This window comes from Balaenoptera ricei, chromosome 2 (assembly GCF_028023285.1).
Source record: "Balaenoptera ricei isolate mBalRic1 chromosome 2, mBalRic1.hap2, whole genome shotgun sequence".
In the NCBI taxonomy this organism is placed as follows: Eukaryota; Metazoa; Chordata; class Mammalia; order Artiodactyla; family Balaenopteridae; genus Balaenoptera; species Balaenoptera ricei.
In genome coordinates, this window is record NC_082640.1 from 4,812,817 (window position 1) to 4,914,004 (window position 101,188).

At 37.5% G+C, this 101,188-nt stretch overlaps 1 protein-coding gene across 1 annotated transcript; it reads right to left on the reverse strand.

The window, feature by feature from the left end:
* Positions 1–1,014: 1,014 nt before the first annotated feature.
* MRC1 (mannose receptor C-type 1) lies at positions 1,015–89,982 on the reverse strand. The gene is made up of 30 exons (XM_059915265.1): positions 89,828–89,982; positions 76,897–77,298; positions 73,090–73,263; positions 68,995–69,159; positions 60,674–60,787; positions 57,399–57,545; positions 52,707–52,892; positions 49,516–49,673; positions 47,075–47,185; positions 42,084–42,199; positions 38,938–39,086; positions 36,423–36,622; positions 33,872–33,999; positions 33,302–33,389; positions 31,977–32,121; positions 29,949–29,990; positions 28,531–28,694; positions 27,413–27,480; positions 26,036–26,136; positions 24,558–24,700; positions 24,058–24,172; positions 20,456–20,622; positions 17,555–17,657; positions 13,632–13,864; positions 11,270–11,435; positions 10,257–10,406; positions 4,919–5,032; positions 4,229–4,393; positions 3,007–3,048; positions 1,015–1,888 (listed from the first exon to the last, which is right to left on the reverse strand). Exons 1-30 carry the CDS (start codon positions 89,886–89,888, stop codon positions 1,638–1,640), a joined length of 4,368 nt encoding a protein of 1,455 aa, XP_059771248.1. The 5' UTR covers positions 89,889–89,982; the 3' UTR covers positions 1,015–1,637.
* Between the last annotated feature and the right edge of the window lie 11,206 nt (positions 89,983–101,188).

Below are 101,188 nucleotides of genomic sequence, written 5' to 3' on the forward strand. Positions count from 1 at the left end.
ACTCCTCTTTCACAGTTCTAATTCTCTTCTGTATCTTTCTCTTGTATCTTAAAAGAAAAAAATATGTATATATGAAGATATTTTTCAGTATAATTAACCACATTCTCCTTTGACACCATAGCCATTGTTTCCACTGGAACTTCCTCTAATGGAATATGTTGTGTTCTTACCAGGAAAATAAAAGCAATTTGTTTTCTATTGTCTGAAGCATGAGAGTTGTTTGTTCTCAGCAAGCTTTCCCACAATTGCCCACCTCTCTCATCTTGTTTCTTTCTACCTGTCACCTATCTAAGGTGGGGTATTGCAAACCTCACCTTACCTCCTACACAGTACACTACTTCTTAGCCCTTTCTGAATTACAGCCTCTCTTGAAAATCTAGCTATTTTCTTCCCAGAAAGAAAAAAAAAAAAGCATAAACACAAATAGAGACATTTCGCATACAATTTGGGGGGCCTTCATAGACCCCTTAATGCCATCTAAGGAGCCCTGTTTAGGGACCTCAGGTAAGGAATTTCTGCCCATGAGCAACCCCTTGGGAAAGGCAAGAATGAGCTGGGAGCATGGTACCTGTGTAAGATTTGACACCTCCAACGTATTTCACAATGTACATAAAGCTTTATCCAAGGCAAAACTTTTTAAGCAAAAAGGAATTGTTAAAGTGAGAAAATGATATTAGACACCTAATTCCCAATAACAGTGCCTTTGATTGCTGAATTCTGAAATAAGTCAGTGTTACAGGGGAAAGATCCAGGGCAATTGGCCAAGTCATTATGGTAAAAAATTCATTTTATGCACAGTGTTTTAACAATCTTTTTTTTCCAAACAGATGAAGAGTTTAAAGAATTCCTCTACTAATAATATCATTTATTTTCAGAGTACAGTGAAGTGTAAAGTAAATGGATAAATAAATCTCAGTTAAAAGAAAATTTACACTTACCAAGATCACCAAAATACAAATCCATTAAAAATAGACCTTGTTTTTGATGTCTATTTCACATTATCTAAATACATCCAGTTATGCACATTTACATTTTTATTTCACATCTTTGCATTCTTGATATACATAAAACAGGACAAAGAACACATATGCAGTATTCAGCCTGGAAAATCCTGCTTGGGGCAAACAAGATTCTCAGCTGCCTTATTCTTTCCGCACATGTAAAAATATAATTCTAAATCACTGGAGTAAAAATCAAGATGGGTATAAGAAAAAAAGTGACTAAATTTTTGTGTCACCTGTGGTTATTTGTACTTGGCTTTTAAAATGGTCGTCTAATTACTGAATAACTATTCAACGGGTAACAATTCTTTGGGAGCTCCTTAAATGATTTCAAGAAGCTTCGCTGGTTGTTTCTGGGGTTCTTGTAATCTGTATGCAGTTGACACTAGCTACACACCAATGCTGTATATTCACCTAAGATCTTTTTAAACATAGTAGTCAATGTTACTATCCCTCTTTTGTGAAAATATCTTGCCAGGCTAGAAAACGAACAATTATTTTTTCCATGAGGCAAAGGAAAAGGACAGACCAGTGTAATACAGTACTAATTTGAAAGGAAATAATCACATTGAATGAAAGACTTTACCATTTTAGTTATCTTATGAAATTCAAATATACCTAAATCACACCATGATTCTAGACGACTGCATGTTCATTCTGTTCAATGTTGCCCATGAGATCTTTTGTATCACTAGTTCCTGGACTCGATCCACTGTTAAAATAGAGAGTGTTCTCAAAAGTGTCCTCTCGAGGGAAATGCACACGTCTTTTCTTATAAAAGAAATACGCAGCGAAGCCAGCACCCGTTATAATCAGGAGGATCACGATGACTACCACTCCTGCCACGTTGGAAGATGGTTTGGAAGGGCCCATCTTCCTTGGGTCAGCTATAAATAAATAAACATATTAGGAAACGAGTTAAGGGGAGGCAGAGAGTAGAATGCTATGGAAACAATACAATTTTCTTCTTAGGAAAACTAAAATTCATAAATTTTCTTTCCAGTGACATTTGCCAAACAGAATGCAGGACATGAAAACAGAAGTCCATGTGACACAGAAGATTATTTTACATGTTAAGATGATTATGCAATTGCAAGAATATTTCATGTATCTATGTAGCCCTGAACTAGTATAATATTTTATTTTATTTTATTTATTTTTTGTGTGTGTGTTCATGTGACCCTTATTTTATTTAATAATGGCCCCAAAGCCCAAGAGTAGTGACGCTGGCAACTCCAATATGCCTAAGAGAAGCCATAAAGTGTTTCCTTTAAGTGAAAAGGTAAAAGTTCTCAACTTAATAAGGAAAGAAAAAAAAGTTTGCTGAGGTTGCTGAGATCTACAGTGGGAATGAATCTTCCATCTACAAAATTGTGAAACAGTAAGAAAGTTGTGCTAGTTTTACAGTTGCGCCTCAAACTGCCAAAGTTACGACCACGGTGCAATATTTTAAAATTTTAAAATATTTACATCTGTTTCAAAATAATTTGGGAAAAAAGAAAGTGAGTGGTGGAAATTTGAACACATGAGTATTAGTTCACAAACAGCACTTATGAAGTTAGTAAGGGGGCTTTAGGCAAGCTATAAATCTCACTTTGAGTTTTTTTAGCAGCAAACAACATGAGTGAAAGAGGATCAGTTCCTTATTCAAGCTGTCCATAAAATTAAAATTTAAAACATTGCTTAAAAAAAAAAAAAGAAAAGAAAAAAATCACAGGGATTCCTAAGAGAAATTTCCTCCATGGGTTCTCATAGGGCACCCCTTTGTAACAGAGCAATCAATGTCCTCAGTAAGATCTATAAAAACACCCACCTGACTCCAAGGCCTGCTTTTCTAGGGCATCATCTAAGGAAGGTCGATGTCACAATGACAAAGGCTAGTATAGCTCAAGAAATGCGACTGAGAGTGCAGGGCGGGTAGGAAGGGATTATTGTGGTTTTTAAAACAAACAAATTTGATTGATATATTACTAATATGGAAATTAAAATTTCAAAATGGTTTTACCTTTTGTTGTAATTAATGTATGAGTAGGTTCAGCATCAACAACTGTTTGTAAAATAAGAAAATAATTAAATACTGTTTGTAAAATAAGAAAATAATTAAATACTTATTAAAAACCCATAATAATTGCATGTAGATAGTGAGCATTATTTAGTTTACAAATACATCAAATCATCCATGTTGGATTTATGGTGATATATGATATAGACAGACAATAAATAGATGATAGATAGATAGATAGATGACGGATGATTGACTGATAGATAAAATCTGCATATTTGCATAGATAGATTGATCTATCTATCTATCCTATAACAGCATCCTATAGCTGCATGATGAGTTTGAATACATTGGAAGATCTGAAAATATGATCTCCCCAGTTGCAATTGAGCCACTGATACTCACCCTCAAAATCTACCCAATCTACCCATAAATAATATATCGTAGGCTAGCAGTTTTGAAAATGGCTCACTGAAGCATAAGGTATTACAAGGCATTTGAATGAAAAATAAAATAAGATTCCAACATTGCACCAAAGGGTGTGGTATCTTAGAACAGAGCTTTCAAAGAATGAAGAACTACGCAATTCTAAAATAAAATAAAATCTACCAGGGATGGAGTGTTAATTTATCCAACTCATTTATTTAAATCTCTTATCTAATTTATAATTTTGTCTCTTGGGAAAGATATTACATGAAGTAGAATGGCATAAAACATTATGGATGTCCAGAGAGTATCACAGCATGGGCATATAATATTATTAATTCCCCCAGCCCCTGTCCTGACATGGTCTGTCATTCAATCTCAGAAGGAAACTTAATTGGTCTTACGTGATTTGTTCCTTAATAAATTCTCATTCCTCCCCACCGTCCACTTTGGTTTGGCCAGGGTAAGTATTTCACCCCTTCTTCTCTCACGCCACAGGCCTGGCTCTCCAAACTGCTCACAACTTCGCAAATCCATATGCATGGATATCCCATTATAAATGTATTGATAACACCAAAATCATTATGTCAGTTAAGCAGAAAGAGAGTGCTTTGTGCTCACTCAAAACTGCAGACAGCAACTGATCACCACGGCAGATTGGATTTCTCACTTATAAGGAGGGAGAGGTTGCAAGGAACCTGTAATCGCATTATATTGATAATTACACACCTGATATCTTAATATTTGAAAGAGATGGGAGCCTGGAAACACACATACCATAGGACAAATTCTAACTTACATTTTGGCCTTTTACAAATGTATCCTTTGTAGGAAGAACAGTGAATATTACTCCAAAATCCAGAAGATGCATATAAAGCGACACAATCATTTCTTTCACCAGAGGGATCTCCTGTTTTCCAGTTGACAAAGGAGACTGGGTTGTTGTTTATCCATAGCCACATTCCTGATTATCAGAGAAAGTCAATAAAAATAGAAGTTAAAAATAACTTGCCTTAAAATAAATTCAACTTATTCATGTAAAATTTCTAAGCATGTTATTTTATACCGCAATCAACAGCTGTTTACAACCAAAGTTTTCACAGGCAAGATAATAGTAACTAGTTGTTACAGGGAAACTGAGAATGTGTTTCTCATGTAGTTTTAGTTGAAAATTTATTCCTAATTAGTATAAATATGTAAACTTATCCTCCCCTGATTGTTTTTTTCCTGGCAAAAGATAGAAAATATTTTTTAAAACTTCTTTAACTTAGCTACAGTAGATATTCTTTAATTAGCAGCTTTCAAGATAGCCTAATATGTGAGTCATTTAAATTTTCACTTCTTACCTCAAATGAAAATATGAGTCTGAATTTTCAAACTCTTCACAAATTAATCATTACTTAAGGCAAGACTTTCTAGGACTGAAAACTTGTTTTACCTACAACATTTTGAAATGTTTGTGATTCAATAATCATGTTGCAAAAATTACCTTCAACATTTCTATACAATCCTATCCAAAAGTTGGCTTTGCTTTGAAGTGGCTCAACTCGATATGACAGGAAACTCGATTCAGCAGCACTTTCAATGGTAACCAGAGAGGAACCTGCAGAGTACAAAAGAATAAATATGATGGCAGTATATTTAAGTAGTTGAAAATATTTTTATAATGATAGTATTGATATTAAGAGCAATAAAAATCATCCCACTATCTCCACTTAAGGAGAAGAATTTCAAAGAGTGGCCATTTGGCTTCTAAGAATTTGTTTCCATTCTGAAAATATTATTTTTTAAGCATCATTTGTGTACAAGCACTTAACGACTCACTGCAGGATATACAAAGATGAGTAGGACAGAATGTTTAAGAAGGTTATGGTTCAGTGGGTAGTAATGAGTTGAGAGTATAAAGAAATGTATTAGGAGAATATTTGTTTTAGGGGAAGCAACTAAACGGGAGCATGGAGGACACAGAATTTAAGATACATCTTAAATTCTGTGTCCTCCATGCTCCCGTTTAGTTGCTTGGATGTTGCTTGGATGGACAAATGAGGATGTTTTATAATGATTAAAGTTTTAATTCATCAAGAAGATATGACAAATATAGACATATATGCACCGAACAATAAAGCCTCGAAATACATGAAGCAAAAACTGACAAAGTAGACTTCTCCTGACTCAGAATTTAAAGTAAAAACTCATAGGGAGTTTTAAAACTCCCTGTGGCAACATAGAAGCCTCCTGAAATTCCCTTCTCCCACATACAAACCAGTGAACATCTACACATGGAGCAATTCTCTCAGTAAAATCCAGAAACTCAGTGACTCCTACATATAGGGCAACTGAGAAAACACAAACATCTAAATGAGTAGGAAAGGCTGAGACACACTCTCTTCATAAACCCCACCCATGGCACAGTGCCGTATAATCAGGAGGGAGCCCCTAATTTCCAGCTTCTCCCTGAATAGAGAAGGGTTTCAACCATACATCTAGCACCCCAAATTTTTAGGCTCCTGTTCCTCTATTTGAATGAATAGGCGCCCCAAATGCCTAACTCTGGAAGCTAATGGGGTTTGCAGCCACGAGACCCACAGGACCACAGAAAACAAAGCAGCAGTTCTTAATGGACACCAAACACTTGCCATGGCTATTCTCCCAGGGCTCAGCTAAGAGGGAACAGATAAAAATGCCTATCTCTCAGTCTTTCCCTAGAAGGGGACTGACTGCATACTTTACAACCTGCTGCCTGGGGGGTCCAGCTGCTAATTTGCATGCAGCAAGGGGCTAGCTGTGAACCTCCTGGGGGAGCTGGTGGGCCCTTCTGCCACCTTCTTCCTCCGACTTGCTGCAATGATAAAATCAGGTCACCAACAGGTCTCTGGAAGGAGCTTAGACACACACCTGGCTTATATACTTTCCCAGGTGCTGCCTGAGGGGCCAGCTTCTAATCAGTCTGCTTTTATGTGCTAACTGTGATCCTCTCCTTTGGGATGTCATCAGGTATTGGCACACCCTCAACCACTGGGAGCCACTAAAAACAAAGACGACAGCTTGTATAACCACAAAGTTTTGAGTGACAAACAGGAACTTGGGCTGGATTGACTGATGAGGTTCATCTCCCACACAAGACCACTCTCAAGACTGGGAGAGGTGTCTCTTTTATCTAATGTGCAGAAACCAACACAGAGAGTCAAGGAAAATAAAGAAAAAGCAAAATATTTTCCAAGCAAAAGAACAAGATACATCTCTAAACTGATATTAATAAAACAGACACAAGTTATTTACCCAATAGAGAGTTCAGAATAACAGCTATCAAGATACTCAATGAGGTCAGGAAAGTAATGCATGAACAAAATAAGAATTTGAACAAAGAGAGAGAAAATATTAAAAAGTACCAGAGAGAAATCACAAAGCTGAAGAACACAATAACTTAAATGAAAAGTTCAATAGAGGTGTTCGACAGCAGACTAGAAAACTGGAAGAAAGAAACAGTAAACTCAAAGAAAGGGCAGTCAAATATATCCTGAGAAGCAAAAAGAAAAAAAGAATCAAAAAGAGGCAAGCTAGCTTAAAGGACTTATGAGACAACAGCAAGAGGATCAATCTACACATTACAGGAATTCAAGGAGAAGAGAGAGATGGGGGCAGAAAGCTTATTCAAAGAACTAATGGCTGATAATTTCCCTAACCTTGGGGAAAGAAACAGACATCTAGATCCAGGAAGCATAAGGAGTACCAAATATAATGAATATAGAGAGACAAACACTGAGACACATTATATTAAATTGTCAAAAATTAAAGACAAAGAGAGATTCTTAACAGCAAAAGAAAAGCAACTTGTTACATAAAAGGGAACCCTTGTAAGACAAAACAAATTTTTCAGGAGAAACTTTGCAGGCTGGAAGGGAGTGAGAAGATATATTTAAAGTGCTTAGAGATAAAAGCTTCCAACCAAGAATACTCTACCTAGCAAAACTGTCATTCAGAATTAAATGAGAGATAAAGAGTTTTCCAGACAAACAAAAGCTGAAAGAGTTCATCACCAATAGACCAGCCTTATAAGAAATGTCAAGGGGAATTCTTCAAGCTAAAATGAAAGGACACTAATTAGTAATATGAAAATATTTGAAAATATAAAACTCAATGGTAAATGTATAGGAAAATCCAGAATATTCTGATATTATAATGGTAGTAAGTAAATCACCTATAACTTGTATAAAGGTTAAAAGACAAAAGTATTAAAAATAACTATAAATACAGTAATTTGTTAATGTATACACAATATAAAACGATGTAAATTGTGACATCAAAAATATAAAAGGTCGGGGGAATGTAAAAATACAGACCATTTGCATACATTCAAAGTTAAGTTGTTATCAGCTTTAAGTACACTGTTATAACTATAAGATGTTTCATGTAATCTTCACAATAACCACACAACAAAACCTATAGTAGATACACAAAATAAAAGGAAAAGAATCTAAGTAATACTACTGAGAAACCATCAAATCACAAAGGAAGTGAGCAGAGAGGAAGAAAGGAACAAAGGAAGGTCAGGACAGACAGAAAACAATTAACAAAATGGCAACATTAAGTGCATACCTACCAATAATTTCTATAAATATAAATGGACTAAATTCTCCAATCAAAAAACATAGAGTGGCTTAATAGATTAAAAAAGAAAAAGAAAAAAAAAAACAAGACAACTATATGCTGTCTACAAGAGACTCAGTCCAACTTTAGGACATACATAGGTTTAAAGTGAAGGAATTAAAAAAAATTATTCCATGCAAATGATGTTGAGAAAACTAGACAGCCACATGCAATAGAATACAACTGGTCCACTATCTAACACTATACAGAAAAATCAACTCAAAATGCTTAAAGACTTGAATGTAAAACCTGAAATCATAAAAATCCTAGAAGAAAACACAGGCAATAAACTCCTCGACATTAATCTTTTTGTATTTGACACTAACAGCAAAGGGAAAAAAAGCAAAAATAAACAAATGGGATTACATCAACCTAAAAAGGTTCTGCATAGCAAAGGCAACCATCAGCAAAATGAAAATGCAACCTCCTGAATGGGAGAAAATTTCTGCAAACCACATGTCTTAATAGAGGTTTAATATCTAAAATATACAAGGAACTTATACAACTCAATAGCAAAAAAATAACCCAATTCAAAAAATGAGCAAAGGACCTGAATAGATTTTTTTTTCCAAAGAAGACTTACAAATGGCTAAGAAGTACATGAAAAGGTGCTCAACATCACTAATCATCAGGGAAATGCAAATCAAAACCGCAATGAGATATCACCTCACACTTGTTTAGGCTAGCTATTATTAAAAAGATAAGAGATAACAAATGATGCAGAGGATGAAGAGAAAAGGGAACCCTGCTAATGTGAATGTAAATTGGTACAGTCCTTTTGGAAAACAGTGTGGAGGTTCCTCAAAAAATTAAAAATAGAACTACCATATGATCCAGCAATCCCACTTCTTGGTATATATCCAAAGGAAATGAAATCACTATCTCGAAAAGATAGCTGCACTCCATGTTCATTGCAGCATTATTTATTATAGCCAAGACATGGAAACAACCTAAGTGTCCATCAACAGATGAATGATTAAGAAAATGTAGTATGTATATACAATGGAATATTATTCAGCCTTTTAAAAGAGGGAAATTCTGCCATTTGCAACAGCATTGATTAACCTGGAGGGCATTATTCTAAGGAAATAAACCAGACAGAGACAGACAAGTACTACATGATATTACTTATAGGTGGAATTTAAAAGTCAAACTCACAGAAACAGAGGGTAGAATGGTGGTTGTCAGGGAGTTGGGGGGTGGGAGAAATAGAGAGATGCTGGTAAAAGGGTACAAACTTTCAGTTATATGATGAATAAGGTCTTAGGATCTAATGTTTAATATAGTGACTACAGTTGATAATACTGTATGGTATCGCTGAAATTTGCTAAGAGATTAGAATTTAAGTGTTCCCACCTTAAAAAAAAAAAAGGTAAATATGTGACGTGATGGTCATGTTAACTTGACGGTTAGGAATCCTTTCCCAACAAATATGTGTATCAAATCATCATCTCTTACACTTTAAATGTATTACAATTTTATGTCAACTACACCTCAATAAAACTGAAGAAAAAAACTAAACATAAAAGTAAAAAGAAGTGAAAACTCCAGACTGACTTTTGAATGAACCTGAAGGAAATGAGCATGTAACCCTTGCTCGCCACTGTTGAATGAAGAGCCCTGACTTAGGGCATAATCAAAATTTAGTCACAAAGTAATTCAGTGAAGTATTCAGTGGGATTTAATTAAGTAGATTTTTTAATGCACCCCGAAAAGTTCACTTTATTTGACATTTTTAGTTCAGGAGGGAAATTGTTCATCTATGTCATGTCACTTGAGTTTTGTTTCGTATTTATTCACAAAGATAACCAGATCTAAATGCTTTTCTATTCATGGGAAAGCAAAATGGTTCCTGGGCACTTGTGAAGCCTGAGCCGATCAGTGTTAAAAGATGAACACAACACTCTGAATAATAATCCTAACAATTTAGAATATTAGGGCAGAAAGACTTGTTCAGCGAGTCACTGCTTTCTGCCAGAATTCTTTCACCTTTTGAGGCTACAATGTTAGAAATTACATTTGGGGGGCATGATGTTGACCTTTCTGTTACAATGTAAATTATTAAGACAAAGAAACAGGTATTTTTACTTTCCTTAGGTTTTTAATGTACAGTGTTACTAGTATCCTGGTAATCTAAATAGATGATTGTGGGATTTTCTGACGGTAAATGTGGCACTTACCCATTCGAAGACATTCCAGAGAAGCTTGGCCCCAGTTCCTTGTATATGAAGACTCGATATAGTAGCAGTGACCATGGAAAGGAATCCACGCTGTGTGCTCTGACTCGGGGCATCTACCAGGCAGCTGTGGAGGTTCAGTGGCAGGGATTTCTGTTAATAAAAAGACATTTCAAATAAAGTAAGACCTGAAGTTTCTTTAGTAAATAGAATAATATATCAGCCATTAAGGAAATTTTCATCGCCTATCATTACTTTTTTTTAAGCCCTAATGGTAACCATTTGGATATGCCATTTCTATTATTGAGTATTCTTTTTACTTTATCATTTTTTTTCATTTAAAATGTATTTCCATAGAAGGTATTATGGTATAACAGCGGTCAATCACAGTCATAATTAAGCATGTAGATCTATAGATACCTACGAAGACATTAATAAGTTCCCCTAAAAGGTCAACCAGAAATAATTTGCAAAGGCAGTCTTCCTTCTAGACACTTTTCCTTTTCTAGGATCCTAGCCCCTATAAAACCTTCTTAGCTATGACTGACATTGATGTTATAACTAAATGGTATAGGGAGAATTCTAGGACTTTACCACTGTCGGACTCTATAACTGTATTCTAGGACTGTATCACTGTAATATCACTGACTCTGATGAACCTACACATATTCTGATAAAATTATTTTGATATAGCTGTGTTGTCAACATCAAAAGTAATCATCATTTCCTGAGGACTCTGACATCATAGATTCAGAGGCCTATCCCAATAATAAAAATTCAGAAACGTATAAAGAGGAAATAAACTCTAGCAATGAAGAAAATTTTCTCTCTCTGTTATTTTGATCTATGTATATTTGTTTATTGCCAGGTCAGCCTTTGGTTAGGTGAAGGAATATGTTTTATCTTATCCTTAAGCTACCCCAAAACACGTGACTGTTTAAGAATATCAACGGTGGCTTGTATTAGCTTATTGAGAAAATTTCAAATCCCTTGATTGTTTTTGTGGATTCAATTACCGTCTGATCTTTTGCAGAGAAAATAAAAACTTTCATTGCAATGTGCTGTCTTCCAATAGCCGTCAAGATCCATATAAACACACGCTGACTTCAGTCTGGGCTCATCAGTGGCCCAATTAGTGTACCTCACCCTCCATTTATCGGTCCAAACATATTCATTATTGGTCTGCAAGAACAAAAACAACCATTAACATGGAGCCTGGCTTCGTTTAGAAGATACCAAAAGAACCCAGCAAGGAGTAAAAAGTATATTTAAGACTGTGATTTGACAAAGAATCTTCAACATTTGGGAATAAAAAGAACATTATAAATTATTTCTACCAACTCAAATTCAGGAAATGCAGCCTTTTTTAAGAAAAAACTACGTCTTCAAGCTCCCCATGAAGACATCGCTGGAAGCTATTCTGAAAAACACAGACTTAAAAACCTATGTCTTATTCTAGAAAACTCTCTTTATTTGCAGGCCCTCAGTGCAAAAGAGGGGTTTTACCTTCGGAACAAATAAAACACATATTATATTATCATTGAAATGATAATAAAAACTGAGTCATTTTCATTGAACTCATGGACCCCTGAGAGAAACACTTATCTCTTCTAATCTTCTTACTGTTTGGCTGTTGAAACAGGGCCAATGACAAATGACTTATGCAAGGTGACATGGGTGGATAAGAGAGGAGCCTAGGTCTCTTACCTTCCAGTTAGGTGGTCTTTCAACCAAAATGAATCTGATGGCATCTTTTAAAGATAATTGTTTTATTCAATTTGCATACTTCTTATTAAATTTATTTGGGCAAATTTATGGTCACATACAAATTAATTGACAACATCAAAAAGATTACTTATCAATAATGTTCTTTTGACAGTCTAAAAGAAATTTTACAGGTAAAGCCTCACAACAGATGCTGTATAACTTTCAGAGATAAGTGAATTTTTAAACCATTCAAACAGCTGTCCCCTTTTTAACTGCATTATTTAATTTACCAAAGCAATTACCAAAGATTTAATGACAAAATCAAAAGCATGCATTATCTCAAGTTAGAATTTTGTAGTATTCTACCATATTTAATCAAATAATGCTGGCATAATCATTAACTCCATAGATGTAATAAATATAACATTATTGTTTTAGTTATAAATGTTGGGATAATGGAAAGCTATTTAATCTTTCTAACAAAAAATAAAAGCCTATTTTAAACTCGTAAGAGAATTGGGACCATATTTGTGAGAAGAAAATATATGAATTATCAAGAGAATTAGTTACTAAAAATAGATTCAACATAGAAGTAAAAATGCCGTGCTTAAGTTTAAACACAGAAATCATTGTGTAACTACTTACTTTTAAATGTTCACTAACCTACTTAGGAAATACTCATTGCAAGAAGTGTAAATGTTGATCTCTGCATCATGGTTGAAGAAGTTCTACAAAGTCTGGCACCAATCTACTTTCCAGCTATACCCCCTTATCTCCTTTTATTTCTTCTTGGTACTCCTTCCTTATGAGCCACCATCCTAGACCACATCTATAAAGTTTGACTTTCTCCGAGAAGCCCTGTTGGTCCTCTCCCCTTGCACAAATGATCGCTTTTCGCTCCTCTCCCAGCTCTTTGTGTATACCTCTCTTTGACACTGTATTACCTCTTAATTACTTGTTAACATCTCTATTTATTGTACTAGGAAGTTTGCTGATTGACTAGTTAGATGGATGTATGGATGGATGGAGGATAGATGGATCCCCTGGCATCAGAGAAGACTCATTTTAGGAAAATTTTGGCAACTCCCACACCGCTCTTAGTTCTGTGCCTCAACCCTCACTCTACACCATCTTTTGCCAACCTTCCTTCTCTGTTATGGAATACAGGGAATTGACCGCAATGAAATCTTTCACACACGATGGAAGCTGCACAGCTTCAGAACAGATAGCAACTCTAGAATGACTTTTCACAAAAAATAAGGAATATCCTCATCGCCCAGGAACTATGCCCCTGACGCTTTCTTAATTCCTGTGGCATAGTTGTAATCATGACACTAGAAAGAAATAAGTTAATAAATAAAACTGTTTAGATGCAGAACTTAATTTTCGTATTCAAAATATACAGTAACACTGTATATTAAAAACCTAAAGAAAGTAACAATAATAATATCACTTAGGTAAGTCTTAGTTTGATTTCTGACATAACATCACTAACTTGCTAGATCCTTCCACTGGGTCCTAGAGAGATTGGGTCTTGTACATGTCAGTATCATTTCCAAAGCCCAGCAGGTTTTTACACACAGCAAGTATTCAACAGAATGAACAGAAGAGAATCATATTCAATCACAATTTATCAATCATGTCAAGTCGCACATGTTTCCAGCATCTTACCAAGTTACTGTTCAGGGCGATCCACACAGGTTCATTCAGGGTTTGCATCTGCATCCATGCAAATGCATTACTATAGGGATGTAGAATGCTAGCAATCAGGGAAGTGTGAAGCTTGCAATAATCATCTGCTTCATGCCACTGCAGCTTTAATTTCATGAGTGAATAGCTACTTTCACCGTATTTAATAAAGCCATCTGTTGGAATTGTTGTTGGAGAACTAGGCAAGGAAGGGTCTGGAATAAAAAAGTATTTCCATTAATATTAAACATTACCTGAGTGCCATCAGTACATGACTTCTATACCTCATACATCCTAAAAAGAATCTGAACAGCACAATTCAAACCGTCAGGTGTTAAACATATTTTCATGAGCCATTTCACACCAGAACACACAGTTCTATTTTTTAATCAGTATGCCTGATTGAATTAAGTCATTTCCAAACTCTATTTAGAATATTAAGGTAAATACAGGATCAAGTTTCTAAACTATAAAATCAAAAAGACTTGCAAATACTATGAGATCTAGTATCTGGATGAAAGACACGCCACAGTTTAATCCCACAAATTAAAGAACATCTATCATCCTGTCAACACGAATCTTTTTTTTTTTTCCATATTGGTCAAATTTTAAGGTCAAGAACAGTCTTCCTCTCCTTCCCTTCCCCCCGGACCCTGTTCCATTCCACCCATGAATTTGCATCTATTTGTATCTATTTGACTTCACCTGTGAATCACGTACCTTCAAGAAATTGGTTTATGCTCTGGAATGAAGCCATATAACAGTTCCCACTTCATTTAACCTTGATCTCAGGATCAAGCTTTAATCTTATGATGATTTCCCATGTGAACACCATATCTTATCCAAACTGAAGCCTTTGCAAGCTGGCGTCACTCTGGTTTTCTGATCTTTCCTCCTCAATCTCTCAGCATGCGTTTCTAATAACTACTCTAGACCTACCCATACTTTGGGCCACTTACTGTCAAGACCCAAAAAAATCTTGTTTCTGGGCGCCTTATAGCTGATGCCTTAGGGCAGAACAGAGGTCAGCGGATGACAGCCAGAGGGTGAAATCTGGCCTGTTGTCTGTTTTTGTAGCCCATGAGTTTTTAAATGGTTGGGGAAAAACAAACAATGAAAAATATTTTGTGACATGTAAACAATACATGAAATTCAAATCTGTGTCCATAAATAAAGTTTCAGTGGAACTCGGCCATGCTCATTTGTTTACGTACTGTCTATGATTGTCTGTGATCACAGCAGAGTTAAGTCATTGCAACAAAAACTTTATGGTCTACAAAGCCTGCAATATTTATAATCTGTCTCTTACAGAAAAAGGTTGCCAACCCCTGGTCTAGGGTCCTAGATGTCCCTGCCTACCGATGCTGTCTTGGCCAATTCTCCAACCTGTTCCACTGTACACCAACCCAACCCACCATGTGCCTTGTTCTGTCACTCCAAGAATGCCAAACTTTCTTTTGAAGACTCTGGTAAGGCAACAATTTTAATTCAGCAAGGAGGGCAGCCTTCCCTTTCTTCTGCTGTTGCTGCCACCGTGTGTTGATAGAATAGCATTAAACCAAGAGACCCAGCCCCGGATCCTTCCATGTTACAGCCGGTAGGAAGTAGAGTCTCATCATTTCCCAGCTTGGAGACAGCTGGGTTTGTCTTAACAACACGGGAAAAGTTTTGGACTGCTGAAAGTGGCCAATGAAGCCTGAGATAAAGCTTTAAGAAGCTTCACCAAAGGCTATATGCAGCCAGGAAATTGGCTCATTTATCCAATTAGCTTGTTTATTAAAACACTCATAGAAAAAATTATAAGGAAAAACTGAATTACTGAGAGGTTATTTTCAGGTGGTTAGATTATGGGTAATTTTTTCTCTTTATGCTTTTCTGTATTTTCTAAAATTTCATCAAGGGACATGTGTTTCATCAAGGGGTTGTTTTTAAGTGTTTTATATTCATATATATTCATTCATGTTTTTATTTACATATCTTTACATATTTACATGAATTCATATATATTCATTCATACATACTCATATATATGAATAAAAACAACACTGTTTTATTTTTTATTTATTTAATTTTATTCTTTTGGCCACGCTGCACAGATTGCGGGATCTTAGTTCCCCAACCAGAGATCAAACCCAGGCCCTGGCAGTGAAAGCCCTGAGTCCTAACCACTGGACCACCAGGGACTGCCTGAAAACAACACTGTTTTAAAAAAATACTGAACACACATTCTTTGTTGAAATTTTAGAAAATATAGAAAAGCATAAAAATGAGAAAAAAATTACTTAGAATCTAACCACCTCAATATTTTAGTGTTTCCTCATAACTGTTATATATAGAGAGATATATATAGATGTATAGACATATTATATATAATATAAATGCAAATATATATACATAGAGAGAGAGCATTAGAAAGAGACAGTTTTTGACAAATGAAGAAAAATACAATAGTACAATGAAGGAACTAAAGGTCTTAATCCCACGATGCAAACATATCCACTATTCCTACTTTGATGCCTTTCCATGGCCTTCTTGTTCTTTTTTTTTAAGGGGGTTCAAAGTGTTTTTTGCATCATCAGTAGTCTATAAAATTTCATATTCTGCCTTTTGCACGTTAACACGGTCAACCTTTCCTGAAACCTAAGGTCATTAAAAATTGTCAAAATATTTTTTGTCAGCAGCAAATATTCTATCCCTTGCGTTTACAGGAAGAAGAAAAAGAATTTTAAACAAGTTTAGGAATCATCATTCCCTCCTGGAAGGGGAATCCTTTCTTTCCCCAAAGATTGGAAGCACAGATGCATTACCAGTGGCCTAAGATTCTGGTGCTCGAAGGGTGTAGCAGAGAGAGAAAGGCGGCATGGCCTGGACCTTCTTTTGGATCAATAGGAGGTTAGAATTCCTGCAGGACTTTGCAGTCATCTGAAAATATCTTCAGTGATTTTCAGTCATTGTCATGAATTGATATCAGTTCCCTGATTCCCCAGGAAGTATAGAAAAATTTGTTAGATCCGGGAGATCATGTAGCTTCTAATTCAAGCTCCTCTGAGAGTCCTGCTTAGGGTGACCGCAACCCACCTCATCTTCAACCCTCATCTCTAATCTATCTTTTATTTTCTGAACCTCTTCTTATGTAGCCAAACGTTTCTATTCTAATTTCACTCGAAACTAAAATGCACATGACCATAATCTTGATTCTTGGTCGATATCCACATATCTGTTTTATTTTCATTGCACCATAGTTAGGCTTCCTAAGATGAAAAAAGGACCACAAATAAGACATCTACATTTTTAGAGACACAGAATACATAACAAGTAATGAGGTATATAGGGTGTTTTGGGGCAATGGTTCTCAAATTACACAAATTGAAGTGAGGTATCCTTACTCTGACATTTTTTTTTTTAAGGTAGAGGTAAGCAAACATCCCAAATTTCTAACAAAATTAGAAAAAGTTTCAACCTCTAGTTTCATCTGTGCAAACTTTCTGGTAATGGATGAGGGGGCACATTCATGAATAAATTACAGAAAATATCCTTTTTGTCTGTCACAGGCATCCATGGATGAAAGAGAGAATCAAATAAACATGTTGATGGGGAATTCCCTGGCGGTCCAGTGGTTAAGACTCTGCGCTTCCACTGCAGGGGGCGCAGGTTCGATCCTTCATCGGGGAACTAATATCCCACATGCCACACGGCACAGCCCCAAAAAAATTTTAATTATTTAATTAAAAAAAATTTTTAAAAACAACGCGTTGATGTGCAAGGGAAGGGTCACTGTTTTAAAAGCAAACTTAATTTTTTAAGAGCAGTTTCAGGCTCACAGCAAAATTGAGAAGAATGTCACTTTTTAAAAAGTACGGAAAAACCCCACCTCTTACAGCCCAGCGAGGTCCGGTAGGACTTACCGGGAAGTGTCTGGCATATGTAACCTCGCTTACTGTCACAGGTGTCATCCATCCATTTTCCTGCATCCCTTGACTTCCCTCCGATAATAAGAACACAGTCAGCCTGTATATTCATGGAGAAGAAAAAAAAAGCCAAACGTGGATCGATAATTATTTAAACCAATTCATTAATAAGCAAAAAAAAAAAAAAATCCTTTATCCCTAACCTCCAACTTTTAGGATAGTCCTAATTCATTTACAGCATGTTCAATTCATCCCTACTTTCCACGCTACTGGCCAACTTCCATGCAGATCCCTCACTGAACCCTTGCCATTTTAATTGAAAATTAAGCAGAGTTGGATAAATTTTGGCGCTGGTTCTGAGAAACGTTGCTGTCAGAAATCTCATTAATTCCCTGAAAGCTACCACAGCTTTCACCAGGGCCAGAGCCGTCTTCTCAGCCTCCAGCCTCAGGATCCCATGAGCCTCAACTATCAGGAACCCCTAACCGTACATTTCAAAGATTCTCTGCTCAGCCCCATCTCCCTTCTTAGCTATTCTTACCTTTCATTATCCTGGCTCAGCATCTCCGCTCTAAACCAGGAAACCTACACAGAACAAGCATGTTTCCACTACACAATGCATGTGAGCATTTCTCTCCCACTCTCTTTATCAAACTATATTTAACCCTCTTCATTTTACAAGTCCTGAAATTGTAACAACACAATATACGTGTTTTGATTCCAGTTTTGTGGAATACAAACTTTATATTTTTACACACGCTAAGAAAAAAATTTAGGAATAAAACCAACAAAACTGTGGGGTTTTTTTTCCTGGAAGGTGAGTTTACACATATTGTTTGTTTCTGTTGTTTCTCCTTTTCATTATGTTCTAAAAACAAAAAACTTGCGCAACAATGAATTTTTTTGTTTTAAATGAAATTTACCACTCATCCACGAAATCTTTCTAAGCAGACCTTATCTCACGCCAGTCTACTTTTCAGCCCTCATTTATGTAATAAGGATTGAAAGAATTTCTCCCCAGAAAGTCACTTACCCACAACCAGAATATATCTACCCTACACATAGCTACCAAATTAATTATCATAAATATGCCACCTTGATGAGATGGTTTTTCTGCTCAAACCTTTTTTTTTTGCTGCCTATCTGACAAAGTCCAAACTCTTTCTTAGGGCATCTAAATTTCTCTGAATTCTGCTTTCCACGTTCTAAAGTTGACGCCTACTTCTTTTCTGCATGAAACTCCTACTATATCTAAAGCTCTTAATTCCGCCCAAACCCATCTTGTGCTTTTTTCTTAAAGACTTTATTCACCTTTCCCACTTAACGCGACCTTCCCCATCCTCTTGCCATGATCCCCTAATCATGATGTTTTAAACTTCTTGGGAAGAAGACCCACAGCTGATTCTTCTTCACATGCCTTCTTTCCATCAAATGAAGAGCTCCACAGATACGTGCTGCCTGATTAGATCACTACATCCCATAGTAAGTTTCTTTCCTCCTAACTACTATCATGCTTTATAGCTGATCTTCTCATTACACACTTTCATTTTGTTCCTGTCGTCTTTCTTGTAGAAGACTTGGGGTCTAGCTTAGGTATAAGCTTCTTCAAGGTAAGAATAAAATCTTATGTGCCTTCATGTATTCCACAATGCCTAGTATGGTGTTTAACACCGATTAGTTGGCTTCAATGATATAAGATTAAAAATAGTGAAATAAAGAAGCAATTGTCATGTACCAGAATGTTCATTGCAGCTCTGTTTACAATAGCCAGGACATGGAAGCAACCTAAGTGTCCATCAACAGATGAATGGATAAAGAAGATGCGGCACATATGTACAATGGAATATTACTCAGCCATAAAAAGAAACAAAATTGAGTTATTTGTAGTGAGGTGGATGGACCTAGAGTCTGTCATACAGAGTGAAGTAAGTCAGAAAGAGAAAAACAAATACTGTATGCTAACACATATATATGGAATCTAAAAAAAAAAAAAAATGGTCATGAAGAACCTAGGGGCAGGACGGGAATAAAGACACAGACCTACTAGAGAATGGACTTGAGAACACAGGGAGGGGGAAGGGTAAGCTGGGACGAAGTGGGAGAGTGGCATTGACATGTATACACTACCAAATGTAAAATAGATAGCTAGTGAGAAGCAGCCGCACAGCACAGGGAGATCAGCTCGGTGCTTTGTGACCACCTAGAGGGGTGGGATAGGGAGGGTGGGAGGGAGACGCAAGAGAGAGGAGATATAGGGATACATGTATATGTATAGCTGATTCACTTTGTTATACAGCAGAAACTAACACACCATTGTAAAGCAATTATACTACAATAAAGATGTTAAAATAATTAATTAATTAATTAAAAAAAATTTTTTTTAAATTTTAAAGAAAAGAAGCAAGTGTCTGTCTTTTAGGTTAATGCACTTAGCACCTAGCAGAGTGTTTGACACATAGTAAGCACTCTGCAAACAGTAGCTCAATCATGATGATGATGATGGCGACAATAACTTTAGAAGCAGTAGGAGCTTGCAGAACTACACCCCAAATACTACAACAGTTTCAAGAGTTTAGGGGCAGCTGATGAACATTGCTAACTCTGGGTTCAAGTGCACATGCTGAGTACAACATGCGCCCATACTGGAGCTGGCCTTCCCTGTTCCTCACTACTACCACCATCTAGGTCCTCCCACCCCCAACCCAAAAACGAAGAGTTCTTAACTGAACGTATACCCCTTCCCTCAAGGCTGGCTCAGTCTGAAACGGTTAAAATGTGCAAGAATGAATCAGATCGAGGAGTACTCTGGCAGAATTTTTCACAGAAGATTAATCACTAATATGTTGACATGAAGCCAACCGAGAGTGGAGGGAGAGGTGACCTGAAAGTGATACTTACATCTTCATAAGAAAGACTGCTCCTCCTCCCACCAGGGTAACCTTTCCCCCAGTTTGTGTAATGAACTCCTCGTCCATCCGTCCAGAGGAAGGTGTGCTCTGAATTGACATCATTCAGCCCGGTCCAGGTGTTAAAAGTGGAGTTCTTCATATGATATGTAAGGAATGCTGAAAGAAAGTTTCACAAGATAATTGTGAACTTTGAGGGGAAAGACTCCAATATCAAAGATACTCAGAATACATTAATTTACAAGTACCAAGCCTGTGATCAATGTCTTTATTATCATTTAAAAGCACTTACCATGAAAACAAACACATTCTAACCTGAGCAGCATGTTATCACTTCCGCTTTGGACTTTGAAAAGTTCCTCATAATAAGAGTCTAGGTTTTACCTGGGTCACTGCAGATAGTTGCACAGGCTGTGCCCTACCCAAGGACACTGGGGCGCTGGGGAGGCTGAAGTCCACCCTATGCCCCACTCTCCTTTTTATACACCCAGATCTGGGTTGTGGCTGCCTATGATCCTGCAGGAAGAGGCACATTTTTCTGATTCACGCCCGGTCATCCTGTGAGTGAGCAGGTGTCCTGTGTCTATAGATAAGATAACCTGATTATACTGGGCTGGCCAAAAAGTTCGTTCGGGTTCTTCCATAAGATGTTATGGAAGAACCCGAACGAACTTTTTGGCCAACATAATAATAACGAGGGGCCAAAGAGAGCTCTTGATCTTAAAAAAGTTCTGAAACTAAAAACTATTTGTCAAAACGAAAAAGCATTAGGCTGTCAAATGATCACCACCTTGGACTGCCAAACCAAAAGAGCTACCCAACTGGAACTCCTCTGGGGCAGCCAGTTCCTAGGGGTCAGCGGCCATCCACGTCCACTGCGCATGCTTGGACCCAGGCGGCATCCTGGTGCTAAGTGCTCACATCACTGGGAGAGAAATTCAGAGAAGGCAGGACAAATATGGCCTCTTGCTTCTTTATCAATTCTGTGGCAGAGAGGATGGTGGCAAATATCCAGAAACTGCAAAAGGCTTAAATGTACACGTTCCCCATCCGTTCTCCAGCAGCCCATCCCCATGCCTGCCACACCACGGCAGCTGCCTTCTGAGGCCAGCAACCTCACCTGCCAGGAGCTGTGGACACCAAGGACACTAGATGGACACCGAGTGAATGAGCACGGACTCTACAGGACAATTTCCAAACTCTGCTTAAACACGACTCCTGAATGCAAATAGGAAACCAAATGACTAAGCACTTGGGTTACTAATAGAAAATGTAAAATAGAAAGAAGGCCACAGAGATTATCTGTTTATTCATGAACAAACAGTTCCGCAGAAGGGTCATTGCTGCGTGCTTACTCTTTGGCAGAGTAATAGACGCCACTACACTGCTCAGAGATTTGCTTATTTCTCAATTAACTCAAAGTAAAAAAGAAAAGAAAAGAAAAGAAATTTCTTATAATATTTTTCAGAAAGAAAAGAGCATGGGTAGATATTTACTTTGTTTTCTTATTTATTTCCTAAATAAGATCATAACTCTTGCCATATCCCCAACTTGAAATGAAATGTGGAAAAGCTCTACCTGCCAATATTTCAACACTGACTTGTTTTCTGCCAAGAACCACAAAAAGAATTCAACAGTGTGTGCCTGTGTTGCCAGGAATAATGTTAGTTTATCTGAAAATTGTTCCCTTCTGCACATCTCTATGACCCAGGTTCTAATTTTGTTATGGTAAGAATCAGCTCTTTGTGGTTAAGAGAGGGAATCAATTATTGTGTTTCTCTGCTGGGTAGCTAAGCCCAGAATGTGGTAGACCAGTCAGAGAAATGTGAGTATTATATTCCTGAATTTTTTTTATTGTGTGCTATGGTTTGACACTTTTCTTCCAGTGTCTGGCAAGCTGCTGAACTTGTCAAAGGTTCTCAGTGAAAGCTTGGTTGATTTACTGTAGAACGTGTTCCAAGAAAGCACATGGTAGCATTTAGGGAGTGAAATTAACATTTAGGAGAGTGCCACACAGCGTTCCAAGGTCTCTCTTCTTTCTTATCTTTTTTGAGGTATATCATTTTTTTCCAGTAAATGATTTTGGAAGTCAAAGAACCTCAGAACCAAAAGGGAACTTAGAAATCATCCAGTCTACATCTTTCCCCAACGACATCACATAAATTCCTACACACAACAAATATGTATTGAGCAACTTCCATGCTACATACCAATCAACATATGTGACTCTGCAGCACCCATTTCAGTACTTTCCAACAAAAGCATTTTCACAGCCCTTTAAAAAAACTCACGAAGCATCCCATCCAATTAGTTCTAATTGTTAGAATAACCTCCTAATTTTGAGCCTAAATTTATTTCCCTGTAACTGCCACTCATGGGTTCTAAGTCTTCCTTCTTGAGTGGGACGATCCTTCAAAGTTCACATCCTCTTTCCCAGGCTGTGAAACCTAGAGTCTTTCAAACCGTCCTCACTCGCTGCTGGCTGTGGTTTCCAAACCTTCATCAGTTTAGCTGCTGTCGTCTGAAAGGCCCGCAGTTGGTCAACATCATTTTTAAAGTAACTAATTTAACCTAATATCTACTTCAAGTAAGGTGGCCCCAAAAAGACCATGTGAAAGGGGTCAAGTACCTTTCTCTTGACCACAATATAATGAATTTTACAACTTGCTATATGGAGATGGTGTGTTTCTTTTTTTTTTTTTTCTTTTTTTTTTTTTTTTTTTTTTTTTAATTAATTTATTAATTTTATTATTTATGGCTGTGCTGGGTCTTCGTTTCTGTGCGAGGGCTTTCTCTAGTTGGCGGCAAGCGGGGGCCACTCTTCATCGCGGTGCGCGGGCCTCTCACTATCGCGGCCTCTCTTGTTGCGGAGCACGGGCTCCAGACGCGCAGGCTCAGCAATTGTGGCTCACGGGCCCAGTTGCTCCGCGGCATGTGGGATCTTCCCAGACCAGGGCTCGAACCCGTGTCCTCTGCATTGGCAGGCAGACTCTCAACCACTGCGCCACCAGGGAAGCCCCGATGGTGTGTTTCTTCATCCTGTTCTTCAAAGCTCTGGCTTATCCCTATGTTTTATCAAATTTTTTTTCTCAATTTGTTCCAAGTTCATATTGAAAAATTAGTTTTATTGCATTATAAATTCTATATCAAGTGACAAGAAGAGCAGTACATGGAAAATGAGCAATTTTTAATTTTATTCCTGGAAATACTCTTCTTCTTTGACTCTTTGGTGAGAAAACTGGTTTGGCAGAAACAGATGGAATTGAAGCTGGAAGACCCAGTTTGATTCCCAGTCCTACCCCTTACCCTCTAAGCTCCCTGATCTAAGTCTCCCTGAACACATTTCCTCATTCACAAGGGACTAATGATTCCTGCTTCACAGACTTGTTATGAAAATGGAAAGGCAATTTACATGTAAAACGCTCAGCATAAGGCCTACAACTAGTAAAATAGCTCCCAATATGTGCTTGCTTTCCCTTCCTAGTCTTTACTCTGGAACACCAAAAAGTCATTTACTATAAGCAACATGCTACCATTTTAGGGAAAAAAGTTACATATTTATTCGCATCACTGACTGTACAACGGCCCACACACCTTGCTCTTTTTCACTGTGTATGGACGCCAGATTTCCTCCAAATCCTATGCAAGCTTTTCGTGCCTCTTGCCAATTTTTTCTTTCTTCTTCAACAAATCCAAAGATTTTGAAACACTCGGATGGAAGGAGAAAAAAATCATAGGGATTACGTAAAGATAACAGTATTGCTCTAAAGAAATCAAAATGATCCATGAAGATTAGAGCTAAATATACATTTGCTCACAACCAAATAGAAATGCAAAAAATTGTTAGTTTTATTACCCATCAGCTTTCTTTGCAAAGTTTTTTCTCCCTTGGGACAAAGGGCACAACTATTTGGGTAATACCGTCAAGTCTACTATCAATTCCCACAGAGAATTTAACATGGAATTTCCAGGTATTCTTGCCTAAAATTTTTTAAAGTGACGAGGCAAGCAAACATTAACTTGAAGCTGAAAGATTTGCATTGCCACTCTCCACACTAGTCAGCGACATGACTACAACTAAGTTTTCTTAGTACCTTGTAATTATAAAAATTCCAACCTTCCTTACAACCTCCTGGGACTGAGGGTGTGGTAGGGAGAGCCGTGGCATTGATACTACTGTTATGGCGTTGACAAATGAAGGCATTTGGAGAACCACAGTTAATGTCATTCCAGAACCCTGACAAAGAACAGAATAGTTAAATTAGATTTACATGCTTAAAAACACTGTTTTTTAAAAACACTTTTTTTAAAAAACACCTTTGTATTGAAGTACAGTTGATTTACAATGTTGTGTTAGTTTTGGGTGTAAAGCACAGTGACTCAGTTATATATATCAGATTCTTTTCCATTATAGGTTATTACAAGATATTGAATACAGTTTTCCGTGCCATACAGTAGGTCCTTGTGGTTTATCTATTGTATATACAGGAGTTAAAAACACTTGTAAAAATGTATTTAGTTTATAATAGCCAAGACATGGAAGCAACCTAAATGTCCATCAACAGAGGAGTGGATAAAGCAGTTGTGGTACATGTATACAATGGAATATTACTCAGCCACGAAAAAGAATAAAATAATGCCACTTGCAGCAACCTGGATGGACCTAGAGACTGTCATACTGAGTAAAATAAGTCAGGCAGAGAAAGAGAAATATCATATGATACTGCTTATATGCAGAATCTAAAAAAAAAATGATACAAACAAACTTATTTACAAAACAGAAACAGACTCACAGACTTAGAAAATGAACTTATGGTTACCAGGGGGGAAGGGGGAGGGGGATAGTTAGCGAGTTTGGTATTGATATGTACACACTGCTATATTTAAAATAAATAACCAACAAGGAAAAAAAAGATAATAAAAAGCTTACCCCCCAAAAAAATAAAAAATAAAAATGTGTTTATATTTTATAAGGATTCTCAAAAATGGTTTATACTACAAACATCATTTTTACACAAGAGACAAGAAAGATCTATGTGACACCCTTTTGCGCTTTCACTTAAACAAATAATAGTTCAACTTCATAGAGAGTTTACTATGAGCAAAGCACATACCAGATGTTGCAGGTTATTATCTAAATAGCCAGTAATTGCTAATAATAATAATCTAATAAACTTTATATATGAAGCACTTGCTTAGTGTTTTCGATATATTATTTCCTTAATCTTCTCGACAACTGATACATTCTGTTATTATTCCCATTTTACAGATAAAGACATAGAGATAAAGGAGATAGATAAACATTCTGGATATTTTCCTCATTCAGAACATGAAAAAATGTTTCATAAAATGAGAAGATGTGAGAAGATTGTGTCATTTAATTAGAGTAAATGTTAAGCATCCATTCTCCTTACAAATTGAACAGTTATGTTGCTAAAATTAGAATTCTCCTTCATTCTCTCTCCTTTTCTTGTCTGATTTAAGCACACAACTTGCTACTTTTAGCCTAAGGATGTAGCAAATGACACATGACACCACAAGGCAGATTCAAGGAGATTGTGATCTTGTCTACCTGAATTTGAATACATGGTTACACAGTTTTCATCATCATTTGCAAAATTGGGTTCACCTGTGGCCCAAGCCACATAATCCACTTTGCTTCCGTCCATCCAACTGGAAAAGAAAATTCAGCCATTTAGCAAAAATCCAATCAGAAGAGTTGGCTACAGCCTAGTGGTGGGAACAGGCAAGTCAATCAAGATGAAGACAGCACAGCATCCGAAGCAAAGAGAAGAGAGGTTTCTAGAGACAGCAGCAGGAAACCCCCAAAGGTCATCGGTGTTCCCCGGGGCACTGAGATCTCCTGCAGTAACTGGATGCCTGGCTAGTCTGCCTTCTTTTCCCTCCCTGCAAGAAGTACTTTTAGTCTTGATGTGAGAGAAGAAATGGAGATCCCAGTTACCCTGGAAGTGGACCAGAAGTAAACATCCTCCCATAGGACTTCTTAGGCATGAGTCCCACAAAACAAAACCACCCACAGAGAGACGGAGAATACAGAGTTTCTCATTGGGCCTGTTCTCTGATTTTCATGTTTACTCTGGTTTCTCCTAAGGTAGGTGAGCCAATACTCATTTTCATAAATTACGGAAATTCGGGGGCCGTTCGTTAGCTGGAAGGAGACCAGGAGATCATCGAATTCGACCCTCTCATTTGGGGGATGGTTAAAATGGATGCTTGTCCAAAGGAGCATCAAACATTTCTGATCTTTAAAAATAATGAGGGTGAGTTTGGGTCCTTCCTGCCAAAAATGGCAATAGCGGTCACATGGAACATATGTGGTTAATACATCTACGCAGGAGCCAGGAAGACATACTTGCTCTTCAAACTTAGAAGAATGTGGGTACTAATGAACAAGGAAAGAAACCCCCCAAAATGTACTAATTTCCTCCCTCCTGCAGCTTTTGCTGGCCCCTGAACCTAATGAAAAACAGTACAGTCATTCCTTTGAAGGGAAAGCATTTCAGGCAGTTGAAAGAATACTTCAAAGCAGTGCTCCGAAAGCAGCAAGTGGGGCAACATGAAAGGCCCCTTTGGTTCTAGGCACCAAGGACAGTCCAAATGGGAATAATTTTTCAAATAAATTCAATATTCATATCTGTATAATACATCTTCCTAACAGACGATTTACTAACAGTTGATGACCTCCTGAAACAAAGGGAGGTGACATTTTGCAAAATTCAATCAGAGTCTGAGTTGTTTGAGATTTATAATGTCAAAATATTTAACAGGATTTTTAAAAATTGGTTTTTGTTTTTAAGATGTTTTGTAGACTGAGAGCCCAGCAGGATTTTTTTTACATTCATTCAGCAGAACCAAAGTCTGAAAATCACTTTTTGTTGCCCATCAGAGCACTGTCCTAAGCAAAGTTGTTTTATTTTGATTTACTCACGTAAATTTTTTATCCAAGCTGATCAATAAACCAATAAAATATGCTGGCTGTGCATCATTCCTGTTTACCTAGAACATGGAAGTTTACATATAGTTCAATCTGTACTTACATGATAAGCAAATTCTTAAATAAAACCTACAGATTAATGAGGCAGGCTATTTGGGGACTTTTCTAAGGAGGCATTCAGACAGAAACTTTGTTGTATATTCAATGGTTTTCATAGAAATAAAAGGAAAAATATGCACATTATATAACAACATGCATTTATATAGCAAATACCTTAAGACATTCTCTGTAACATCAGATGCCATTAGTAATTAGACACTATTAAAGATGTTCTTTAAAACAAAGTAGCCATTTGGGATTATGTATCTAAGGAAAGACTTCTCCACCCACATATATACTGGTGCAATATTAGGAAATATCTTGAGAATTTCAAACCATGGTATATCTACGAAGATGGAGATAAGTCATGCTACACTGCAATACCTTTGTGATCAAATGAATTTTTATTCTTTCGTTACTGTTGAACTTATTTTTTTCCTTCTCTCCCTCTTACCTCCTTTCTGGAAAACAATAAAGATGCCATGAAGATTTTTAAAGAGAAAGATCAAGCCAAGGACGCTTGGAAAAAAACCAATTATACCTTCACTGTTAGCTGACAATTTTGGTACAACTAAAAAAGAGTTTTATATGAATAATCAAGCTGTACTATCTATTAACCAAGAATCTGGTTACGATTAAGACATAAATTATAATCAACTTGCACTAAACACAAAGGGTCCAGGATTGATATATAACAACTAGTTAAGAATGAGAATTTTTGAAAATCAAATTAGTGAACTCAAAGCCATCAAGTCTGGATTCTCCCAAAGCCCAGGCTAAACACTGTTTCTGGGTTCTCTGATTCTCCACTGAATACTCCAGCAATCAGGTCATTCACTTCTGCGATGGCCAATACCCAGCACCCCTGCCCTGACACTCACATGTTTACCCCTGACCTTAGGAGGTTCAAATTCAGCACATAATTGGAAATTGCACCATGGGGTAGCAATCGTAGACATTGTCTTTGCTTAGCACATGTCACTGTTCCATTCTTAAATTAATCATATTCTTACATATTTCCATAGAAACTTCTTTTCGCTTTCACTTCGGATAGAAACAAGATCACCAAAATTCTTCTTGCAAAATTCTCGTGCCTTGTCCATGGTTTCCTTCTCTTTGCTAAAATAATACTGGTAGTCTTTGTAAATAGCCCACCCATCATCAGTGACTGGCGGATCTGAAAAATTAGTGAAAAAAAGGTGATGAATTTTATTTAGACAAATTCAAGAATCTGGTATGTGTGCTACACAAAAGTGAAAAGAGCAGAGTAGCCCTATCCGAGGTACCTGCAACTCTGGGAGCTCAGAAGGAGCAGGATGTTGATGCCAATACAGACTGAATTACCTGAATCCAAATATCTACCTTCCACTAACTCTGTACAAACGAGTTACCTTTCTTCTCAGCTAAGTTCCATGTATCATTATTGGGTAAAAGAACTCCCAATGTTACAATCATCAATAGGAGCTGGAATGATTGACATACATGCACCCATGATGTTTTAGGTTCAAAGAGTGGAAACTGTGAGAAAGCAGCTTTGATCTTAATCTAACAAAGAACTTGTAAAAGATGGACTTGGGTGCTTCAATGTGTAATTGAAGAACCAAGGAATTCAGGGACCAGGAGGGCTTCAAAGGCTTTTTCCCAACTATGGAATTCTATGGTTCCATGCTATAGTAGGCTGAGTAAAAGCCCCAAAGATGCCCAGGTCTTAATCTCTGGAATCTGTGACTGTTATACGGAAAAACGTACTTTGTAGATGTGATTAAGTTAAGAACCTTCAGATGGAGAGATTACCCTAAATTATCTGGGCAGGCCCTAAATGTAAATCCTAAGTATCCTTACAGAGGGAGATGTGAGTACAGAAGAAGGTGGTGATGTGACAAACGAAGGAAGATGCTACACTGCTGGTTTTGAAGATAAAGGGAGGGGCCATGAACCAACAAATGCAAGGAATGCAGCTCTAGAAGCTTGTGACAAGGAAGTAGATTCACCCTTAGAGGCTCTGGAGGGAGCATGGTCCTGCCTATCCCTTGACTTCAGCCCAGGGAAACTGAGCTCACATTTCTGACCTCCAGAACTGTAAGGGAATAAATGTGTGTAGCTTTAAGCCACCAAGTTTGTGGTAATTTGTTACAGCAGCCATAGCAAACGAAGACATGAGGGCCTTGGATTTGATTCATGAAAGCTGAGAAGTGATATTAACATGCCTTATGTTTGTGCATGGAAGTATCTGTCTGGAGGAGTAGATCCAAACTTTCATGAGATTCTCGAAGATATTAAGAACCTCTTCTCTCCACCTTCTTAGGGTAAGGTTTTTTGTTTGTTTTTGTTTTTGTTTGTTTGTTTTTCCATTGAGAAAGGAAAGAGGAAGAAAAGGAATCTATTTTCTATTTCTATCAATATAGAAATCAGGAAAAAAGGAAACACCTACTGTCTTGAGGAGCTGGGGTTGGCTCAGGCTTTGGTGTTTGTCCTGGAAAACAAAAGAAAATTAGGTATAAACAGTGCTTGAACTTGTGCTATTACATATCCTTCTTGTTTCACTATTTTCACGGGTCAATAGAGCTAAAAACTTCACTGTTCTCTCTTTCTCTTCCTCCCTCCCAATCTTCAATTCTCCTATCAGTTGTGGGGAAGAAGAATAAAGAGAAACAGAATTAGGAGTTAAGAGTTAAACAGATCAGGTCCAACAATACCACCAGAAATTGGAAGACAGTTTTTTAGGCCCAAAAAGTAACATCATAAAAAAGAAAGAAAAGAACATGAGTTTTGGAATCAGAAAGTCTAAGTTCAAATCCCCGTTTGGGGTTTAAATGTCTGACCCTTAACTTTCTCAACTGCAAAAAGGAGTTAGTCACATATGTAAAGAGATGGGGTAAAATATGAGAGTTACTTGTATTTAGAAAGTGCTCAATAGATGTTAGTTTTACAGTGGTGCATCTTTTAATGAGCTGTGAAAGTACTTCAATTTTCATTATTTGAAACCATTAAATACGAACTATTTATTTACAAAATATAGTTTCTTCAAAAAACTTATTGTTGGGGCTTCCCTGGTGGCACAGTGATTAAGAATCCACCTGCCGATGCAGGGGACACGGGTTCGAGCCCTGGTCCGGGAAGATCCCACATGCCGCGGAGCAACTAAGCCCGTGCGCCACAATTACTGAGCCTACGCTCTAGAGCCTGCGTGCCACAACTACTGAGCCTGTGCTCTAGAGCCCGCGAGCCACAACTACTGAGCCCGCAAGCCACAACTACTGAGCCCACACACCACAACTACTGAAGTCCGTGCGCCTAGAGCCCATGCTCCGCAACAAGAGAAGCCACTGCAATGAGAAGCCCGCGCACTGCAACGAAGAGTAGCCCCTGCTCGCAGCAACTAGAGAAAGCCCGCATGCAGCAACGAAGACCCAACGCAGCCAAAAATAAATTAAAAAGAAAAAAACACTTATTCTTACTAAATGTTTGTTTTATGAAACATTACATAAAATAGTTTTCTTTCCAAGCAGTTACTAATACTTGGACTTTGCTGGAATCCGATAAAAGGACTCAAGTTACGTAGCTTTTGGTTTAATGAATTTAACATCTGTAAGAACAGAGCTACTAATAATACAAAAGAAAATTAGTCTTTGGTAGCTAAGAGACTTTTAAAGAAAAACTGGCCACTATTTATTCCTCCATTCTGAAAACACTGTAAACACTCCTCTAAGCAAGAGTAAGGAAAATAAGCAGACAGACAGCAGGAGAGCAACACAGTATCTTTAGCGATGGAGCTGGAACAGTAGCCAAGGATCCCCGACAGCAGGGGGCGACGTGGTCCCATTTATCTGCCCACAGAGGAGGAAGTGATACATATTTTGGTTCAAGGGTGGACCTGTTTGTTTATCTGAAAAGAATCTGACTTGGACACGTGGAACTTTCTGAGTCACGAATCATGACGGATAAGTATGCATTGATCATTTGGAGCCATCAATAACATGGTGGGTCTTACAGCATCAGGGGCCTCAAAATGGTGCCAGTTCTTTGATTGAACATTTCCTTGAGAAATCCATAAGCAGCATATTCAGACTGAGGGAGACTTTCACCTATTGGATGACTAACGTGGGTCAGAGGGTGAAAATGCCCAAACGGAAACTGCACCCTCGTTCCTCTGCTTACAGAGTAGAACGCCCACCCAGTACCATGCTTATAGGACCTGAGCAGGAACTGCAGCTCGTGGGAGTTATTTTGGAGGACGTGACTCTGGTCCAGGATTCCCGGGTGGCCTTTTGATCTTCTGTTCCTTTGGAACGTTTATCTGTGCTCAGCGACTTCATTCTTATCCTGTGAAATGATGGCCCCTGCCAATTCCCTTATTTTGTTATTTTGTTTGTTTGGTTCCGCAGATAAAGGGAAGATATTGGGATCACTGGAGGTTAGTTCTCCAATCTGAGATAAAGGAGAGGACAGATCATCATACCTTTTCGTATCTGGCAAATCCAGTTGTTAAGATGTTCACAGTTAATATCGTTCCAGGACATACCAGGGTCACCTTTCAACTCACCACAATACTCAACATTTTGATAATTATTAGGTTCTCCATAAGCCCAATTTTCATATGAAACCTATGTTAGAAACATTACATTACAACCATTAGCCATTTTTATCAGGCCAATGCCAATCAACCATCCAAACACAAAAGGAAAGATGTTTACATTTTTTAATTGCTTCAGTTTTTTTTCACAATAGGTTTGCTTTGCAAACAAGTTTTATGAACACAGCTGGGAAAGAAATAGCTTTCATTATATGTAAACTTTTGAAGTCAAATAGAGTATGCTATTAAGTATTATAAAATTTTCTTTCCCCCGTATTAAATAAAATGGATCCAGGGCCATGAAAGTGGAATTTGTATGCAGGAAAAACCTGGCAAAAAGTTCCACTTCTCAGTATTGGGAGTTCCTCAATTTATAACTCATTCTTAAGGGATAATATTTCATTGTGATACTGGAAACTTGCCTTTTACTAGAGGGGTAGGAGAGAGAAATATAATTAGTTCTCCTTACAAAAGAAAAGACTTATGAAATGTTACTAAGGAAGCTACCAAACGTTGCCAAAGTGAACAGTGGAAATAAATGGAGGGCTGGGATTAGGTCCTCTACCGAGTTCTCAGAGTGGAATCATAGCCCACAAGGTTTTAGAATAAGCATCATGATCTATTTTCCAGAGATCTAAATATAAAATCCATGTTATCAATGGAGCCATCAAGTAATCCACCCTACCGAGCACCTTGAAAAGTTGCTGATGGGTTGGGACAGGAGGTAGAACTAAAAGTACACAAAATCACTTCCTGTGATGACGGCCAGCAAGTGCCACAGCCTCTCACTTCCCCGTTCCTGAGAATGGAGAAGTCTGACAAAGCCTAATGGTTTCTAATGGAATATCAAAAGTTGTTTCCATACCTCCTAGTCTATAAGAGGTCATGAAATACTCAATTTTTAAGAAGTTTAGCTACTTGCATACTATTTGGCATGAGAGAATGAAGACATTATTTTGTATCAATTAGAGGAATGAGTTTCCTAATTGTTTTTCATCCATTCCACCATGTTGCACCTTGGGTGAACAGGAGAACTCTACTGGGACAGGGGCAGAATTATGGTCCTAAAATAGCATTCATTTTGCATAGAAAAAGGTCTCTAGCTCTCATAATAACCCATCTTACCAAAAATTTGGAGTAAGCCAAAAGGTTAATATCAGAATAAATACATGATAAAGTAAGAAAATGATCTGTTAAGTCAAATTACTCACAGGAGATCCATCACTCCAAGTAAAGCCCTCAGAAGGACTTCCATATGTCAGTCCCAACCAAAACAGTTCGTGGTAGCTTCCACTAGCTCTGCAACATACAAGATATAAAGGTAGCTTATGAACCAAGTTCGGTTACCTATGAGTCCTAATCAAATTTGAAAATGACCCCCAAAACATAAATTAGTTAGTACACAGGTAAAGGGATTCAATGACTAAATGTAAGCTTTATGCAACAGTTGTGCATTTTGGTACAACCTGTAAATATCCTGAAAACAAGCTGCTGTTTGAAAGAATTGTAAAGCATTGGAAAGTACTCATTCATTTATTCATTTAACAATATGTACTGAGTGTCTTATACATTTACAGAGCAATTCATCACAGGATTTATATCTATAAAATTAAAGCATTTAGAAGTGAAACTAGATCAAAAAGTGCCCACAGATTCAGGATATGATATATGTATCCAAAGCAGCATAAGGAGTCAACAATTTTGGAAATATGAGAATTTTCTCAACATCATTAACACCCAACGGGTCAAAGAAAGGAGAATCGTATAGAAAAGCTACTTACGTTATTAATCGCCATATTGTTTGCTGTTCCTCCTTATTATTGATACTAGCTAGATCTCCACCCAGAGCTCTACAAAAATCTCGAGATTCAAACCATGTTTTCTTCTCATGTTTTCCTTTTGTAAACAGCTAAAGGTGATACAGATTCAGAATTTATTTTACAGTTCATAGCTTATCAAACCAAGAGAAATAATCTACTTTTGATGAGATTTCATTTATAGAAAAGCAAGATATTACAATGGCCCCAAACAATGTAATTCTCTTGGCTGAAAATCAATTTGTGAGTGAATATTTGGGTAACAAAATTTGGGGGATGATTTTGTTGAGAAAACCTTAGAAAATGAAATTATTTTATAGCACTGGAGAAGTCAGATTAAAAGCTTTAGGCGCATGGGTTTGGCATACAGCTTCTTGTAGAAGATAGGATTAATTTGGTTAAGTGTAAAAGGTGGCATTGAGATGGAAGAGAATGAAAGAAACCTGATATAGAGAAAGTAAACATGAATTTAAAAAAATTTAAGGGTAATAACCTCCCTAAGATTGCACCACAGTTTGTTATCCTGTTTAGCTTAAACAATGAATAACCCGGCAGCCTTCCAACACTTTGTTGTTATGTTCTTAAAACTGCCTTTTCCTTTTTCCTTATGGATGTATATTTTAACAACGATTGGAGAACATGTCATGACAGACACTTATCGGGGAGAGCATCTAAAAAGATGGGATATAAGCCAAACTAAAGCTAAGATTTATAGAATTTAGAGAATATGTCATATTATCCACAGTGATAGTATGGGAAATATCCATCAGTATGCAAACAGTAAAGGAGTTAATTGTATCCACCAACTTTTATAATTTTCATTCATTGTTTCTCATGAGACGTGGCCCCCGCCATTGCAGGCTTGTAGAAAAAGGGATTTGCTTCCAGTGGACTATGGTTGCCCAGTTGTCATCGAGCAATCCAAGGCAATCTTCACCTTGACCTTACTTGAGTTATCTGGATACAGGTAACTTGAGCAACTTTTCACTGCAGTAATTCTCAAGACTCCTGTGAATATCTCAAGTTGTTAGATGGTGATATAAGATTTTATTTTCTTAAATCAATTTACTAACAGCTGAATTTTATTACTAATTCTCACATCTTAATATGTACAAAGATGGTCTATATGCTTTCAAACAAACCCTACCCCAAGCACCTCTAAAACCATAATTTCTAGGGAAGCACATATTTGGATTCGTTGAACATCCACCTGGATAACATCTTCTGGAACCCCTGGTTCACTTCCCAGCTCTGGAGAATTCTGCTCCTTCTCTCAAAAATTCTGCAGCTAATCTCCATAGCCTGCCACCCTCAGGTGAATGGCTGTGCATAGGCCAAACCTGGCCTCTGTGCAATAACTCAAAAGTTTCCAGAGGCAGCAATCAAATACCTGATTGGCTTTGTATTAGTCCTCAATCCATTTGTAAAATCCTCTCCTGTCTTGGCTCAATATGTTCCCTTCTATGTAAATTATGCTTTTAGCTTTGACTGGCTAATCTGGATTGAACAGCTAATGAGTCTCTGTTGCTGCTAAGTGGAAGTTACCAGCTCAACTAGCCCTTGAGTTAGGAGACTAAACAACCTCATTCTGACACATGTTAGTAACTCAAGTTCTTCATCAGCTTTGCCTAACTGTCTTACAAAACATGCCAGGGCCATATGCCTCAAAGGACTGAACAAAAGAAGTCCAGAGAACTGGCCTTTAGAGAATAATGTCATTAAGTGGTAGATAAGTACATTGCTATATTTGGCTAAACCCAACCTTCTCTAGAAAGAATATGATTTACAAGAGAGAAAAAAAACCCCAAATGCTTAATTCATTGGGGTATGGGGTATGTTTTTTGTTTGGGTGAACTTGATTGCATAAGGAGAAAATGGATGGTCCAGTCTAGGAATGTATTGATTGATAGCAGGATATCAAATTATCATTTATAGGTCACTGAACGGCCATGTGCCCCTACGGGAAGTCTTTCATCTCCCATCAGGCATAATAATCAGGGGTTAAATCAGAACAAGGGAGTATTCTCTCTGGAATCCCTGTGTGACATGATCGCAGATTCGTTTATCAGTTCACTTAGCCTAAAGCTTGGGCTCCAAGAACACAGTCAAAATGGTATGCAACAGGCTAGCATGAGGGGGAGCAGAAATTTTCATTAAGATAAAAAGAAGTGCGAGCTCATACCAGGGCAAGCAAGCATGGGAGAGAGGAAAGACGCCAAGAGTGGGAGCTGAGGAAGGCCAAGCAGGCGAAGAAAGGCTGCCGCGAGTTGTGTTTGTGATATGGGTTGTGTTTGTGGTATAGGTTGTGTTTGCTGGTCTAAAAGCAACTGGTCCTTAGCAATCCACCCAAGGATAGCTCTTTAAAAACAGTGGATGCCCAAGAGCCCTGCCAGATCAATAAAATCAGAATTTCTACAGGTGGAGCCTGGGCATTGGTTTTGTTTTAATTCCCTAGGTGATTCTTTAGGCTGAAGCATATCCCAAATTCTTTAAGAGCTTAGCAATTGAGACTTACCTTGAAACACAAGCTTGTTTTACTGGAGGTGCCCCAATCCTCTGGACATTTGGGTTCCGGGGTGGTTGTAGGCTCTGGTGGGCGAGTTACTCCTTCTGCCCAGTGTTTGCACACAAATTTTGCCTTTTCTTCACATCTCAAGACATCCCACAGGCCCCCTGCAACCCCAGTTCTCATGGCAACACACCCGGCTTTCCGTCCTGCAGGTAACAAAGCAGAATTCACTCAACAAGTGATTGTGAAAGCCAGCTATGTTCACAGAAGACAGTTCAAACCTGAGCCACAAGCTGTGGGATCAAATCTACATGTGATGAGAAAATGTAGAGGAGAGATCCTGCAGCATTTGGCAATTGATTTGTGCTATTTTTGAACCATTATTTACCTTTTATTTGTGTGGCCTGTATCCCCAACTGAATTATAATCTCAAATGTCAGGGTTTTGGTAACATTTTGTATTTCTAATAACTGGCAGGGTGCCCCCCTCAACACAGACAATAGTTTTAGTATGATAAAATTTACCATAATGACAAAAATAATGTTTTGGGGGTTTTTTACCAAGGAAGTTGATTTTTTTTTAATTTAATTTTTATTTTATATCGGAGTCTAGTTGATTTACAATGTTGTGTTAGTTTCAGATGTACAGCAAAGTGATTCAGTTATACACATACATATACCCCAAAATAATGGGTTTTTGATGTTTCTTTCTTTTTTTAAAAAAAAATTATTTAAGATCTGTTATTTTTCCCCCTTGGGTCCATGTAGATATCCGAGAACAGAAGTTCTTTGGACTTCAAAATGAGACAAGCCTGAGCTAGAGATTTTAGATCAATTACTCAACTACTATGAACCCATTTCCTCGTCTTAAAATGCAAATACTGCTGCCTACCTTACAGAGTTGTGATGCATGCCAGCTTTAATGGATAAAAAAGTACATAAAAGACAGTGTGGACTATACTAAGCTTCATGGTTTGAAGCTTTCTGTTTTACCGTCATGATTATTTCAAAATAGTAATTAAGATAGAGCTTTGCAAACATTAGGATTCCTTGCTGCTAAGATGAGATAGTCTTTGATTGCTGTCCTTTTAAAGGCAGTAAATGTTTAGAAGTAACTCTCAAAGTTCTGGGGAGGTATATTTTTCCCAAAATATTTTCTGTAAGATTGCTAATTCCCTATGACTCTGGTTTGATCCATTTTTATTCCCTAAGGATGTTCCAGGATTAATCTCTCAGAATCCTACTGCTAAATGATCAACACCAGTGAAATTAAGGAGTTTTGCCTGGAGAGTAAGAATTACCACCCTTCAAAAAAACAAAAATGTGCACACAGCTCTTAATATACTGCCCTGTTCTTTCAAAATAAACTGAAGTCTTACTATTTTTCAGAATGTTCAATAATTAAACAAAAAATCACACTATCCAAATTACTGATCTCTTTCCCTTATTGACAGCTGAGGATACAAATTTTTAAAACTTCTGAAGATTAGGACTTATTAGGCCAAGTAGTTAATTTGTGCCCTTAAGCTATATTATCCCTTCTTTAGCTTTTTATCCAGGCACAATGAAACACTTGCTATAAGGATGTTGAATTTCCTAAGTGCAGTCATACTGAATTATGTCATAGGCTACGACACCAGTGCACAAAGAAAGCAAAGAATCTCTCAGAGTCTACTTCAGAAACTTCTTATTAAAGAAGGCAAATCAAAATTTATAGGGAGGGAGGGTGCTCTTAGCGCAAACAGCCTGGATTTGGAAATTACAAAGATTAGTCTAAATCTGTGCTTATAAATTTTTCAAGTTCCAGTTTCCACCTCTTTACAATGAGGATACTTAAACTTACCTTGCAGGTTTCCTATAAGGATAAAATTAAATCCAAGGCATATAAAGGGCTAAACGGGGTAGCCCATTCAAGATATTGAAATAATGAGCTCCACATAAGCACTAAATCTTGTTCCAGATTTAGCGCAGTCATAATTCTATTCATAGTTACATTGAAAAGTTGTATATCCCTTGAGGACAATTTTAAGTTCTCAGAAGTAAGTTAACCATTTGGAATCTTTATGACCATTTAGGATTTCATCACTATTTCATAAATACTTCAAATAGAGTGGTACCAGATAACCTAGCAGTTTTCTCGTCCTTTTTTTTAGACCACTGCAAACTAATGGGAACATTTTTAAAAGAAAAAGCAAAAAGAGAATGAAATATAAGATAATAAAATCTAAAAAGCACAATTAATTTACATAAGTCTGTTTGGAAAGGTGCCGTGAAGGAATTACAGGCTTGGCCCGATGGACGTGTAGGGTAAATGGAAACCCAAGACCAAAGTGCTGGGACTTCGCTGGTGGTCCAGTGGTTAAGAATCCATGCTTCCACTGCAGAGGGCAGGGGTTCCATCCCTGCTCAGGGAACTAAGATCCCTCATGCCACATGGTGCGGCCAAAAAAGAAGAAAAAAGAACACAGATTCTTGGTCCCCTCTCCAGACCACCTGAAACAAGACGGAAGCTCTGAACATACCTGGCATATCTGAATTCCAGTGGGTGAACTGAACCCCTTCCGCGATGGTCCACTGAAAAGTTCCTTTGTTTTGTACATCTGAAAGTCCTATCCAAAAATATCTTTCAGGCCTCAATCCAACCAAACTAGTCAGAAAGGCTTGTTCATATCTTAAAAAAAAAAAAAAATTAACTAAATTTTAGAAAAATGTGAATTTTTCTAATTATCCACATGAAAAGTATCTCAATTGTATGCCTGAGCTATGCTTTAGTTGGCAAATCAAACCTATTGTGTTCTATTTACATGTCATTTAAATAATGCAAATTTTCACTAAGGAAATGTGATCTTATGAAGGAAAAATATCATACAGCTGATTGAACAAAATCATTCAAATGTACCCAAACCATTTTTCTCTATTGCTCCCCAGCCCCTCTGCTCCTGCTCAAAGTGAAAGAGAACTCCGAAAATGCAAACGAGAAAACTATCGTCTTTTAAAATACATTGTTTGAAAATCAGTCCACTTTTCAAATATTTCAAATGCTCTACACAATTCTTGGTGAAGTAAATGGAGAGGTTGTAACATTATCGAGGACAATACAATTAAAATATCTGTGTGGATTTCCCCCTCAATTTCATTCTCATTTCTCAGCTCTGAAACAAAAGAGAAAATTATCAAGAAATACTGAGAACTAGAGATTCAATCTCTAGAAAGAACTGGGAGCAGAATCACAAATTCCAGCGTTTGCTCTCCTCTGGATCCCGTCCTTATATTTGGCGTAATCTGGTAATAATACAATGTAGTTGGTAAGGCAAACAAAATTTGTCTTAATTGATAAACAGACAAGGACGCAGCAACATATGCAAAAAAAAAAAATCTCTTTGGAGCAAAAGAAAAGTGATGTCCGAAGTTTCCAGGAACAAAGGGAGCTGTAGATAGCTCCAGCGAGAATAGAGAGGGAAATGGAGAGAAAGCCACAATAACAGAACATTTGTTTGACCCTAGTCTGAATAATTTCATTCCCTAAACTGAACAAACAAAAAAAATTAAAAAGTAACAACTCAGTTTTTCTTAAATCCCCAAAACCAAATTGGACCACAGAGTTAGTGAGTTCCTGAACACAAGTATCACAGAAAACACATAAAGAAAAGCAAACTTAAAATAGAAAATCTAGGGAAATCTCTGTTCCAGTAGACCCAAAAACCAACAGTACAGATCAGAACATGCTCCCACAGTACTTAAAAATGTATAGCTCACTTCCAGGTCATAAGATAAAAAGTATCTATGTTCTTATTTTCAGAAGTTAGCATTGTATCAGGGTATTACAATGTATCAGACATTTAATTATACATGAAAAAAGAATGTTGAAAAACAAGCTCTTTTATAAAGACTATATGAATTCTATGACATCTTTCATTTTATCAAAAAATTTTAATATCAATAGCATCCTCTACATTTTATTGGGTCTGCCTTGAAAGGTCAACTGTATTAAAACTCAATAATTTTTACCTATTTACTTCCAATCAAATGGACATTTTTTAAAACTTCTTTAAAGTTTCTTCTGTGCCTGATCCAGTACTTTGCAAAAAGCAGGAGAAAAATAAATACTAAAACCTCAAAGAAGGATGGGACTCTAGATGTAAAAAGTTACATAAAATTCTCTGTGTCCACATCATTTTCTGGACCTATTAATCTAGTAAACCTAGCAAAGCAAAGCGAAACAAAGAATGGAAGACTGGAAAGAATGAATAAAATATTCAGTAAATCTCTCTGCCTTCCTTTTTGTTGGAGGCGGTAGTAAAGATAGAAAGTTTGATTTTTGAGATGACAAATTTTACTTACTTTTTTTGCTTTAAAAAATTTGAGATCTGCTACATTTTTAAAATTTAGATCTCTCATGGAGCTCAATATCAAAAAAACAAACAACCCAATTAAAAAATGGGCAGAAGACCTAAATAGACATTTCCCCAAAGAAGACATGCAGATGGCCAATAAGCACATGAAAAGCTGCTCAACATCACTAATTATTAGAGAAATGCAAATCAAAACTACAATGAGGTATCACCTCACACCAGTCAGAATGGCCATCATCAAAAAATCTACAAACAGTAAATGCTGGAGAGGGTGTGGAGAAAAGGGAACCCTTTTGCACTGTTGGTGGGAATGTAAATTGATACAGCCACTATGGAGAACAGTATGGAGGTTCCTTATAAAACTAAACATAGAACTATCAAATGACCCAGCAATCCCACTACTGGGCATATACCCTGAGAAAACCATAATTCAAAAGGACACATGCACCCCAATGTTCATTGCAGCTCTATTTACAATAGCCAGGACATGCAAACAACCTAAATGGCCATCGACAGACAAATGGATAAAGAAGATGTGGTACATATATACAGTGGAATATTACTCAGCCATAAAAAGGAACGAAATTTGGTCATTTGTAGAGACGTGGATGGTCCTAGAGTCTGTCATACAGAGTGAAGCAAGCCAGAAAGAGAAAAACAAATATCATATATTAACGCATATATGTGGAATCTAGAAAAAATGGTACAGATGAACCTATTTGTAGGGAAGGAATAGAGATGTAGAGGTAGAAAATGGACATGTGGACACGGGGGGGAAGGGGAGGGTGCGACAAATTGGGAGATTAGGTTTGACATAAATATACTACCACGTGTAAAATAGCTAGCTAGTGGGAACCTGCTGTATAGCATGGGGAGCTCAGCTCAGTGCTCTGTAACGACCAAGACGGGTGGAATGGGGGGCGGTGGGAGAGAGGTCCAAGAGGGAGGGGATATAGGTATACATATAGCTGATTCACTTCCTTTGTACAGCAGAAACTAACACAACATTGTAAAGCAATTATACTCCAATAAATAAATAAATAAATAAATAAAGTTAGATCTATAAACAACATTTACCAGAGCATTAGCAAACTGTTCTGAACATTGTTTTATGGTACTAAAAGTAGCAAAATATTTTATTGTGTTTTCAATGAAGAATCGAAATAAAAATATGATTTTTAATGCTCCTATATTCACAAACCATACTTCAAGATTCAATGTAATTTACTCAGAAATTTAGAGCACATTGATATGCTTTTTTGGAAATGGTTCATTATTTGATACATTTTTTTAAAAACATGAAAATAGTTGCATACCTGTCTTCAATAGTTGTTAGGTAAGCTTTCTCATTCACACAGGTTTGGTTTGCTTCTGTAAATGTTGAAAGTGTGTGTCCAATCAAATAGCAGTAGAAGCCATGTCTTTTCCAGCCCTATTGATATTATGAAGCAGATTATCATGCATATTTATTATATAATATTATTTTAATAATTCCTCTATGATGAAACACAAATTGATAAACAATAGAAGTGTGTAAAGAACACAAATATGAATAATTTGACATGCAATGAAAATTTATGTGAATAAGGAAAATAGGAGTGCATTGTTCCTCAAATGGCAATTATGATACAAAATGGGGGTGAGGGGAGTCATTCTTTCCACTTCTGATGCAACTTCCAACAAAAATGATTTGTGACATGTTTACCCAAGAAACTGAACAAAATGGCTAAGATCTCAGTTTTAGAATAGGTAACCACAGGAAATAATTTGCAGAATAACAAGCCTAGTCACCTATTGAAGCCAGTAGTAGATAGTGAGTATAAAGCTGTACCATCTGGTCACAGGATAGTACTTACCAAACTTTTGGCAACATGATTTGATGTGCTTCCTCTCCCACACTTCAAACACACAGAAATAAAAGCATGCTAAATAAAAACATAACAATAAACAGAAAATCCATACTAGAGTTTGAGAGAAAGAAGGGGAAATCTCCAGGTATCAAAAATAAATACTACAAAACTAAAAAGCTGGAATGGAAAATGTACAAGCTGAGACTGTAGTTGCCCGGTTATGTATCAGACCAAGATTAAGGTCCTAGAGTCTAGGGGCTGGGGTATTAATGTCCATACAGATTAGGATATTTGGCCATCAGTCCACCTGAGGCAGGGAGATAGAACTGAAGTCCTTGCATAAAGATGATACCCACTAAGGGTAGCCCCTCTTTGAAAGGAGAGCGAGAAAACTCCACCCACAGAAGGAGAAAATGACAGAGATTCTTGTCACCTGCCTGGGGTTCTGGGTGAAGGAAGAAAAAAATTCTTCTGTTTGAAAATAAATACCAAGTCTGTGCCATAGATGGGTGCCAGTCCCAACTTTACACTATTCACATTGTATGAGAATCTACAGCCCAAAAAATAAAAAAATAAAATGTAGTCTACAGAAGGAGAATCTTGCAGGCACTTTGAGAAGTAAAATGTAAAACCACACGACAGAAATATTTCCACAATCCAGGTCATGTAAGACTATGACATTTGAGGGTCAGGGTGGGGATGGGATGGGGATGAATTCACAATCAAAAATTATAAACCATGTGAGAAAAATGTCTCATTTTAAGGGAGAGTCAACAGTTTAACATAAGAAAACAATCTGGAAAAAATATAAAAAGAAGCATGTTGAGATGATTTAAGTGACAAAAGAAGAAACAGAATCAATGATGAAAGATCAAAATACTATGAACAAAGAACAAGAGGATTCAAACACACAAAAAAGAATTTCTAGAAAAGAAAAATATGAAGTTAAAAACTCAATGGCCAGATTAAATATAGAAAATATGGTTTCAGAAAGATTAGTAAATTGACTGAATGTAGAAGAGAGATGAGAATATGAAAAGATGTTTTAAAAATCATATTGATAGAAAATATAAATGATAGAATGAGAAGGTTGAAAATCAACCTGAGAGAAGTTTCAGAAACACTGAATAAAATTAATGACTGGTAATTTTCAAGGATGGAAAGATACAAATCCTCAAAATGAAGAGGCACACTCAATACCAAATGGAACCAATAAAATAAATCCAAAACTGAACACATTGTACTTACAGACAGAGAAAATGAGATCTTAAAATCAATCAGAGAGAAAATACAGAGTATCCACTTTTCAAAAAATGAAGATTTAGTCTAGTAGGAACTCCAATGGCAAAAATAAAGGCCAAGAGAAAATGAAGGAATATGTAAAGTGCTGTCAGAAAACAGCTATCAATCTAGGATTCTAAAATGACCTACCTAAATTACTATGCAGGGTGAAGATGAATTCAAGAGATTTTCAAACAAAGACAGAGAGTTTTCCACTCCCAAATCCCAGGGAAAGAACTTCTAAAAGATTTACTTTGGCAAGAAAGGAAAGCCAAGAGGAGTAAGTGGGCTAAAAGTCTACGCTGAGCAAAGAAGTCGATAAATGTCAGTAAATCCAGGTCTAACTGCCTGGACAAATAGCAAAGATACCTAATTGGCGGTGGGAAGTTAAAGAATGGAATAGTAATAAGATCTGTAGTTTAGTCAATAATATTGTATCCATGCCGACTACCTGTAGTGATCATGTACTCTGGTTAGAGAAGATGCTGTCATTGGCTGAAGTGGAGTGGATGATACAGGGGAATTCTCGGTACTCTTTTTTTCAACTTCTTGTGTGTCTAACATTACTTCAAAATTTGAAAAATTTTGAATGTTTGAGTGGAATAATTAACATTCATTTTGTTCATGAGGCAGAGAGAGATATTGGTTAACTTCAAGTCAGGAATGCATGTTAAAAATATAAGGGTAACCATTTTTTTAAAAAAAAGAGTAAGAATATATAACTTCCAAACCTGTACAGGAGGAAAATGGAATAAATATGTTCAATAGAACCAATGTCATGCACAAAAACTGGTGTTTACCAGTTAAAAGCCAGAGTTCCTCAAATTAGATTAAAAATGAAAATGTAGATATTTATTTATAAGAGCCATTCCTAAAATATAACGACACATTAATGATTAAAAGCAAGCAGCTGGAGAAAGAGTTTCCAGGGAAATACCAAGCAAAAGGTAGTTTCTGTGGCAATATTAATATTATTTAAAATTGACTTTATGATAAAAAAGCATTATGAATGAAGAAAATAATTACATAGTTGAAGGACTGATTCACCAAGAAGATATAATACAGATCAAAGTACATAAATCAAAACTTGATACAATTACAAGGAGAATATTTTGTCAAGCAGACAAAATATTAGAAATATAGAATATCTGGATGATATAATTGTTAAGTTTTATCTAGTCACCATATATAGACCCCTGAACCCCCAGATCAAAGATCATTCTGTTCAAGCACAGATGGAATATTTATAAAAACTGACTATGAACTAGATAATGAAGAAAATCTCAACAAACAACAACAAAAACTTTATATGAGCACAATGCAGTGAAATTTAAATCAACAGTAGCTCCCAATTATTTAGAAACTAAAACACAAACAAAACCCCATCACTACCAGCAAATTCTACCACTATGAAAACACACACACACACACATTTCTAAATAATTCATGGGTCAAAACAATCTTACTGGAAATAAAAAATATTTATAATTTAATCATGTGAAAACACCACATAAAACTTGGTGGCTGGTCCATGGTTTCAATTCCACCTTTTATTTCTGTAAGCATTTTAAAACACATTCACTTTAATGTCATATCCATTAATTCTACCACCTAAGCTCCTGGTGGTATGTTTTATAATTTTGGATTTCAAACTCATCTGTGTGATTCCCAATCAGCCTGGGAAGGAGGACTTCTGTATAAAGAGGATTTACATTTGTGTCTGTCAGACATCCAAGAATATTAGCAACTTGGGACCATTTCATGTTAATTTCTTAGATCAAGGTTTCCCATACAGGTAGCAATGAATTGAAAACTGAATCCCAGATCTTTATGACAGAAGGCCTGTAGTTTTGAATTCTCAGAAATACCCCTACACCACCAAGTACCCAGGCCCAGACAAAAAAAATGTTATCTTCCTTTGTTGACAAGTAGATCTTTTTTCTAGACTTTCCAGCAATTTGAGGAAATCAGTGCCTAGAGCATGTGTTTTTAAACTGGCTAAATTAATATCTCTGAGTTCTTGTATCTTCTCCTGTCTAGTTAGAAACGTAATGTTTATCTTTTAAGATCATTGAAAGCATAATAACCACACTCAACAAACAGTTGGCTGATATTTCTTCTTTTTCTTATTTAACCTAATGATTAAATTGGATTTTATCATTGTGGACATGACAGTTCACAGAAAAAATATACACAAAATTTTGATTGTGTAGAAGTAATAAAGTTTGAGGATTCGTTTATTACTTATAGAAAATTACAATAATACACAATCTCCTGTACCTGCATATGATTAGGCAAAGAATATGTAAGTGTACTGGTAGTGAAACCAGCAGTGAAAGTGTACTTGGCAGGAGACTTGGGTTCTAGCCGTACCTCTGTGTGACTCGTAAAAAGTTATCACTTCTCTGGGCTGAAATTTCCAGAACGCAAAAATTAAAAGGGGGTTTTCAAGCATCACTAAGATCCTTTCTATCTCTCACATTGTATGATTTTCTGTGTTTGCTCTATTTTTCTTTATGGTTTAATTGTTCAGTACTCAATTATGTTTCACGAATTCCGGTGTTTGTTATGATTTGATCACAACTTGACACCCTTGGCCAGAAAATCAGTTTCTACTTTATTTTTATCCAAGAGAAGTGAGAAAGGAAAAAAGAGGAAGATGGGCAACTCAGTGATCAAACAGGAAAATGATAACCATACGCCCCATATTTTGCAGCTTCTTTATGCTTTTAGAAACAGCTCCACAGAAATCACTTACTTTAACCTCAAAGAAAGATAAGACCTGCGGGGAGGTATTACTAACTGTGGTGCAGGTGAGAATAAAGCACGATAGGATTGCATGGTTTGACTTGGTTTAACTGAGTTACTACCTGGTACTACCAACTAGAGTCTAGACCTCCTGCCTCCCAGACCCTCAGGGATCTACTGAGAAGACTCGCCACCAGAAACAGGCTCACCAGAAATATTATAAATGGAAAAAATGACTAAGGATTGTTTGCTATCTGCAAATTAAGGTTATCCACTGGAAATGTCCTTGATGACCCTTGGCGTCATAGACTACCACTACCTGTAAGGTGAAGCAGTTGGCCCCTATTATTAAGTACCTCCACAGACAAAAATAAAGCTATCACATCATATTTGCTGATATGAAACCACTGCGTGCGTTCTGTACTCACTCTGCGGCAGCCTGTTTCCACTTCCACTATTCCTGGAGTTTGGGCTTGTGATTTCATCTTACAGATGTAGCCAAGAGACTGTTCACAGGCTCGATCTGCCCAGTACCCATCCTGCAGAAAGCAAAGGAAAAAAAAAAAAAAAACTCAATGATCATCAGTTGTTTGGTGCTATTTCCTCATAACTGCACCTCTGAAAAGGGAAATAAAGATTCGAGGTTATTAAGAGAAAAAGGCATCTATGAAAAGGAAAGGTAAATGGACGTTTTACCAGGAAACTGCAAATTTGACTTTGGCTACAAAGATATAAAGAGATTGTAGCCCCAGTATGTTTTTTATATCTTCGCTGTCAAGCCACTCTGGAGGGGGATCTAGAGAGAAATGAAAAATGCTCATAAGCCCTTAAGAGATGGTCCCAACAGAAGGTTTGCCTCCTCATCCATCCCTATGGGCAGCTGTTTTCAAGTTAACTGAGTACGTTTAAAGCCACCCAGAAAGAAGGCCCCAAGCAACATGCCCAACCTGAAAACGCACCTGAAACCAGTTTTCTTCCCTCTATTCTTCCCATTTCTATTGATGAGGGTCCCCCCGGAGCTAAGGTACCATATTTCACTCTACTTCAAATTCCACCCTTTCTGCCTTCCTTAGAGATTTCACGTTAAATGACTTCTCTTCTCCTTCCCTTAACTGCTAAACACCTTGAAAAATGTTTTCCGTACCCACTACAACCTGGTACTCAACCCTTCAGCCAGTGTAATATTTGCAAATTGCAGATTAGGTTTGGCTACTCCCAGGCTAATGCATGTTTTGTCATGGCCAGTATTTTCCCTACACACCCCTCTGCCTCTTACTCCACGCTTTCTGCCATACTGTCTTTTGAGTTCCCTACAAGTAGGATGCTCTCTGGTTTCCCCTTCCCAGGACACACTTCTGCCTATTCTTTCAATAATTAACACATACTCTTTTCTTAAGCTTTCAATTTATCACCATAATAACAACCACAACGATAAAAACAGTAGCTAATACTTATTGAACAGGAAGTTTGGGCCAGGCACAGTGCACGTTATACACCTTAACCCATTTAATCCTTATACCCACCATATGAGCTGGGTACGATTATTATTATTTTACAAATGAGGAAATAAGCCATGCATCAAAACCAAGCCTCTTAACCACCATCTTCATTCTCTATTAACAAAAGATTACTTGAAGATATACTTCAGTCGCTAAAGTGATATTTAAGACACGGAAGCCATTTTTTCATATTTGGCACCTCTTTGTAACCTAAAAAAAAAAGCTGTAGCTCTCCAAGCACAGACTCTAGGCTGTTGGACCCAGAGTAGATCTAGCTAGGTCTCCATCCACTCAGAGCAACCAGCTAAAAGTAGGACCAAAGCTCTGAATTGATTAATCAAGCCATGTAAAAACATGTGCCACCACCTGTGGAGAAAAGGGAACCCTCCTACACCATTGGTGGGAATGTAAATTGGTGCAGCCACTATGGAGAACAGTATGGAGGTTCCTCCAAAAACCAAAAATAAAACTCCCATATGACCCAGCAATCCCACTCCTAGGCATATACCCAGAGAAAACCATAATTTGATACCTGCACCCCAATGTTCATTGCAGCACTATTTACAATGGCCAGGACATGGAACCAACCTAAATGTCCATCGACAAAGGAAAGGATAAAAAAGATGTGGTACATATATACAACGGAATATTAGCCATAAAAAAGAACAAAATAATGCCAATTGCAGCAACATGGATGGACCTAGAGATTGTCATACTGAGTGAAGTAAGTCAGACACAGAAAGACAAATATATATCACTTATACGTGGAATCTAAAAAAAGTGTACAAATAAACTTATTTACAAAACAGAAGCAGAGTCACAGATGTAGAAAACGTATGGTTATCGGGGGGAAAGGGGGGAGATAAATTGGGAGATTGGGATTGACATATACATACTACTATATATAAAATAGATAACTAATAAGGACCTGCTGTATATAGCACAGGGAACTCTACTCAATACTCTGCAATGACCTATATGGGAATAGAATCTAAAAAAGAGCGGATAACGGATTCAATTTGCTGTACAGTAGACACTAACACAACACTGAAAATCAACTATACTCCAATAAAAATTTAAAAAAAAACAAACTTAGAACCAAGCATAGGAATGATATGAGCGTTCGTTATTGGTTAATTTCATCTTTGAAATGAAAGTTTCTGTCTGTTGCTTTTCTAGTCCTCTTGAGAATTTGGGTGTGCCAGACAATTGAGAGAGACTCAAAACACTGAATCTGAATTCTCGTTCAACCTTGATCTATGTCAATTAAGTAGAATAGAAACAATGGAAACAATCGTATGTAATAAGTGGGACAGAAGGAAAATTTCCCTGTGGCTTTTGCTAGATATCAGTAACAAAAGTTGCCTTACTTTGCCTTTCATCACCACACAGTCTTCCTGCCTATTGTTTTCATGACTTGGTTCTCCACGAAGCCATTTGGTAAATGTTACAGGGGCTCCATCACTCCATTCAAAGTACATTTGAATCTTGATGTCATTTAAGCCAATCCATAACTCATCACTTGGCTCTAAACAGGAAGAAAAACACAGAAGTCATTTACCCAAACTTTTCTTTCTAAACATCAGAAGGTTATCAGGAAAGGAAGACCCATTCTTTATCAACAGCTCCCTTGATATTATCACTAGCATGAAAGACCATCCTCTTGAGCTTTAAACGGATCTACCTCTGTAGACTGAGATGTCAACTACATTTTATGTTGTCAATTTTAGTTTAAAATGTGTAATGTATTCTTCACATTGTGAATGTGACTATATTCTGTTGTTGTGCTACTGCAAATTCTATCTCCTGGGAGTTGTTAAACGGAAACTGAAGTAGATCTATGTTACCCTCTATCTTGTGAAGCTGCTTTTTTGTTATAAATAATTTACCATACCAACCACACTCATGGTGCTGGAAATATGGTAGCTTATTTATACATAAATCTATTTGACTACTATTAAATCTTATGAATGTTTTAAAGTAATAAAAATTAAAAACCACTCCTATTTTACTGATGATGTCATCAAGAACATTCTAGGTGCTTCTGTTAAAGTTTAATCACTGTAATAGGAGTGAAAATGAACCATACAGTGAGAAGATATATAAACTGAAGGGTTGGGCTGTCTTCTGGCATTTAGCACTTATTTATCAGTCTATGTATATGAATGAATCTGCCACCATTTTCACTGTGAAACACCAGAAAAACCCAAATAACAAACAAAAGTTAAAATAAAAACAACCAGGTATAGATATAAAAGATGATCATTCTGTTTTGAAAATTCTATGAAGAGCATTATTGATTTATCAGTAGTTTTAATTCTAAGAATTCTAAATATCATAAGTAAAAATGGGACAAAATAGGCCTGAGGTCTCATGGCTAAAATCATACACATTTCCATATTTTAAAAATTGAAGGACTACACAATTCGATATCTATTTAAGTTTCATATGTTCTTTAAACAGTTAAACTAAATTACTTGCCAAAAGTTTGTAAAGATGATGTTGTAGTAGAAAATGAGAAATATGCCGCATCATATAGGAATTTCCCTAAATGGTTTAGTCTCTTCCTCCTAAAAGTTGTCACTCAACTTTGCTTTTGGAGAAGTCCCTGACTGGCCTGGTGCCAGTCCCAGCAGATGTTTCCAGCACCATGAAACATGAATGGCATTGCCAGGATGATCCCTTTTCCTTTCACTTAATCTGGCAGATCATGTTCTTTGGGCAGCAAATATAGACTCCAAAATGACCTCATGTACCCCTCAAGGTTTTTAGGTTCAAGACCAAAGAAAACCTAAACTCCCAAGTCCCACAATTATAATAAAGTATTAAGAGTTTCTGATAAACATTTTTCTCACTAAACTGTTCTCCCCCTCTAGCTTTTGTATGCACAAGCTTGATCCTCCAAAAATATATAAGATGTGAGCATAAAGTTGTTAGACGGACTTATCAATCTGTTAGGGAAGCTGTCTTTGTTGATGGAGTCATAACTTATATGTGTAGGTCCCAATTTATCCACTGTATTTCCATGATTAACATGAAAGATATCAACTCAACTAGCTAAAAAAAGGTTTACTGGGCTTCTGGCTTAGAAACAATGATTTTAATTTTATAACTTTCCTTTACCTTTATCAATATTATTTGTATTGTTTTAAATAAATAAATCTTTATCAATAATAAAAAAGAGAAGGTTTCCATCGTGAAAGTTTACTAATTCTCCAGCTGAGTTTAAAAGCAACCTTCGTCATCCAAACTCCCAAAATAACTATAGCAATAAATATATAAGGTTCTCGTATTACTAGACCATATTATATATAAAGTAGAGCAAAATTTGCACGTTAGCCCTACAGCCTCTTAACTAATGTGTTTTCCACTGATTCACTTGCAAACTTTATTCTCTACTATAAGTATCATGCCATCTATGTCATGATATTATTCAGATACATTGCTTCTGATTACATTATTATCGTGTAGTCCAGATGCTCCAGGATAGGTAAATGTAGAATAAGCAAGAAATTATTTATGGGCTGTAGCAGAATATCATCATCACGCTACCAAACTCAGTGAGGAGAGCGAAGGAGAAACGATTCCATTCAGCACTGGCACTCAGAGCAGCAGTGTTGGGGATATTTTCCATCTTTCTCTGAGACTACTCTATTTTTCTCATCTATTTGTTCATTGTTTTTTTCTTCTCCCCTATCCCCGCTCCTATCAGTTTTCAGGCAGGAAGTGTCAGGAAGCAGTCCCCACCATCACCACCATCCATTTCCTCTTGTTTTGCTCTCTGGAAATGAAAAGGTCCAGCTATTCTGCAGTCTCATAAGTGGAAGCAGAAAATGGTCATCATTTAATCAGCAAGTACCACCGAGTGCCCGTCATCATTACTTCCTTCCTCGCCCTCCTCCTCTTCAGGATAAGCATTCCCAACTCGTTTTACTCACTTTTTAAATGTTTTTGATAGGGCCAATCTTTTAAAACTTTACAATATTTAGTTACTGCATTTTCTCTTTGTCTCTTATAGTCCTAAAATGGAGATGCAAATTTCTTTAAAAGCTTTAGGCCACCATCTAACCACTCCAGTCAAATAAATTCTTTCTTTCTCTGTTCATCGTTCTAGCAGCCTTAGCTAGATTAATAAAGAAAATACAATTCAAAGGATGAGATGGTTCATTTAGAGACCTCTCCTGTGAGACAAAATATGGGCCTTAAAAGAGAAAATACGTCCATACACACAACTAATTCCAACTAGTGAAACACTGTTCACAAATTTAAGGTAGACTGCTCTGAATCCAGATTATATATAGAAACACAGGATTTTTAAAACTATGCATAAGTTGATTCCGTATTAAAAAAACTCAAATGTTCTCTTAGTGGTAAAAATTCTTTAAATTGTTATATAATTTTAATATTTTAGGCATGATTAATATTTGTTACTAAATTGTCCATTGAATTGTTAACTTGAATTTATTAGGTTATTAGATTGAACATTTAGGATTAAATTTTCCAAAGATGGGTGGTAAGTCAGGAAGACGAGAATCACGTGTATTACAGATGAAGTTCTTACCATAGCCCAGCTGGGAGATAATGAAGGCAAATTCCTCGATGCTGTGGATACTTGCTAGGTCACCGCCTTCCTTCCTACATGCAATCAAGGCATCTCTTTGGATTTTCTTCTCTTCTCTGTAAATCTTGTAACAGTGACCTGCATACGGCCACCACTGACTTGGACAGTTGGTAGGCACATCACTTTCTAGAAAAAAAAAAAGAGTTTGGAAAACATTTAAAAGGAGCTTTTTTTATTGTTTTCAAAATTTTTAAATTTAATAATATTTTCTATCATTCTCTATAGGAAACAGTCATAGTCATAGGCAAATATAGCTAATATTTATTTTTCCATTTTTTGGCATAGGTATTCACAAAAGATAGACGAGATTGTGTTTGCTTTTAGACTAAAGATGATATGGAAGTCATCTTTCATTTTAAAATAAAGCCAGATGAGAAATCTGTTCTTATTTTCAACTGTACCTACAACAAGGCCACAGTAAGATACAATAGACTGTTTCATTTCGTCTGCATTTTATCATCGGCAGACCTGTCCTAAGCATGTTCTATAAATACTGGAAGCACGAGAGCTTTGTCATATAATGTATTCATTCCTCAAAAGATTTCAATTTACCTCTATTCTACGGACATTAGGAAGCCATCCATTCCTCAGAGGATGGGCAAGACTCACAAGGCAGGCAGGAGAAAGACGTGCTGACACAGGGCCTAGAATGGGTGGGGGGCAGGAGGAGGGGTCACCGAGGAGCTTCTGAAACCATGGCAGTGGGAGCCGGACACCTGTGCCTTTGAACTAACCCATTGCCGTGGACTTGCTCCCAAAAGATGACACATAACAGTGCAGAAATCACAGGGACTTCGATTCCAAAGTCTTTCAGGCAAAATCTGAATCTGCCACAAGCTGTGTGATGTTGGGCCAGTCACATCACATGAACCAAATTATCCATGTATATAAAAAATTGTAAATAATATTAATACTCGTACTAATATTAAACTACCCATCCTCACTGCGTTCTTCTGCACTTGAGATAATACGACTGTAAATTACAAATACGACAACAATGTTTATTTAATCAAACGAGTAACAGTGACCAATGTCCTGATTATTGCTACTAGTAGTCAGGGCCAAATTTCATGACCTTGACTATACATTACAAACATGCACTGACAGTAATGAGCTAGGGGAAGTGACAGTAACAACGTTCGAAGGCAAGAGACTCGCTTTATTCACCCTCATATAGGCCCTGAAATGGCACAGGGCCTGGCACAGAGTAAGTGTCGTGAATCGTTGGTCAAGAAAAAGAATTGAAGTTATATTTACTATACAACAGCTTATTATGACTATTTTATGGATATTATATCAAACAGCAATTGAGCAATATATCTTGCTTAAAGAGGGACTATATTGCCAAATGAATGTCAATTTCTATATTGAAGTTTGATACTAAATGTTCTCAAATGTGCTGCCTTAGTAAAGGTTCAGTATAGGGCACCTTTGTTATCTGTTTCATGTATCAGTTCCATAGTCTCTCAAAGTCTGGGAATGTCTGCATCACCTTTGTATAAAAGCTCAAGATTCTGTGTACAGTCATTCAAGTAAATAGGCAGTCCTGAGATCCAAACACTGTATTATTATAACAGAAAAATGCATATTTTTAGAAAATCTATTCCTTCTATACAGTTCCAGTGGTTACCAAAAAAAAAAAAAAAAGAAAGAAAACAGGTTAGTATCACTCTGGAGCCCTCTTGTGGGATATTTTAATTTTGCTGCTCAAGAAGCTGAAAATGATGCCAGCACATGCTGAGGGCTTCAAAAACTAAACAGATGCACTTTTAAAATATTTCAAAACATGAAAACAACCAATGAAGAGGCGTACCCTGGGGCAGCCACAAAAAGTGGCTTATTCCTGTACAGCAACACTGTCTGAAATATAACATAATCCACAAATGGGAGCCACGTATGGAATTATAAATGGGAGCCACGTATGGAATTACAAATGGGAGCCACGTATGGAATTATACATTTGCCAGTTGCCATGTTAAATACAAGTCTCAAGAGAGACAGGTAACTTTCATTATAACAATACATCATATTTAACCCAATATATCCAAAATATTATCATATCAATATGTAATCAATTAAAAAATGAGATCGTTTACTTTTGTTTTTCATGCTATGTCTTGTGAGTCCAGCGTGTATTTTACACTCACAGCAAATCTCTGTTGGAACTAGCCGCATTTCATGTGCTCAGTGGTCACATGTGGTTAGTGGCTACTGAAATGGACAGTGTAGCTCTAGCAACCTAGGGATCATGGACGAACAGGGTGGCATTGCAAAGACAAACAGGGGACGAGGTGGAACCCTTGTCCGAGAGAGTCACCAATAATGTATGCTTCATAATCCTAACTCTGATATGCTTTTCCACGCTCTGGTTTATTTGAGTTTATAGAAAAGATAGAATGATTAATCCAGGAAGTATAGAGAAATTCAAAAACCAATGGGAAGTGAAAGTTAGCAAGTGAAGCAAGTAAGGCATGTAACCGAGCAGGACACTAGGGGGCCTTCCTGGGACAGACCCCCCTCCCCCATATCCTCTGCTGTAGCTCCTCTCTGAAGTACCCAGATAATAGTATCTGATGGACATTTCCTGAGTTGTTTTACAGATGCTAAAACCACCAAAATGGAAGAAATTAACTACTTGATGATCATGAGCGTGTTGGCACCTAAGGATTGATAACATTAACCCCTGGGACACTGCCCTATTCCCTCACCATCAACCAATCACAGAATTGTGCACAAGCTGATCACATACCCTGCAACCCACCTCCCTCACCTGGCCTTTACAAGTGCTTTCCTGAAACCCATAGGGGAGTTCAGTGTTTCGAGCACTAGCTGCCCTGGACTCCTTGCTTGGCACCTGCAATAAACCCTGCAATTCCCTTCACCACAAGCCGGTGTCAGTAGATTGGCTTTACTGCACGCAGACCAGCAGACCCAAGTTTGGTTCAGTAACAGGCATAGCAGAGAAATAAGAATAAAGGACTGAGTGCTTGACAATATGAACAAACATTCACAGGAAGAACAAGTGTTAGTATCTCCACTTAATAGATAGGAAACTAAAACTGGGGGGTTAAGGAACAAGGCCAAGTTACAGAATTCCGTCTCCTTACCTCAGATATGATAAAACCACCATTCTCCTCATCCCCTAAGTGGTAATTCCAAATCTTCTGAAGAAGAATTATATGAGCTCTTCCAAGAGGGAAGGATTATATCAGTACCATTTCTCGTATGGGAGGAATAGAGGAGATGAAATACAAAAATGACTGAGGTCTCCCTGAGGCGTGCCCACAGCCATAAGGGTGACCCTGTAAAGTATAATCAAACCCAATAATGGGACCCTCATCTATATCCATTGGAGAGCTCCGCCATATTTGTATGCATTAAAATGGCAAACACACCCACTCTTTGATCTGGCAGTTCCACTTCTAGGAATAATCACACACATCAAATGACATATGTATAAAGTTACTCACTGCGGGATTGTTTGCAATAATAAAAAATTGGAAGTAAACTGAAGTTCCATTAATAGGGGACTGGTTAAAAAACAATATGGTCTCTCCCTGCAATGGCTAATGTACAGCATAAAAATGAACACAGAAGCCACCTATGTACTGTATAGAATTATGCCCAAAATATTTATTAAGTGAAAAAAGTAGAGCAAAGTGTATCATATGCTGCCATTTGTATAAAACAGACGAAAAGAATTACAAACATATTTATTCATATATTCATAGAATAACTAGGTAAGGATATACACACAGACACAGTTATTCAGAAAGGAACTGCAAATTTGAAGTAAGAACTGGAAGAAATTATCAATATTTATCATGTTGTACCTTGGACTTTCTAGCCATGTCGATCATATTTTAAAATAAATGAAATTGCTTTTAAAAGTCAAGGAGCAAAAAAAGTAAAGAATGCCACGCTGTCAGATTTTCCAAGCAGAATATATATATACATACATAAATGACCTTTAAGTATTAAGTGTCTCTCCAAAAACAGCTGATGGTGAAAAAAATGTATCACTAGTTAGTTTGCTTTCCGTCAATTTGAAGAGAAAAATGCATTCTGGGCTTAGTAGCTTAATTCTTCTATAAAATTATAATAGAGAGCATAATTGCATTTTTTCCCCCGCTGGTCTAGCCTATATATAAAATTCAGTGACTACTTCTGGGATGTTTTATTCCATTTTGGTGAAGACTTCAGTGTATATGTTAAACTAAATAACACTGGCGCCCAGATAGGCCATTAAATAGTGAGGACATAATAAAAACATCCCTTTCAGATACTGATTTCCTAGCTTGGATTCCAGTTTTGTCACATGTGTGAGTTTTTTATATCCTCTGAATATCTTTTTCCTCATCTAAAATGTGTGAATAATAATACCTACCTCATAGGGCAGCTGTGAAGATAAAATTTTTATTAATGCTGTGTCAAAGGCTTTGCTCATGCCCAAACACTCCAGAACACTCAGGAAAGGTTCCCAACCAACAAAAAGACATTCTGTAGGAATATCATTAAATTGATACCATAAATGATCAACAAAACCTGTCATTGCCTGCAGTTAGGACTAGACTGTAATTTGATCTTTAAATTATAATATTTTATACACTTCAGATCAAATAGATCACTTACCTGAGGGGATAACAAAAGAATTCAAAGTTGTGTTGCCCTTTTTACAAATATAGCCTAGTTTCTGAACACATTGCAGATTTTCCCATTTAGCACTTTTCCCGGGATTTAGTGACACACAGCTTTTTCCTGGTTCTGCTGATGGACTTCCTTTGGGGAAAAGAAAAAATAAAAGGGGGACTATTATAGGAATTACAAGTAGATAGACCCCCCAGAGCCTCGTGTGTTTATCCTTGGCATTTAATGGATCCCCACCTTTTCTGCTACACATTCACAAATAAATATTTACTGCCTGCAGAGCAAAAGACATGTTGCGTGTCTATTTGTTTTCTCATTGTTGGATCATTCCAATACCTGAAATGTTGATTATATAAGTTTACTTCTTTGAAATAAATTTTTCCCCACAATATCAAACGATAAAGCTAAACCTTAAACCCTGAACAATCTTCACACTGGGTTATTTTATGTATGATAGGGGAGTAAATAACAAAAGAATACACGATGTTCCAAATCAGCCGTATTCAACATTGTCGATACCTCCCCAAAAACCTAAGTCAAGCTAACTGTGAGGACCAGCCAGAGAATTTCTGGACATGGGAAAACTTTCTCCAGTTAGAAAGAAGAGGCAGGAAAGAAGGCAATGGGAAGAGAAAGAGAAGGAACTCCCAGAGCTCAGACTCTCTCTCAAGATTTTCAACTCAGCCTACTGAAGAATAGTTTTAGCAGCTAACCTCTCATCTCATTGCTTACTGGAAACTGATTAAAGAACCAGGTCAAGTCAGCTTTCTTAATGCAATCGATACATGCATCGATACCCACATTTCTCATGCTTTTCCACCACTTTAATAAATGATTTTGAAACCAGTGCTCTAAAAACTTGCTCCATCTCACAAGAGAAGACAGGGTGATGAGTCACATTTTGCCAATGATTCTGCTTTGTGACCTCTGACATGTTTACGACCTGGACCTGGACCACACTTTCCCTTCCCGAAAGATGGGAATCACATCACCTGCTCCATAAAGCCTTTGTCAAAAATTTTTGGAAGTTGCTTGAATAGCACACAAAGAAAAAATTGTTAGTGATAAGGATAAAGATGTTTTTTAAATGTGTTGATAGTATGACCAAACTTCCAGTATAACTGAACTAACAGATAAGGTACCAGTACTAGAAAGAAACTTTCGGAAACAATAATGTATTTTACAGCTAACGGTTATTATTTAATATATGAGCTGGTAAATCATAGTAATACAGTTATTTATCAATAGAACACCAATACCTACTTTAATATATCAACTCTTTGTCTTTAAACGGTTACTATACTTATATATTTGAATTCACACTTCTATACCATTTGTGTAAAATATCCTCACTTCAAATGTAGATGTATTTTAATAGATGCTTTACTTGGTAAGTACTCAATTGAAGGCTGATTGAACAATTTATACAATAACAACTTCTAATGTTCTACAAGGTTTCTAATTTTCATTTGAAGAAACTCTCATATTATTTCAGAAGGTGATTTAATTTTGCACCTACTTCTCAGGAATTGGTTTAATAAGGAAGGACATTTCTTTTCCTTTCTCATTAATATTCCAATTTTATTCCGCACTTTCACAGAATCTAGACCCCTCAATTTTCTCACTGAACTCTCAGAATGCAAGTGGTTAAATATTACAATAATCATCACTTAAAATTGAGTAATAAATAAAATGATCTGCCTACAATAATTAAGCAGCAAAGAATAAACTCTAATCCCCCAACAAATGATTATTATTGCCTAATGATCTGACTAAGCCAACTGGCATTCTCCAATTTAGTGTGACTGAGTCAGTAAGCAGACAAATCAAATTCTCACTCATAAATAGCACACCTTATATTCCCTTGCAGCAGTGTTTACTTACCATATTCCAGAGGAAAGCAGAGCTGACTCTTAGTGACAGCCCTGTAAACATCATGCATTGAAGGGGTACATTGAAAGTCAAATTTCATAGTAAAATCTAATCAGTTTAAACCAACGTATATCCTCTAAAAATTCCCTCTCATGTTTTAGCATATTCCGAATATTATCTATTTATTTCAAAGTTTTTCTTTTTCTTTTTAATACCATAAGTCGGTAACATGGAAAACGGAGAGTATAATTTTCTAAGCTAAATGCAAAAACCATTCGATGGCTTTAAAAAAGAAGTCTGACCATATGAAGAAACACCACACCAGTATTTTCCATAGCAGAACTGGTAAATGAAAATGTGACCCATCCTTTCCCACACCCACGGCAGACATCACTAATCCTTACCTGCACACTTTCCTAATAAATCAAGATTAGTACAGGATGGGGCCTGGGTTGGGAGTGAAGAATCATACTCAGTAGAGTGCCTTAAGCAGCCACTAACAATGGTTGGTATTGGTGAATAAGATGAAGACTTTTTGTCATCATTGGTCCTTTTGTTTTCTCAGAATAACTTCTGTATATGTAAAACATCTTTATCATCTGGTCTCCTTTTATGTTCTGTTACCTCTATGTTACAACAATATAGAAATAATTAGCTCAGAGCATTTTCTGTCCTCCAAATAATGGGAAAGCCGTTGAAGGCTTGATCATCCCCTGTGTTTTTCTACAACTAAACGGCAAACTGTCAACAAAACTGCTCATGAATGATGATACTAGTACGGAATATTACAAACTGTGGCTGGTATTATTTTTAATCCAACTGTAGTCGATTAAAAATAGGAGAAAATGGCGTCAACGTAGACCTTCAGATCATTATAACGATGACAGAAATATTGCAAATATCTCATGGCTCAAGATAATGAGAAATTCTCCAGCCCAAAACAATTTAAATTTCTTAAATTCATAGTGTGTGTGTAGATATAAATAAATATGTATGAAATCTTTGAATATACTATGTAGCATTATAATATTATATATATATATCATAAATATAAAATCAAATTTTTGAATATAATACCTAGCAAATCAAGGATGCTCTGAGAATATATATTTTAACAGAGTCCTCTATTGACGTGTGTGATTATCCTTCCAGACAAGTCCTTTTCCCAGAAAGCTGGAATAACCTTTTGGTGTTAGAGTATTCAAATCTAGTTGGCAGGTTTCAAAGCAAGGTAAGAAATAAACTGTACTTGATGAAATCTCCCAGTTCTTCTCTTTGAGATCTACATGTGAGCTGATGAAGGTCTCCATGGTACCTAGCTAAGTTAAAATGCAGACGAATTCAACCCGCTTAACCCCACCAAGTTAATCAGATGAGCTTAACCCTACCTGGTAACCAGTTCAAATATCTGAACGGACTGCCTCCGCTCCACTGCCATCCACTGTTGAAACTCAGACTGTTCAGTCCAATCCAGAGTCCTGAGGTCAAGGAACTGGTTAACCCTTTACGACAAAAGCAAAACAAAAACAAAACTGACATTCAGAAAAGATGGTGAAATCAAATTCAGAATTAGGTACTTGAATCAAAATGTACTAGAGAGAAGTAATGAAAATCATGCCAAGCATGTCTCCTTTGAGCCTCCCATCAGGGGGAAGCAAGTACAACCATTACCTCCATCCGCATGTAAAGAAACTGAGATGAGAACACAGATAAGCCAGGAATGGTCTTGCTAATTCTTGCTAAGGGTCTAACCCAGATGTGACCAGGCTTCAGCCCCCAGCATCTTGATGACTTCTGTAGGATCGTGTGAATGTGCTTCTAATTTGGAGAAGACTCTCTTTGACTATCATCAAACAAAAACATGTTTACTTCATTTTAGAGTAAAACTAAGATTTATTTTGTATCAAAGTCACCGTTTTCTATCATAAAAAAGTTTAATACACATTTCAATCTATATCACTCTCATAAGTTATTACCCTGACCTCATATTTTAGAGCTTACTCTCAGAATTTTATTCGATGACATTTTAAAAAATCCATTTTTTTCCTCATTAAGATGATGATTAAAATCTAAACACTAAGTGCTTGTGCTACTATGAATAACACTTTACTTAGGCAGCTAATAAATCATAATTACAATGTTTCAAAGTCTGTGCTAGGCCTGAGATGCAATAAAAAACAAAACAGAAGCAACATGGACTGCAGCCCGCCCAGGTTAAACAACTCTAATGTGCTATTACGTATAACTTTATAAACCATGGATTTGCTGTTCTCTCTATATTCTTTTTAGTTGATTTAAAAGAATTAATGAAAAGGAAAACTATCCTTTGTCTTAAATAAAATACCAACCTGAAGTGTCTAGAAACATAAAGGGTAATCATAAAGGACCACTTTATGTTTACTGTTCTCTAGAGGATATATTCCCCAGTCAGATCTTTTCAATGGTGAGAATAACCACTTACTATATTCAGGGCACTGTTTTCGCTCGTTTTCAATCCTCACAAACTCTAATTAGGTACCGCCATCTCCATTGTACAGATTAGGAATTTGACACCCAAAGAGTTTAGATGTCATGTGCAGAGTTGAAATTTAAACCTAGGTTCTTTTGGGGATTTAATTCCCCGACCAGGGACCAAACCCACGCCCCTGCATCGGAAGCACGGAGTCTTAACCACTGGACCGCCAGGGAAGTCCCTAAACCTGGGTTCTTATGACATCAAATCCCAGACCCTTTAGTTCTGATACAACCAACTAAGCTATCCAAATTCACCGAAATTTTCCCCAATTTTTCATTAGCTGATATAGACACACATTCATGTCACAAATTCAAATGAAAGGGGATTACAGTGACTCGATGCCCCAGAATCATATCTCACATTTTTTGCTCCCCAATCCCATAAAAGCACAGATCACATTCTTGGAGAAATGTGACCTGAATGCTGTTAGTTTATTCAGCATCTGGCAGAAAGGCACTGACAAAGGGAGAACCCACTTAAGGATATTGACTAGGTTGATATTGATTAGGTAGGTTGATGCTTAATGAACTGAACTGAATCCAATACTGGAGTTATTGACTGAAAAGTAAACCCTATTGTGTAATTTCTTTCAATAAAGTAATAAAAACGGGATGAAATTAACTACTAGCATGTAAAAAGTCAGTGAAATTTAATTCAGATTCACTTATCTTTATCAAGTGTTCTAGAAAAAAAAGTCTGAGTTAGTACAGCTCTTGCCCTTAGGTACTTTATACACCTTGAGAGGTATCTCGTCCAGTGCCTTCATTTTACAGATGAAGACACTGAGGACAGAGAAGTTAAGAAACTTGTGGAGAGTGAAACAGAGGATTAGTAAATTAGGACTTGCACCCAGGGTTCACTTTGGTGTTTCCAGTGAATTCAACCCTTGTTTAAATTAAATTTGCCTGTGAGTTACTATTATTGATATAATACACTTTCCAGATAAGTTTAGATGTTAGAGCACCTTTAAGTAAAGAACCATGAACTAAAAAGATATTTCTGATAAATGTCATCCCTCCCCAAACAATAGCCCATGGCAGAACTCACTCTGGTTACCTGTGAAGACTCAGCATTTGGTTCTCCAAAGTTGGAATTTTACCAAAAAATAAAATACTTATTACAAGCTATGTCAAGGAAATGACATTATCAAAAGGGAAAATCTTAATATTTCTTTAGTCTTAAATCTCTGCAATGAGCATCATCGACTATGACTGCATTCATTAAAAAGAAAATACTGATAATGAAGTGATAGAAATTCATTCATAGTAAATCAATTTTATAGTTATTCATCTCATTGATGGTTTCCCTTTAGTTTATTAATTATTTTACATAGTTATTAAAACTCTTTTGAATACTAAACTATTACTTATGTCTCTTTAGGGTAAATTAAAGAAACCAACAAAAACTGCCATCTCACCTCATTCATGTAAATAGATAACTTATAAGGTGTCAGGAGGAGATGCCTGTCTACTAGTCTGTACCTTAGAAATGTCATTCTGGGATCAGTGTCATGTTGATACTATATTTTATGTTAATAATTATTCTATTAAATACCACTGAACATTGATTTTTTTCATAAATTATTTTTCTTATTGAAATATAGTTGACATACAATATTACATTAGTTTCAGGTATACTACATAGCGATCTGACATTGCATACGTTATGAAATGATCTCCACAATGTCCAGTAACCATCTGTGCCCATACAAAGTTATTACAATATAATTGACCATATTCCTTATGCTGTGTATTATATGCCAATACTTTTTTATATAACTGGAAGGCTGTACCTCTTAATCCTCTTTAACTATTTCACCTACTCCCCAACCCGCCCTCCCTTCTGGCAGCCACCCATTTGTTCTCTGTATCTATGCATCTGTTTTCATTTTGTTTTGTTTTCTAGATTCCATACATAAGTGAGATCAAGAGGTATTCATTTGTCTCTGACTTATTTCACTTAGCATAATACCTTCTAGAGTCACCCATGTTGTCACAAAAGGCAAATTTTCATTTTTTATGGTTGAGTAATATTCCACTGTGTGTATGTATATATATACCACATCTTCTTTATCCATTTGTCTATCAATGGACACTTATGTTGTATCCATATCTTGGCTATTGTAAATAATGCTGCAATGAACACTGGAATGCATATGTCTTTTTGAATTAGTGTTTTTGGTTTTTTTCAGGTAAATAATCAGAAGTAAAATTGCTGGATCACATGGTAGCTCTATTTCTAATTTTCTGAGGACCCTCCATACGGTTCTCCATAGTGGCTGCACCAGTTCACATCCCCACTGACAGCACATGAGGGTTCTCTTTTCTCCACATCTTTGCCAACACTTGTTATTTGTTGTCTTTTTGATAATAGCCACTCTAACCGGTGTGAAGTGGTATCTCACAGTGGTTGTGATTTGCATTTCCCTGATGATTAATGATGTTGAGCATCTTTTCACGTGTATGTTTTCTTTGAGAAAATGTCTCTTCAAGTTTTTTTGGTTTTTCTCAGGCTTTGGGGGTCTATTTTTGATGTTGGGTTGTATGAGTTCCTTGTATATGTTGGATATAGCTATTCCCCAAAATCAAATATTCTGGTATGTTTTAAAACTTATAATAAAATACGCATATCTAAGTTTTCAAAACTATGAAGTTTTGAACAGAACTGTAGGAATAAATAAATTAGATTTTGCCTGAGATTGCTTAATTAAATTACTATGTTTGGCATGATGAGAAAAGATGATCACTCTTTAAGGAAATTATCCTTTGAGACTCTCCTTATCTACTCTAGGTACTCCTAGGCTTGTTTTGAAGAATTAAATTAAGTAATTTTTCTTAAAACAGGGCCTAATACACAGTATATGCCCAATAAATGTAAGCTATTGCTATTATTAATATTATTATTATTGTTATTACTCCATGTTGAATTCAGGTTGGCAAAAAGTGTGATTTACAAACAAATTTCAAGTTTTGTGTTAAATATATCACTTAAAGCTGATAAGTGTCGTCCACAATTTTTTCTCTAATGTGTTTGTAATTTTATAAAGAAGATGACCAAATTTTTTAGTATTATTACACAAAGCATCAATTCCACATGCTAAACTTTTTAATGTTGTAATTTTCCTGCATGTATCGTCTGAAACAGTTTATACCTACTTTTGAACTTAGTTGTAATAGAAGACGTATTACTGTCCAATAGTACACTGTATTGTTCTTTTCTATACTGTGGTCCAATTTGTTCTCCACCCAGCACCATATGGAAACTGGCAAAAACAATCAAAGTAACTAGCCAATTTCACTTCCTATATCTTATTTCAGTTCTATAATCCTAATCCTGCACATATGTAGTTATAAATCTGATTCAGGAACTGAGGATTCAATAGGGTGCCCCAATATTTTTGAGGGTAGAAGAAGAAGAGATGATGAAATGACTCTGGGTGATATAAGAATTGGCCGCTGGGTAGAAGCCGTTAACCCAGCAGATAATGTGAAATCAGATTGCCAGTTTAGAATAAATTTACTGGAGCAAGGAGCTGTTGACATCTAAATTAAAGGTTCTCTTTAGTGCTTTGGGGGCCACCAGATCCTTGCTTATTTTTAAGTGAGACCCAGGCAGAGCGTAATGGAAAGACAGTGCTGAATTCCAATTCAGTTATTTTCTGAACATGCGGCATTAGGCACAATTCCTAACTTCTCCCTCCTAATCTGTTATCTATAAAGTGGGGACAATATTACTCATTTACAAGGTTGGTGTCAGCTTTAGAAATAAAGCTCAGTGTCTGACACACAACAGCTGTTTAATAAATAACAGCTAATTTGATCTCAGAGTCATAAGAGGCTTATACCTTTTTGAAAAATGAAATTTACTACTCAAAATTCTCACATAAAAGAAATCATATTTTAAAAGGGTAACTATGTGTGGTTTTTAAAAAATGTTAGCGCCCTATTTTCCAGAATGGAGTAGATGACAATCCTTCACTCACACCAGGATTTTCTAGTCTTCCCCAATATACGCCATTAAATCCCAAATGTCATGAATATCTTCCCTCTAGAAAACAAAAGTCTGGTTTATTTTTTAAATTCCCCGTCAGACTTTTTTTGTCCCCTAATGCATGACATTTTTGACTTAAAGAAAAGCAGGAAATATTACAAATCTCATTCGAGAAGTCATTCCTACCCGGATTTCAGTTAAAATTTGCTGACTGAAATTCCGGAGGCTTGGATAAGATTCAGATAAGTATCTGAGGTGAACTCAGCCTCCCAATCTCTTAGGGCTTGTTTGTGCTCCTGGGGACACAGTAATAGCCCTTGCTGATTAGAGAAGCATTTCCTGCAGCCAGAAGCCTGATAGCGGAGCCAGGAATGAGGAAGTGAGTGGAGGGCCCAGAGATGCTGTCCTGCTCACATAGCCCCTTTCCCCTAGCAACTGGGGAAGAGTTCACAAGTAACCTGTGCTCTGTCCCTTGGCTTCCAGAAAGCCAGAAAACAAGCAAAACTCAGAAGAGTCAAGATAACACAACCCGCAAACAGATTCCTTCAAAAAAAAAAAAGCCAAGTGAAACCATTTCAACTCTGAGTTTTCTCTAAACCGTGCAAGCCAGCACAAATCACACCAGGATTGTCTCAACTCATTCTCTCTCTTCCTTAATCACCTACATAAATTTTGTCTTATCTCTGTCTCTGTTTTCCTCTCTTTCTCCTTATTTTTACACATGGCTGCAAATATTGGTCCCTCTGTACTTTGCCCCAATACTGCATACAAAGGTCCCAAGGACCAACACAAAACAGAATCACTGGGCAGATGGAGACATAATCCCATCTCTGAGTTCACAAATGCCCATAGTGAGGTCGTATTGCTTTTCTATTGTCAATCTCTTTAATGATGGCCGAAAGAAAATGGTGGCTTGCAGCCTATACTGAAAGCGGAAAATTTTTAAATGTTATACTTGGTACAAGAAAGATTTCATTACAGTGGAGCTAGTATTCATGATGTAATCCTCAGAAATGGCCTAGAAGTAGAAAAATCTTTCTTACCTAATAACGCTTTGTGTATTTCACAAGGTGGTGCTAAAAAAAATTCATGTTACATTTTTTTCTGCCCAAAATAGAATGCAATCAACATCTTCAAATTCAATGAAAAAATAATAACTTATAGGAGAAGTGTGTTCCAATTAATGGAGAGGATCATCCGAAAAGAGCTGGAGAAAGGGAATCCCAGGTGATGAGACAAGGCTGGGGGCGGCTCTGTCCCTGGTACCAGTTCACACACACTCTCCCACTACAGCATAGCAGCCTCGGGTAATCGCCCCCAAGGTCCCCCGGCTTCACAGAGCTGGGGCCCAGGTAGTCAGGTTCCTGAGTCTATGCTCCTTACTCCTGAGCTCTGCTGCCTGCTGTCCCGGCAGATGCAATCTGTAGGCATTGCTGATACAGCAGGTACTGTACACAGTGCTTTGCCAAGTGTGGTCCCCATCCACTTGCCCTAGAATCACCTGGAAACTTGATAACATGCAGATTCCAGGACCCCACATCATACCTACTGATCTACAGTCTCTGGGGTTTGCACCCAGGCAGCTTCGCTTTAACAAAGTTCCCTGGTGATTGATAAGCAACTTCACACTTAAGAACCACTGTCTTCTCGCCATGAACTGACCACGGGTCCAAACGTGAGGCTGAATTTCTGAATAATGGTTTTTCTTGTGTTGCATCCTCATTTGTCAGTCAGCAAACATTCTTTGAGACTGTCTTCCCGGAAGGTTCTGTGTGAATCTCGTTAGGGGTGGGGAGGACATACATATTCACAAGACAGTCCTCACTTTCAGCCATCTGCCCTCAAATCCATTCTCCACACAGCCTTCAATTTGCTTTTCTCATGGCACTTAACTGTAATTTGTATTTATTTGCTCATTTTCTTGTCTATGTGTTTTCCCCACTGGACTTTAAGCTCCACGTGGACAGGACACGGCAGGCTTTGGTCACTGCTGTGTCCCCAGGAGCTAGCACGATGCCTCACACAGAGAAACCACCCATCTTGTAGAATGAATGAATGAATGAATAAAAAACGAATGTATTTACAGTCTTGTAGGGGAAGTGGGACATATGTAAGTAACCACTGTAAAAGTGGTAAACAAATAAGAGAAAGGCAGATGGAAAGAGAGAAGACTGCATTTCAACTGTATAAAATGTAGGGAATTCCAGGTACAAGAAATGCCACGGGGACAGATGTGGAGGAGAGAAAGTATGAGACATAGATGAGGAACCCAAAAGTTTTCTTTTGTCAAGACTGCGAAATGCACAAAGGGGAAGAGCAGTCAGTGGACAGGTGAGAGCCCTTGCATGTCAGGCAAAGGTGTGCTGTTAATTATTTGATAGGAAGTGAGAAGCCACTAAGAGTCTTGCAACATGGTGGTCGCTGGATCAGAGATACTTTCAGCTAGTAGCAGGGTCGGGGTGAACTGCAGGCAGGGATTAGAGCAGGGAACTGAGGATGCTCTTTCTCCCACACTCGTTTCTGGTCTTGATCTCTCTGTTCCTCAAGTGTGGATTGCAGACGCTAAAACAGACCCTCTCGTCTCAAGCAAACACTAGCTCTTTTCATCTTCACAACCTTATAAGAACAAATGCTAAAAAAACAAACATTGTAGAAAGAGTATCAATAAGACCTGAAAACCATTAGAGTCTGGGGATTTGAAAGACAGGAGGCAAAAGGACAGCCCTTCACTTGTCCCTGTTTGTGGTGGCAGCTCTTCAGTTTATCACGTTAAATTCTCCCATGCTAATGGAAAACCAATGACTTCAAGCTAGACCTCGAATATTTGACCAGTATGGCACCCGTGTCTTGTGTCCAAGAACGGCATCGCTAATTGATTGTAGCATCTTCTACTCTGAGTCCAAATAAATCCGCCGAATCATTCTCAGCACAAGTTATAGACACTGACACAACTGATAGAAGAAAGTTGGCTCATGAGGTGAAAACTATTTGCCATCCCAGGTGCCTTTTTCAGGATGCACATTTGTCAAACCCTCTGCACCATCTGTTTAGGACTGACTCTATCATGATGTTAGATAGAGTTAGATAGATTATCTAGATAGATAATTCTATCTAGAATTATTCGTGTTGTATGCTTTTAAGTTAAACTATACAGAAATAAAATAATCATGATTTCACAACTTTGTTTTCTTTTCACATCTTTACCTGTCAGGTATGTCTGCTCATGTATCTCTGTGACGCTCAGGAGTTCAGCATTCTGTTGTTGGCAGCTCTTCCTCGCCTGGTGCCAAGTTAAAGCAGATTTGGAATTTATCTGGTAGGAAATGCTGGTCAATGGATCTTTATTCCATAAGCTTTCACTGCCCTCAACTGTAAAAGAAGTCAAAAGGAATTGACTACATTATGCATGGAAAGAATTTTCAGTGAACAATATTTTTTAAACAATCTTGGTAGCATTATTGCCTAAAGCATTATCTTTTCCTTTTTTTCTTTCTTTTAATCAGTTTTAAAGTGACTATGAGATTTTCTTTACTCCTGAACTGAAGAGGGGGAGTTTTCAAGGCTCGACCGCATTCCATCTCCTTCATGTGCCTCCAGAAAGACAGGGACTCACCATCTCTATTTTTCCATTAGGACATTTGAGATCAGATGAGTTGGGAAGTGAGGCAAATACATAGACTAAGAATAGAGATGCCAGCCCAACTTCCTTAATCTAGAAAAACAATAATAAAGGGAGAAGAGAAAATAAATATGTCTTCTCTCAGCAATGGATATTTCACCTGCACATTCTAGTTTGGTCTTTTTAGACCAAAGACACAGGCATTAGAGGGGAAGGTCATAGATTCCACAGACAGACTGACCAGGACCTGCCTCCAGACTCTGTCACTCACTGGTGATTCAACCTTAGTTAAATTGTTAACCACCTCTGGAGTCTCATGTTCTTATCTCTAGCATGTATTAAACATAGGTAGCTCCTGGCAACAGCTGATTGTTAGTTTTTCTTCCCTCAGAGTAAAACACTTTTTAATTTAAATTTTTTTTTAAATTTTTTAAATTTTTACCTTATTTTTTCCTTTGCTATTTTATGACTCCCAATATACTCTATAAACTTGGCTATAGTCTATGAAAGGCCAATAATATGGATGGATAAATATTATTGATTGCATTTTACACATAAGATGTTTGAGAAATGAGTCAACAAATGAAATATTTTTGTGTGCTTCATGATATAAAAACTTCTCTTTTGTCTTTTTAATAATATAAAATTCTACTTACAAGTCATGTGAAGTCATAATCCTTTCATTTATTTATAAGGAAGAGAAAAGATTATGTAAATTCTCAAATTTTCTGAGGAGTATTCAACTGGCTACCAAATTGGACAGTTGTCCGTGTGTATAGAGCCTACACCATATATATGCATACAGCCAACATTATATATACACATATAGCCCACACTTTACATATGCATGTAATTGTGATTATTTGTATCTGACAAGGAAGTGACCTTTTTCATATACTTACCACACACTATGATATGAAATTTGTGGTTCATGAAACACCAAAGAGGAAGAAAAATATATCAACATTTCATCTGGGCAACAGCATAGACATTTCTAAGATGTTTTAACTATAAAATTATTATATATTCACATAAAAAATATATTTGAATTAGTAATGTTAAATTTAAATTACCACAATCTGAGGTCTTACTAGTTTAATGTGCAAATGGATTCTTCACCATGTAAGTGAGATCACTCAAATGAGACTGGTTTGAGGTTTATTTGAAGACGGAGCTATTTTAAATAAATAGTTTTAGAAATTTGGAGGTTTTGCTTGTAAAGTGTGAGATATAAAAAGAAGGGGGGGATGATTTTCTCATCCAGAAATGAAGGAAAGGGCTACAGGTGACCAAAGAAAGAAATGCAATTTGATGCTTCTCTTCATTTAAATAAAGTATATTTTGCATTTTAAATCAAGGAATTAAGACCTATTTCTCAATGCATGCATAGGTTTGCTGACTCTATATCTCTCCAAATTGTTCAAATTCCCACAGTAAACCAGCACAACTGACGCTGAAAGCTAAAATTGCAAGCTATGGGGAATTGAGAGAAAGGAGTCTTTTCCTTTTCCTGTTCTCCTGATACTTGAAAATAAATGTCTAAATAGAAGGAAAACATTACAATAAACAATACAAAGCACAATGAGGAGCATATACTAAGTGTCACTAGGTCAATAGCTGGGACCTCATCTTCCTGTATTGAATCTGCTAGTTTAAGGCTAACATAAAATAAAGTGTTCTTTTGAAAAAAACACAAAGCAAAGACAATGAAAGAGTTTGGGAAACTGCAAAGCCCTTCAAGAAAGGCATGGAATGTATAAAATGTGCTTTAAAATTGTAATGCATATTGAAATCAAAAGTGTTTTAAATTTCCAGTTATTTTACTTTTATAATTAACTGGGCCAAATATATAATTTGCTTTGGAAGACATAAATTGGAACCAATGAGACTAAAAGCTTATTCTAGAGCCTACCCAGTTTATCCCTAAAACACATGTCTAGCCAAGGTGTTGTTTTTTTTATGATTAGTGGCTGGCCATTTGTCCTCCATTTAATGATTCATTAAATCATACATGCAGCCAACAACGTCCCTGTCAACACCATGTAAGTGCAGGATGTTATAGCTGGACCCATGAGATCTGTAGCCCCAAGACACTGCATGATAACGGATTTAGAAAATACCATTCCTACAAAGTCCAGAGGAAGATGTGCCTCAATCACTGAAAAGTAAGTCTTGCTTTATCTTATGAGGAAAAAGTTCAGTTTTGTTTTCAGACAAAAAGCCTTCTAATATAGAGATCAGACATCAATCAACCTTTCATGGGAATCAAACCTTTAAAAGTTGTTAGAAAACAGAAATGCATTTACCTCACCCAAGACTGGGAGAGCGGTTCCACCATGAACACAGGAAGACTGAGTTTTTGTGGGTATTCACCCAGAACTGAGGGACTGGACCCAGAGGGGACTTACAATAATCTATGGGGCTGAGAAATCAAATTAATTTTTAGTAAGATGTTTAGGGATTAAAAATCAAAAGAGATAAATAAGCACAATTCTTGGAATTCTGTCTTTAACTTGACAAACTAAGATATGTTTGTAAATTGGACTGTTTTTTACAATAACGCTTGGAATACCGTGATGGTATGTGGATGTGTGATCCTGAAAGTTTAGTGGGGTAAGCAGCACTATTGCAATGCAGGTGGTCTCACAATCAGCCCAGACTGTATCTGAGGCTCTGCCCCAGTGCCCGCCCCTTGGCAGCACAGCAGGAAACAGGAGCCCTGATCCACAAAGGCTGAAGCAGCAAGAGGTTGGGGGTAAGAAGTTCAGGGGAAGAAAAGGAAGGCAGGTGCTGGCAGCAAGAGGAGGATGTCGGGTGATGGGGAGAGGGAAGCGAAGAACTCTTCCTTCTCTGTTTTCTTCAGCCCCCTCCCTGCCTTCCAACACGAATGCCCTCCTCCACCCCACCCAAAACCTGCTGCCCTGCTTCTTTATAAATTCTTGAGCATGGAAAGGACACCAAGAATTTTTATGGCCCCCTCACTTCAATGCAATGCAATGTCACTTATTTTGCATCATTGCAATAAGACTTACATTTTCATTTTAAAACCCCTTCAAGCATAGACATAACTCACTTCCATTGAAGCTATGTTAAATTAAATAATACTCTTCTTAAACTTAATTTAAGAAGAGTAGCATTACTATCATTTTCACAGTGAGGAACCCTTTTCATTACATTGGCACAAAATTCAGGAGCCACTCACATCTCTCTCTCTCTCTCTCTCCATCAAAACCAATGCTGTGGCATTGCTTAAATTCTGTTTTTGATCTATAGTTTAATAAAGGTAGATCATTGGGGGGGTTGGAAAGTGGGATGCCCACCTGTGGCATTACGTATATATTGCATCATATAGAGTATAATTTGCCCTAAAGTCTTAGAAAATAACTGCCAGTAACAGTGGAATTTGAGGAGAAGTAGTAGTTAGTGAAATTAAAGAGGTCATTTGATGCAGCCTAGGGCTGAGAGTCAGAAGATCTGTGTTCTTGTCTTTAGCCAATATGGATCACTCCCTCCATTATAAAATGGGGACAATGACATCTGCAGAGGGTTGTGGTGGAGTATGATGAGAGAGTAAATGAGAAATCACTTGGAGGAAGAAATGTTCTCGATTAACACAAAGTCTTATCACTAGGTTGCCATACTAAACGTGCCAAAATTGTCTTGATGATAAAGTTACTTACATTTCAATGGACAATATCCAAATAGCCGATCCATGTCATAATCTGTAGTGGTTCCACACCAGAGCCATCCATCTGATCGCCCAGCAGTTGTGCAATCCGCATACCACTTGTTTTCAAACTTGAATGGAAATGCACAGGTTGCCCCGTTGGCATTGCCCAGGAGTGTGTACATGGCTAGAAGAGACACATTGACTTGTGCTTAGAATGGATGTGAATCTCCTGAACGATTACTTTCCAATCAGAAGGTTACTGCGAGGATCAGTCTTACGCTTCTAATCACACCTCTTACACTAACACAGGGAATTCCTTTGTATTTCCCTTCTCTGGCAACCCCTGTCTTTTGCTGGATACATGTGTCCTCGTCTAGCACCACTTCTGTTCTGCTGTCTTTTGCAATAGATTTTCCTCTTTGCTCTCATGAGCCAAAAGCAGTCAGCTCTACTGACAACAACTTTGACTTCTGCATTTCCTCCAAATAGAGAAAAGGCCATCCTTCCCCTTGGTTGGAATCAGAGAATTACTGAATCTCTAGATTGAAAAATAACCTTATAGCTGTGTAACCCAAACACATAGTCAAAACTTCAATCCCCTCCAACCACTCCTGTCAAGCCAGACTCCACTTGAGTCCCTCAACAATGGCTACGAGAAAGGGTAGGAACTTTAGCATAAATCTCTAATTCACATCATAGAAAGAAATCACTTAAAACCCTTAGATACTATCTATAATCAGTATTTGTCTTTTTTAAAAAAATGAGTCCAAACAGATCAAAATGTGAAGCTCTAGCTTCCCCTAGAAAGGAAAGTTGAGACAAATATAGAATTGTAGACTTCCCTGGTGGCGCAATGGTTAAGAATCCGCCTGCCAATGCAGGAGACATGGGTTTGAGCACTGGTCCGGGAAGATCCCACATGCCATGGAGCAACTAAGCCCATGTGCCACAACTACTGAGCCTGCGAGCCACAACTACTGAAGCCCTCGCGCCTAGAGCCTGTGCTCCGCAACAAGGGAAGCCACCACAATGAGAAGCCTGTGCACCGCAACAGGCAAGGGCAGCCCCTGCTCGCCACAACTAGAGAAAGCCCGCACGCAGCAATAAAGACCCAACGCAGCCCAAATAAATTAATTAATTAATTTAAAAAGAAATAGAGAGAATCGTTATGGATCACGGTTTGGCTTAAGTCAAAAGGAAGCTCATATCTCCATTGAGAACCAAACCGCTCAAGTAGCTAAATGCTCCAGTATGTTCAGTCTACCTTTGTAGGGATGCCTCTTTGGGAGATAATAATCCTCTATATTGAAATATTCAGTCTCTTGTGACAAGTTTATATTCAGAATTTTTTCTAGGTAGGAATACTCTTTTCCTAATTAAGTTTCATAGATTCTATGACTTTAAAAAGTTCTTTAAAGACAGCTTGAAAGTCATTAAGATAATATAACATTTGTAAAACACATAGCACAGCATCTAACATATGTAAAGAGCACACTTACCTCCTTTCCTTTTCCTTTGCTCGTACTTATTTTGTCCACCTTAAGAGCTAGGTTTATTCTCAATTTGCTCAAAATGACTCTTTTGCCAATTGCCTAGCTGTTAGTAACTTTAAAATGTGATTCTAGCTTTTGTTGCACTAAGTTACAGGACAAGTTTTCCGAATCACAGATTGTATAAAGAACATGCTGGATTTGTAATAATTACACCATTGTTCCTTCATATGAAGAAAACGTGATAAGACCACCTAGGGCTAGTGGTACTGTTCATTCAGCTAGCCAAGGAATTCTCAGTGCTCGATTTACAGATGTCAATCAGAAATGGCTTTTTAAGGACTAACTTGATTTATTAAACAAAGCACTGATGAGGCCAACTTGACTAACAAATCATGTCACTGCACTCAACTGACTCTTCCTCTTGTGGGCCACACTTCCAGACAATCCTCAGATCCGTCCAAGTCTACAAAATCTGAGTTGATCACTCAAAATTAAATCCTTGGCCTCAGACAGTTTTCTTCCCCAAGTTTTCTTTAGAGAGACAAAGACTCTGCATACATCCTCTCTGCATTGTCTTTACTTCTAATGCATATTCCAATGAATCAATTCCAAGATCACTCTGAAGGGCTAGATCTTCTAGCAGGAATATCTTAAGTCTTGGGAGAGAGTTAGGGAGTATGCAAAGTGTGGTCAATGGACCATCTGCATCCAACGACACAGTATTGATAAAAATAATTCAATAGATCCCTAGGCCCTTCCCCCAATATGCTAATTTAGAATCTAGGTGAGGGGGGACCTTGGGATCTGTATTTTTAACAAGCTCTCCAGACGATTATTAAGCATATTAAAGTTTGAGAACCACTATCCTAAATCCTATGCATATTTTTCTCAAAGCAAACAGAAGACCAGAAAGCAGAGGCAGGGGGTAGGGAGAGGACTACAGAACTTCAGCGATATCTTTTAAAATAAAATGAGAATTCTGATCTCTTAGCACCAAACTTCCTTGTGTTGGATTCCTCAATTAGAACTATTGTCCCACCTGTGGAATTTGACTCAGTCAAGTTTGGTTTACCCTTGTCCTGCCCTATAATTTTCTGACAAGTTTCTCCTGAAATGCTGTGCTACTTAGGTTGCCTCTTAGGTAATTTCTAAACCTACATTATGTTCAATAAAAGCCTTGGGATAACTTCTTTCTGAGCCCTCCTTCTCTTCTTCAGTTCCTACTCTCTTCTGCTCTTTATAGAACATAGAAGGAAAATAGAAAGCTGACAAATCATCACCTTGCAAAGAGCTGAACTCCGATGATCTGCATACCTGCCATAAGCTAAGTTCAACCAACCTTTGCAGCCTCAGTAACATAGTAATTTTGCAAACAGATAGCTAAGTTCAACCAACCTTTGCAGCCTCAGTAACATAGTAATTTTGCAAACAGCTTAATCTCTTGCCCCAAGAGGCAGGCTCTTTCTCTGACCTTGAGGTCGTTCTAGATAACACTTTACAGAAATCAAGTGTCCAAACCTGGAAAGTGGTTACAACATCATCTGACTCAAGAAGACTTTGTAAAGGGCTTCAAGTTCTTTTTTTGTTTTTTGTTTTATCTTTTTTCTGTGCAGCCGCTAGAGAATGAAATTTGACCGAGATGAGAGAAGACTAGATACTCTGGTTTTATTTAACCTTCAAGAGCTGAAGTAACCAACTACATATACAATTATTTCCTGCCCCACAGGTGCTACCACTTTCTAAAACAGCAGACTACAGACGCTGAAGGTTAGATTATAAACTAATTCCTTAGCTTTTCTAATTTGCTGATTATTACATAATGTCTCTAAATACCCATAAGGTAACAAATAAATCAGAAACATTTAGAAACCAAAATTGTCAAGATTTCATTTTACACAGTCTGAATTGGTAAAGAATGTTGTTCCACAGGTCATTGGTTTAGAGGTAATGTAAACCAAAGGAAAAGAAACATTTCGTTAAACTCTTTTATCATGACGGTCATACAATGTAAAATGGAAGACACTGGGTCAAAGACTACAGTGAAAAGTAATTTCTAAAAATGGTAACCCACTGTTAAAAAAAAATCTTAGCAAAAGTTACAAGAAATGTCTTCCCATTAATTACAGATAGCTAAAGTATCATTTAGGACTTTGTACCACATTTACTCATTCACAGAACACAGAATAGTTCCAAACACAAAAGTAATCAATTAATACTTCTAGTACAGACTAAACAAGAATATGCTTATTTTCTTGAATTAGTTTCCAACTAAGAGGATGAGAAAGACTTGACAGAAAGGAAAAAAAAAATTCCAAGCTTCTTACCTTCATAACCTCTAGAGCATAGATCATCTGTGGTTCCATAAACTTTCCATCTGCTCCATAAACCTGATCCCTTGTAAAGCATAATGTTCTTTTCTTGTCTGTTGCCGTAGTTAAAAAATAAATCTTCTCCCTTGATTCCCAAAAGCGTGTCGTTTTTGCACTCCCACTTCTGAAATTCACTCTTGGCGTCACAGGCATACAGAGTGACAACAACCCAGTCAGTTTTTGATGGCACCCCTAAGCATAACTTAAAGGCAACACTCATGATCTGCGATTCAGACACCCATCGGAATTTCTGAGCCTCGTTGTCTTGGTTGCAAACTGCAGTTTGAACTGCACTGGGAGTTAATGCTTCCACGCAGCGCTTGTGATCTTCATTGTATATTAAAAATTGCCTAGTGTCTGTTAAAAAAAGAAAGAAAGGATGCTTAAGTGGATACATAGGACAAAGACAATATTTTAGGTCAAAAGTTCTCAATGTTTCCATTTCCGGAAAGACCTGTGATCACAGGAAAAGGGTTGAAATTGACTCAGCCTGGGCCAGCTCTGCTCCCTCCGTGGGTCCCTGAAGCTGGAGAGAGACTGGGTTGAGGGGCCTCTTGGGAGCATGTGGCTGGAAACCTTCAAGATGTCCTAGTTCAGACAAGGAACCTTATGAAAAGACTTAAATGCCTTAAATGCACACAAATTGTAGTGGAGTAAACATAAAAGGTAGGTAACAGAGGAAGAAATAATACTCATCTGAGAAAAGCAAATTTGGGGATGAATACAATAAGCTGTAAAATTAAATACTTGTGTATCCTGGAATAGAATTTTGAAGTCCGACTATCCCTACCCTTTTTGAGATAGATGAAACCTATATACAATGATTCTAACTATAACATTAGGAAGGTTTTTTGTATTTAAAAAAACAACTTTATTTTAGGAAATTTTACATTCATTTAATGTCCAGCAAATTTGTGAGCTAAGTGTCTTCTGGGAAGCCCAGAGGTCTGGACAACTAGAGAAGTTTTTTTGTTTTCTTTCCCATCCAGCAATAGGTAACTTGGGGATCTAGTGTCCTTCATTTCATTGGCATATTCAACCTAACCTTTGCATAACAAAAAGATACAAAAATGCATTTGATAGTGTTATAATTTGTGAAGTCTGCAGTAAAGGTTGACTAAATGTAGGTTTTATATCATTTAAGGTAGTATTTATGAGAGTAACTTTATAAATAACAGTTTTTTTATACTTGTAATTTGGGGCTGGTACTTTAAATAAGTATGTATAGATAATTTTTGCTTATAGTACATAGCTGCTAGCTGGCAAAACTCAACTTCCTCTTGACAAAAAGAAAAAAGGAATAAAAAGATCTGGTAAGCATATTTTTGTCCTTTAAATCAAAATTGAATTCATGTTTCATCATGTAAAGTTTTTTTCTTTTTTGTCTATTTTTTAATAGACAAATGAAAGGAACTGACTCTATTTTTGTGGCACAAATATAAATTAAACACTTTTTGTGAAGTTTGACTAAATTCTTTCTACTTAAGAGGTTCTTTCAAAATGAGCTGGTATAGTATTACAGATGTTTGAGTGTCTGGCTGAATGAGCTTGGTATTTTTTTTACACTTGATTTCAACTTCGATTTATTTTTTTTAAATTGATTTTATGGAAGTATAAATTGATTTACAATGTTGTGCTACTTTCTGTTGTACAGCAAAGTGACTCAGTTATACATATATATACATTCTTTTTCATATTCTTTTCCATGATGGTTTACCACAGGATATTGAATATGGTTCCCTGTGCTATACAGTAGGACCTTGTTGTTTATCCATCCTATATACAATAGTTTGCATCTGCTAATCCCGATTTCAGTCAGGTCATCCCAGTGAAATTATCAAAGTAATCACAGTGCCACTAAGAGAGGCCTTTGCTTCTACAAGCCAAATTCTATCTACTGTCCTCGGCACCCCGTGGGGTTGGCTCCACTTACACTCGGAGATCAGTCTTGGACTATCAACTTCAAGGTCATAATGGATCTTTGCCTCAAAAGAATATGTTCTCCGGCTGTATCTGCTCTTGTCTACACTTGCTAGAGACCTCTTGCCTCTGTCTTGCCTGGGTTCCTAATTCAGTGCTACTTCGAACCTCTGCCTAGATTCCTTGGCTGGGTTCCTCATGTCTGCTGGTTTGATTTCTTGGAATCGGGACTCACTAGAGCCTGAATTCAGAACATCTGCTTCTGCTGGCATCTTTGGAATTGACGCCTGTCAACAGAACATGCAGTGTCGACCCAATCTCCTCCCATCTAACTGAAGGCCTTCCCAAGCTTGATCTTTGTGAGGCAAAATGAGTAACTGTGCATTGGTAATAAAATTAAAATGTTAATAATATTTTGTTTTGTTCACAGTAAAACCCAGGAAATAAGAAGATAAAATGTTCTTTAGAAACAGTTATAGGATAATTTACCATACACAAATGTAAATCTGCTAATCTAAAAAGGTACTGAACTCTGAAAATGTTACCATAGATATCTGTAGACTCAGCCATATTGCCCTTTACATTTCATTTGTGTTGGCTATTCCACCTGTTATTTTCCTATCTAGACTTACCTTCCACATTTCACAGTTTTTCTCAGTACCATCCCAACAATAAATCTATCTTCCACCTCCTACTTCAGCCATTTGATTTTACTGTTGAGTGGCCAACACTTAGTAACTGTCTAAATTCAGTCAACCAACCAGTTGGTAACCAACCATTTAAGGTAAGGTGCTTGGAAGTCTTATTGCATGAATAGTGTTCCTCTTTCAGAATTTTTATACTTACCTGACTGTTATTTCAGGTACTTAATTTTTGTCTGTAGTTCCATCTTAATTTCACTCTAAATATGATGGTATTTAATGAGCAAACATCCAATATTCTCTTTTTCGTTAATGGCACCATCATCTACCTAGATCCATAAGCCAAAAACCTAGGAGTCATCTAGATTTCCAGCTTTCCTTCACTTTCTAGGACAAAAGTAGAATCTGTTGGCTCTACCCCAACACATACCATGATGGTTGCTTTTATGTGTCAAATTGGCTAGGACATGGAATGCAAACATTTGGTCAAATACCAGTCTGGATGTTCCTGTGAGGTTGTTTTGGGAGGTTTTTGGTTTTTTGTTCTTGTTCTAGATAAGGTTAACATTTAAAGCAGTAGACTTTTAGTAAAGCAGATTACAGTCCATAATGTAGGTGGGCCTTATCCAATCAGTTGAAGGCCTTCAGAGGAAACAGACTGAAGTCCCCTCAAGAAGAGGAAATTCTATCTCTAGATTGTCTTTGGACCTGAACTGCAGTATCAACTCTTTCTTGAGTTACCAGCCTGCCAGCCTCCATCACTGCACGAGGCAATTCCTTAAAATAAATCTCTCCAAAAAGATATTGATAGATAGATGACAGATAGATGATAGATGACAGATAGATAGACAGATAGATTATAGATAGATGATAGATAGATAGATAATAGGTAGATAGATGATACGTAGAGAGAGAGACACACAGAGATACACACACACACACACACACACACACACACACACACACACACACCCTACTGGTTCTGTTTCTCCAGAGAAACTTGACTAATACAAATACCCTAATCCATTCTTTTCTCTTCATCTCCACTGCCACACCCCAGACTAAGCCACAATTCTTCCTCTGATCTTCCTTGCTTTGAAACGGAATCATCAGAGATAATGCCTGATCTCCCAGTTTCCTGGTTGAGATGGGCTTAACATGTCACCTGACTCCAAACTGTAAACCCTACCTAATGTCATGGAATGTTTCTACTTAGCCATATAAAAGAGTCAGATTTCTCTCTGTTTTGCCATCTCTTTAGCAGATCAACCGTGCATATCACAGTCTGCTTGAATAGTTATTCAATAATAAAATTATTTTCTTTTTCTTCTACTTTCAGGGAGAGGTTTTCTAGGTTGGGAGAGATTTTGCTTTTTACCGTATCTCTTCCCAAATTTAAACCCTTCAAGAGGACCACTGCACACGTGGGAACAAAACCCTCCAGTCTCCAGGTCACAGCTTACTAGATGGGGCTCGATCCAGCCCTGCTGACCCTCTGCTCTCACCTCCTCCCACCCTTGTTCTCACTCACCACCTTCCAGCCACAAAGCCTTTCTGCTCCTCAAGAACTTTAAGCTCATTTTCACTGTAGAGACTTTGTATTTCAAGTTCCCTCTTCTTGAAATACTCATTAAGGTTCCAACTCAAGTGCCAAATCCTTAGTGAGCTAACAATCCAAATTTTACTCTTTTATTTTCTATATATTATTCATAACCATCTTAAAATATATATTTCTAAAAATTTGTTTACTTGTGTTTTGTCTGTACCCCTACTGGAATGTAAATTCGCTGAGTAGAAAGACTTATCTTTCCAATCCAGTGCTGTATTCTCTCTTTTTGGAGCATAATAGTCCCTCAACAAATATTAGTTGAATGAATAAAAGAATAGTTATTAAATCTGAAGCATCTCCTGACTGTTAACCCAGTTACATTCTTTTATTTAATAGTTGATTAATGATGATGGGTCTATTTCATATGACTTTTTCCCTTGAAATTTTATTTTTACCAAAGAGTGATTTATAAATGTTTATACTTATAAAAGGAGTACTTGGGGGACTTCCCTGGTGCCACAACTAAGGAGCTGGAGAGGCACAACTAAGGAGCCCACAAGCCGCAACTAAGGAGGCCAACGCAACCAAATAAATAAATAAATAAATAAATAATTTTTTTTTTAAAAAAAGGAGTACTTGGAAATGAAAAGCTTCTATTTCAATACAAACTTATCTCTTCTTGTTTCCTTTATTTATCTTTGACATTAGGAAGCAGTGCAAGTTTGATATTGCCTTTGCCAGACAATACAAGGAAATGTAAAATCATCGCTTTATGATCCTGCATTCATACATTATTCTTCTCCTCAACTAGTCAACATGTAAGTTTGGCTTTTATCACTGTCTCTGTGCAATGTCTCTGACTTAAAATGTCATACTTCTTCCTCTGAAAGTGATTCAAGACCTTGACCAAAAGACAGCTTGTGGCATTTTTGTCACTATTAACCAGACCAATGTTTCATTTGGATAAACATTCAATTTTTGTTTTCTATACTAATTATGTTTTTGTAACAGACGTATTGCAAAGCTGAACAAATGATAACAGATGATACTTACACATCAGAAATGTATTTACAGGATTGAAGAGACCCGCCATCCATCTTAACTCAGTCTTACTAACCTCACATTTATTTTTCAACAAATAGGTGCCAGGCACCATGCTAGCGACAATGCAAAGACAAACCAGACACAAATTCCCTGCCACAAGGAGCCCACACTTCAAGGGGAGAAATATCAAAGGTCAAAATACATTTAGGAAAGAAGCAAGAAGTTTCCACACCATGCCTCAGGTTAAAAATGGCTGAAACCTAGATATCCAATAGCACAGGTACAAATTTTCTTTTAAGCACATTTTAACCATTTTAAAATGATAACATTGAGCAAGTCATTAAATTTCCAAACTTACTGGCAAAGAAAGTTAGGTTACTAAAGGTGACAAGTTAGAGATATTAACTATTATATGCTGTACTTCCTTATATATTTTTAGGCTTTCCCCACCATCAATACATAAAATGCTGACATGAAAGCATAAAAGCTAGTAACTTCTGGAAGAAATAGAAGCTGGATAAGAGGAGAATAAGTGGGTATTCTGTAGCAGGTGCTACCGGAACCATTTCTTCCTGCCTTTTGCCATTTCAGTGAGCGCCAGCCCCACTTCCCAATGGCATCACCACAACGCTGGGCCCGGGGGCATTTTCTGGCCATCAGAGAACGCTTCACACACTGCGAAGACCAGTAGGGTCAGAGAACGAACGCCTCCTAGGAGTAGCCCTTTACCAGTGACCAATGGCTATAGACGAATTAACAGCCCCAATCTTTGCACCGTGGGCAGGATGATTCTGGGGCGCACATCCTACATTGTCACCCAGGGTGCCTAGCAAGGCTGAGCTACAGCTGTCCACAGGGGTCACTGGACCCACCATGGACCAGCGGCCTTTCTTCTGGTCTCATGTCTGCACCCTTCAGCTAGTCTTTCCCAGGACTGGCTCCCAAATAAACTACTTCACTCAAATCATTGTCAGAGGTCACCACCTTGAGCCATCCAAACTAAGAATCTATCCATTAGCCCCTATAAGTGAATGTACACCCACAGATGTGTCTCCAAAGAACTGAAATTAAGTTAATAGATAAATATTTATTTTTATAAAGTTATAATGTTTATAAGTTAAAAATAAATATCTATTATGCACCTAGTATATGCAAAAAAAAAAAAAAGAAACTACAACAAGTGGTGGGGGCAGGGGAGAAAACTAAGGATCACACTATTAGGTTTAGCGATGTTGAACAAAAGGATAAAGGAAAAATTGAGAATGATTTTATTTACCACTTCAATCCTTCATTCATTCATCAAATCTCCAGAGAACCTACTAATTTAAGTCACTGCATTTGGCTATCTGGGGAGGTCCAAGTATGAATCCAATATGGGTTGTGACCTCAAGGAAAGAATAGAGGCTGGGATAAGGAACTCTGCCAACTTCCTGCCTCCCTTCCTAAAGACAGGAGTATCTACACCCTCCCTGGGTTCGTTCACTCCCATCTCAGTAGCTCTCCCTCAGCCTGCTAATCCCTTTACCTGTGTCCTGGATTCCATCCCCTCCTGAGGCTCTACTCACTATCCTTCCCTTTCTCCCCTATATCCTCTACCTCAGAATGCCAGCCTCTCCCCCAATTTCAAGACAAACAAACAAAACCTGTAGGTAAGACGCTGACACTACACAACTTTTTCTTCTTCCACTCATAACCACACTAATTAATCTTTATGTATCATGTCCACCTGATTGTGACATAATCACAGCTCTACTGCTCACTGGCTGTGTGACCTTGGTCAAGTTTCTAAACTACTCTGTGCTGCCTTTTCCCCCCCAAAGAATAAGGAGGAAAGCACAGGACCGGCTAGTTGTTGTGAGAATTAAATGAGATCATCTAAATAAAGCGCTGAGAACAGTTCCTGACACAGAAATTGCTTGATACATGTAAGTGTATTCTTATCACTAACTTGGGAAAATCAGTCTTAAAGGCAATGTGAAACGGTCCAGAACAGGATGAAACTGGAGAAACAGAGAACCGTTGCAGCAGCCCAAAGAGAAGGACAGAAGGACACAGACAATGGAGACCCCCAGAGTTTCCAGGTGATGTGGTGGAGAGAGGTATATTCTTCCAGGTCAGCAAACTTGCAGGCAAATGCTGGTTCCACCATTCACTAGCTGTGTTGCCTTAGTTAAATTAATCATTCTAGTCTCAACTCCTGATCTGTAAAATGAGGATAATAATGTTCTCTGATAGAGTTGCTGTGAACTTTCTAAGTGAGATAATTTAAGCAAAGCACCCAGCATATCATTTTGCAGAGAGTAAACCTTCAAATGTTAGTGTCCTCTTTCCCATCTCGAAGTGAAAAGTCTAAACAATTGATACAAAGAGAGGGACTAAGTCCTTCTTTGACATACTGTTGTCTTGAAGCACGTTTTTGTCTTTCCTGATGGACACACTCCAGCTGGTAAATTACACCTACTTCTTAGCCTCAGAGCCAGAAGACCATGGTCAAGAATTAGCTCTGGTCCTTAATGGCTAGCTGACTTCCAAGCCTCAGTTTCCTCCTGTAGTAAAATGTGGATTGTAACACCCACCCAACCCATCTCACTGGGTTGTTCTAAGGATCTGATTAAGGATCTGAAAGCAATTACTTAAAGTGATTAAAGATCTGAAAGGGCTCTGTGACCTTAACTTGGTCTGTAATTAGAAGAATCTGTCCAACAGTGCTCACTTCTCTTTCATTTTCAATTCTTTTTGAAAGGGCACTTGCCTTCCTATCTCCTTCTACTTTCACTTTTACTCTCCTGATTTCCACTAGTTCCCTCTATGGGCCAATGTAACCATACGGTATTTCCATTCAACAATGCTTGATGGTCGCCAAGAGGCAAGAGGACACTGCCGTTCTCACATCGACATCAGTTTCCCTCTCTCTCTGCCATGCAGATAACAAACCACTTCGGAAGCTACTTTCCTGTGCAACTCCCCTTGTGATCTGTGATCTCCTGGTTCTCCCTTAGCTGCTCAAGATTCAGTCTCAGACCAGGTTTCAGGATCAGTGTCATCACTGTAATCTCCAGGTCCCTTTGAAGACAAGGGTCTTTGTCTTAACTGAGGTTGACTGTATTTGATTCTTTTTTTTTTTTTGACAGGTTACCTTCTGTATTTTCTTATTTTAAAACTTATTGAAGTCTAGTTGATTTGCAATGTTGTGCTAATTTCTGCTGCACACAGTAATTCAGTTATACATATATATATATATATATTCTATTTCATATTCTTTTCCATTATGGTTTATCACAGGATATTGAATATAGTTCCCTGTGCTAGACAGTAGGACCTTGTTGTTTATCCATTCTCTATATACTAGTTTGCATCTGCTAATCCCAAACTCCCAATGCCTCCCTCCCCCATCCCCCCTCCCCCTTGGCAACCACAAGTCTGTTCTCTATGTCTGTGAGTCTGTTTCTGTTTCATAGATAAGTTCATTTGTGTCATATTTTAGATTCCACATATAAGTGCTATCATCTGGTATTAGTCTTTCTCTTTCTGACTTATTTCAAGCGTATTTGATTCTTGAAAGCTCACATTTAACCAGTGGTGACTCTTCCTACCTAGAAATTAGGTCCAACACCCTCAGAAGGCACTGAAATGTCACTCAACAAAGCAACTGTCTTCTTTACCTATATCTGGAATATCCTACATCCACAGATCTTCATATCTGAATTATAGAAAAATCAGAGGTCATTTGGGACAACAACATGAAAAATAGACAACTATAAGAGCAATTGAAAAAAGAAAGATGACAAAAACTTGGTTTTGGTCAACAATGTCAGAAAGTATGTCTTAAATCTGGTATCCAAAACAAGTCATATGTATGAAGGAAGAAATGAGAGACTAGAAATAAAGAAAAGAAAAGAAAGAAAAGAAAGAAAAAGAAAGAAAGAAAGAAAGAAAGAAAGAAAGAAAGAAAGAAAGAAAGAAAGAAAGAAAAAGAAAGGAAGGGAGAAAGAAAAGAAGAAAAATAGAAATATTATAAGGAAAATTTTATGAAAAATGAAAACGAGTAAGGGAACAGGCAGTGGGCAACTGTTCCTTGAAGACGTCCAAGATTGGTGTTAAGCCAATCATTTGCTGAGCAAAAACGCATTGCTTCTGTTTAATAGGAAGAACATGGCCCTGGGAGTCAGCAGTCCTGAGCATTCAGCAGCTTGTGCCACTCACCAGTGAGACCCTGGAAAGATCACTTAACCTGTCAGGACCTCAGTTTTCTTACCCACAAACAAGGAGGTTGGACGCAGCACAGCAGTGTGCTAGAGGTCACATTCACTCTGTTTGGTTTTGCTTTTTTTCACCCTCACGGGCCAGTGAGTGCCTCTTACTGGCACCTCTTCCCAGCTCTGCTTCCAGTGGCATCACGCTGGTAGTTTGAAATCAACCACGGTGGGAGTCTCACACCATGGAAATCACTCCATGCCACAAATCAGTGCTTTTTCTCTCCTGAGAACCAACTGTTAAGTTTACCGCCACTGCACTGCCTGTGAGCCAAACCGTCCCAACTTCAAGCTAAACCTCTGTGCCTGAGCAACTCTCACTGTATCTCTACCACGGTTATATCCCCATTGAGGTCTAAACGTTGGCACTGAATGCAGTTCTTCCTGCTAAAGAGATAGCAGGGCAAGAGCAAGAAGTCACTCTCCCTCTGCTGTGCTTGGCCACCCCGGCCCCGTCCAGGTACAACGAGGGGTCTCGTGGCGTTGATGATGCGGGATGTTCTCAGGGAAGTGGGAGAAAGGGGTCTGGGTTGGAAAGAAACCACAGGAAGCGGGGAGATCTTTTTTGTGGGTTATATAAATGGGAAGGGAGTCCAGAGGAGGGGGTACGGAGAGTTCGCATATTCTTTATTCTACTGCTAACTAAGTAGGTGCTCTGTTTTTATCCAGACACCTCCGTTCATGTGCCACTTGGCCCAAGAAAAGGTCAAATAAGAATTAAAGGCTCTCAAGTTAATAAAAAATTTTCTGGAAAGAGCTCCCTTATACGTGTTTTTGGTTTTGTTTTGCTTTTATTCTTTAAGTAAAGATTCTTCAGCACCCTCCTGCTTCTCCCATAGTTGTGTCTATGAAGAGGAAGACATTCATCACAGCAAGGCACCCTGCTGTCTCCAGGAGGGAAAACTTCCTAAGCAAAGTGAGAAAGACTTTTTGCCCCCAAAACATTAAGAGCAAGTTTAAGGAAACTTCAGGAATTCCCTGGCGGTCCAGCGGTTAGGACTCTGCACTCTCACTGCCGAGGGCCCTGGTTCAACCCCTGGTCTGGGAACTGAGATCCCACAAGCCACACAGTGTGGTCAAAAAAAAAAAAAAAAAAAAAAGAAGAAGAAGAAGAAAAAAATAAATGTAGGGGCTGTATCTGTGGTATCTGTGCTGCCCAGTATGGTAGCTATTAGCCCCAAGGGTCTATTGTACACTTGAAATGAAGCCAGTCTGAATTGCGATGCCCTGTAAGTATAAAATGCACATTGGATGTTGAAATTTTAATTTTAAAAAATGAACGTAAAAATATCCCAGTAAGTTTTATACTGATGAATGTTGACTAATAATATTTTAGATACATTGGGTTAAACAAAACATATTCATAAAATCAATGTTTCTTTTTACTTTTTTAAAGGTGGCTGCATAATGTGGCCGATGATGCACCTATTGGACGGCGCTGGGTTAGGGTCCAGGTCCCATCCAGTGTCTGTCTGAAGACGTTTAGTGACACGGAACTTACCCCTAAGCAGAACATTCTATTTGAGACAGTGCAACCGTTAGAAGATTTTCACTGCTCTTAGTTTTAACCTTCGGGATCACAAAGAATATAGTAATCCTCTTGCACAAGACAGTTTTTCAAGATGAAGACTGGGGTGATGTGGGGCTCACCTTGCCATCCTGTCACACCCCTCCTTACTCTCTGAGGGATGCACTGTGTAGCCAGGACTCAGGTACAATGTCTCCTCGGACTCCAGGACTCTTTCCTCGCCATTGTTTTTTGGGAAACCTCTCCTTTAAATGCTAACTCTACTACTTGTATTGAACAACTGATTGCTATCATGGGGGAAAAAAAAAAGTCACTGCTATTGATAGCTGACACTTAGGACGCAACCACTCTGGGTCATATTATGTTCTAAATACTTTACACAGTTCAACTCATTGAATCATTGCAACAACTGATGAGGCAAGTAATACAGTGCTCCTTACTTTACACACAGAAAAATTCAAGCACCAAGAAATTAAGCAGCTTCCTGGCAGGGGCCAGGTGCAAACCATACTGCCTTTGCTTGTGTGTTTATAATCCCCACTACTTCAGGCTCGTGGTGAGTTAATGCTTTCTGTGCTGGAACACTCTCCCTGGGAGGCTTCCTGGGGGTGGGGAGTTTCCGTCTCCTCCGTGGCCCCAACTCCCACCTGCCTCCAACTCAACAGGGCATGGAGTGCCCTTTCGCACAGGCTGGGCGCAGACAGCTTTTGCTGATTTGAGAGGAATGACGGGGGATCGGAGAGCCAACATTTCAAAGTGGAAATCCCGTTCATCTCATGTCAAAAGAGACCTGGAAATAAAAATTCCTACAGGCACTCTCATTCCAAGGGTAAAGCAGGTTAAGACTGAAGAAACAGAAGAGAGAGACTCCGTAATGTCTTTGGGCTTCTGAAAAGCTCTGAATCTATGCCTCATGAGTAATCATCAATCTCCAGGAAAAAAAAAAAGGGTGAGGGTGGAGAGGAATAAATCAGTTTGAAGAACTTAGAACAGAGATAAGGATCAGCGTAGAACAGAGATAAAGATGAACTCTCTAGCAGTAAAAGCTAGAGCAAACGGTTCATTCACTACTGAGGGAAGTAAGTCAGAGAAAGACAAATATCAAACGACCTCGCTTATATATAGAATCTAAAAACAGGGTACAAATGAACTTATCTACAAAACAGAAATAGAGTTACAGATGTAGAAAACAAAAGTATGGCTACCAGGGGGTAAAGGGGGGGAGGTATAAATTGGGAGACTGGGACCGACATAAGCACACTGCTGTATATAGGAGAGATAACTAATAAGGACCTACTGGATAGCACAGGGAACTCTACTCTGTAATGGCCCATATGGGAAAAGAATCTAAAGAAGAGTGGATCTATGTAGATGTAAAACTGATTCACTTTGCTGTACACCTGAAACTAACACAACATTGTAAATCAACTATAATACAATTTAAAAAAAAATTAATGGCTCATTCACAGAAAAAAAGATGAGTTATAAAACTCCCATGGAATCTTTGGGCAGGGGGACGATCTGCGATCCATCCTTAGACCTACCATGAAGAGAGACACCAGTGCCGCCTTCCTTTTGGCCAAAAACACTCAGAAGTTGTTGGTTGGGGGTTAGGTAGAAACTGTAAACTAGAATCGGCCAACCACAGAGGAAATCGCTCTAAGAATAAAGCAGGGAAGAGGCGACGGCAGATGAGAGAAGAGGTAAGAGGAAGATGGGGCTCCGTGGCGCTCAGGTCAGGCGGCCCCTCTGACCTGCCAAGCGGCCGCCTCCTCCGCGTGCCCGGCTTCCAGGCCTGGGGACCAGGCGGAGGTTTGCCGCAGAGCTGGTGGTGCGGAAGCCCTGTTTTCTCTTCCCCGCAGGTGTGGAAGAAATGCCTCAACCCTGACCCAGAGGGGAGGGGGTACCCCAGGCCCCAAGTCAGAAAGCTTCCAGGTCAGAGCCGACTTACCCAGGAGCTGCACGGCAACCGGAAGGAGAGAGAGGAAAGCCAGGAGCACGGACAGCTTCATGGCCCAGAGTTGATCCTCTTCTTGCAAGGATGGAGAGGAGAGAGCCGGGAGAACCAAGACAGTGAGGGCGCCGGCTCGTCCTGCCCCTCCTCCCAGCTCTGAACGCCCGGCTGAAAAGACGTTTGGAGGGAGGGCCCACTTTTAAAGGGCTTCTGAAATTAGGGAAAACCTCCAATAAGGAGATATCCTGTCACATGAGGGCGGTTGGAAAAACAGGAATTCAAAGTTACAGCTTTGCTTTGTAAGCTAACTTCTGAGAAGAGCAGACACAGGGGAAGGGGAGAGAGGGACACGTGGGGGGAGAGGGATGAGGAAGAGGGGGGAGGCGAGAGGGGGCCGGTGAGAAGTGAGGAGCCGGGCCGGCCTGCAGGGAAGTGGGAAGTGAAACAGCCCCGGACCTCCTGGCCCTCCTTGGAGGATGGGGCCATGGGGAGGGCAAGCTGGGGGCCATGGGGAGGGCAAGCTGGAGGCCACTACCTGGCCTGGAAAAGTCAGGTTTCCTCTGGGAAGCCGCTGAATCAGGGGACCCTCGGCAGACAGATCCCACCGGAACATGGTAGAGAGGGCAGGCACTAAAAAGGACAGTTTTCTGGGGGAAACATCCTCTTAAGAGCTGAAACGGACCCACCTCTTTCTCCATATTCGGTGCTTAGAGCCTCCTTTTTCCTTAGAAATCTTCAAAAGAAACTTCACGTGGAGCTTTCTTCCTTTTGGCTAGAAGAAAAGTGAAATAGAGACTAAGCCTAGGAAAGAATCTCAGTCATAACAGGAGGGAGAAAGTTCTAGAAGTCTTTTTCTAGAAACTTCTCTAGAGAGCCAGAGAAAACAGTGACAGGATTTGCAGTAAAGCCTCGCTGCCCATCCTCGACCATAGTGATCTTCTTCAGGTTCACAAGGGTCCTCTTGCTGGGAGAAAACCTGCTCATTTGGTCAAAAAGATGTATATTCATTACAAGATAGGCAGAATACTTTCTTTTAAAAAAATGGAAACAGGTATTTCATTAAGCACCATATTAACCCTAAACATCTATTTTGTTATTTTTTCGGAAGTAAAATATGAATTAAGAACATTTTGAAGCAGATATTAGTAATTAGATAGCCAACCCACAACTGGCGTGTGGGAAATGTTAGCCAGTCAGAAAGAAGCTACTGGAAACATTGTATTCTTTGAAATTTTAAAAGAATAGTTTGTCTTCAAGTGGAAAGCTCCAAGATTCACACCTCTGTGATAATGTTATAAACTTTGCTTCCTAATGAAAAATGTGACATCGTTCTCTTACTGATTTTTTTTTAGCATTCTAAATTTAAGATTATTCTGACAGGATGAAAAAGATAGTAAAAATGTAGGGCACAAGAAAAATGTTTCTTTTCTCGTTAAGCTAACGCTACACTGACATAAAAAAGTTGGTTACAAAACAGAGCAGATGAAACAAAATGTTGTTTTCTAAAACAGTACTTCACTGATTTATCATGAGAAAAACAAATATTTTAAATGAGGCATTCATGGTTTTTAAATGTAAATCAATTCTATAAATTAAAAAAGTTTGGCCTAATATGGATTTCTATTAATTTTAGAAGCAAATAAAACTTAACTGAATTCTCTCTACACTCACATTCAGGGTTTTTTAAATTACAGAAGTGTGTCATATGGCCAACCAGGATCAGTGGTAGAATCTGTGACTTTGAAACAAAAGAAGGCCAATTGTCCCACAAAGAATTTACCCCATGACATTGACCTTACTGAAACAAAGATTTAACAGGCTAAAAGAAAAAGAAATCCAGCTCTTGGGGGAGTGAAGGTGGAATTGGAAGCTCTAGAAATCCATCATTCTACCTCGACAGCTACTGAATTGTCAGAAAGTGTCTGGAGGAACTATTTTGGAACTCTAGACTCTAGTGGAAACCTGGGAGCATCCAGTGGAGAGCTTGGTGGAGAGGCTGCAAAACATCAGTGAGTTTCAACCTCTCCCCTGTGGTAGTGGCCACCATCCTCCACTCCCCCATCTTTGTGGCAGGTGACAGTGAGGGTGGCAGACTGTTTGGTGCAGCTTGCCAGAACCAGGACAGACTGTCAGGAACTTGTCCTCCAAATATCAGACTTGTGTGTTCTGAAGGCTGACTGCGCTCTTCATTGCTTTCACCACTTCTGTTCAACATAGTACTGAAAGTTCCAGCCAGAGCAATTAAACAAGAAAAAATAAATAAATAAAAGCATCCAAGAAGATGTGGCACATATGTACAATGGAATATTACTCAGCCATAAAAAGGAACGGAATTGAGTTATTTGTAGTGAGGTGGATGGACCTAGAGTCTATCATACAGAGTGAAGTAAGTCAGAAAGAGAAAAACAAATACTGTATGCTAACACATATATATGGAGTCTAAAAAAGAAAATGGTTCTAAAGAACCTAGGGGCAGGACAGGAATAAAGATGCAGATGTAGGGAAGGGACTTAAGGATGCAGGGAGGGGGAAGGGTAAGCTGGGATGAAGTGAGAGAGTGGCATGGACATATATATACTACCAAATGTAAAATAGATAAGCCCGTGGGAAGCAGCCACATAGCACAGGGAGATCAGCTCGGTGCTTTGTGACCACCTAGAGTGGTGGGATAGGGAGGGTGGAAGGGAAAGCAAGAGAGAGGGGATATGGGGATATGCGTATGCATATAACTGATTCACCTTGTTATACAGCAGAAACTAACACACCATTGTAAAGCAATTATACTCCAATAAAGATGTTAAAAATAAAAATAAAAGCATCCAAATTGGAAAGAAAGGAGAAAAAGTATCTCTCTTCACAGATGGCATTATTTTATGTGTGGAAAACCCTAAAGCTTCTACAAAAAACAAAAACAAAAAAAACCCGCTAAAGCTAATAATCAAATACAACAAAGTTGAAGAATATAAAATCAAAACACAAAAATCAGTTATGTTTCTATACACTATTAATGAAAAATCTGAAAAGGAAATTAAGAAAACAATTCTATTTACAATAGCATCAAAAAGAATAAAGTACTCAGGAATAAATTTCACCAAGGAGACAAAAGACTTATACAATGAAAACTACAAAACATTGCTGAAAGAAATTAAAGAAGACCTAAATAAATGGAAAGCTATCCCATGTTCATAGAATGGTAAACAAAGTACTGTTAAGATGACAATACTACCTTATCTCTTAGAATACTATCTCTTACAATACTATCTCTTACAATACTACCCTAAGAGATCTACAGGTTCAATGCAATCCCTATCAAAATCCCAATGATTTTTTTTGCAGAAATAGAAAAACCCATCTTAAAATTCATAAGAAATCCCATTTAGCCAAAACAGTTTTGAGAAAGAACAAAATTGGAGATTTCACACTTCCTGATTTCAAAACTTACTACAAAGCTACAGTAATCAAATAGTGTGGTACTGGCATAAATGAGTCATAACGACTAATAGAATAGAAAAGAGAGGCCAGAAATAAACCCTCATATATGCATTCAATTGATTTTTTTACAAAGGTACCAAGACCATTCAATGCAGAAAGGATTCAAAATGGATCAAAACCTAAAGTTAAGAGCTAAACTATAAAATTTTTATAAGAAAACATCAGGAAAAAAACTTCATGACATTAGATTTGGCAAATGATTTTTTCTTTTTGGACACGACACCAAAAGCAGAGCAACAAAAGAAAAAAGTAGATAAATTGGGCTTCATCAAAATTAAAAACTTGTGTATCAAAGGATACTATCAAAAGAGTGAAAAGCCGACTCACAGAATGAGAGAAAATATTTGCAAATCATACGCCTAATAAGGGATTAAGATCCAGAATATATAAAGAAATACAACTCAACAGCAACAGCAAAGCAACTTATTCTTAAAATGGGCAATGGACTTGAATAGACATTCCTCCAAAGAAAATATACAAGTAGCCAATAAGCATGTGAACAGATGCTCAATATCATTAGTCATCAGAAAAGTGCAAACAAAACCACAATGGTATAACGCTTCGCATCCATTAGGATAGCTATTATCAAAAAACAAAAACAGAAAATAACAAGCATTGATGAAGATGTGGAGAAATTGGAACACTTGTGTATTGCCGGTGGGAATGTAAAATGGTATAGCCACTGTGGAAAACAGTTTGGCAGGTCCTTAAAAAGTTAAATGTGGAATTGCCCTATCATCCAGCAATTCCACTTCTAGGTATATACACAAAAGAATTAAAACCACAGACTCAAACAAATATTTGTACACCAATGTTTATTGCAGCATTATTCATAGTAGCCAAAAGGTGAAAGCAATACAAGTGTCTAACAGTAGACGAATGAATAAACAAAATGTGGTATATATATACAATGGAATATTATTCAGCCATAAAAAGGAATTCTGATACGTGCTACAGCGTGTACAATCTTGAAGTAATACAGACACAAGAGGACCAATATTGCATGATTCCACTTCTATGATGAACATAGAATAGGCAAATTCATAGAGACAGGAAAAATAGAGGTTACTGGGGACTGGTGTGGGAGGGGAGAATGAGTGCTATTGTTTAATGGGTTCAGAGGTTCTCTTTGGGATGATGAAAAGTTCTGAAAATAGTGGTGATAGTTGCACAACATTGTGAATATACTTGCAACCACTGAATTGTACATGAAAAATGACAAATTTTATGTTATGTATATTTTACCACATTAAAATGAAATCCAACTCTTACCATCCTCTTTATACCCTTCTACTAAGTTTTGGTTCTGGTTTTTGGTTTGCTATTGATGACAGTGGTTGTTTTCAACTAGTACTTCCTTCAAGCTAAAGAAGGATTTCTATAAAATAAAGGAAATCCTCATTTTTTCTAATTGGTAAGACAATTGCTGAACTATTTCATTTCCTCTTAGACTTTCTCTTCACACCCACTCAATTCCATATAAGATGAACTTAGTGACTCCTTTCTTCTGAAACAATTTCAAGAAAATTAGCTCCACAAATTATTTGGTAACCTGTTCTACCATTTCTCCTAGTTAAAACTGGTGATCGATGCAGAAGTTTGTTTTGTTTAACCATCTCTATCTTTTAATGGGCAAATTTGCACAAATGATAACAAGATAATTTCAACTCAGAAGGAAAAAAGAAGATACAATGACGCAGTTAAGTAAAAACTTTAAAAATGTAAAGACAGAAAACTGGTTTTTTATGTTCTTATTCCTCGATTTTCCAATCCTATCAAAATACATCAAAACACCAATAATGCATCTGCAATTTAATAGAAAATAAGTACCTTATAGCAATCAAAAAATCTTTGTATTGGATTATTTATCTAAAATTTGACTTTAATTTGTAATTCTCTTCAGATGGTATATTTAGATTCACTGTAATCTACAGTATATGCAGACTATTTGAAGAGCCTGTGAGTTTTATAGTTTTGCAATCAATGTGTGGTTTTGTATTGTTTGGCATGGCATACCTCTTTATAATATATTGGGTGGGCCAAAAAGCCTTCAGTTTTTTAAGTAAAAATAAAAGACACATTTTTCATTTTCACCATGAACTTTATTGAACAACGTATTCACCCTTTTGTTCCACTACTTTCTGCCATTTTTCAGGCAACTTCATAATTCCATCTTCCCAAAACTTTTTATCTTTTTGAGCAAAGAACTGTTCCAGGTGCCTTTTACAGTCTTCCAGGGAATTGAAATTTTTTCCACTAAGAGAATTTTGTAAAGACTGAAATAAATGGAAATCTGAAGGCGCAATGTCTGGTGAGTACAGCAGATGAATCATAACTTCCCAGCCAAGGTGTAACAGTTTTTGCCTGGTCAGCAAAGAAACATGCAGTCTTGCGTTATCCTGATGGAAGATTATGTGTTTTCTCTTGACTAATTCTGGATGCTTTTCGTCGAGTGCCACTTTCATTTGGTCTAATTGGGAGCCGTACTTGTTGGAATTAATGTTTGGTTTTCTGGAAGGAGCTCATAATAGATAACTCCCTTCCAATCCCACCATATACACAACATCACCTTCTTTGGATGAAGACCGGCCTTTGGTGTGGTTGGTGGTGGTTCATTTCGCTTGCCCCACGATCACTTCCATTCCACACTGTTGTACAGTATCCACTTTCCATTGCCCATCACAATTTGTTTTAAAAACAGAACATTTTCATTACATTTAAGTAGAGAATTGCATGTGGAAATATGGTCAAGAAGGTTTTTTTCACTTAACTTCTGTGGAATCCAAACATCAAAGCAATTCACATAACCAAGCTGGTGCAAATGATCTTCAACGCTTGATTTGGATATTTTGAGTATGTCGGCTATCTCCCGCATGGTATAACGTTGATTGTCCGCAATTATTGTTTCGATTGATCGCTATCGACTTCAACTGGTCAACCCGACAGTGGAGCATCGTCCAGCGAGAAATCTCCAGCACGAAACTTCGCACACCACTTTTGACATGTTCTATCAGTCACAGCACCTTCTCCATACACTGCACAAATCTTTTTGTGTGTTTCAGTTGCATTTTCACCTTTCTTGAAATAATAAAGCATAATATGCCAAAAACGTTGCTTTTTATCTTCCATCTTCAATATTAAAATGGCTACACAAAAATTCACCAATTTTGATAAGTCTTTTTTTAAATGCACGCTAACAAAATTGTTTCCAATGAAGTTAAAGACAACTAAGTGCTACCAGAGCCATCTTACAGAAAAAACCGAATGAACATTTTGGTCCACCCAATACTTATTTAACATTACAAAAAAATTTAAGTATAAGACTATGTGACCCATTTAATATTTGAAAAAAATTTAAGAATAAGACAAAAAATGTATTTTTATGATCTAAAAATGACCCAAATTTTATAGATGGAAATCAAGACCAATAATAGTAGGCATCTTCTTCAGAATTTCACCAGATATATAACACTACCTATAATTTTTAGCTATTTAGAAGGTAATATTTTTTATTTATTCATTAAAATATTCTGGAAAATCTATTCTCTCAGGTATCTACATCTTTAAAAAGAAATATAAAGAAATGCATTGTAGAGAAAGAAGGCTTTTCTGAAAAATCCATTAATATTCCAATTTCAATGCAAGGAAAATTATGAGATTTTTAATAGGCTCATTCTGGAAAATTAAGATTTGTGAATGTGTAAATGCGAATTTTCACAGCAAATAGTACTTTAGTAATTATACCTAAAACATATAAAATCATTTTTTATATATTTACGACTACACTACTTTTTTAAAACATCTTTATTGAAGTATAATTGCTTTACATTGTTGTGTTAGTTTCTGATGTATAGCAAAGTGAATCAGCTATACGTATACATATATCCCCATATCCCCTCCCTCTTGCTTTTCTCTCCCACCCTCCCTATCCCACCCCTCTAGGTGGTCACAAAGCACCTAGCTGATCTCCCTGTGCTATGCGGCTGCTTCCCACTAGCTATCTATTTTACATTTGACTACTTTTTTTAAAAAGACTATTTTTTTAGAGCAGTTTTAGGTTTACAATAAAATTGAGAGGAAGTTACAAGACTTCCCATCTCCTCCCCTGCTCCCACACATGACAGCCTCCCTCATTTTCAACATCCTCTGAACTCTTCCTGTTCATCTCTTTTCCCTCCCCACCCCACCCCAACTACTGATTTTTTTATTGTCTCTACAGTTTCACCTTTTCCAGAATGTCACATAGTTTTGAACCATATAGTAGGTAGTCTTCTCCAATTGGCTTCTTTCACTTACTAGTATACAGTTAAACTTCCTCCATGTTTTTTCAAGGCCTTATAGCTGATTCTTGTCTAGAACTGAATGATATTCCATTGTCTGGATGTACCAAAGTTGATTTATCTATTCCCCTACCAAAGGACATCTTGGTTGTTTCTAAGTTTGGGGAATTAAGAATAAAGCAGCTAAAAACATCCACGTTCAGGTTTTTGCATGGACATAAGCTCCCAACTGCTTTGGGTAAATGTTTAAGGAGCATGACTGCTGGATCAGATGGTAACAGTATGTTTAGTTTTGTAAGAAACCATCAAATTGTCTTCCAAAGTAGCTGCACCATTTTGCATTCCCACCAACAATGAATGAAAGTTCCTGTTGCTCCACATCCTTACTGGCGTTTGGTGTTGTCAGTACTTTGATTTTGGCCATTCTAATTGGTATGTAGTGGCATCTCATTGTTGGTTTAATTTGCATTTCCCTGATGACATATGATTTGGAGCATCTTTTCATATGCTAATTTCCATCTGTATATCTTCTTTGATGAGGTGCCTGGTCAGGTCTTTTTTCCATTTTTAAATTGGATTGCTTGTTTTCTTATTGTTGAAATTCAAGTGTTATTTGTATACTTTGGATAACAGTCTTTATTGATTTGTCTTCTGTAAATATTTTCTCCCAGTCTGTGGTTTGTTTTCTACTTCTTTTGATATTGTTTTTCACTGAGCAGATGGTTTTTAATATTAATGAAGTCCAGCTTATCGATTATGCCTTTCATGGATCATATCTTTGGTGTTATATTTTAAAAGGCATCACTATACCCAAGGTTACTAGGTTTTCTCCTATGTTTTCTTCTAGAAGTTCTATAGTTTTGTGTTTTCCACCAGGCTTGCACACCTGGGATAAATCCCACTAAATTATGGTGTGTAATTCTTATAGCTTTTTTATAAATTGGAGTATAATTGCTTTAAAATGTTGTGTTAGTTTCTGCTGTACAATGAAGTGAATCAGCTATATGTATAACTATATCCCCTCCCTCTTGGACCTCCCTCCCACCCACCCCCATCCCGCCAATCTAGGTCATCACCGAGCACTGAGCTGAGCTCCCCATGCTATACAGCATGTTCCCACCAGCTATCTATTTCACACATGGTAGTGAATTTATGTCAGACTTAATCTCCCAGTTGGTCTCACTCTCCCCTTCCCCCCCGTGTCCACATGTCCATTCTCTACATCTACGTCTCTATTCCTGTCCTGCAAATAGGTTCGTCTGTACCATTTATCTAGATTCCACATATATGCATTAATATACGATATTAGTTTTTCTCTTTCTGGCTTACTTCACTCTGTATGACAGATGCTAGGTCTATCCACATCTCTACAAATTACCCAATTTCGTTCCTTTTATGGCTGAGTAATAGTCCATTGTATATATGTATCACATCTTCTGTATCAATTCATCTGCCGTTGGATATTTAGGTTTTTTCCATATCCTGGCTATTGTAAATAGTGGTGCAATGAACATTGGGGTACATGACTCTTTTTGAATTATGGTTTTCTCAGTGTATATGTCCAGTAGTGGGATTGCTGGGTCATATGGTAGTTCTATTTTTAGTTTTTTAAGGAACCTCCATACTGTTCTCCATAGTGGCTGTATCAATTTACATTCCCACCAACAGTGCAAAAGGGTTCCCTTTTCTCCACACCCTCTCCAACATTTACTGTTTGTAGATTTTTTGATGATGGCCATTCTGACCGCTTTGAGGTAATACCTCACTGTAGCTTTGATTTGCATTTCTCTAATAATTAGTGATGTTAAGCATCTTTTCATGTGCCTCTTGGCCATCTGTATGTCTTCTTTGGTGAAATGTCTTTTTAGGTCTTCCGCCCATTTTTTGATTGGGTTGTTTTTTTGATAATGAGCTCCATGAGCTGTTTGTATATTTTAGAGATTAACCCTTTGTCCGTTTCTTCATTTGCAAATATTTTCTCCCATTCTGAGGGTTGTCCTTTTGTCTTGTTTATGGTTTCCTTTGTTGTGCAAAAGCTTTTAAGTTTCATTAGGTCCCATTTGTTTATTTTTGTTTTTATTTCCATAACTCTAGGAGGTGAGTCAAAAAAGATCTTGCTGTGGTTTATGTCAAAGAGTGTTCTTCCTATGTTTTCCTCTAAGAGTTTTATAGTGTCTGGTCTTACATTTAGGTCTTTAATCCACTTTGAGTTTATTTTTGTGTATGGTGTTAGGGAGTGTTCTAATTTCATTCTTTTACATGTAGCTGTCCAGTTTTCCCAGCACCACTTATGGAAGAGGCTGTCTTTTCTCCGTTGTATATTCTTGCCCCCTTTATCAAAAATAAGGTGACCATATGTGCGTGGGTTTATCTCTGGGCTTTCTATCCTGTTCCATTGATCTATATTTCTGTTTTTGTGCCAGTACCATACTGTCTTGATTACTGTAGCTTTGTAGTATAGTTTGAAGTTGGGGAGCCTGATTCCTCCAGCTCCGTTTTTCATTCTCAAGATTTCTTTGACTATTCTTGGTCTTTTGTGTTTCCATACGAATTGTAAAATTTTTTGTTCTAATTCTGTGAAGAATGCCATTGGTAGTTTGATAGGGATTGCATTGAATCTGTAGATTGCTTTGGGTAGTATAGTCATTTTCACAATATTTATTTTGCAATCCAAGGACATGGTATATTTCTCCATCTGTTTATGTCATCTTTGATTTCTTTCATCAGTGTTTTATAGTTTTCTGAGTACAAGTCTTTTGCCTCCTTAGGTAGGTTTATTCCTAGGTATTTTATTATTTTTGATGCAATGGTAAATAGTATTGTTTCCTTAATTTCTCTTTCTGATTTTTCGTTGTTAGTGTATAGGAATGCAAGAGATATCTGTGCATTAATTTTGTAACCTGCAACCTTACCAATTTCATTGATTAGTTCTAGTAGTTTTCTGGTGGCATCTTTAGGATTTTCTATGTATAGTATCATGTCATCTGCAAACATTGACAGTTTTACTTCTTCTTTTCCAATTTGTATTCCTTTTATTTCTTTTTCTTCTCTGATTGCCATGGCTAGGACTTCCAAAACTATGTTGAATAAGAGTGGTGAGAGTGGACATCCTTGTCTTGTTCCTGATCTGAGTTGATATGCTTTCAGTTTTTCACCATTAACATTTGCTGTGGGTTTGTCATATATGGCCTTTACTATGTTGAGGTAGGTTACCTCTATGCCCTTTTTCTGGAAAGTTTTTATCATAAATCGGTGTTGAATTTTGTCAAAAGATTTTTCTGCATCTATTGAGATGATTGTATGGTTTTTATTCCTTAATTTGTTAATATGGTTTATCACACTGATTGATTTGCATATATTGAAGAATTCTTGCATTCCTGGGATAAACCCCCATTGATCATGGTGTATGATCCTTCTAATGTGTTGTTGGATTCTGTTTGCTAGTATTTTGTTGAGGACTTTTGCATCTATGTTCATCAGTGATACTAGTCTGTAATTTTCTTTTTTGGGATATCTTTGTCTGGTTTTGGTATCACAGTGATGGTAGCCTAATAGAACAAATTTGGGAGTGTTCCTCCCTCTGCAA

What these genes read in the sequence shown, in the direction of transcription:
- MRC1 (XM_059915265.1), bottom strand. Translation starts at nt 89,888, where the DNA reads ATGAAGCTGTCCGTGCTCCTGGCTTTCCTCTCTCTCCTTCCGGTTGCC. An exon ending in TGGATATTGTCCATTGAAAT is followed by an intron (nt 69,160 to 73,089) that starts GTAAGTAACTTT and finishes CTTCTTTTACAG; the next exon opens with TTGAGGGCAGTGAAAGCTTA. An exon ending in ATATTTGAACTGGTTACCAG is followed by an intron (nt 57,546 to 60,673) that starts GTAGGGTTAAGC and finishes TTTTCCCCAAAG; the next exon opens with GAAGTCCATCAGCAGAACCA.